At 43.1% G+C, this 135,950-nt stretch overlaps 2 protein-coding genes across 2 annotated transcripts; one reads left to right on the plus strand and one right to left on the minus strand.

The window, feature by feature from the left end:
• Positions 1-2,481: 2,481 nt before the first annotated feature.
• On the plus strand, positions 2,482-7,946 carry prdm13 (PR domain containing 13; the record flags this gene model as incomplete). Its single annotated transcript, XM_079227681.1, has 4 exons — positions 2,482-2,649; positions 4,124-4,255; positions 4,457-4,577; positions 6,457-7,946. The coding sequence occupies 4 exons, from the start codon at positions 2,482-2,484 to the stop codon at positions 7,944-7,946; spliced, it is 1,911 nt and encodes a 636-aa protein (XP_079083807.1).
• Positions 7,947-48,855: 40,909 nt separating this feature from the next.
• Positions 48,856-121,297, minus strand: me1 (malic enzyme 1, NADP(+)-dependent, cytosolic). The gene is made up of 14 exons (XM_079227107.1): positions 121,181-121,297; positions 93,182-93,315; positions 90,122-90,271; positions 70,974-71,049; positions 69,524-69,685; positions 62,230-62,333; positions 54,225-54,334; positions 53,745-53,842; positions 52,886-52,999; positions 52,199-52,304; positions 51,862-52,004; positions 51,359-51,532; positions 50,441-50,539; positions 48,856-49,458 (listed from the first exon to the last, which is right to left on the minus strand). Exons 1-14 carry the CDS (start codon positions 121,265-121,267, stop codon positions 49,291-49,293), a joined length of 1,725 nt encoding a protein of 574 aa, XP_079083233.1. The 5' UTR covers positions 121,268-121,297; the 3' UTR covers positions 48,856-49,290.
• Between the last annotated feature and the right edge of the window lie 14,653 nt (positions 121,298-135,950).

A 135,950-nucleotide genomic window follows, 5' to 3' on the forward strand; every position in this document is an offset into this window, starting at 1 on the left:
CTCCGCACAGCCAGGCGCAAACATTGCGCCCATTGATGAGATTGTTCGCGTGTCGTTCAGGCTCTTTGACTGACTGTGGAGGAGCGCGGGGAGGAGAGGGGCAGAAAGAGAGAGAGAGAGAGAGAGAGAGAGAGAGAGAGAGAGAGAGAGAGAGAGAGAAAGAGAGAGAGAGAGAGAGAGAGAGAGAGAGAGAGAGAGAGAGAGAGAGATTAATGTCTAGTTTATTTACAGCGTTTGTTAACTGAATTGAAAATTAAATAAAGCAATGGACTGATGTAATCTGAGTTTTGGATTGTGTGTCGTTGTTGTTTTGTGTTGTTTTATTTGTTCTTTATTATCTTACCGAATAAGAAAAATACTGCATTTAAAAAAATACATTTTATCATGTTATTTTATTGGTTTTAAACAGTCATACCCTGAGGATTTGTTTTCTTCTTCCAACACAAGAGTAGGCTCGTTGTCCCAGTGGACAGGTCAGAGGTCAAAGTGTTCAGGGTCTCAATTGATCGCCCACAGGTTCCTCTGTTCTCCTCCTCCGCAGACTCTTCATCAAAAGGTTCCTCGAGACGACCTGCTGCACGAGCCACGTGGCCACAGAGACAAGTCTCCGATCATAACGCATTCATTATTAATAGGCGACTATAGTTCCAACCGAGCAGTGACTCAATCATTTTCAGGCTTTTAAGATCCTTTTGCTATTAGAGTCAGGTGATATGATATAGTGGAGGCCTATATGAACATGCACGATAATCTGAACGTGGTTACAGTTGAGCTGATGGTCCATCAACGCTCTGACTCAAAGGTTGCACTGGACTGCTTGATTTTTTTGTTTTGCTTATTAATGATACACAGTGAGAAATACAAATAAAAAAAACAATATTTGGCTTTTTTATTTTATTTTTAGATAAACTGAACAATGAATTGGTATTTCTTACAAAAATCCACTTATTTTAAATGACACCAATGATTAAAAAAAGGACTAAAGATTAAAGCACGACTGCTTTTAGCTCAACGCAAACATTTTGGAAATACGTGGTTCACACAGGACAGAATATGTTTTTATTTTACGCTGTAAAATCAATCAATCAAGACCCTCAAGTCAAAGTCAAACACTATAAATTCATAATATTCACAATAATTTAATCAGTGACTTTGGGATAAATGGATTAGAGCATAAAAAACTAAATATTGAAACAGTTTATTCACCAAATATCAGATTTTCCTCTAATGCTTCACAATCTATTTACAGAATATTCCTGTTGAAGATTTTCGCTAATATTGGGAATTTTGAGCAAGTTTATAATGAATAATTATACATTCACATGTTGCCACTAAAATGTCTGCATTGAGCTACAAGTCAAAGGTAAAATAATGTCATTATTACCCCTAAAGAATAACTAGTAATGTTTCCTGGCCTTCGCACACTGATGCAGCAGAATACGTGTTGAATGATGAAGACAAGACAAGAAACCCACAAGTGTGTGCGTTGGGAAGATGGTGATGGTTGTTCTTTAGTTGTTGTTTCTCTTTTCTCCCCCTTCTCTCTCCCTCTTCCTGCTGCTGGTTCCTTTTCAGTACCTGCCTGATCTCCACCCGGCACACGCCGAGAGTCAATAGAAGTTAACAAGTCCTCTAAACTTTCCTGCTCTTTTGTTAAACTACGGGAACAAAGGAGGAGGGAGAATAAAGCGCTTTGAAGTGGCTAAAACCTCAAAGAATGCCAGCCAAGTAGATTTAAAGTAGCCGCTGATTTCCAAAACCTGGCCTGAAAGGGGAGAATGGAAAAGGGTGAGGATTTATGGAGAGATTATACAGTGGATTTGTCAGTTAAAATATCGGAACTGTCTGGAGGACAAAGCCACATGCTGAGGATTAATGGTCGCTCCGGACCTTTGATTCTGCTCCCTCTTTTCTCTGCTCTTGACAAATTGGATTTTGGGGATGGGAAGGTCGCCTGGCCCTTTGTGTCTCTTGACCGTTTTGGAGCAATTCATTATGCGGCGGGGTGAGGGAAAGTCTCCATGTGAGCAGGCCGGCCCGTTTCCCCTCTCCTCACAGCTGCTGGGAGAGCCCAACTCTCTCACACTCACTCACTCACCCACACACACACACACACACACACACACACACACACACACACACACACACACACACACACACACACACACACACACACACACTCCGACTCGCAGCTTCAAACTCAGGACCGCTCCCCCCCTTCTTCTCCCCCCTTTAAACTACCTTATAGCACAGCATCACCTCGGGAGGGGCGGAGGGTTGTTGAGGATGAGGAGGAGGAGGAGGAGGAGGAGGGGGGTACCTTGCCTGCACCATCACTAGAAAAGCCGGAGAGCATAACGCCAACGCATCACTTCGAGGGCGGATATCGGCCGGTCCTCATCCTCTCTTCCTCCTCCTCCTCTTCTTCTTCCTCCTCCTCCTTCTTCCTTGCACTCTCCCACTCGGTGTCCATCAGTCTTCATGGTTCTGATCTCACCCCACGCCATGCAAGCCACCCGGGCGTCCACCTCCGTCAGTGTGTTTGCGGACTGCAGCGTCCCGGCCGGGATCCGGATAGGACCGGTACCGGGCGTCTTCAAACTCGGGAAGTACGTGTCGGACCGCAAGGAAGTTGGACCCAAAAAGAAGGTGAGTTTCCCAAAAAAAAAAAAAAAAACGGAGACAAGATTTCATGAAAACGTGTTTTCTCTCTAAGCTGCAGGTTTCAGTTTGTTTCCGAGTGTGCATGCATTCGTTTTATTGTGAAATGTGTCGAGGTTCTGCGGGTTAATCAGGTGCATTAGAGAGCGTTGAATAAAGGTTGCATTGCTATATTTTTAAATCAGCGTTCATGTAGTGATTTATGACCAATTGTGTTATTCAAAAATTGCATCCAAAACTTGTTTTTCTTTAAAAGTTTTTTACTATTTTATAGTGAAATAAATGGACCACAAATAACCTCCTTTAATATCTAAACACACTTTCTTGTACTCGCTTTAAATTTCAGTGCGCGTGATATTAAAAAACGAACGGACTGATTTGGATTTTTAAAGCTGCACTGTCAAACTCCATCGGGCCTTCGCTTATTAATTGGTTTGGGCCTGTCAAGTTGGAAATAATTGAGCTCCATTAGCGGCCGCCTTGTCAGTCTGTGCTTCTACTTAACCGGCCTAATGGGCGGCCCGGGTCTGCTGCGTGGTTTCATGCCCTCAGCCGCCTCACATTTCACCGCCTGGCGGGCCTGTTACCCCGATGAGCCGTTTACTTTTAATGCAATCCGGCCACGGAAAGATGCCACCGAGGCCGGGGCTGCAGCCCGGGGCCATGGGGGAATATCTGATAATAATAAAACCTTATAAAAGTTAGAACTAGACAAACCGCATTGGAGTTATTTGACTGGGATTATTTGTGAACATGTGTGGCGGTAAATCATATTTCTGAGAACCTGAGCAGCAGATAATTAAAAAAAATTAAAGTCTCCCGATATTGACATTTATAAATAGACATACATAGAAATAAAATATTTTCCAACACCTATTCTCTCCACGCGCACAGGAGTAAACCCGTCCCGGCTCTGCGCGCATCTATAACCGCACCCTGTTATTGTTGCGCTGTCAGCGGCTGTGATTGATGCGTCTAAATACGTGGCCCCGGGCTGCCGGCGATCATCAGGTGCAATCTCTGTGTCAAATGTCACGCTTCGATCTTTAATGTCCTTGAACAGTTTAGAAACGCTCTGACACTCCTCAAATTCGTTTCCCATATCAACTCAATTAGGCCCGAGTGTCATTCTCTTTAGTAAATTATCAGCAGAGCGGATAAAGACGCATTAAGCGCGCGTTGGTCATGCGTGGTCGAGGCACCTCCAGGTAGCAGACAGACAATAATGGCGAGAGAAGTCGCTTGATAAAATATTAATAAATACAAATAAACTAAACCATAAATAGGGTGGTTTCTGAATAAAATGTGTGAAGACAAAATTGCAGGCCAAACGTGTTTTTCAAGCGCTGTAGCCGATATATTTATCGGTCGTGTTAAAGTTCACATTTCCCATCGTTCCTGTATCATACTGTGTAGTCAAAATGCCTCGTGCCCATTCTGAGCCGTTTCTCTGCATGCTTAGATCCGCTTGGTGCGGGGGGAGCTCGTGGATGAGTCGGGATGTCCCGTGCCAGACTGGATCGGACTGATCCGCGCCGCCAGGAACAGCCAAGAGCAAAACCTAGAGGCGGTGTCGGACTTACCTGGCGGACAGGTGAATGATCTTGACGTCACACTTTTGAGGCCAAGGCCAAATGTCACACACACACACACACACACACACACACACACACACACACACACACACACACACACACACACACACACACACACACACACACACACACACACACACACACACATTTGGACACCCTTAGTTAACTTCAGCTCCTCTTCCCTCTTGTTCTGTTTTTAGATTTTCTACCGCGTGCTGAGAGAAATCCCCGCCGGAGAGGAGCTCAGTGTTTGGTACTCCAACGCGCTGGCCCAGTGGTACGACATCCCCACCACGGCCACTCCCACGCACGACGAGAAAGGTAAACCCGACTGCTAATAATGACGCAGAGAGTTCAGCCAAAACGGGCAATATTATCCGAAAAATTAAGTGACGGGAATTACGGGAAAATTATGAGGATCTACTGTTTATCTGGCTGTGAATAGACGTGGAGCACCGGGGATGACACGACATCGACATGTTGAGGGGTCCATCACTGCTCAGTTAAATGACTGCCAATACCCGACACGTCCCTCCGTTATCGCTCAGTGATGGAAATCAATTGGATGTTGTTTTTACCGCAGGCAGCCTTTTTTTTATTTATTTATCGTAGAATCCCAAACGATACCACATCCGTTTTCCATTTAGTGAAAATATAAAACATTTAGGAATCACTTTCTTTTAGAAAACAAAACAAAAAACGGTTTAATTCGTTTACTATAAGGGGTGATCATATTATATTAATAATATTAATATTAATTAATATTGACGAGCAACACTAAATTCGATTGCAGGAATATTAGGAGGCCATAAAATAAACAGCACAATTAATTAGGGAACTATGGTCTAACTCCAGCTTTAATCACCACAGACATTATTTGCTTTCAGAATGTCTGAAGATTTCTTGAGTTTCGTCATGCGTTTGGACTTTTAATCGCGTTGTTTGGGCGGGTAATGATAATTTGGCCGTTGCGCTTGGGGATTAGTCCCTATAATCTCGGCTAAATACCAGCTCGGATGGAACTAATCCCTAAACATTTTTAAAAGGAAAAGATTATTATCAACAGACACTCTGGAGGGAATTCCATCAATTGGCGATGCTTTTGGATGACGTGTTTTATTTGGACCGGGGAGGGCCTCTCAACTAATTGAATAAATGTAGAAAGCAAAACGGTGAAGCTTCTAATGATATCAAATTCGCGCCGGTGGAAAATATACTAATAATTGCGATAAAGTAATTACGGTACTTGAAGTATAATTTAAAAAGAAAGAAAGAAATCAATTAAAAGCATAAATGGACGCCTCTCATCGACCATGGAAGAAGAAAGAGGGCTGGGGATTCAGTTGCGAGACGGAGGTTAACAAATGTCATCGCGTCATTAATATTCATGTATTCAAAAGCAAATAAATTCAAAAACAAGTGCTTCACGGCAAATTAGGTGGGTGCGTCAAGGTATTGTGGCCTAATGAATGCTAACTTTTATATGGGGTGTATATTGCCCTGATTCTCCGGCCCGACACCGTGTGCGCTCCTGGACATACGCTCGCTCCCCATTATTAGGCGTCAACAGATGGGCCGGCGCCATTGTTTCTGGAGACTTGCGATTTCAAGCAACAGCTGCTGTCACTTCCACGGGAAAGCGCACAGAGAGGGAGAGTGCCGCGCTCAATGCATCAGTTCCTGAGCGCCAGATTGGGCAGGGCGTTTGCTCTTTTGATGGCGATCATAAACAATGGCCCGTATGAGGATTACAAAATCATTACATCTATATTAACCTCTGAGTGCTCGACTGGGGGGCGGAGGGTCATTCAAATGGCCTCCTGTGCCATTTGGCACCAGATCTTAGACACCGGATCCCATTTATGATACTTATATTACAATTTAAAGCTGATGTGCAGCAGTGACTAATGAAAAGGTTGCTCTTTGAAGGGAACGTCGTTGTTGCAATGTTTTATATGACAAATCCTCCATTCTAATGGGAAAGTGATGCAGAATGTATTTATTTTCGTAGGGAGGCACTTGCCTACTTTTCTCTACAGGTTGCCAAAGCTGTTATTTTCATTTTACGCATGCGGACCTGGCCTTTTACGCACGGGGATGTGGCACATTGTCATGTCGTTATCTGGCTTCACGCTGTCGGGCAACTTAATGACCCGAAGCCATCTGATAATTAATGCCCCGTTTGCTTTTGTCGCTACAGGTGAGGAGCGCTACATCTGCTGGTACTGCTGGAGAATCTTCAAGTACCCGAACACGCTCAAGGCCCACGTCCACTTCCACTGCGCCCTGAGCAACGGGCGAGGGTTTGTGACCAGCGAGCAGGCCAGAGGCACGGAGACCTTCAGCAGGTCGCCGAAGTCCGGAGACATCCCCAACACTTCCACCTCTCCGAGGAGCGGCCACAGTAACTCCTCCATAGCAGACTCTGGTAGGCGGGCGGTGTCCTCCTCGCCGTTCCCGCACAAAGCGGGGCTGTCGAAGAAAAGCAGCGCAGAGGAGCAGGACAGGGCCCTCGACATGAGCGTGACCTCAGCCAGACACCAAGGACACATCCTCGGCTTCGGTGCCACGTCCTCAGTGCTGAGCAGCATGGGCTTCCACCCGGGTGTGCGCTCGGCCTTCAAACCCACCGGCGTCTCCAAAGTCCCGGGCGCGGACGCCTCCAGGGAGGACGCCAACGGGAAGCTGGGCGGCCTGGGATTCAGCAAACTCGTCGGGAACATGAAACCGATCCGCAACGTGGCCGAGGCTCTGAACGGAGGAGGGAGCCACCCTCCCAAGTGCGCGCCTGCAATCATGGACTCCGCATCTCCAATGGTGCCATGCACAAACGCAATCCGAGGTTTCCCGCTGCTGCCTCACATGGAGGAGACCTCGGCTTTTAAGCACGTGGACAGTCGGATGCACCCCGGGCTGTCCCCGTCCCGCTACCCCCAGATGCCCCCCGGACTCCACTTTGAGCGGTTCTCCCTCCCTCACTTCGACGGTGTCAAGGCCTATGGAGGAGACTGTAACATCCCCATCATGCCCCTCACCGTCTATAACGGGGAGCTTTTGTACAGCTCGCCGTACTACCCGCTCAAATTCCACTTCAGCAACCTCCTCAAGTACCCGGAGTCCATGTCCTACTTTGGCGCGCCCTCGCTGAACCACGACCTGGGCTCCATCACCAACATCGACCGGGAGATCGCCATGCACACGCAGCAGCTGTCCGAGATCAGCGCGGAGAAGAACCGGACGAGGCTTGACTCGATCCCCGCCGGGAGCGTCAGTAACGTCGGCTCTGGCAAACCGAAAAAGGGACACCTGTGTCTGTACTGCGGCAAGCTGTACTCAAGGAAGTACGGGCTGAAAATCCACATGAGGACTCACACGGGTTACAAGCCGCTCAAGTGCAAAGTGTGCTTTCGGCCGTTTGGCGACCCCAGCAACCTGAACAAACACATCCGGCTCCACGCGGAGGGGAACACGCCGTACAGGTGCGAGTTCTGCGGCAAGGTGCTGGTGCGGAGGCGGGACCTGGAAAGGCACGTCAAGTCCAGGCACCCCGGGCAGACCGTCAAGAAGCTGGAGGAGAAGGCGGGCGGCCTGTTCGAGGACGCGGAGCCAAAGAGCGACAATGACAGTGACGTGGACGTGTGCTTCACCGACGACCAGAGCGACCAAGAGTCGAGCAAAAACACGGACTGAGCCGCGTCCGCGCGCACAGAGAGACTGCGCACTGACTTTAAATTATGTACACGAGAAAAAACAAAATTACATTTAGTATATACCTTTTTTTATTTTTAGACTTGAGACCCGTCTGAACTATGGCACCAAATCTTCGGCATTTATTGATAATTCGCAGTTGAATTATTACTTTTTGATTTAAAGGGAATTATGTTGTTGTTTGTTGGTTTGTTTCATCATGACATTCAAGGAAAAAAAAAATGTATCCATACAATTTTGTTTGTTTCAAATGCAAAAAAAAAAATCTGAATTGAAATCATACTTTTTTTCCGTCAAGGCTGAATATAACACTAACTTATCATATATATATATATATATATATATATATATATATATATATATATATATATATATATATATATATATATATATATATTTGGCTGTGTCTCCCCCTGAAAATAATTTATGACTAATGACCCAATCCCGCCCAAAAAAGAAAAAAAGGGCACTACATTCCATCACACTGAATATAGTAAATTATGAGCTGCAAAAGAATATGATTCTTTTTTCTTTTTTCTTCTTCTTCTTTATTTCACTTGGTTTTTATTGTGGGAAAAAAAACTGTCAGTTGCACTTTAAAAACAGCAATGGGCATTTCATTTCAACAGTACGGATGCATCGCGATTATTATAATCGAATTAATGTGCAGGACTTCATGAAAGACCTCGGACTCCCTGCGCCTCGCTGAGCAACACACTGTACTTAAATTTGCACTTTCTCGCCGAGGTTACGCTGTTCTGAAAGAAGCAGCAGCAGCAGCGCCCCGTTTATTTAAGGAGTTATTTCTAGAGAGAACATTGTATATCCTATGTAAAGAAGTGTAAAGTATGATATTTCACATTTCAGTGGAGAAGTGTTGTATACGTTTGTTTATACGTGATATTGTCTATGAGCACAATATTTTACTCCCGTCCATTAAGTCGTTGGTTTTTGAATACATTTTAATTTAAAAATATGAACAAAAAAAAGTTGTTTGAGGTTTTCTTTTTCTTTTTCATTGGTGAGATTGTTCAAAAATGAATAACAACGTCATTTCATGTAAACCCGATTAAACTCTACGATATGTCCTCCGATATTCATTAAGTTCTGTGTTTTGTTCTATGTTGCACGGTCAGCCCTGAGAATGCGGTTGAGCAGATATGCAGATGGTGTATTTTAGATAATAGAGAACATTTCGTCAGTTATGATGCAGTAATAAATCCGCATCGATGCTCAGTCAGTCGGGCCTGTTGCCAAGAAAACGTTCATGCAGATGACGAGCTATAACGGGGATGTCCTCTTCCTATCCTTTCAATAATAATAATAATAATAAATAATAATAATAACTATAATATATAATATCCCTAAAGGAAGAGGTGTTTGGACGCTTAAATAAAAGTAGCAAGACAATGTAGAAATACTACAAGTTACAAGTTCTGCATAGAAAATGCTAAAGAACATTTCACCCCAAAATGAAAAAATAATATTTCCCTCTTACCTGTAGTGCTATTTATTGATGTAGATTGTTTTGGTATGAGTTGCAGAGTTGTGGAGATATTGACAGAGGCCTCAGCCCCTTCTCAAAAAAAAATGGGACTAAGCTTGTGGTGCTCAAAGCACCAAATAACAATAATAGTAGAACATACTAAAGAGTGAAACTGCTCACAATAAGTTTCCCTATTATCTCGAGAAACCAGATCAGGATGTTTGGTAAAAGACATTGCTGTGGAGGTTTCATAACTGTATTTTTTGCCATATATATTGGAGAGAAGGTGACATACAGACGAGATATCCAACACATGGCAACTCACACCAAAACAACTACAGGTAAGAAGGACATTTTTTTATTTTGGGGTGAACTGTCCCCTTATGTATTTAGGCTATAAGTAGCAAATTGCACTAAAATGTATTGCTCAATAGTTTCCCCTGCCCCTTAATATTGCAATATGTGTAGTTAGCATTTTTCAGTTCTCAGGTAGAGTTAATTTATACCAATGCTGTTATTTTAATATTCAACAATGCATCATATTCATTATATATTTTGACTTTGTAGTAACTGTCAAAATAAAAAGAGTAAAAATTATAGTATTTTTCTGTGAAATGTACAAGAATAAACTACAATTTTACTTTAGCCGTGTCCCATTTCACCAAATGTTTCACATTTATTATTCATATATATATTCATAATTTATATAATTATTCAGGCACAGGTTTGTGAGATGGCAGAAAATGCAGAAAAATTCTTTCCACGTGTGCCACATCCATTTTAGAAATGCAGTCACAATAGATGGACATGACAACTATGTAATACTCACATTTCATGAACTGCACTATTCTGTTGTGTCCTCTGTTGCAGTAAATATTCCTACATTTGGAAATGTAATCCTGCTTTACTCATAGTAAGTCATATGGGAGTTTTTCCTTATCCAATGCATGGGTCCAAGGTCAGAGGATGTCGTATGCTGTAAGGATTGTTAAGCATTCTGAGGCAAATTGATGACATTGTGCTATACAAATAAAATGTCAGTGAATATGTAAAAGTTACCAACAATCTTTCACTGTTCAGACCGTTTAGGGGTAGGGTAATTCAGGAAATGTGTTGCTTCCTTGCTTGGCTTGTTTAAGCAAGAAATGGCCTTTACTTTTCCTGACATCATACACCATGATCACATTCATTAACAAGCGGCGGTATTGAGCAACAAGTGGTGCTCCATACCTGCGATCACTACCCCAATTCAAGCACTGCCTGTTTGGTGTCAACGGACTCGAGTGGGAGCATTGGCTTTGACTCCGTCTCTGAAAATAAATGTGGCCTTTTCCTTCCAGATAACAACTACCCAAAGTGAAGCAGCCCACACATCCTGAGGGATGTTTTTTTCCCATTAGTGAGGGAGAAATGGATGGATGCTGGGGTTGAGTCAGGTGCCTGCGATGGTTAAGATAGACCTGAACCACAAAGCGATGCTTTTGATTTGCTGGTTGATCTTTGTTCATCTGCTGGCCACAAGTTCTGCGCAGCGTTTGAACGAATGAGATTGCTGATACCAGCGATCAAATTAGATTTTCCCACAGGGGACGGTGACCTCACTCTTCCCATAAGAAGAGTTCAGTGATTGCGTTCCCAAGCTAGCTTTGTTGAAAGGAATGATCCAGGGGGGTGAGGGTCTTTGCTGCAAAGAACAGTGATGCATGTACTTCCTTGGCAGATTTATATCCCTTGCATATTGTCGGACGAAAAAAAGCAAAAGGCCAGTGTGATGCACATGAAATCTTTTCCCAGAGTGCCATGTATTCTCTTTATGATCGGCCACAAATGCACACCGCAATTCAACCCACAGGAATGATTGTAATCAACTCCAAAGTGTTTTCGCTCCCAGCAGGGTCGGAGCTCTCGGCCCCTTTATGCGGCCGCCCCCCCTGTGTTCACTGTACCCTTTATTATATCCAGTCCTCTATGCACAATACTCAGGGGCTCTCCGCTGTGGGCCCCCACATCAGGCTGGACCGAGTCCAGGCGCTGTTTGTGTTTCCTCCGCGCTCTCACACTATAACACCCTGCTCGCTCATCCCCTCCCACCAGCGTTTTCAATCAATTAGTGCCGTTCATTAGTGGGAACATTGGGGGGGAAAAAAGGGTTTGATCGAGAGAGCTTGACTCCTAGCCTAGAATTAGATCCAAAACCAGATTTCACTGGCAGGCCGGCCACCACACCGAGGACGACTTGTTTTCAGGCTATGGTTCAGTCTCCTCCAAAGGCTGATGCGGGTAGCCTTGATCACAGGAACCCTTTTCAGCTGACCAGGCAACGGGTGAGACGCGGTGGCGAAGGTAGCAGATATTCCAGAGGCATGTCGGGGTTTAAAAACTACTATATGCCATTCAAGTGTCTCATTGAAGAACTCGTTCAGCTGAAAGTGTTCGGAAGAGTCTGAAGAGGGGAAGTTCTGAGTAAAATGTTGCATCATTCAGCAAATGGCCTTTTGAAACATGGAAACGATGCACAGCACATCATCGTGTGAGGAGTGTTAGACTGCATGTTAGACACCTGAGTACTTATTGGTTGCTCTGATGATAATATTGCAATATTAAGACCACATTTGTTTGGGTTTTCATGGTTGAATGAGACTGGCGACCAAAGAACAACACAAAAAGATGGATATTCTCGTTTGTGCACTTTGGCTGTGTTCCAAATCACATACTAACATACTATTCATAAAAACAATTACATAAATCTGAGTGTGCAGTGTGATTTAGTGTGTCCAAGAATAGCTCAGATGTATACTAGATTAGCGCTTACGAGACATGAGCTCACTGCACATAATCAACTGCTCCACAATACATGGAATCTGGGTGCCTGCAGACAGCAAAACTCGTAATATGTCAATTCATGACGTTTTCTGAGATGTGAAGGAACTGCTGGACTTCAGACCGGCCTGGTCGGTGCTTTAGCGTACTTCCGTCTTTCATTCAGTAGGCAGTATGCAGTACATACTTATTGAGTATGTATCATAGACTGTATATAAGAAGTGGACGTAGTCGTCGGGACGTCACCCATTGGTTTCTTGGACTACGGTTTTGAAGCTTAGTTCGAGATTTTGGACGTCGCCATCTTGCATTTTTGCAACCAGAAGTGACGTAAGAGTGCGGAGATTAGTACAATGAAGTACCAAACACTGAACAAGACAATATCAGGCAACCAAAATGCTAAATTAGGATAAGGAAAACATGGTCAATATTACCCCTGCTAAACATCAGAATGTTAGCATTGTTATGAGCAAGTTAGCATGCTGGCATGAGCATGAGATACCAGTCTGTGTGCAGCCTCAATCAATCAGATTTCCACACAGCCGCAAGACAATGTTTCTCTCAAAGGTCACGTCGGTTTCTTGTCCGTCTCTCTCTCCGCCTGGATGAGGCAAGTTGAGAGACAATGGGCACGAGGAGAACTTCAATGAAATTCTCAGTCAGGTTTCTCGCAGAATTATCAAAATAGAGAGAACTTGTTGTTCTGTGTTCTTTTGCCACTTAACAGGTAGAAATCCCTCGCAGGATGTTGAAGAGTCCTTAGTCCACCGCCGGTGCCAACAGCAAAACAAACTTGCTGCTTAAAAATCTCAAGGCTGTCTTATTTCTTGGAGAAAAGTGAGGGCAGCTGGGTTTTCATTCTTCAAATCACAGGCATCTCAATATTTAACAAATGCAATATCTTTCTTTCTCTTTTCCCACCCGACACACACACACACACACACACACACACACACACACACACACACACACACACACACACACACACACACACACACACACACTCAAACACACATCGATTTACAAGTGCAGACACAATTAGTGCTGCTAAGTTTGTTTCAGGTCTTTTCCCCCTGCTATTGAATGTGTGGACCATCAGCTGGTTAATCTGTCAATTGGACCGAACCAGTTTGGTTCAGCGAATGTACCCACATTATTTAAAGGTCAAGTCACTTATATTACAGAAAAAACACATTCTCTCACTTACATCCAGTTGCATCTTGCCGTGCAGATTGGTTATATTTGTCCAGGTTTTGAACTATTGGTTGCTGAGATGTCTGCTGTCACTCAGATACAACGGACGTAAATGGAATTTGCCCTCATATGAATATATTTTTTTGTTTTAAATAATAAATTCAGCAGCAGCATGTCTGCACAGAATCTCTGTCCTTGTTACTCTGGGTGGTCCATAAACCTCAGTCCAATTTGTAACTAGTGAACTTCCAACTGATGGGATAGTCCCTATAAAAACACAGGGAATAGAGAAACTATTAATGGACCTGCTATTGTTTTTTCTTAAATGTCATTATTAATGTTGTAAGCTTCCATTGTTCAAGGGAGGATTTTAAACCACGGGCAAATACAATAAAACAACAGCTGAGGGAGTATTAAAGAGCATCTTAAAGATTTCCTGTAGTGGCTGAAGGTAATACTGAGAAGTCCTCCTGTTCTAATTAAAGTAATACCTAAAGATGCTTTGAGCAGCTATCCTGTTTAGGACACGCCTACCCAAAAATGCACTGGCTCATGAGTTCTTTCTCAGTGCAAGAATGGCAGACAGTGCCAATGACTGTGCAAACTACTAGAGGTAACTAATGCGATTAAATACATTTAAGGGCTAAAGCAGAATACATAACAACCATTAATAGTTATGAGTGGTAGTTCACAGCAGCAAGAGCCTGCTGCTTTCAGCCGTGCAAATCAATGATTTGAGCTGTGACTCCAGGTGAATGCTCACGGTAGGACAGGCAAACAAACGCACCCTTGTGGACCAGGACGGAGCCATTGGTTAGAGTAAACAATCTCTGCCATTATAGGAAATAGAATGATGAGACCTTGTTCACTACCATTTAATGCTATTTCAGTCCACTGCAGCACCTGCTTTTCTCACAATGGTGCACAGACAAAGGACATGGAAGAACTTGAAAACATGATGTGATGTCACCACGTTGTTATTTCAAGGCCACAGTCCAAGTTCTGTATCAACTAACCTGCACTGCATCTCAGTTCTCTGTTGGAGCGCAGTTGGTAAAACAAAAACCCGTCTCTGTGGGAGAGGCAGCGAGTGCTTGTCTCACTTTCTCAGTCTGCTTTGGGTCTGATGTGGAGTGACGGTGCCGCCGCCGGCAGCCTTGCTCTCCTGGAGCAGGTAGACCAGGAGATGAACGCAGGTAAGAGTCAACACGCACAACTGGTCAGATGGAGAGAGAGAGAGAGAGAGAGAGATGGAACTAATGGCCACACGGGCCCACGACGCGCACACAAAACCTTCTTCAACTTGGAATGACCGGGCTGTCGATGCAGACCTCCTGGCAATATCGGCAGTCTCCGACAGAGCGGATGTGAAGTGACGGGGATGCTGCCGGCAGCCATGCTCTCCATGCAGGTAAACCAGATAGAATAAACACGCACAGCTGGTTTCACAGAGCTGCAGAGACACACACGTACAACGCGGGGGGAAGCATGGAGGAACACGAAAAAACATACTAAATACGTCTTGACATGCACATGCATATTGGTAGGGAGTTATACAGGGAGGTAGGAAGGACTGAAGTTGTAATCAGAAAGATGGATGTGTGCCTTTCACTGCCTTTGGCTTAAAGGTAAGAGAACATGGCTTTGTTTTAGGGGGAAATGAAGGACGACACTGCCCTGCTATACTGGGGAGCACCATAGACTGGAATTTGTCAGCCCTCTCGCAAATAGAGGCAGACAGATGAGCTCGTAAGACAGCCAGCTGACAACTTGGACGCAGATGGATAAACAAGCAGACATGAAGGTATCAAGGCCGGTGTGTGGACAGAATCCACGGCTTCAGTCAGAGAGAGACTATTAGTCCCTGGTTGTGGCCCGGCCTGTCAGTTGTGATAGCGGCAGGTAGAAGGTCGAGACTGTGGCACACCAGCTGTGGCTCACTGGTACCCTCTCGGCCTCCGTCCCTCCACCACCTCTGCAACGCAAACACATGCTAAACAGGACACTGTCTCCACAGCCTCCCACATTCAGCTGCAAATGAGCCTGCTTTGGGCCTCCTGCCCTGTTTGATGTCATGAATAATGAGGATGGATTTTCATTTGCGCAGGTTTCTGAAAAACTAAAACCCACTATTGTTCAAGTCCCTCACATCAAGCAGTCAGTTCTGTGAGCTCGGGAGTCTATTCAAGTCCACGTTACAAACACATACAATTCAAACCCACACATTAACAGACATATTTTGTGAAAGCAAACACACTAATATTGTGGCGAGTATGTATGAGGTAGACCTCTGAGGTAGACCTCCTCACAATGATGGGCATCTGACAAAGTGGATGAGAAGTGGTGCTTTGACATATCAGGAAAAAAAACATGAACAAATAATGAACCCATTCAGAAGTAGCAAGTGTTAAACTTGGATGATGGATGAAACATGGGATGGCCTGACTATTGTGTAGGGAACTTTTAAAGGTGCTGGTAGGCAGATGTATTTTACCGTTAGACTGAGCCAGGCTAGCTGTTTCCCCGTGCTTCTAGTCTTCTTGTACGCCAAGCTAAGCTAAGCTAAGTGCCTCTTGGCTGACAGATAGCTATCATCTCATTTACCTCTTAGGAAATGAAACATAACTACACATAGTATTACTTTTATTATGAATAATTTCTGTCATATTCATTGAATGTGCTGTAAGTCTGTTACATTGTTCATTCTGGTCACATGACATTTATTGCTTCTGTCCATCGGGGGAGAGGGATCCTCCTCTGATGCTCTCCCGAAGGTTTCTTCCCTTTTTCCCTGTGAAAGGGTTTTTACTATCTTTATTTGGGGGAGTTTTTCCTGATCCGATGTGAGGTGCCGGGACAGGGATGTTATGTGTACAGATTGTAAAGCCCTTCGAGGCAAATTTGTATTTGTGATTTTGGGCTATACAAAATAAACTGAATTGAATTGAATAACCTCTTTGTAATGAAAACAAGTAGAGGTGGCTAAATTAAAAATTCAGAGCATTTCTACTGTCTCTACACGGCTCTCAACATGGTGACAGCTGAGCTGGGGGCTCGCGGCTAACAGTGCACACAACGACAACAGAGCTGACAGAACCAACGGTATTAGTAAATGTCACAGTCTTGCTAATATACTACTACACCAATGTTTCCTCCCACTCTCAGCACATATATTCCAGAACACACACATTACATTCTTTAGAAATGAATTAGAAACACTAGACGTCACCCTGAACACTGACCGTGCCCTAGAGATGGAGTGCTGCATGGATGTGGAGCAGAGTGAGAGAAACAAGTGTGAGGCAGTAAAAAGTAGCAGGTCTAGCTCTCATCAACTTTCTGGCGGGTTAAAAGTTGGATTTAATTGAAGCCCACAGGCTGCTACAAGCTACTATCGACAGGCTGCTTACCCCAGTCTATAAGGGAGTAACAGCTAACTGGTCGACTTATCACCCTTGTTGGCATTGCTGAGCTGTAACTCATCCACGGCCTTTAGACCGGAGTTATTTTGTGTCATGTGTTTGGTACGTGACTGTTAAAAAGATGTACTCAGCACTGAGGACGAATGAGCTGTCACACTGCAAAAGCTCTTTATCTTTTTGTGGCTAAAGATGTGTTGAATGTGATCCATTGATTTCCTCATTACACTCAGCCTACTAAACAACCAGGCGGCTGCTAATGCACTGGTCATTACCATTCAACTTGCTGGACTCAACTCTGTATCGGCAAACCTCTCTCCATAATCCCCAAGGACATTTTCTGTGTTGTTGTATTGTGTCTGTGTGTATGCAACGTTTATGTATGCAACACCATTATGGGCTATCTGCTTAACATCAGCCCGATAGCATTGCCATTGTGAGCAGATGGCTAGTGTGGTAGCAAACCCTTAATCTTGTTTTTTTTTCAAACCCTAGAATCATTCAGGCTCAGTGAATTAAATTCCCTTTAAGTGTAACTTAAAGGGGATTTTGACTGAGTGTCAATGTGTCTGTCGATTGTATTTGATAGCCCAGTGTTGTAAAAATCCATGCATGCATACAGTGAAGTGACTTCAGTGTATTCTTATTTCCTTTTTCAAGTACTGTTTTGTGTCTGTCACTCGCGGAGTCATTGCCATGTCACTCTAGATGCATTTCTCGGCTACTCAACTGGGAGAGGTCCAGGTTTTTACATTCAAGCAGCGGCTGGGAGCAAATAGTCAAAATGAAAACACAGGGAATCCATATCTTGATGGAAAGCATCCAGTGCTGCCATGAATTGTTTTAATGTATTTCTGCCCTATATTCAAATGCAATACATGTAATATATAGGCACACGGTACATCTATTACATCTAATGTATGTCAACTCCATCGTCCAAACCCTATTTGTACATAATAACAAGGCAACATAGCAAGGCTGTGTGTGCTTTAAGGGACCAAATATATATATTTTTACCCCTTTTCTCTTTCACATCCTTGGGGGACAATCATTATCAAACATAACAAAGGCTTACTATTTAAACCCTTGCTCCTATTGAGAGCCAATTCATACAGACTCAAGAAGAGAACTTAAAAAAGAAAGAAAAGGAGGGAAAAAAATAAAAAGGAAACAAAAGCCGAGATAGACTCTGAGAGGACGTGGAGGAGAGAAAGAGGACGGGAACGACAGAGAGAGAGAGAGAGAGGGATGGAAAGAGCGAGACGCGTATAGAGAAGGAGATGGTGAAGAGGAGGCTCTTTTGGGGTGCAGTGGGGTGTGAGACAGGTCCATTCACTCTGATCTAAACACTGTGTCCCACTGTGCATCACTGCTCTCACCCAGGCAGCCAACACTGTGGCCACAGACTCAAAGTTAACCAGTCAACTCCATTACAGTGCAGGGGGCGTGTACAGACCTGCCACACCAAAGGGATCACGCCGGCCGGCCAAGAATATTAATTGCTTTTAAATGAAGTGGAAGTCTCTTTATTGGGTGTCTGGTGTTGGTTTGTTATCTGCGGGGCTGAAAAGGCCGCGCTGCTCTTTGGTCTCGCCGCCTTTGAAAGAGAAACTGACTCTGGATGAGGTCATTGATCAGCGGGGGCTGTATACTCCCAGTGGGTTTTTGTGTGTCCTGCCCCTTTAACTACCGCTATTGTGCTTTTGCCCATTCAATCCTCAATGCACTGCGGTCAATAAACATATTTGTTAATGATGCTTCCTTTCAAATGAAGATTCAGTCCAACGTATGTTTATGGATCCAATTGTTCCAAGGTGTGACTTTTACTTGATAAGCAACTGATGGAGCTCTGTAATGCATTCCTTAGTAACATGTTTTAGAAGTGCGATTTATTTATTCTTTCATTCATTTATTTTTCTAAAACCTCGGATAACACATCGAGCGAGAATCCTCATTTTCAAAGTTGCCGAGGTGCACACACAAGAAGTGAAGGCACAACTAAAATCGATATGCAACTAGAGAGGTGCACGCAGTCGAGGTAACTTCTCCGCCAGGTGTGTCTGCAACGACACAGCGGCTAACCCCTCGTCTAGACACTATTGGGCTGTAAGGCGGCGTAAAACAATAGAACTAAAAAACAAGAGGCAGCGGATGCGGACCTTGCAGGTCGTAGCGGCCCGTTGAGAGTATCCCGGCGGAGAGCTTCGACCAAAAGAGAAGCGATGCAACTCCCTGTAACTCCAAAGTTCTTGAATACAGAATATCTTGTGCTCTTCACTTGCTTGCTAACGTTAACTATCTACTGGTAAGATGTGCTGTATTGGTTTTTGTTGTTGTTGTTGTCGAGGGTATTTGTGTGTCATTTTATAGATCACAAAAGATGAACACTGTCCCATCACAACAGATGCAAATATGATAAACAAATATGAGCACCCTGCACGGCACACCAGGTTTATTATTTTTTCGTGTAGGTAATTCGTCGCCGCCTGGCTGTGACTGAATGCCTTTCCACCAGTAAGCCCTGTCGGCACTACAATGGCTGCTGCAGCTCAAATCATGTACAGTGTGTCCACCTCTCTGGTCCCCACTGAGCTCTGTGTCTGAGTCCTAGCAGGCTAGCTGGGGGAGAGGATGGAGGACATTATCTGTAATTCTCTCTCTCAAAAGGGGCCCAGGCACCAAACAATGCCCTGCTGCTAGACAGCTCTGGAGATGAAGACGGAGCTAAGGTTTCACATCCCCATGAATAAGGTTAGATATTAATCCAGCTAAGAGAAGAAAAAACATGCTACAGGTTGCTTTCTCAGCTTCCTTTGTGGGAGTATTTCTTTGTGTTGCTGTCTGTCTGGCTCCTGAATAGCACCCCTCCACCCCTCCGTTCTTACTATGTCCATTTAAAAATGGCTTCTAAATACAAGCTATTAGAATATATGTGTAGATGAGTAATAAGTTATTAGTTGCAATTACTGGTCATCTATTAGTTTGGTATAATAGACTGATGAGGCAGCGGGCCTTTTAACTTCTGAAGAAGTAATTTGGAAGACAGCCTACCTTTGACAAGGCAAAGAAAGGCTTCCTTTATTCAAGCCATATCTGGCTATTGTACTAACAGACATGTTATAATGGGATTACTAGCGACTACGGCGGACTGATATAATCAATGGTGAACGCATCATTTTGTATGATTAACAGGTACTGGAGATGAAAAGAGATCTTGGCTAGTGAGAGGGCACTTCAAGCAGGATGAATAGGGTGTGGTATACGCATTACACAACCTATATTTCATGTAATTTACTGCATATGGGGAATTGTGGCGCTCTCAATGTTTATTCCAGGTGACTTCAACACATTTTGACCTGCAGAGTTTTAAGAGAGTTTCTTGGAGCCAATGCTCGCCTCAAAATGTTACATCTTGGTCTGTCTGAGGGTGACCTGTGTTTGGCCTCAGATAAATTGGAAGCATGGCCTCCTCTGTACAGGTAGCACTGGTCCTTTGTCAAATAGGATGACAAAAACCTCCATTCACATCCTGAGTATGAGTTTTCCAAGGACACCCCCTTGTTGCCAAACATATCCCTGCCTGAAACCTTTTATAATAAAGAACAATGGCAGCTCCTGTAGTTACCGTGCTTGGACTACTTCTGTTTTTGTCAATTTTTCTCTTCACTCCTCCATTATCTTCAACCCAAGGAGATACTCGTGAATCTGTATGCATTTACGTGCATGACAGATAAAAAGCACATTTGTGTGAGGGTAAACCTGACATAAGGTGCCAGAAGCTTGAACTTCCTGAAGAGCGTCCAAGCTACAACACTACGTTTGTCCCTGAACATAGCGTGGCCAGTCGCTTATGTTGAAGGCCGTGTTGTGCTACACAGATGAACAGGCGAGGTTCTCCATATACCTCTCCACCCTTCAGTCACTGGCTCGAGTTGTGCTTCATGCCTCCTCATTCACCAGCGGCCACAGATGGATCACTGGATTGACACTGGGCCAAATAGCCGGGAACAATATCATCTGTCCATTGGTGGCAGACAAGACAAGTGTATTGCTTTCTTTCCTACCCACTTGTCTCCTCTCTTTATACCTCTGCTTCTTCCTCGCCTGTTGTTTATTCTAATGCGGCCCGGATTGGAGCAGCTGGTGGTGACATGGGGTTGATTATGCTGTTCCCACAGTGACATATTCAAAGGCGGCCGAGGACGGCACCATTGTTGCCTCTGATCTGTGGATGACAGCCCTGCCTGTTGCACCAGCTCCACACTGGCGAGCTCATGGTGAGAGGGAGTTGGGCGTGCGTGCAGAGACGAGTACAGTACATGCCAGGGTTTGACCGATAGGCAACAGGCTTTTGGAGGGATCCGCCAAAGGACTGCTGTTTACCACTGTTTTTGTGCCCGTATTATTTGTCTTTTTTCCAATGCATTTTATAGAAGAAAATACAAATCCTCATACAACTCTTCTCTCACATTCCAAAAAAAACAGAATATGTCAAGATGGCCTTTAAGTGCTCAGGAAAAGTGGACATTTGAACATCTGCGATTCCATGGCGACTGACACACTTCATCTGTTGATGAAGATCATGTGGTATGATTCAAAGCCTCAGAAAAGCTACTAAATGGACCCTGAAGTGGACGCTCTGTTTCTCAGGGGTGTAGCAAATGATATACTCAATCCACCTAATTTTTCCATGTACCAAGAATGATGTCCATATTGGACTATCACTTCCAGTGTCCATATAGTAGTGAGTCTCGCAGGAGACAGGAGTTCATGTCCTGTCCTTTTTAGTTAATGTTTGCCACTTTATTAATCCTAACCACAATATTTCTCTAACTTAACCAGGAGTTTTAGTTGCCCAACCCTGTTCTTTATTGTTTGACTTCTCTTGTCGCTTTTCCCCAAACATTCTCTTCCACATGGAAACGTTCTCAAACCCCCATCCCCTTGTGTTATCAGACTGTTCCTGCTCCATGCAAAGTACTCACAGACACATACACACATATACGCATACACAGTTCATACATACAGTATATATTAACCCGGCAGCTCTAGTCTGTTTAAAAGCATCTAGGACAACACTGTGCACACAAGCAGAGAAGAATAGTGGAGCTAGTCACTAAGTCAGTCCGGCGACTTCATCGAAAGGCACAGTTTGGATCATTCGGTCGGTAATTGCTACCCACAAGTGAGCCACTCCACATGAATGGAAGTGCAGTAAAGCGTCAGCCGGCATGATCAGTGTCTGCTTCCAGGTAATAGACCCCCCCGCCCCTCCATCCCTGCTTCTCCTGTTGTGTGAGAGGATAAAAGTGGTGGGGGAGAGGGCTTTTGCAGAAAGGGAAGGAGGAGGGGAGACGATATAGGCAGTCCATAATTACCTGTAATGAGACTTTTGTCTTGGAGCATTATAGGGATGTTCTTGAAGTCAGCCCGGAGGTGGTTTTCAGATGGAGGAAGAGCGGCACACGCCTCAAGTCCCTTCATAGCCCATCTCATCCATATGTGCAGTAATACGTAATTACTGAAGTCTCATTGAAGTCCATGTAGAGTATTCTCCCTCTCTCTTTTTTGAGGCGGATGAATACCCGCCACTCGCCTATTACACAAAGTGACACTCCTGGAGATCCATCCAACGTGTCATCTCAATCTTCCTCTTCAGCCCTACTCGTTCCTCTCGTTCCTCTCCTCCAACCCCCCCTCAGTTTGAGAAAACAGCTGGCACTCTTTGATGTCTGACTGGCCTCGCACTAGGTCACCTCCACTGCTGCATCTGACAGGGTATCTATTCATGCTATTCTCAGGCCGCAGAAATCATTTTATATGGCACCATGCTGTAAATATCCATCGCGGGCTCCCTGCGACGCTTCCTGACACCTAAAAATTGATAGCTCTCGACTAGAGACCAAAATTACAGAAATGCTTTGACTCTTTGGGCCATTGAACGCCATCTTTCTATATCTGCCAAAAGGATCCAGAGATTACTCTTCGGGATAAAAGAATCCACCAAAGTCATCTCCGCGTACATCCTATATTTGTTTAACATCTTCTGCAGGATAATTCCAGTTCATAACAGGAGTTTTATATTTGTAACTGTAGTCATTATTTATGCTACTTTTGATCCTCGGCAAGGCAAGAAACAGGCGTTTACACACGCAAGTGGCTAATTTAGCCAGATGGACTTAACCGGTTATTCCCAACCGCCACAAGGTCACAAACTGGCTAAAATGCTGCCAGTATATTAATGCTGATTATTAATCCTATAACTTCTTCTGTCCTCATCCCCCACATAGCCTCATGATCTGCGTGTGCTGTGCCCACGTTACTGTAGCAACTGGCTGGTTACCATTATTTAGGAGCAAGCGAGAGAGTTTCCTAGTTTTGAAAAGGTACGGAAGATGAAAGGTCTAACATCATTTCCAAACATTCTTCTTAGGGCCTAACCTTTATATACATATCTTGAAAGGTCAGCAGTGGTTTTTGATCCTTCTTTACTGAGATCTTATGTTGCTCGAGAACCTTTCTGAAGGTCGATGGTGTGAAAAAGGTGTTCCAGAAGACTGAGCAAGCACAGTGGGTCAAAGTTGAACTGGGAAATCCGTCTGTAAACTGAAATCGATGTGTACAATAATTTTACCGCTTGACTTCCGTTAGACTTATTTGCGCAATGTTGCGATATGTTTCCAGATTTCACTATTTCTCCACTGTTCCTGTTGGCCTTTTGGTGTTTGACAGGAAGTCTGCAGTGGGTCTATTGTCGCTTTTTAGAGCTTGCTTCCTTCAATAATACTAAAACAATGAGCTGAAAATTGCTAAGATGGCTGCAGAGTTGGTGATAATTTTCCGTGAGCTTGTTAAAAAAAGAAAGAAGCAGTTTTCACATTGCATATTGTATATTTCATTATTGAGATAAAAAAAGTGCAGGTGAAAGTACGATGAAGAACATCTCAGCTACAAAGAGTAGTTTTTTCTGTTATGGATGGTTATTATTATTGTATTATATGCAATCCATTGAATGGATATCAGAATGTAAATGTGCACATTTTCATAATGAGCCCTGAAGTGCACACATACATTTATGTTTCGATCTGTGTTTTCAAGAGCTCATTTCCTCTTCATGTGAACACACGTCTATGCTTTCTCCCTCAGCTCATCAACTTGTTTTCAAGGCCTTCACTTCTTGAACACCATTAATAAATCAATGGAGCGAAAAATTCTGATAAGATGAATTGTAACGTTATGAATGCCATAAGAAGAGTGCCATAATTTGACCAACTAGGAAAAAGTCACACACTTGATATTTATCTTAACTCGAAAATCGAGATGAAGGGCTTAATCTTGATGTTTTTTTTGTGTGTAAGTATAACGGATCTGTCTGCCATCTTAACGCTGCTGCGGTGAAAAAACACCACAGCAGAGGCATTTGATAAAAAAAAAAAATACAAAAGCAATGATCAGGTCACCAGTGGGTACTTACTTAAACTTAGCTCTTAGGTGGGGTTGAAGGGAGGTGTTTTGATGTGTGTCTGGTTGTGTGGTTTGAGTTCTTGAGACTTACAAGACTTTCTGTTGTCATGGCGAAAAAATAACCCTTGGTGGCGGCACGTGCTTAGACTCACACACACACACACACACACACACACACACACACACACACACACACACACACACACACACACACACACACACACACACACAAACAAAACAGTTGTGCGGGTGGGCCTTGTCATTTGTCCTGCTTGTTTTTCTTTTGATTGCGGGAAGTTGCGGTGCAACTCTCAATGCACGTTTGGCGAGTGAGTGTGTGTGCCATGTGGATCCGTTCTCAGTGTCCACTCGGCACTGGGACTAATTTGCATTCCTTTGTGTATGAATAAAGGACACCTATTCTGAGGACAGAGTTTACCAGCTGCCATCCAGGACTAGTCCTTATTAGAGCCCTGCTGTTCCTCTGAGAACGCCAGCACATGTTCAACACACGCTGCCGCTCACACACGGGCATGCACACACGCACACACACACACTCAAGGACACGTGCACCCCCACAGTCATAATCTATTCATACACAAATGAAAACACACCAACACAGATGCGGAAGGAGAAACAAACACACACTTCACATTGAGACACTTGCAGAGGGTTTGTGAGCACCAGTGGTAATATCTGGAGGTATCAATGAAAGGGCAAAGGTCACTGTCCGACACACGTCAGTTTATTTTGTTTCTTTTAAATAAATCTTATGCAATACAAAGGCTTTTTGTGCTGACAAAAAGGTAATAATGCTCAGATAAGTAATACAGGTTTAAATCACAGTAGCCGGTAGATCTTGCTGACTCATTTCAGTTTTCGTTGCCTGCACAAACTCAAACGTAACTCCTCGACAGACTGGTTTCATGTCTCTACATCATCTGCCCCAGTCAGTGATTTGTATTCTATTTGGAGCGCACATATGGGTCACTTTTCTCTCCCACCTCAATAATAATTACAGCTGAAATTCCCTTCTGTTTTTGCGGCCAACTTGCCGTCCTAACTTCCGTACAGAGCAACAAACGTATGTGTTTAAGAGGATCAATTAATCTTTTTTCAGCTCAGTATGTAATTTGACATCTACAGGTCTTATGTTTTGAGCCATGTTATTAAGCCAACATGTATTGACATTTTGACACATTTTTAATTTGTCAAAATGTGTCAAAGATTTGCTATTAGCTATTAGCAGGTCCTGCTTGCGATGTATCCGTGGATGTACACACAACAATCACAGGATTAATGTGTTACTGAAAAAAGGACTCAGACATTTAAACAAATACGATCAACAATAAAAAACATCCCGCTGCAGTAAAATTAAATGTTTTCTAAAATGACTCTGATGGTTGGAAACACTGCCACCTTCGTCCACAGGGACCGCCAAAATCTTAAAGTATCTTTAAGTAAAACATAAAAAAATAAAAAAAGTTCCACATTCTATAGAAAAAAAGACTTACTCACAGTAAAGAGATTAAATGTAATTCGTTACTTCCCAACACAAGTCCATTCGAGTGAAAAAAGCAAAACAACTGCTGTATTTGAAAAAGGAAGCAGAGGTCCTTGTTACTTTTAACATGTTCCGGATCAGAAGTAATCTGTTGATGACTCAAACGAGAGAAGGATATTCTGATACCTCCTCAGATCGATAAAACACAATACAGGCAAGAGCAAAGGTTACTGGTGTTTGGTTTTGCGACTATTTCATTAAAAAAAAGTAATTTATGTGTTGACATGTGGGAAAACTGCAAAGGCTCTTTAAATGTAGCACTTGAAAGCCCAAAGTAAAAAAGAAAAGTAACAAAATAAATCAAATAAAGACAACATTGTGGACAAGAGAACAAGAGGTTACCCTTCGTCTATGGCCCTTCATGTCGATTCCTACTCTGTGGCCCCACCAGTGAGGCAAACAGAGGTCATTTTAAACACCATTAAAACTTAATTTCTCACTGAGAACACCTTGACTCTTCCAAAGGGAAGACAATATTCACTATTTTTCATTCAGAATGCAGAGACTTGAAACTTGAATTAAAGTATGATGAAAAAGACATCTTGCAATAAAGTAAACCTACGACTATAACATTTACATAATGCACAAGCATTCTTCTTGCACTGAGGATTCGTGGAGAAATTGTTGAATTGCTAAATAAATTCGTAACCTTCTGCACATTGTTGCCTTCTTTGTCTGTGCTCACCTTAATGGTCTGTCCTTGGATTGTAAAAGTAAAACCTGACATTTCATCAATAACAAAAAACTTAAAAAATATATTATAAAAATCAGGGTCTTGTCAAAACTTTATGTACAGAAACATATAAATGCTTTTGTCTTTAGCAAGCCGGGCTACTGCAACGAACTGTTCACAGGTCTGTCTAAGACAGCAAACGGACGGCTCCGGCTGAGAGTCAATGCCTGGGTTCTAACGAGGGACAAAAGGCCCAGCATATACCTACCAGTTTCTCACAGATCAACTTAAAGATGCTATTGCTTGTCCATAAATCCCTCAACGGTTTCAGTCCAAGATACTTATCAGACCTGCTGTCCCATTTCGAACCTTGCAGACCTCTCAGGTCGGCTGGATCGTGGATCCATGGCTTTTCCCAGAGTCAGTCAGAACTAAAAAGGGCGAAGCTGCTCAAATGTGGGACAATTGCTAGAAGAGTTATGACAACTGAAATTAAAAAATTCAAATCCAAGTTAATGACCTACTACCTGCTTTTAGTTGTTGTTTTACTCTTTGTGCTTTTGCCTGCTTGCTTTTGTTGTTTTCATCATTTTGTTTCTTGTGCTTTTAAAGCCCTTTGGGTAGCTGCATTGGCCTTGTCTTGCCTAAAGCCTTTTTCATTAGGTTTCTGAATTTAAAATTGAAATTTGACCGTATGTTGGCACACACCGTGTCTTGTCTTGTTGCACAATAATATAAAAGTAAGTATCTTGCATGCTAAAGGGTTAGGATTAGTACATACCATATGCTTTATAGTGTTAGTATAAAGAGAGTGAGAGAGGAAAAATGTATTTCAACATACTGCACGAGTTTCCTTGGGAAATGTGTCCATAAAAAGCAAACTGCTGCACATGGCACCTTTAACTTTGAATTGTCAGTGGTGATTGTCAGTAGCACAATTCTGATGTGCTTGTGTTATGGAGAGCTGCAGTAGGAGGTCTATCAGTGTCACTTGCTGCCACTCCTCTGAATGTAGATGAGTATTAGATTAGGGGCTAATTTGGGGTATAAAAGAAGAAACAAATTGTTCAATTTGGGCTAATTAGAACAGAAAAATGTAGCCGCTGACCAGCTCGGCCTTGGCTTGAATACCTAATTACAGAGTGGAAAAATTATCCAGCCCGCTCCAATATTACAGTCAGGTTTAACAAACAGACTCTGACCCTGACATCTGAGGGACGGACTCTCAATTTGTATATTTTATGCTTCTGATATAAAGCATCCACACTTCACGCCCTCCTGAGCTCATGCAACACGTGTGCCAGTGTGTGTGTTGTGTGTGTGTGTGTGTGTGAAGTGGTTGCTGATATTCAGATCCTTATAATGTGTTTCTCAGCCAAAATCATCCCACCATTGTTTGAGCTTTCTTTACGCCTTTCTTTTCACCAGTTCTCCTTTATCTATTTTGCATTAATTGTATCTCTCTTAATTGTTCATCTGTTAAATAGAGAGTTAGTGTGGCGCACGACAAACGAGGAACCACAACGACACTTCAGAAAATGTTGCACACAAGCTAACTGCTACACTTCAGTAGGCGGTAACAAAATGCAGCTTTTGGTGCTTAATCAAAAATCATTTGAGAAACAAAAGATGTGCTAATTGTGTTTGTTATCACACGCTCAACAATTGATTCAGACATGCGGGTCAGTGAAAAGCTGGAGATGGAGTGAGCGAGCGAGAGCAAACGTGGAGTAGGACACGAAAAAGAAGAGAACAATTGGCATTTTAATCCTCTGTCGGTGCTTCCAATTTGTCAGAAAACAGTGTGAATCTCTGAGGTTGTGAAGAAGGATGTCGTTGAACAACCTGCAGCCCCTCAAAGCGGTCATGCATCTCACAGGCGCAACCTCTCTGAGGGCCGAGAGGTCCGCAGCTGCAGACGTGCTTCAACAATGTTTTCTGTACAGCTCAGAGGACGCCACAGAAATGTGACTTTTGTTTGTTACACGTCTTTTAAAGAAATCAAAATTTGAAGGACTACTCTGAAGGCTTTTTCTCATACAATTAGCCTTCTCCGAGTAAAAGAACATTAAAAAAATGGCTCACAGGTCACAGAACAAATGGATACTGGTCATCCAAGAGTCATGTCCGGCTGCCTGAAGCGTCCCTTGCATTATTAAATACAAGCCATCACATAGAAGAGTTAGAATTTGTCCTGCTACAATGCACCGAGAAAGAGATTTTTACCTTGTGGCGACACCAAGGCTGCAAAAGATTCATTAGAATCCCTCAATCCAGATTCATGTAATTAAAGATGATCTTTGAACCATCACTGAGAAGAATGCAAATGGGAGGTAGTCATTAGGCTAAACCTATTCTTCTATTCACAAGCTAAAGGTGATATGAAACCATGTGGTAAATAGACTTTCCTCGGCTCTGATTTTTTTTCTTCTCTCACCATTACTCCGATTGTGGGATACTCCTAGCTGAGAGAGAGGCTATGTAATGGAGTATGACCGCTGTCACAATACAGACAACAGAAAGGCTTGGTGAAAAATGTAATTTCCCCTCCTCTGTGGAGCTGCAGCAAAGGGGGAGGAAAAAATGAACCGGGCAGAATTATTTGCCTGCAACTACTAGAGCTTGTGGTAATTACTATAATGATGTCTCCAAGTCAAGGCACAGCCAGTGCCGCGATCACATAGAAGCTGATCAGAAAATACAAATTTCAGGGGGCACACAAGGCATCTATTGTCATCTCATTAATACACACTAAATGAGGAGAAATGACAGCAGGGCCCTTATCGGCCTTTCACAAATATGAAGTGTGGTAAACATCTTTGTTTTTATTACATTCTTATAAATGATACTGAGGCTTGTAGGTCGACATAATATATTTTGTATTCTCTCTACAAATCAAATCACTTGTGTGACTGATATAATAATTACTGTATTTTCTTTCACCACAGCTCTTTTACTGCCATCCTGTTTTCTGTATTTATAATCAGAATTTTAGTGGTTTTTATTACTTGAGTTTTCAATTGATAATGACACACCTATTAAACATATCAGGCTATTTGTTCGTGTGGACTTTTTTTTAACACTTCATTGCTTCAAATTTGAGTGTATTCTTTACCAATATCACAAACCCGACAGCATGGAAAAGGCTTTGACACAGCATTTGAGATCATATTGGATGAAAAAAGTAACAGAAAATAAACAGTTAAATTAAAGTTAAATGATTAAATAAAACAATTAAGAAAATTAGTTTTTTTGAGAATATTATGTTTTGTTTGACAGGTAAGCATCTTCCACTTCAACATTCTTAGCATGAACATTTATATAAATATACAACAGAAAGAAAACCTGCATGAATGGATGCTCTAATGTGTCTGTTAGATGTTGAATGCCAGTTAATGGTAACGGTTAGCTGGCTTCAAACTAGTTTTAACTGGCACGTGAAAATGTCAAGCAACCTGCAATATGAATGTAATTTAAATAAAGCAGTTAGGTGGGACACCAAGCAGCACATGGTATTTGCAGTAATGTAGAAAGGTAACTTATTTCAAGAATGTAGCCAGGCTAACGTTAATGCTGGCTAACAATAGCTAGGAGCTCGATGCTTCGTCGGTTATCCCTCATTTTACTAACGCTACATGGACATTGGTTGTATAATTTAATGATGTGTAAACAAAGACCTGGCTACATAGCTATTAGTCAGAGGTTTTGATAAGTGGGGCTCTGTTTTTCTGTGTTCAGTGTGTCTGAGTGCTTGTTTCTCAGATTGGCAGAAGAATAACTACCTTACTACGTCCAATCTCCCAAACAGTTCCTAGTAAAACAATATAATTACAAAATACTGTATCTTTTAATCCCGTGTCCAGGACACCAGCTCTGCACCTAAAATAATTTTCACAGCAGGCCAGTCAAGAAGCTATGAAAAAAGCAGCAGATCTTCCCCTTGATGATTTTTTTAAAGGTTTGCATTCAATTAATTGGTTATTGTTAATCTATTAACCTGCATCTGGACCATTATGATTATTACATATGATTTAAAACGTTGTCTGTGATAGAAAATAACCTTTAAATGCCAACCAGAGTTCCAGATAAACATTTATAACACATCCTTTCAAAACTAGAGTTGTTCTCAAAGTGTAGGAAAATGGATTTTGGGAGAGCGGAGATACGGAGGATGTAATGTGAAGTAACTAGGCTTCCCCAAGGAAGACAAACAGTGCCTTGTGACCGAAAGCAATTTCATTGTGACTCTGCAACTGGCCCGAGAAGACATGGTGGACATGCAGGGACATGCTGATGTGCACAGATGTTCCCCCTCATATCCACAAGCGTGTGACCACAGTCACTGGTTCGCCCTCGCCCGGCGCCCGCTTACGCAGCTTGCCTCTTGGTCCTTCCGCATTACACACTGCCCTGTTTGATTCTGATGGGCCCTGAAAGCCAGGAGACATACGTGGCTGTAACAACATCAATGCGCTTCGCCAGGTTTTCAAGTCAGAGACATGTCTTATTATAATTACTACCTATGTGTATTATTTATTTTGCTACAGAGAGACAAATCGTCACGGTGGTTTCTCGTGTTTGCCTCTCCTCCCTCCCATCCTCCCTCTGTCCTGTCCTCCTTTCCAGTGCGGGAGTGGAGGGGAGAACACAGTTTGGGAAGAAGGCAAGGACGGTGGTGGTGCTGGGAGGGGGGGCAAGGGGGTAATGGTGGGGGCAGCAGTGATCTGCAAATCATTTATTTACGTTTGGCATCTGCATAATGAGGCAGGGAGCCAATGGCGGCCCTGGCTGGCTGGAGACAGGGTGGCATGCCTTCAGTTTTAATGGGCACAGTGAGGAAACTTCCAATCCTTCTTGACATTTCTCATAGCAAAATAAACGTGCTCTGGGTCAGAGTGTCTATTAGGAAGATAAGAAACGAACAAGTCAATTATACTTCAATGACTGCATAGCCAGGGGACCTCATTAACATGATCAGAGAGGACCATGCTGCAGCAGCCCTCTCCTGTGTGTAGCTCCTGATTAAGTTGTGGAAGAATGACATGGCCCTTTTTTTTCCTGCTTTATGGAGAAAAACACAAAGACGTAAATATATTCAAACATAAGCAAGTACAAACACACACACACACACACACACTCGGGTCCGCGTAGACACGCAGTGTGTGTCACAGACGCGCGTGGCAGACATCGCCAGGACACCGTGTCTGGCCAGCCAGCCAGAAATTGTTGACACAAAAAAAAAAAAAAAAAAAAAAAAAAAAAAGTGAGAGGCACACATTCCATCAGGGGTTGTTGGGAGGTTTTATCTGCTGATGGGGTCACGGAAGTAGATGCTTTGGGAAAAAAACATTTGTGGCAGGGGATGTTGCGAGCTGTCATGCACAGCCTGGACGCATGGCCTAGGGTAGCGAGTGGAGGGTGGGTGGATGGGTTCGGGAGGAGGGGAGAAGGGGGGGTGGGTAGCAGGCGAGCAGGCGCGAGCAGAGGCGGAGGTTTAAAAAAGCAGAGCCTGGGGTTTGGTGGGCGGAGTGGTGCATGTGCTCCCCACCCCCCCTTTTCCTCGGCGCTGGCTTGTTTTTTCAGTGAGGACACTGTTGACGTTGATGGGATGAGTGCGGACAGGGTACAGGAAGCACTGGCTTGTCTTTTCTAGTGCTTGCATAGTGTGCATCATATCCAGCCACTGCGCGGCTAAGGCTCTAATTAATTAATTCAAGCGCTTATCTGGACCAGTGGGGATCGATCAGCAGTCGTCTTATCAGTGAGAAGTGTTGGCTACACTACTTTTGACTGGAAGGAAAACATTCTCCCATCCAACAATTCCAACTGTGTGATACCCGGTCCGTGGCTTCTTTTTGCTGTTGTACATGTATTTTGAGGGAGGCAAAACAGTTTTCTTGTATGATATACAAACAATGACAATACCTTTTTTTGACTTTTGACATTTTAAGTGTTAACAGTTTATTTCCAGGGAACCTATCTAAATCAGATGTCGAGGTGAGCGCTCTACAATGAAAGACAAAAAATGTAGATGGAGAAATAGAAATTCTCTTCCACCACTGCACATACAGAAATTATCCTCTGCTCAGCTGTACTTAGAAATGGATCTAACGGGGCTGATTTATATCAATCGGCCAATTGGCATCCTCATCAGAATCAAGCTTGTTTGCCGCCTGTTTTAGATGCTCGCTCGTTTGCATGTTTTTGCGTGTGACCACGAATAAGAGACGAGACAGTAACGAGCCTTTGTCCACAGGCACACCAAGCACACACACACGCACACACACACACACACACACACACACACACACACACACACACACACACACACACACACACACACACACACACACACACACACACACAAAGGCATCCCACTAGGAAAGGTCCCGGACATGCTCACATATATTGCTCCCTGAAACATGAATGATTTGATTATTTGATGACAGCTTATTTCTTAAATCTGTTTCGGCACCATATGTGTCTAATATGCAGCTCGTCCGCCATATGAATGCCTTGCCCTGGGGTCTACCGGAGGCCAGTGCAGTTTTTCAAACCTGGAGGGAGGATTGGCTTGTGAACTCAGACATGCATACTGCGCTGTGCAAAAGCGCATCGGACTGGATTCAAGTGCATGTTCAAGGAAACATCTTCCTATTGCAGGGCTCTCTCTCTCTCTCTCTCTCTCTCTCTCTCTCTCTCTCTTTTATTATGAATTAATAATGCTGCTTAAGGCTGTAAGTTTTTTTATCTTGGCCCTAGCAAACCAACCAAATCAGGCAGAATAAATCTATGGAAAGCCTCTCTTTCATTATTTCCATTGCCCTCCTGAGGAAGTACTCTCGTTATCATAATTGGTTCCCTAGTCTTTGCCCCGGCAGAGATTTGAAAACATGACAATGCTTCACGATTCAAACTAACTTTAACCAGCTTTGCAACCTGTGTCTCATCACTCTTAATGGCTCTTAAGTTGATCTGACTGCATGACCTGAATGATAAGCCATGGCAGACTGTCCTTACTGTTGGCAAAGACCTCACATTAATTGAAATGATTCCTACTTCTTACAGAATGCCTTTTCTATCGGCCCTGATGCATAGAAATATATCATTACATTCATATCAGTATATATATATATATATATATATATATATATATATATATATATATATATATATATATATATATATATTTATACATTTTTATTTTTATTTTTATTTATATATATATATATATATATATAAAATGTATTTTTATTTATACATTTTATATATACATTTTTATATTTAAATACATATTTTATAAATATCTATACATATATAAACATATACACAATTATAATTAGTTTAGTGCATGTCATATTTTGCCATATTTCTACTAATCTGCACCACATGGCAACAGATTTGCTATATTTCATCATTTGCAAAAAAATAGATTAACATGATCTTTTTTATCCTATCTTATCTGATAATATTATTCATACAGCATTTCTGACTGTGATTAGCATCAAAAAGACAAACAATATTAGAATAATGTAATCCAGCCATTAATGAATTGTATTTTATGTTAATGTGGTTTGTATATAGCCTCCGGGGCTTTCGGTGACGCTGGAGGTCACAAAGGTCAGGACATTGAGGCCGCACCAACTTGCTCACTCTAACGAGGTGAGGAGTGTCCGTCTCTCATTCACACCTCGTATGAGGAAGAACCTGACAGCTCGCCATCAGAAACCACTTGACTGCGGGGCAGGGTTATTATCGCAAACTGAAACTGAAACAAAAACAAGCATTGAAAAATAAAGTAAAGTGAAACTAAATAAAAAATAAATCCTATAAGAACAACTTGATAATAAAATATCGCTATAAAAGAAAGGAGTCTGATGGGGTCCAGCTGGGGTCGGGATGTAATTACAGGCGAAACCTTTTCTTGTTCATTCAAAAGATTTAAACATTGTGACCAATTTCTACACAGTTCTCCAACCACATTTGTTGTATGCGTATGTATAGCTACATTCTTCTGAGAGAGTTTACCGTGGCCAAAACTAAAATACTCACAGAAAACCACCTGTAAAATGAAACAATTCTGAAGTACGAAATTATCTAAACTGCAGTCTGAAAAAATGACCGAGACTACAATAAAATAAAATTAAAATAAAAAAAATTCATGTATTATTGTTAGAACCTTGTTGTATTATAACCTTGTTGCGGTGATATCAAATGACTAGTTTAAAGAAATAGATAATTTTACTGAACTGTAAACTGAAAAGACTGGCTCCAAGAAATGCATTTGACCTCAGGAGTAGTCACACTCATGTAAACACATGCGTTCATATAGAAGCGTACCATACAGCAACCTTGTCTCCTAAACATTACGTTCCCAGAACTAATATGCATGTTCAATTATGTTGACTGGAAACGTATTTGCACCTTCATTACGTTTGAGTTTGACGTTTTGTGAGAACTCAAACGTAATGAAGGTGCAAATATACGTTTCCAGTCAACGTAATTGAACATGCGTATTAGTTTTGGGGGAACATCATTTTTAGGAGACAGGGTTGCATACAGTGGAAGGCATTGTAAAGTGGTATTGACAAATTGCATTAAAAATTAAGAAATTGGCTGGACAAATTGGCTTTTTTGATTATTTTTCGGCTCCCTCAAAGAACTTTTGCCAACAATTGATACTGGCCTTGCTAATTCTCCACTTCTGAACAAAATCAATTCATGAGCTACGACGGAGGTCACTCTGTGGTCTTGGGCTACAAGTCTTCCTTTATCTCACTGCAAATAAAGCTCACTGCCACTTCAAGGTTTGTACCACAACAACATTTCCAGAGGGGAAAACTACAACAATAACACATTCAGATTCTCACTTTTGACAACCGGCGAAGACGTTTGCCGGTAACCTGGTAGCACTTGGAAGTTTAGAACGTCCCCTGGGCCCTGTTTCTCGTACCTGGCTAAACAAAGTCAAGCAAATGTCCTAATCTCCATCTTAAATTAGCGAGATGATTGACATCATCTGGGTTTCTTCACGGCTGATCCGCTGAAATTTGAAGTGCTTCATCACCCAAATCAATCAGATTATATTTACGAATAAATATATACTTATGAGGATATATGTACTGTATGCACATATGAATCATGCACTATGTATGTGTGTATGAGTTTGAATATGTGTATGGGCGGATCAGTATGTATGTATTATTCATAATCAGAAATTCAATCAATTGAAGCAGTGAAAATAAATAATGTGTGATTCTCTGTATTCTCATCACGATCACCTTAATCATGTTCTACAATAATGATATGTATGGTGTACTAAGAGCACTGTCATATAATTATGAGTGCTTTCAACACATCCATAAGTTTCTGAAGCGGTAAATAAACTTAAGAACAGCGGCATGCAGCGGGTGATAGTCAGGTGATAGCAAAATCTATATCGGCGCGTACAGGAAGTCATGATAATGTAAAGGATGGATCCTGGCGATCTGGAAGAACTCTCTCCCTATGAAACTAATATAACTAATATCAATGAGGAAGTGAGCTGTTTTTTTGTCCGTGGGAGTGGCCAGTTTATCCAGTGAAGTTCAGTAAGCCTGCCCGGGAGCAGGTTTAAATTTTTGAATGTGTTGCTGTGGTAATTTATCTAAGCTTGCTTCGAGAAACCGAGAAAGCCTGACCTACGTCATATTATCCTGACAATTAGCCCGCTAACTCAGTAAGCCAGGTACGAGAAACAGGGCCCAGCTCCCTCAGAGATAACGCCAGCTGCGCCCTCACAAGACGTGCAGCTATGGTTGACTTCATTCCTCCCAGAGCCTCTCATCAAAGCGGAAAAGGAAGACGACAGAATTCATTCACCTTAAATGCGAAAGAGAAACACAGCACTTTATCTTGACATGTGAGAAATAAACACGCAGGCAGAGAAAATTCAGATGTACCAAACACCCAAAATCACCAGCAGGAATTAATGTGTGTCTTTTTTAATTTCTTTTTGACACAGACTTTCCATTTGGATCAGCGGCTTGTCAGTGATTGTTTAACGCTGCTTGTTACTGCGGGGAACCGACGCGTTTAACGTTCATCCCTTCAATAACTCCTTTTGTCTGGAACAGAGCACAGCACGAGTGCCACTACGCGCTCTCAGGGCAGGTTGTTTTCATCTGCCTCCTCAGATAACAGAAGACGACTTTATTAGACTCAACAACGCTGCTAGTTTAGGAGGATTATGGCTTTTATTTTGATATGAACAATTAGCTTTTTGTGGTTTGCAAAGAGACAGCTGATTAACACATTAGCTGCACCAAATATAATGTTTCCAAAGATACCAAATGTGTGTGATCAACATTTTGGGACCTGGCTGCAGGATTGTTGGGAAAATGGGGTGTTCAGGATTTTGGGGGCGGGTGCAATTAATCAGTAATTTGAATAGTAAAATATAGGCCTATGCCTCTAGCCGACACATTGTATGGACTACTGAGACGTAACACCTTTTTTTCCTGAGCAATCATAATAAGCACAGCTACGCAGTCCGGATCAATGAACGCGAGCCTCCAACATCCATTCAGTGCACAAGATTTTACCCACAGTCTGATAATGAGCAATGACGCCAGCTGCCACGAATATTTGTACTCTTCCAAGTTGGCATACTGGACGATTCTTGAACAAGTTATTTAACAAAGTGGGAGGCGCCGCTTCTTCCATGACGTGAAACCTCCCGAGTAAAAAGTTTGAGCGACGTCGGCGCACTCCAGCAGCTCGGCACCACGAACTGCATCAACAGCACTGAAGTACAGACGGTAAATTGAAAAATACTGGATTGTTCTGCTGCTAAAAATACTTAAAATAACAACTAATTATGTTCATCATTATTGGGCGGTGACTGGAGGGGAGAGGACAGGATGCCAGCAAGAGGCGAGCAGAGGTTAACCAGAGCGAGCCCGGTCCCTAAATGCTGACTCAAGTGACACCACGTGAGGCAATTTATTAGCCTTTTGATGAGACACTATTTTCACGCTGTCTGGGTCGGCCTGTGCTAACAAGGACAGCAGCCATTGTCTCTGCAGTGAACAGAAACAATCAAAAATGTAGTCTAGTCTACCTCCACTCGACTGAGTTTTTCATGGAACTTTTACATCCTAGCTTTAAGACCTGATTTAAGACCAAAAGTAAAAAAATAATAAAGCAAAAATGATATCATAAAAATCTGTTTTCTGAAGAAACAAATGAAAGTGTTGGAGAGTCAAGGGTACTTTGAAATCTCACTCTGTGTATGTGTGTGTCTATTGAGAGACGGTGAGATGCTCCGCTCCCAAACATCCATTTGCCCCTGAAGGCTAAAACAGGTCACAGTGTCAACATGCTTATTTGAAGATCAGAGCCTGCTAGAATGTTCACACTTCCCCACGTGCTGGCTAATTGGCCATAATTGCCTCATTAACTGGTCAGTGATTTCTCTTTAATTATTCATGTTTTTTTGTTTCCTCCCACCCCCTGACCCCCCTCCATATTGTTAGCTGGAAAGACAGGGCCTGTTTGGAGTGCCATGTTGAATAAAGTGCGCTGGGATGGGATCCAATTAATATCATGAGCTGAACCCTCATACAGACGAGAAAGACTGGAACCTAAACAGGGACATTTCCCCAGGACATTATTAAATCTGATTACATCAGATTTAATTTGAGCAATGGTGCCTGCAGGGTATACATTTGTCTTTAAGGTATACATGTTAAATCATTAAGCATCCTCTAATCCTAAATTACTCACCTGTAAATGTCCTTGTGTGAGCTGGAAAGATGGATACTAAAACATTCAAAATGTCATTAATTTGACTATTATTCAATTGACTCAGATGTAGTTTGAATGAGGGAAACATTCTTAGAAGTAATACTGCAACTTCTTTGAAAGACAATATTGATACAACATCCCATTCGTCTTTATAGTATTAGTGTAGAATCTGAAGTCTCACGATTAATTAATTAATTAAAACTAACTGGCTACATACTACTAAGAATACTTGAAAAAGAAAAAAAGCATGAACCTTTACGTACTGAGCATATTTAAAACAAGCTGGACATAATGCGATTCACAAAATTAATAAAAACATAAAGACAGTAAAACATATCCAGTAAAGGGACGTTTGTTACTGTAAGTGTTAATGATATCCATGCATTAATCTATTTATTCTTTTTCCATAAGTGCTGGCTCTTATTGAGTGTCAAGACGGTTGGAACTCATCCCATCATGCACTTGTTTGATGGATGACAAACGCCATCACCGAATCTCTATCACGCGAAATAAACACATTGACAAATGCACACACCTGGCTTGGTTATAACCGGGCACCAGTTATTTTAACTATTCATACTTCACTTGCAAATGTCCACGCAACTTTGCGCTCCTACTAACAATACAACTCTGAGGGAAACATTATGCGTTTCCCTCAGAGTTGTAGTCCACTATACTACTTACTTTAAAAAACACATTATAAAACATGATACACTGTAATAGATAAAGCTGCTCAACAGTATATCAAACTGTTAAAATAACTTCCATATCGACTAAGTAGTAAACTGCAACGTTAACACTCTTAATGTCTTGTCTGGTTAAATAATAAAGGTTGAATTGAAAATATATATATATAAAGCAATAATAATCTAATGATATAATAAATGATTGTAAAACAGTGTTGTGATATTGTGGTATACTTAGCTGAACAAATACTACGTAAGTAACATTTTCAATGGAGGACTTTTACTTTTATGAAGTATTTTCACTGTGGTATTGCTACTTTTACTAAAGTAAAGGATTGCAACGCATCTCTCACCGTTGACAATCACAATGGAGAACACAAACCCCACATACGATGGACAAAAGGTCAAGACTCAGACACAGGGCCTTGTTATAGTGCATGTTAAGGTATTGTATTACCTAAAACCTTGCCCATGCATAACCATAAACAAAAGGTGAAAGGTCTCTCTCTTAAACCCACACCGCTTCAGTCAATGATCAGTCTAGAAGTGTGAGGTTTGTATGACTGCTTTTTAGCTGTATTTCCAGGCCTGAAGAGTCCTCTGATCTCTTCATCCCCCACCTCTCTCTCTCTCTCTCTCTCTCTCTCTCTCTCTCTCTCTCTCTCTCTCTCTGTCTGTCACTCTGATAGCCTAATAGCTCCTCTCTTCCTTGGTAGTCCTATAAGTATCTCTGTGCCAAGGACCTTCGGATCCTATTACCCAAGGCTAGTCAAGACTCTTGAAATTGTAACCTTATGATCCTCCAGGCCAAACTTAATGGGACACCAGAGTCCTAACCCGCCCCAACCAGCCCAGTGGATTACTGCTACTCGGATCCGATCACATCCTGGCCCGTCACAGAGGCCCTTCAGACCAACTAACTGCAAATTTGAGGCGGCACCTCTTGGCCCAAGACCTGCCCGAGTTTACCCATAGCCCCAGGTCGTGTGGCCACGCTGACCAGCCTCTGTGCCCTCGGGGAAGTGAAACAGCAGCAGCAGCGAGGGAGAGAGCGCCCGACCGACCCAGAAAGACCAGCACGGTCAGACACATGATGGGCCCGCCCCGCTTTCTGCGGACAAAGATCTGAACTAAAGAACATCTGGAGGGCATCGAGGCTGAAGGAAGGGGAATGAATGACAGGGAAGGAAAGAGAGAAAGAGACACCCATGAAAAATATATGTTTTTAAAGACAGATATCAAGTAATTCTCAAATGGAACTTTGTTGTCACATTTGGAAACCTGTGATTTATTCAACAAACATGGCTGTTAACCTACCAATGGACCATTTGCCAAGCTCCTTCCTTCCTCAGGGACTGTCACAAGGCCTGTCTCGCTTTGCACTCAAGCACGGGACACGCAGTCTGTGCACGTGGGTCCTTGGTTTCACACAGAGGCCGACATGAGCAAGGTTCTCAATTCTGAACCGGGGACCATTGATTTTGCCATCAAAATTATCATTAGCATCAGTTAATTATCATTAGCTCCATGAGATGGTTGAAAAGTCTGTGTCCAGCTGTCACATTTTGAAATTACCTTTATTATGCATTTGATGGCTAGTCCTATTACTATGTACAGTATGGTAGTGAAACATGTAAGATGAGGCTGGTTCCCGTTTGTAGTCCAAGTGGTAATGACCAATCATGTTTGAGCAGGCTTATGGGTGAATGTATGTAACATGTATGTATGTGACAGTGGAGAGCAAAATGCCATCGTCAGCTATCTTCTGACGATGCTTTTGTATTTTTTGGTTTAAAAAGAGCTTGTAAACTGGCTGCTTGTGAAACAATCGTGTCACCTCTCAACTCCAACTCCAGTCGCGCATCTCAAGTTTCTATTAGGACAGTCGCGTTTTTTGTAATCTAAAAGGTCTGGATGCATTTCGAAACTCGGTATTAAACGGGCCCCGATGTTAAATTATTAAAGCTTGTCGTATTGAAAAGCCCCTACATTACTGGTGTTTTCTATTTGCTCTTTTTACTGTTTTGGTGTCATTTATTACCACGCTGCAGCGCACATTTGCTCTACTGTCTCACGGGACACTACCGCACTACAATAACCAGCCTGTAGCTTTGAATACAGGCTCAGCGTACAAACAAGGACAAATCAGAACAAGCATAGCAGCCACTTGGTAAGAGAGAACAAAAGATATATTAACAGAGTGTGGAGACAGAGAGAGGGAGAGACGTGGCTGAGGCGCTTTATTGCACGTGAGTTGAAACAGAGGCAAATATCTGAGCCTAATCGCAAAACCCACTTAAAGAACAACGTCAAAAGAATTAGGTCCACAACGTCGGGGCTCAGCATAATGGAAGCCAACAAGTTGACAGGGAACTAGTGAATTTGTGGTGGGCATGCAGCGGCTGAGATATCCGGCAAAACTTGTATGTTGACTAGTCTTTTATCTGATTGGATTACTGTTACTTAGACCACATGCAGTCAAGCGTGAGTAACACAAGGCTCTTTTTTTAGATTTACTCTTTCTCTCTCTCTCTCTCCCTCTCTCGTTCATTTTGTTCAAGATCCTGGTGGGTGGAGGTGATGGATGGATGTAGACTCACTGACCTACATGAACGACGTTTCCACACTCGTGTCTGTCATTTAAAGGACGTATAGGCCTCATTTGGAACATACAGGGCGATTATATCTCTGATTTCAGTGCCTTGAGGCTCATGTGAGGGGCACATTGGTACCAATCAACATGAGGGTTAAATGCATTAGTGAGCCCATGCATAAGATTTTAAAAGCTAGTAAATCAATGCTGTACGTCATCTACCTCTGTGTTTCATGTTAGCTAACATGTCTCACCATAAACGTAGTTATCTAAAGTTAGAGGGGGCAATTTTATTCTTTTTTTTAAAATGTTTGTGTATCCAAACAACATCCAACTGTGAAAATAGTATTGATAAGAGCACCTGCAGTTTGAGAACCAGTCACAAAATACAAATATATATATATTTTAGACAGTTTGAGGTTGCGCTCACTGCTGCAACCTTTTCATTTGGAATACACTCAACAGATTTTTTGTTTTGTTTTTTGAAGCCTATTCATCAGCTTTGTCATTGTAGGAAAAAATGGTGAAGCTAGACTGTGTTTTCAATTAGGTTGCTCGCTGTTTACAGGTATTGTGCTCGGGGCTGTTGGGCCAGCGTGGCCTAGCCTCCAGGCCATTGTGCCTGCAGACAATAGATAATGAGCTATCCACATCATATGCATCAGGCATAAGACGGACACACTTATACACAGTATGATTTGACTAAGACAGGGCCACAACCACTCAGCCAGTGTTGGCCTCAGTTTGCATTGATTGATCTATTTCGCTTGCATTTATTACATTTTTTTCAGGAAATAATCTTACCTGAACTAGTGAGCGTTTGTGGGGAGATTTGGGTTGTGGAGTGGAGGAAAGCGCAGGGAACATTCAACACAAGGTCAAGAGCTCGATCAGGTGCTTCATAGCCCTGTGAGACATTCAATGACCAGCACAACGGATGGCTATTTTAAAACAACCGTTGGTTACCGGCAGGCTGTTTGTTTGCAGAATTTATTGTAGGGAATCACAAATATAGCAATCCTGTATGACCCACTGGAGAGTTTCTCTATGTGAGTGTTTTGGTCTGGTTTTTATTTCGGGTCTATGCGCCAAAGCTGTCTGAATTATAAAGTAAACCTTTATTCATTTATTTTTGGGGGGCCACTTCGGAGCAGCACATATGGACATGTTAGCAAACAATTGCTACAGATCCAGCAGATATAAATATCAAAAATGGTTCGAGGTTGTGTTCCAACATTTACTCTTTTAATCCTTTTCGCCCTAGTTTGGTTTTCAGTAACTCCTGAGGGAAATATCTGGCCTTTCCTCAGCTAAATGCTCCACTATGTTCACCAGCTAGTCGCAAACTTTGTCTCTCTGCCATTCGGAGTAGCTCACGGCGGGTATTTAGGCTTTTCGTAACACGTGCCTGTTGCATCTGAAAATGAACTGAAACAGTCAAATCATGGGCCATAAAACCAATATAAAGAGCTGAATACGGCTAAAGCTGCAGAGGATGATGATTCTCTGTTGATAAACCCACCCCTTTCACATTGTATAGTGATCGTCAGGATATTGATTGTAGCAGCTTTAAAAGAAACAAACCACTTTTTACTTATTTTAACACATTGAGTTCAGTTACTTGCCACAACGGTTGCATAACGTCTTCTGTGGGTCCCGCTCATGATGTCATCACGGTTATTGTTTTGGCTAGAATACAACTAACATCTAGCGGGGAGCCTGTGCAATAAACTGGGGGAGTGGTGTCGAAAGATGTAAGGTTTACCAGGCACTCAAAGTCTAATGAGAGTTCCTGCAAAGTTGCATTGTGGGAAATGTAGGATCCAATGTATTTTGTGCTTTACCTGTACCTGTACATAAAAGTCAGGATGTCTCTGCTTCTGCTACTCCGATTTTGATTATTATATCTCTTGTAAGTCCCCCAAATGTTATGGCAGTGCATACTAAATCACTCAGGTTCACCTTGTCACCATAATATTCTTGAGAAACTGGCCTAACCCCCCACAGCATGCAACATTATATGAAATTGAAATGTTTTCAGTATTAATTCTGTACAACAAATTCTCCAGATGGTCAGGACAGTGTGTGATGGCAGCATGGAACACTGCGACATATAGATCAAAAAGAAAGAAAATACAGGTTCTTTAAATTCATCTGTTAGGTGGACAAACTCAGGTGGACCCTTGAGCAGTTAAGGAGATAACACAGCAGGCGGATTTACATCCGCGACTGATGCAAAAAACTGAAAAAAAAGGGGGCCACCTAGCTCGTCGTGGCCACATCAAAGGGAACCTGGTTATTAACGGGCAGGAAGAGCACCGAAGGCTGCATTACCATCACACACACATCTCACTGGCCTAATTTATAATCAGCAACACACACACACACACACACACACACACACACACACACACACACACACACTGAACATACGCACCATAACCAACACAAGCTAAGAGGGACAAAATACTTTCCACGCGCACAACAACCAGACGCTGTTGTTGCCGCTCACAATTAATTAGGCAACTTATTGAGCTCAAGATGCAATATGCATGTTAACTTGATGGGTCATGTCTGGTTTCAGAAAAAAAAAGGGAAAATGCTTTGATGTTGACAGAACTTGGCAGTAAATCACTGGCAGCAAACAATTACAGAATTAATGAAGATCCGGAAACAATAAGCGCGGCTATTGTTGAAAATGCATGCATGTTAATATCTGAAAACGCATGCATGTTAAACGTGATTTCAGACAATGGTGCGCCTCAGAGTGTATGCAGGCTTATTACTGGTCTCGAGGGCCTCAAGTGTGACGGTGGGCTTTCTTTTGACAATCAATCAGTTCAATTTATTTTGGACCATGGACTATACTTGTTGAAGATCAAATTCAAACTGTAAGAGCATCCATTTATCACACACAATACAAATTGCACAAAAGACACATACATAAAGACACATGCAGGCACATTACATAAAATAATATGATTAAAGAATGCATTAATTATAGGCCTATTATTCTTCCCCATGAACAGTCTATCTTATTATACAACTTTTACACCTACATCAATACACACAATGTGCCACGATAGAATAAATACTACACTGCTCTATCAGCCTCAGCAGCATCACAGGTGGCTTTAACTACTAAATAATATATGTATTCAAAAAGTGGGCAAAGAATATACACTTGTTTTGACTGTATACATAATGTCATTTGCTAATTCTAATACCCAGTGTGGGAAAATACCGCGTGGTGTGCAAATGTCCCAGTCCAGGGTCATTTAATAATGTCTTTGGACTGACTTGTTTGCATGGTGGAGCAGAAGTGAGGGATTTAGGTCACATGCAAATGTCTTGCTTGTAATATTTCCAGCATGTGTTGATCCATCTGGAGCTTGCAGCAGAATAATAAGCACAAGCCTGGCTAGCATGTGCCGACATTCAAAAGGCGGCAAAGACATGCTCAACAGCTAAAGGCGACATGCTGTGTAAGCTTATATAAACTAGGCTAAAACATGTAACATTTCCGTACACTTGAATTATTAAAGGGATGAACAGAATCCCTGTCCTAAAAATCTAATATCTGGACCTGTCGCTTGTTGAATTTTGCCTGAAATGAAGCTTCAACCTAGTTGCTCATAATTGCTAGAAAATGGCCTATTTTAGCATAACACTGTTTTCGTTTTGTTTTTTTTCTCAGTGACGAGCGCTGCAGGGAATGATGTCTGTGTCCCCCGTGCTGCAACAAAAATTAATTAAACTCGACTTTGGGTTGTGATCACACATGTCACGTTAGATTTCAGCGCACGAATGGCCACGCTGAGCGCAGGGCTCCGTCTAATCATGGAAAAGTTGTCATGGCGTTGGCGCCCCTGCTTGGTATCTGCGCGTGGTACCCGCCCAGGAAACAACAGGCTGTCTGAAACCTGCGCCCACCACTGCCTCTCGGGCGCAAACCTGTGCGACGCGCAGGCCTCACGAACTGTCTGCGAAATGGAGGCGTCTCTTTTAATTACTCACTGACTCATTCAAGGGGACAGCAGAACGGAATGAAGCTGCTGAGCAGAGGTGGTTTCTTGATAATTGTCCCATATTCAGTCCACCAGCAGTCAGGCGTGGCGCTGAATTTGCTGAGAAAATAAAGGTTGCTTGGTGTAACAACTTGTCTCGCACCACAGATAGTGGGGTTATTGTTTACACAGTACAGGCAGGCATGTCCCTCTGAAACAAACAATATAAGAAATAGAGAAGAAAAAAGTAGAAGAAAAAAGTAATTAAATTAATCATTAAATCAATGTATATGATCCATGGAGAGGTCAGAGGTCAAGGAGGCAAACTGGAGGGAAGATGATGAATATGCCAAATTAGTTTTTATAAAAAATAAATAAAATATAATTAATAGGATCATTTTAGAATATCATTTATAACAATATACAACACATCAACATAGAATCATTTTAGCCTGCCAGTCAAAACCAACATTGATCATCTCATAAGCTGTCAGTGTTGACCTGTAACGCTCTGCGCCGGACATTTAACTAGCTAGCGCTAACTCACACAAAACACACACACACACACACACACACACACACACACACACACACACACACACACACACACACACACACACACACACACAAATATTGTTAAATTAAACTGACAAGCAATGCTTAAAATGGGAAACATACAACAACAATATTTAATCTAATGGACTGTTTAAAAATGTAAAATATGAATGGAATTATTACGATCATTGCATAAATAAAAGGAAAAAGGAAATTCAGAAGTCTTCCTTTATTTATTTTTTAAACATTTGTATTGGGTTTCTTGCAAAAGGCTGGTTGAGAAGTGGTGACTGTAAACATGTTGCTGTTGTTAGTGTTAAACATTTTGGTTCTAATGTTATTAATAGTTTATCCTTCACATGAGCAGATCTGAGTTCTTAACATAAAGTCTGTATTTTTCTGTGACCAGACCAGCATTAAGAAATGTCACCATAATGTAATTCATTCCATTTCACCAATCACAGACAGTTATAATATCCACATAGGTTTTGTCCAATTTACCCATCATCACCCTCATTATCTCAGACTATAATGCCATTCACTGGCTGAGTCACACAAAGACAGGAACAATACAGGAGTCTGAACTATTATATGTATATGAAGATGTAGCTGGTGAAAATAGCCGGCAGTGTATAGTTGTGCCACCTTATTGCATTTATAGTAATTATCTTGTGTCATTACATGAATTAATTAGCAACACGGGCTGCAGTAGACTTATATGAGACGTGATGAGGGGAGAAAAGGTGCTGGCGAGGACAGATGATAACAGACAAATGTGTGTATTCAAATCTGTATTTTCATAAATGTTACATTGAAGTGCCTTTTAAGGCTTTTTCCTGACGTCTGCTCCAACAACATGTTAGAGCGCCCTCTGCTGGTCTCTCATAGGAGGGTGTTCTTCTCCACAAAGCTGCACATTTCAGCCACTACAAGTGAAGAGTATCAAGCAAGGAAGCAAAACTGATATATTGCAGTCAGAGTACTACTTAAATCAGTAGATCTGCAACGTTTCTTCAAGGAATTAAAGTAAATCATACATTGTGCAAGGATAAAACAAATAATGGGCCCTGAGAGGAAATGAAGAACTGCTATGCGGTTACATAAGAATCCAAGCAGGACATGCTGAGAGTGCGTTGGTGGCCGTGCAGATGGGAAAGGGTTTTTTTTCGGGCTCAAAGCCAGACAGGCGACAGGGAGGATGGGTAGACAGGCGACATTCCCTCAGGGGCCGTACTGATTGGCACTGATCACAAGGTCTCCACAAGGTGCCATTTCATGTGAGACTGTAAACAAGGTCAAAATGATGTCGGGTTACAGCTGCTAATCACCCGGTCTGTCTGTGACCAGCAAGGTGCCACAGAGGGCTGCAGGGTGAGGGTATCGGCAGAGAGAGAGAGAGACAGAGAGAGAGAGGAGGTAGTCATATATAGAAGTCAGCTTTAGAATAGTTAAGCTTAAAGTAAAGGAGACATGGTCACGTTAAGTTAGCTATAGTTGTCAAGGATAACATCAAGCTAAACATATTTGATAAACGGTGAAATAGCTGGAGGGAACAGATGGAAATCGTTGATGATAGAGATGTATTAGATGGTTAAAAGTAACAGATAAATGGTTAAAATAAACCAAGCTCAAAGTAATGGGATTTGGTTGGAATGCCACGTTGACTAAAGATATGTTGAAACAGCATCATGATATATGAGCGGTTTGTGTGTTTTGAAGTACCACGTACGGTCGTAGGTGGCTGACCACTGGATGGTGTTGACATTGAGACATATCGATCCCCATGCCGGAGTGGTGGTCGCCCAGGGCTGAATTAAAAGGGAGGATGAGGCAAGGAGGGAAAACTAATGTTTGTCTCCCTAAATCCTGCCCGGGGCCAGACGCTCAACGCTGAATGCTGACTGGTCCGGTTGCTTCTCTATTGATTTCAGGCTGAGTTGGGCAGCAGGCCAGCCACGGCCTCTGGTACTGACTGTCTGGCCAGTGATTGATTCATTAATGTAAAATCATCTCCCACTTTAAATCAGATAGTGGACAGACACAAAATACACTGATGGACCATAACCAGTTTGATTCCACTGCCGCTTGTATTGGGTCTTGCATGTACACACCACGCATCTTGCATCTCTGGTTTGTGAGTCACACGTGACACACTTAATGCAGGTTTCCTTAATAGTTGCATTACTTACAGATTAAGTCTCAATAGGGTTATTTAGTCTCCTGTCAAAATCAAGCTAAAAAATCATACATTTGCACACAGAGTTGATAACGGGGCCATGCAAAGATGCTCTGCTGATTGTATTGCAATGACAGACATTGGCCTCTGGAGGGAGACAGAGCACCGTAAGACGCATTTCAGAGGCACCGTGGAGCATTTTCAAGTTGGTTCTTCTCAGTAAAGCATTCGAGATATGATGATGTATGACGGTTATAAGGCTAAAGACCATACGTCCATACATTCTGTCTTGTCTGATGATGAAGCTACCAAAGTGTGAGTCGCAGGATAACTTGTGTTCACTGCAGTTCTCCATGGAGGCTATTGTCTGATATCTGATATCTTCATCAAAGTTCCTTTTATATCCAAGTCTAACACTCAACGCAGCCGTCTTTTTCCAGCACAAATGTATCAGTCGGACATAAATCAAAACCATTTTTATTTGACAAAGAATTTTTGGATTATAGCTGACACAGTCATAAAGCCATGAGCTAAAAGTAACCTGTGAAGGACTTCCTTCGAATATATTATTGTAAAATGTAATGTGATGAGAACCATTAGGGCAATATTTAATAAGTTCTGTATCTGCTTTGTGTTTCTCATTTCATTAGCCCCCTTCTCTCTTAGTGATTCATACATTTGCTATTTTCTTAAACCGTGCTTTTAACTTCTGGATCGGAAGACAGTAAATACATGAAGCCCAATGCCTCTGCATGTGTTGCTACCATTGATTTCACAATCACAAATAAATGAGAAAATTCTACACACAGCCCCTTTCATATCCCAATGCCATATCTTGTGATGACATTGCATGTCAGTTAGCGAAGCCCACCAGGGCTCGGTGGGTCTCTCCGTCCCGTGCATTAAAGTTTGCATGTCTGCACAGTCATGCTGTCCTCTGGCCAGCGGTACGAGTCCACAGCAAACTCGTCATAGTCAGTGCTGTAGTTGAGGGAGTGCACATAGGCTTCTTTGTCGGATGGCTCCGGGCGAAGTGTCGCCATGTTGTGCTCATAGGCATACTCCATGATCTGTAATGCACAGGGTTGAAGTTGGTTTATTTAAGTTTCACAAGCCCTCATACAGCTTGACTCAAAGAGACACGATAACGAAGGTAAGGTGTGCTGGAACGATCCAGAACGGCACTCTGGGACCTTCAATTAATCTGAGTTTCAAACGTAATGATGTCAAGAGTTTCATGTTTTGTGTGTTGCAGCCTGGAGCTCCTTCCAACAACACGGGCTGAGGTCCACCTGACATACCTGTTCATTCAGATTTAGAATATACATTTTGTCTGCATCCACAAAGACAACAAACTAACTGAGCTCACAATCAATTCGGAAGTTGTTTTGAGGTCATTTGTCCCCGTTGGCTGCACCGCAACACCGGATCGCCCGCAAAATCCCACTTTACCCCCTGCGTGGCGAGGTGCTGGGGCATTTCAGTCGTTGTTGACTACTCCCAAAAAGTAGTTGATTAATCGCAGGAGATATATGTTTTCTTTTCATCCAATAACAACGAACCACGAGCCTGAACTAATGTCTCTGAGAGGCTGTTTACAACCACATTCTGAACAGGAGAAACTGTTTGACTGCAGTAGCAATGCGGCGGGTTTCTTGTGGGGATAAAGGGGAGCCGCTGCTACTGCACCGCACCAAGCTAAACATTTTAGTGTTGAATGAAATCAAATATCCAAGGTGGGTGCGAGTCATAGGCAGGGGGGCATGAGGGCGGGGGTTTTGTCTCAACATTGGAGGAAAGCATATTATGTGGATATTTTGAGCATCCAACACTTCATTCCCCCATTGATTGCATTTACAAGCAAAACAGTTTTCACATTTGGCATTTATCATACAATAATGTGTTTCCAACAAAGGCTCAGTTGGACTTGGATAGCCGTGCTGCCAGCAGCGAACCACAGGTGAACGATAAGTCTACAGTGATGCACAGTGTCGCCTGTAAAGCCCTTTTAAAGTACATCTGCTCTTTATTGTGTGCGCACTGAGCTCTGACCTTGACAGCCAGTTTGAGAGAGACGTCCCTGATGGAGCTGAGAGGAGGATACAGCCTTCCCTCGGCTAGATCCTTCTCTGTCACCAGGTGAGCGAGAGCCTGTTCAAAGGTAAAACACACAGCTCATGTTACTGGAGAAGGACATCATATAAACATCTACTTGTGTTGCAAGAGTGCCATTACTGCAGATATATGGTGTGAAACATTAAGAAATACTACATTAGGCTTAAGTGCTCAAGCAAATGTAATCAGTTTCCTTCATGAACCCAAGCAAAATCACACATGAGGTATTAGTTTTACGGATGAACTCATTATCACTACTCACTAGTTTAGCAATATAATTAGTACAACGTTGTGGTGGCATTACTTGGAGCTCATCTTTGTGTCTGCAATGTTTGTTAAAGCACAACCATTTCAAAGTTACAGTACGATATTGCTTCATTTTCCAACACCAAACCATATATAAAATGGGAACGATTAGCTCCGCCTTGAAGCCACCTACACATTTATGCATCAGTAGTAATAATCCAGTGATACAATAAAAAAGTAAAACACTTACACGGTTTGAGGACTTACTTCTACAATAAACCATTGAAAGCATCCTGCTGCCTACACTGCACTTTTACACAAGTTGCATTTTAATGCAGGACTTAGACCTGTTATGTTATTTTAATCTGGTAGAGCCACTCTTACTCTTAGAATAAAACAAATCAGAAAACCTCCCACTATGACTGCTAATAATGTACCATGAAAGGCTTCAGGCATTCATTACATTTTCACGACTTGTCCTTGGAGTGCCAGATTTTCGGGGACAATGTGAGTTATGTATTATACAAAGTACAAATCCATGCATTAAGTGAACAATAATGTAAAAGTTTGGAAAAGGGTGTGTATATAGTGTACATGTAGGTGCGCTACCTCTGCTGCAGTGAGGAAGACTTCCTCAGTGATATGTCGGATGGCGCAGGCGGTGACAGCCAGGCCCACGCCGGGGAAGATGTAGGCGTTGTTCCCCTGGCCAGGGAAGAACGTCCTGCCGCCAGACAGGGTCACCGGGTCAAACGGGCTGCCACTGGCAAAGATGCCCCGCCCCTACGACACGACGAGGCACAGCGAGGTATTATTACTATCAATATTCATATTGTTACCTCTGCCAAGAAGGTTGTGTTTTCATTTCAGTTTGTTTGTCTGTTGGCCAACAGCATTAAGGTTAAAAAGTACTGGCCCAATTTCCATGAAACTTGTTGTGAGGGTGTTGACCTGACAGATGGTTTTGTTGCACGGAACAAGCCGTCACTGGAAGTTCCCTTCTAGTTGTTATTATTATTAACTTTATTCACTCATTCCTTAGAGATGACCAAGGAAATCATTCATAACCATGTATGGGAATATTATTGTGATGAATAAGTTGTCCTGTGCACCTCTGTGAGTGTGTAACACTGCTCAGCAGTGCATTCTGCTTTGCTGGTCGGATTGCTGAGGGCAAAGATGATTGGGCGCTCATTGAAGGAAGCCATGTCTGTGATGATCTGCTGGGTGAAGGCCCCGGCCATGGCCGCCACACCTGCAACAGAAAGCCGTTAATGTGCGATATCATATATCATTTTCAGTCTTCCAACATTAAACACATCTTCATTTTCCATATGAACCTAAATATTCACTCAATGTTAGGCTACTATCAGTCCAACCCATCAGTGTCATCTATCTGACACCATGCAGTCTGACTGCAGTCTACTCAACGCGTGCTTGTTGCTTTACCAATGATAGCAGTAGGTTTCAGTTCCCGAACCACATCCTCCAGCTTCTTCATCTGTGGGTGCTCATGAGCAAACCTCTCCTTCTCGTGAGTCAGCTGGTCTCGACCCTTTGGATTTGGAGAAGAGGAGGATATTAAAGACAAGAAACCATCTGTGGAGAAACAGTACCAAAAAACAGATTGATACTTGGAGTCATTGGCATTGCTCCCAAAGACTTTACTGCTCAAGGAATGAAGGGTTTCTGGGAAGACAGAGAAAAGTGGAGGTGAAGAGATGGGAAGTGGGATGAAGGAGAGAGCTTTGCTGGTGGAGTGGAAGAAGAGTGAGAAAACTGAAGGGGAAAACTGAAGAGGACAGTGAAGAGGAGGAGGAATGAGGGATGAATCACATGGATATGGTGGACAAAACAGATGTGTAGCAGATGTTAATGTTTTGCAGTGATTCCAAGGACAAACCTGTCATGTAAATTAATAAACCATGAAAAATGTTTATTCTTGATTGTGGAGGAAACTCTGAACTAAGGACAATCCACCTTCAGATGGGTTTAAGCAATTACATCAATTTGTGATGCTGTGTCATTTTTTTCAGGATCTAATTTCCTAACTTCCTACTTAGACTGTTCATTCTGGTCAGATTTCATTGGGTTATTGTTTACGTAATGTACACGTGCAGTATTTTATCGAGAGACCTTGACAATGAGACCCTTGGAATCGACCATCCAGATCTTTTTCAAGCACTCCCCCTTGGCGAGTCCCTCCTTCTCCATGGCCATGGCGATCAGCTCAGCAATCCCCATCGCTGCCTGGGAGCAAGACAAAAGAGAAGAGGAGAGATCATGACTTCTCCATGCCAGCAATAGTCTGAAAACATTTCCCATTGGACCGAAGGCCCATTTTCTGCAGTCCGTTATCCCTGAACTGAAACACCTATTTGCTCATTGATCCCTAATCTTTATGTCTCTACAGAAAAAAAAACAGTAAACACATAAACAAGTATAAGTACAGAAAACATGCCACAAACATCACAAACGTAACTCCAAATCAAGTCGACAATAATTGAGTTTTCACACTGGACACGAACGCCGGCCTCCTGAGTTTGTTATTTTCAGATTTGGAACAACTGTATTATTAGTAGACTGATAACGACAATATGGAATATATCATGATTTATTTGAAGAAACCATGTGCATGAAATCAGACATTCAGCACCCCCATATTGCCCGAATTGAATGATCCTTTGCTTCATAACCACATGAACACATTCCCCATGTGAGACTGGCAGTCGAATCGAGCTCCTTAGATTGAATCGTCGAATAGTGGACTATTCAGGGTCAGTCCTACTGCAGGTTGTTGGCTCTAATGAGCAAACTGCAGATACATATTGCTGTTGTGTAACTCATGTTACTGAGACAGGTTGCTGACGTCACCATACTTTCATTACATCTTGGCATGTCAACCTTTCAATGGTTTTACCTCAAAAATAAAATGAAATTCAACATGCTGCACTTCCCTTGGAGACATATTTACAGTCTGCCTCGCTGCACATACCTCTCCTGCACCTTGGAACACAATGGTATGGTCGCACATCTTGCTCTTGGTGATGCGGAGAGCGGCCAGGAGTCCGGCTACTGCCACTGCAGCCGTACCTATGGATTAAATATACTTTTTTGTTTAATATACTCCGGCTGATATTCTTCACAGGATGAGTGACATTCATGTTACTGCTGTACCTTCAAGAGTGATAGAGGAAACTAAATAGTTCAAATGAGGAATCAAACAAGCTAATGCTTTATGGCAGATAATGAGCATAAAAACACAAGAAAACTTATAGTTTGCTGTAATTTATGACATTTACATTAACTTAATTAGATTATGGGGAAATTATTCATTCATAACAACTGTGGAGTTAGGCAAGAGCAATAAATGCTCTGCTAAATCATTACTGCACGAGCACATGACAAACAAATATTATTCATATTTTACTCACATTTGTGTGTGTGTGTGTGTGTGTGTTTGTCGTCGAGTTACCTTGGATGTCATCGTTGAATGTGCAGTACTTGTTGCGGTACTTGCTCAGCAGCCGGAAAGCATTAACATTAGCAAAGTCCTCAAATTGAATCAGACAGTCCATTCCATACCTGAAGAGAAAGAGGAATAAAGGAGATTACATTACATATTCATTTCATTAATAGGCTTTTGCACACACTCAAACACACAACACATAAAGAGAGAGCTGTCTCCACCTTCAGAGACTTTGTTTCAGTCCTGAGGGGGGCGCTCTCCCACCACACTACCCCACAGGGGCATGAAGAGGGGTGATGTTGGCTTTTTAGTGCACAAAGTTATAACAATGGATTCAATTCAGTATTCTGACTATGCACAGTTATATTAATGCATTTCAATGAATAGAGAGGAATACTCTTCTGTTAGTCATGTAAAGTGAAAATTAAAGCCACAGAAATGTATACACTGTTTTGTATCGTCGCTGTTAGACAAGCTGACACCTGTTTTTCCCCGACTTCACAAAGAGATGAGGTCAAACCTCCACAAAGGGGTAGAATCACAAACACACCCGTTGGAGGGAAAAGAACACAGAGCCCACCCAGTCTCCCTGCAAAGCAGCCGTGTTCAATTTTACAAGATGCTGCTCAGACATACAGTCAATACAGGAGCGCCTACAAAAAACATCATAAAACAAAAATAAGCCCTAAGGCCGGCGTTATGAGTCTGTAAATTAGATTTAGCAGCGACGAAGAGGAATCCCGAATTCCCATGCCTTTCAACAGATGGAGCTTTTGTTCAGGGAATTTCACTGGATGCTTTGCAGAGCGACTGCTGCTCCCCAAGATGAAAGACAGGCTTTCAGCTGGAGGGAAGCAAAGGCACCCGGTGACGGTGTGCAGGATAACGTTATGTGTGAGGAGCTCATGGCAGATAGATATTGGACTCAATTACTATATTTAATACTGTATATTAATGAAGATTTGATGACAGATTTTAAACATGTTTTAATATCCATTAGTACGGACTAAACCTTTACCGCCTGAAATGATAAATGCCGATAACAGATTTGATCAGCTCAAGCTACCTAGCGAACAAAGCTTTTTAGTTGAGAAAAGGCTTTTGTGTTAACTTCCTTTAATCCCAAAAAGATCCAATATAATGACCGGAAACTCAATGCTTTGGAAACAATGCTAGGCTACTTCAGTGCGCTAGTTAGCCGGACATGTTAATGTTTGAAGTTCACGCTAGAGCAGATGGAGATGGTTATATAGTTTGGTAAAGGCTCAAAGCTCTTGCAGTACTATAAATGGCTCTTAATACAGCTTTCCTCTTGACACACAAAAGCTTGACAGAACTGCTTTGCCTTACGGTTGCTGAGCTGTGATTGGACATTCCCTGTTTGGGAAAGGAGTTTTGCAAATGGTCAGTTGAAGGGATCCGCTCACCAAAGTGAGGTTGCATTAAACGTAGGATTAAAAAAAAGACTTATTAAGAGACAGAACGGCTGAGAAAGTTTTGCAAGTAGTTGGGATAGCGAATGCCATTTGAGTGGCTGTTTGAAAGCATAGTTTTGCAGTACGCCTATAACTTTATTACATCTATTTCTCAGCTAGAGACAATGGGAGGAAAGGGTGAGGTTGTCTGAAACCTGTATTAAAAACACCAGAGATCATGTCTCAGTGAGTGGCAGAGGAAATTGGGGACAGGCCAAGCCTTTTTATCCCAGTTAAGAAACGGTTTTCCTCTCTTTTCTCCATTCGGCCTTTTACCTTTCTTTCTTTTCATGAAACCCCACCTCAGAAGGAAAAGGAGGATATTGTTAAATTCACGAAAGCTGTTTCCCACTTGTTACAGTGGCTGCTAAACTGCTTAAACTTTCAGGAAGACGAGGATGAAGCAGGGCAAGAAAGAAATGCAGGATGACAAGCGACCTGAGTTCAACTGCAATAAAAGTTAATGTCCTGACGAGAGAGCGCCATCACCGGGTCACTGAGTATCCTCACTGCCACACTGCAAGACACCGATTCTGATAGCGAGACGGACAGCCTGGCTGACTTACTGCCAACACGGCAGTAGTGACGAGGAGAGAAATGTGTTTCCTATCAAGCAGAGAGCAGCACTAAAGCACAGAGAGACTGTGAGAGGAGGAGGAATAATGAGGCCAAGAAGGGAGCTGTAAACTTTTTCATTGTGTTGGGGCTTTTGGAGACGGAGACAGGCGCCCTCTGGTATGGTTTGGTGCAACTCGCCGCTGGAGAGGTCACACCAGTTCACGCAGAACTAACCTGCCTAAGCAGAAAGCCCAAAGAGATGGATGCAGGAGCGTAGCTCTCTGCCGAAGTTGATACTCATGCTGCGACTATTCACAGTAAAGACGAAGAGGATTAGACTTTAAGTTGACATATTAGAGTGAAAAACAATGTCACACATTGAATTCTATGTTCTATTTTGAAATGTCAGCCCAGAAAGTTCAGAGAGTCCTGACAAAGACCTGAGAACAACTGAGCTGTGAACACATATTTATGGGCATCCGCTGACCATAAACTACAGAGTGACTATCTGTGGTTGTGGCGCTGCGGAAAGAAAGGAACATCTACCCAATGCAGAAAGCTCTTTGGTCAACGGCCTCGGCCATAAAGATAGTCTGTGTGTGTGTGTGTGTGTGTGTGTGTGTGTGTGTGTGTGTGTGTGTGTGTGTGTGTGTGTGTGTGTGTGTGTGTGTGTGTGTGTGCTCTGCCAAGAACCAAACTCCTCTTTGGCCATTTGTGTTCGTCGTCCCTATTGTGTCGAAAGTCTGTCCTTGACGATGCTCCGAATTATTGTAGCTGGGTAACAACACAGGAAAACTGGAAATAAATGTGGTAAAGGTGCTCAAAGTGCCATGAAAGTTATTGTCTCATTAATTACACTGCACAGTTACAATTCATACATGAACATTACTTCAGGGAATTACACTGTAAAATATAGATATGGATATGAATTTAGATATGAATTACTTATCATTATGGTGTGCATGATTCTGTTTAGCTTTGAACCTAAACATTAGGCCCCATGGAAGAGAGATGTACTGTTAAAGCCATAACATACATACGAGTATGTCTTTAAGATGATAAAATACTGGGAAACAGTTATCTAGTTTTGGGGTCAAATGGATCCATCTGATGTTCAGAACTATATGTTAGGAAAGAGAATTTAAATCCTGTCATATCATCAGTTATAAATAATAATTGATCTCAATTCATACTTTCACTTATAAACAAACTATAGTGAATGTGATTGGCCATAATCAGTATTAAGAGCTTATCACTCACAAATGAGTATTCAGAGTGTGATTTATTTCTAGGTCACTCCTAAAAGCAATTTCGTTAACCCTTATTTCATGCGGTTTATTTTATTATTCATTTTATTGTTACTATTTATATTCGTTTTGTATTTAAATGTATGAAATAGCATTACATTTGGTAATGAGTAACTTTGAATTCAAAACAAAAGTTCAGGACTTGTCAGCTGCCAAAGCAGTGCCTTTGCTCCACCTCTCATGGCTGTTATAAAGAAACATAAATAAAGAGATGGTGTGTCCCTGCAGATGAGATCTGGCAGTGAGATCACTTTCCGTCTCTTTGTCTGGTGCTTTGTCAACAGCAGTGTCTGTTCAGTGACTTCTGAGACCAAAAAGGGCCTGCTGGGAAAGCACTCATATCCGCCACGACGATGAGAAAACAGAAGCAAGAAAAACTCTTCCAACACCTGCAACACTAAACCCCGATCACTGGCTTCCCCTCCAGCTGTAGGTTTCTTCATGACAAGTGATCATAATCAATATTAACAGTGGATCACATGACTACCTGCATGTGAAACGGGTTGTTCTTAGTGGAGCTACACGAATGATGGATGAATGGATGTCATTATATTACTGTTGGAAATTGATCTGCACTAGCTTACGGGAACACGCGGCATATTTTGTTTTATCAGGAATAAAAAGATTATTGGATTTTGATAACAATATAAATAGAATACAAAATATGATTTTTTTTTTTGGATATGCATAGATTGTTTAATAGGTGCACAGTATAACCTGGGATGTGATCTAAAAGCGATCAAAAGCCTTAATCATCACAAAGTCCCATCAGCTTCATCCGGACCTTGTGGGTATGACACGATCACATTTTTCATCACACTTGCCTGGTAACCAATCCCACACCTGTCAATCAGATATTTCGATGGAAATATTGCCTAATCCTGATTTGTGCTCCGAAGTAAATTAGATCACCTTCTTCCAACTAAGCCCCGCCCACTTAAAATCAGTGAATTGAGCACATGTCAAATCCTCACCTGTGAAATCGTTCAGACTCACATTCACCATTCATTTGCATAAACTATATGAAGGCAGGTGTTTTGACTTATTTGATATTCCCGCAGGAGACATCTGGAAAGAGAAAAGCACCCAGACGAGCAGACAAGACACTGCAGACGAGATGTTAAGCCTCTCTCGCCGCTGGGCCGCTTAAGCTATCTGCGAAATGCTAGCAGAACCACACAGAGCTCCTTTGTGCTTGAAACCTTTATACTGCTGAGATTTATGATGTCCCATACGGGTCACAGCATGATAGAGAAATACCTGGTCTCATTGTTTCCTGGAGGAATACTTTCACTGTGTCTTAATACCAGTCCACTGTATTGAGAATAACTGCTTGTGACATTAATATTATTGTTTGACAGCATGAAAAAGAGCGTGAGACACGAGACACGCTCCCACATGGAGAATCACTCTTTGAATCACTTTGGCGTCAAGTCTGGGCCGATGTTGGACAGGGGAGTCAACGAGTGACCCGGCTCCTTCAAGAAACACGATCCGGCTCCACCTGAGACTTGATGAAATCTGAATCCACCGGCTAATAGGAAGTAGGTGGATGTCGTATGAACTGGTGGGCGGGGAGGGAGAAGTGATTCTTAGTCGGAGCACTGCAGAAGAAGGTCACACACAAGGGTGCTCTGTCCAAACACAGCTGTCGAACTTGTGTGCATACATGTGTACACACACACACACACATGCACACACACACACACACACACACACACACACACGCACACACACACGCACACACCCTACAGGGCTTCATGGCTGAACCTTAATAAATCCCCGGCCCCCTCATGCGCTCCTGAGAGCCAGCATCTCTCAGCACACGTTATTTCTCAAATCCCGAGCCGTCGTAGAAGACAAAGGCACATTCTCCATTCTTTCTCCTCTCCTGCTCCTTTCATCCATCCATCGGCCTTTTCTCTGTGCTCTATCTTCTCTTGGTGCCAAGAGTTTAAAATAGTTGAGGCCGTTCATGTAGTTATTGCTTGCACGTATGGAGAGTGTTGTGTCAAACACCGTACAATCATTTCTGACATTAAAATATACTTTTCATTTTATCAACCTGAGGGCCAAAATACTTGTACTTTTGTTTTTTCATTGAATAGCTTGGGAATTATGTTTATGGGCTTTCTCGCCAAGAGTTAGATGATAAGTAAACATAGAGCTGGTTAGCTTAGCTTAGCACCAACACTGGAAACTTGGCTCCCTCCAAAGAGAACAAAAAACCCCGACCAGCACCTCTAGAGCTAAATAACTCAATTATTAACATGTTAGATAATCTGTTTGTAAAACAATAACGGCTTAATGCCGTGTGACTAAAAGCGCTTTTCAACTCCAGCACATCCCTCCAGTTTCATCTCGTCAGCTTCATGCAGCGGGATTCTCAAAGAGAAATTTGCACAGACCAGCAAAAATACAACAGGGATTAAGGGGGGATGAAAAAGGTTTGTGTTTCCCTGACAGAAAATACTGAGTTCAAAGTTTTGAAACCTTTACTGAGCCTTGTGTGCAGTGGCAATGAGATTAAGGGATCATTCCTTTTTGCCTGAAGACAAGAGCAGGAGACAACACCTGCTAATTATTCAACAGGAGCAGTCACTGGAGAAGCCTTGACTCAAACACTGAAACAAACAGTTGCATCATTCCCCTTTAAATGTGGAATTTTCTTTTAAACGGCGGCTTTAAAAAATAAACAAAAAATCCCTCCTTACTCCCGCTGTTTATTGATGATGAGTCAATCTGAACTATTTCAGTTCACATTCAGTTTCTTAGAAAAACAAAATAGGAATAATATTTAAAAGACTGCAGAGCTGTAATCATTCATTCAATCTCTGAGCCCATAATTACTCATTTTCCGCCAATCTGGCCCCTTTGGGGAAAAAGCTCCGCTGTTCCCTGTAGTTGAGAAGCCACCCGGTTATTAGAGTCATGGCTTCCTGTTGCCAGCTGGAGTGGGCCCAGGCTTCTCCTACTGGACTCTTGTGTGTTCCTATGTGTGTGTGTGTGTGTGTGTGTGTGTGTGTGTTACGGCTTCATGGCGCACAGGGACACAGAGATACGCAGACGTGTCGGCATGCATGAAAGCCAAAAGTATACAAAAGTTTCATTGAGTGGAGGACTGCAAGAAGCACATCAGCATGACTGCACCTCATTTCAGTTCAGAGAAGGAGGGAAAAAGATACGATCGGTGTACGAGGAACATTAAACACTTCATTCTCCCCGTGTACCTCTAAGTCAGGCAAGCCAAAGCTGACCCATCACTGTGAACCACCGCTGAATCGAACATGACACGACACCGCAAGTGTGAGTTATGCATCCTCTGTGCTTGGGGAAGATATGGTGAGGTGTGTTTCCTGGACGTCCACCACTGGAATCAACACACAGATTCCTGTAAGCTTCGCTGTTCAATCACTTTGCATTCGGAATAATCATGCATTTCACTTCTAAATACTGTATGCTGTTCACAGTAGGGCTGTCAACGAATATTCAAAATTCGAATATATATTCGAATAGTTGTTAAAAACAGAATTTCGAATGTGAAAATTAATATTTGAATGTAAAAAAAAGTATTTTGGAGGATAATTATCGTGAATCTGGCAACCCCCGCCGTGGCTGCGACGAAGTGTCCTCTTTTTCACAAACTCAAATCTGGTCACCCTAGTTGACCTGCGTGGAAGATGGCGGAAAGTGCAGAACCCAGCTTGACCACAGCAGAAAAAGTGATATTAACCCCGAAAAATCTAAAGAGTGATGTCTGGAAACATTTCGGATTTTGGTCAGTTGATGGGAAACTTGTTGAGCCTACAACTAAAGTAGTGTGTAAGCTATGTAAGCTAGAGTTAGCTTACCATTCAACGACAAGCAACTTGAGGCTACATCTCCAGAAGAGAATATGGCATAAAATGTGGAACTTCAGAGAAACAGCCACGTCTGGATACGTATTTTGCGCCGTCCGCCACAAGTTCATTTACTTATTTTTGTGTAGGTAATATGTTGTTAAATATGTTTAAACTTAAATAAATTACCTATACAAGTAGTTATGTCTCGTTGTATTAATTTGCCCTGTTATTGACGTGCATAATGCGCAACCAGAAAGTCGAATATGTTCGAATATATGTGTTTTTTTAAAGGGAATATTCAAACGTCATTTTTGAGCAATTTTGACAGCCCTAGTTCACAGCAACCAGAGAAGTTCTCCTATCACCACTGAAAGAGTCCAATTTGGCTGAATTTCCGTGGACTAACGAGCAAGATAGACAGATCATTGTGAGCAGGTTCAAAATACATATTATATCAGTGATCAGCTCAACCGGTTTCTGAACAGTTGGGTTAGCTGTGCTGTCATAATTCTGTCGGGAGATGATCACGCCACTGAAATCCGTAGCATTAATGGTAACCAAGTCACTCTGATCACTTTTCAATAAGCTGAAGTTGCCATTCAGCCAGCGGGCAGAGGTTTGATTGGCACTGCTGAGCAACCAAAATGTAGTTCAAAGAAGGCAAAAACAAATCATCTGCGACTGAAGTTCCAGACCGTTGAGTCCCACGAGGTCTGGCTCCAGCACACTGCATGCACCGACGATGCTGAACCGCTGCACATATTTCTTTTAACGGCACCATGTGCTGTTTGTGTTAAAAGCGACAATAGTAGACTGCATATGATCCTACCTGTCTGACACAGCCGTCATAAACTCATCCAGCAGGTCATCGTAGGCCTGGCCTCGCACTCTCTTGTGTCTCAGCCCAATGTAGAGAGGGTCCCTTAGCAGCGCCTGCACAAACACAAGGAGTCAGAGGACAGAGGGAAGGTGAGAGCAGAGAACGTGAAAACTAATAGGAAGTTTCATCACCACTTCATATTTTGGTCTTTAAAACCTCTTTAACCCCAGTTGAGCCCCAACTGTTTTTTTGGCTGGAAAAAAATGCAACGTGGTTGATATCTTGCTGAGGCTTTGTCTGAGAAGGGATTTGACGGTATTGGCGGATTCTGTAGGTCGTAAAGTTTCCAGAAAGATTTGCTAATCATGTGTGGCATAAAGCGAGGATATGAAAATGTATATTTCCATAACTTGGGGAGCTCTCTCAAGTCACTTTTGAGTCCATATTCATGGTTTATGTTAATATGTATGGTTGAATTGTGTTATACACATGTACAATGCTCTTGTAAGGCCAGGCTGTGCAGTTTATTTTGCTATGTAACATCAGTGGTTTTGGTATCGATTCATGTAAATCGAGAACATGGAGTGAGGAAGAGCTCCTGATGAAGAATTCAGCCCCGCTGCTGTTGAAGCTGCTCAAGTTAACTGTGCCAGTTAGTAACTCCACGTATGTACAAGAGGAATTGTTTCAAAAGAGTACTCAGCCGATTTAGCATTGCATAACAAACCGACCGAACCAGAGATACTGCCTCTTTTGTTTCATGCATTATTCTTCCTCGTCGAAAACCTACCTTACCCACAATGCAACTCAGCAGCTTACTTTGGTGAGTGATTTGGGTGTGTTTTGCAAGTAGCTGCTAGCCTCAAACAGAGATGAGGAGGCCACTAAGATCACTTCTTTCAAACTCAACACCCCAAGATGTATTTATATTTTCAAACTTTGAAAAATGCTTTGGGGGTATTACTGCATCTGAAGAAAGGTAGAAGTTTGTCTGTGCAACCTTGAAATATGCTTTGATGTGTAAAATCCATGCAGTTACCCTTTAAACCCTTGACTCCGAAGTCTGTAATGTGATGCAATTAAATCTATTATAAACAGTAGGCCTACACTCATTTATCAAACTGTGAGTATTTAGACATTTTGATTTCATTGGTGCGTTAAAGAAAGTTCCCATTTCCACTACAGTGAGTACCAAAGTGCATCGTTCTCTTCAGCAAAGTAACTACAAAATTATAAGGAAATTAAAGACCTGTAAAAAAAAAAGCTTTACCATCGTGTGGGACTTGACTGTGCTCCAGCTATAAGGGAACACATTTCCATAAAGTTTGGGGGGCTTTTAATAGACTAATAAAAACCTAAGTACCTGAAGTGAAAATGTCCACTCATTCCCAAGTGTGTGCCAAGTCCCAAACACAGAGGATCCTACACTTCCCAGAATGCAAATTCATACTGTCTTGTAAATGCCCACCTGTCTTTTGGACATGATGGCCAAAGCTTGTAACACTTTGTGTTAAACATGTTCAATGTCTCAAGTCCAAATAACCCTGATGATGTAATTTGTATTTCTTCCGATGAACAAAAGCACCTTCCAGAGCCAAAGAAGCTTTTTTACCAGTACAAACTGCTCCGAGATTTCTGTGCAGTCTTGACATTTGACCATGTTCACCATTTTAGTTCAGTGTGTCAGCATGAAAACATTATACATGAGCACAAAACACAAATCACAGCGGAGGCTGATGGGAATGTCGTTCATTTTTAAGGTATAAAGAGGTGAAAATATTCTAAATATAGCAAATATTTAAACGTAAGTGTCATTAACATGCTTTGATGCTGCTCCCATCCACACCAGTACATTGCTTTGCTCCTGAGCTGGTACTCCTGTTGGTTTTTCCGATCTAGGGGTGTGTCCACTTTCATCTAATGTAGGTAATACACTGACTATGCATGAGAACCTCATGCAACCACTATAAATCATTGAAATTATTGTAAACTATTTTACTGGATAAATACAAACTTTAACTTCATGGTAGAGGATAAGTCAGAAGATTGCTTAGTAGGTTTCATCCTCTGAATATGAATATCTGTACTACATTTCATGGCAATTCATCTAATAGCTATTTCAGCCTGAATCAAAGTGGTGCGATCGTGAGAGCCATGATGCTGAAATTAATATATAGCCTCATTCAGAAATTAATTTGGTGAGGAAGTGTGGTGTAGTTGAACATTTCAGCTATGCTATGCTTTAGATTTTTGGATTACGTAAACATTATAAATTTTGTATCATGACCCGGTCATAATTGTACTGGCTGTTGTTGCTGGAGAAGGATGAACTCAAATGAAGTGTGTACATACAGTATGTGATGTAGGAGCCTAGTATAGAGTGAACTCTGACCTTTGCACCTGAAAGGGATACAGCAGGGAAGGGGGAAAAAAGAGACCAACACAGAGAACGAAAGAGAGAGTGAGACTGTGATGAATTAAGTGGAAGTAAATGTCACCTAGCAGTGGTGATGGATTGCCTAACAGACTTTGCTTTGCGGTATCGGCACATAGTCCATCAGGTCTTTGACATGCTGCTGCACCTGCCTGATACAACATGGCTGTGTCTCAACATACAAAGAGCTGTAGATTTCTACCGAGACAGACTTTGGAGGAAAGACTCATAGCCTAAATCTGCCTCACTCCATAAACTTTGACTTCCGGGGAATTTCGTCCCCAAGGGCCGGGGAACTGATCCAGAGCGTTGGCGAGCCTCAATGGGACAGGCGACCTTTACTTCTGGAGATGGATAATTAGAGGGTGCCACTAAGATGAGCACGACAGCCGCCTTTCCATGGCAGGGTCAAGAGTTGCCACGTCCAAGAACAGCTCAAAAGGATTATATAAAGGCACGTTTATATAAAGGCACGATTTATTTGAAGTCGACAACTCATTTCCTGGCAGGCTTTTAATTGACTGTCCTAGGCCAGAGTTGGCCAAGTTCAACAGTAACTAAAACAAGCAAAACATTTTCATGTGATCCCACTGAGAGGAGGATTGATATCAGAGGGTGCTTTAGGTAGTAATTTAACAAGATGATGCAAGAGCATGCAAGGAGAGACATAGCAATGACCATCTTCTATTGAGTGATCTTGAGTATTTGTTTCATTGTTCGGTCCGTTTCCACGCTGTGACAGAGTAAGCTGCGTGGTAAGTGAATTGGATAGTTCTGAGTGGGTTTCAAAAGTGGGCTGACCTCGTTGACACTGCGCTGAACATTCGTCTTCTTTCTGTCCCAGATTCCCTATCGTTGATTGGCTCAGCTGTCCTTTGTGTCGTACAGACTCTTCTCTCTCGGACAGGGATTAGTCCTTGTGCATTCAGTTCATGCCTGCGAGAGACACACTCAGCTCCACTTCCACTGTTGCAAACTGTTTCACAACTGATGACTGCTGCACTTTTAATGAGGGAGTTTAAGTAGTTCGACATGCAACTATCAGCGTTTGAACTGTGACTGCAGCATCTATGATAAGTTGGTTTTAACGAAGCAGTGGAACGAGACCAGGGATGAAGAATAGCCCGGACAGAGGTAGAGACTGAGGTAAAAGAAACCCGGCATTGGACACGTGGAAGCACAAACAGTCTATTGTCCTAGATGACATCACTGACTCTCATTACAGCGTGAGCGTGAGCGTGCGCGCATGTGTGTGTGTGTGTGTGTGTGTGTGTGTGTTGAGGTTACTCCAGGTGACATCAAGCACTGATGGATAGAGTTCAGGGAGTTAACAGGAGGATGTAGTGCAAACTGGACTTCTTCTTGTGTTGAATGTAAGACGGAGATAGGAGCTGTCCATGTAGTGAGAGCTTATTGCTGGTTCTCTCATGAGATTACACAGCTACCACATTCCTTTGCAGAAAGAATAACAATTACACAGTGGCTCACTTTCTAAAAGCCTAAAACAGACATTTGAAAGGCTCCAAGCCTCATCATGAGCTGATAAAATATTTAAAGGATATAGTTCTACTTGTTGTTGTATTTGCTAAATCATTTTCTTGCCAAGAGTTAGATGAGGAGTTGGGAGTTTGTATTCCAAAACATTATTTGTCTTCAAGTCTTGGTCATGTACTCAACTGCTTGGATGTCTGCCCGCTTGCCTTCTCTCTCTCTACCCCCATATCCACTCAAGGACAAATATAATCCCTTAATAACAGTAATTTTAATAATTAGCTGGAGCTACCACTACCTCATAGCCTCCCACCTCCATCTGCTCCGATCATGCCTTCAGTCACGGCAGATTGAGGCAGGGTACCGAGGGAAGGACTACACATATGACACACACACACACACACACACACACACACACACACACACACACACACACACACACACACACACACACACACACACACACACACACACACAAACACTCACACACAGCCTATTTATCCCATTACAACTCATTGAGCCTGTCATCTCTTTAGAATAAGAGAACAGTGGAAAAGTTGGCCAGGCAGACTACAGTAAAGTCTCTTGTATAGGTATTTCTTTTAAAGTTGCATATTCAACAATACAATGTGTGTGTATGTGTGAGACAATGTTTGTCTCTGTGCATATACAGTATACTTTCTGTTAGGTGCTGACGGATCACTGGTAATGCCCTAGTTAATGGTCTCAAATCCCCGCAAAAGAAGAGATTTAAGATTAAATGTGTACTAAAAAAGTACAACAAAATGTATTTGCCCTCAAACAACTCCAAACCCAAGGTCACAGCTTGTGTACTTAACAAATGTATAAATGAAAAGCATGATATGATGATATAGCAGGAATAGGTATTTACTTATTACTATCAGCTAGCCTGACGTTAGCCCTGGGCGACCGCACACAGCGGCACTGTAGAAATCCATTTCACACAACCTCCAACCTTAAACAAAACCAGGTGATGCCGAATAGGCTTAACAGCAGCAAGACCACGTGGAGCAGCTTTTTAGTTTAGTTTTTTACAATTTTGGAGTTGCATTTCTTCTTTTTTGAAATAGGAGCTAACTGCCTCACACACCTTGAGCTTCTAACAAGCTTTAGGCGTATACTCGATTCGTTACTGAAAAAAGTAATTACCAATCAGCAATTGTTACTGCCCAAAACTAAACATAGCGTAGAGCTGGAGCCGGGTAAAATCTTTTCTTGACAAACAACACTTTATCTACCCACCCAGTATCCACAGCTATTTTGCGAGTTGCACAATACTCAGCAGTGATATAAAAAATAGTTACAATGTGTTCATTAGTGAGCTTATTGAGGTGTTAGGAAACGTAATTTTGAGTTGTGCACCGAACCAAGCGGGCTGTTCCCACGAGGCCATTAGCTGCACGGCTCAAGCTAAACACTTAACACAGGCACAAGAGTGGTATTACTCAATCAGTGGAAGCTGAACTATTCCTATAAATTCTCTCCCGACAGTATTTTAAAATGTTATGGTTGAAGTCCAGCAGCGCTCCCTCAACTGCAACAGACTCACACACATATCTGCTGCCAAAATAGGAAGAAGAGACACAAAACAAGGGTTTCTCCCCATTTTGGCAGCAGATATAAGGCCGATTGAGGCAATTGGAACAAATCAAACTATGAGACAGATTTTTTTTAAAGCTGTGCTGTGTTGCCCATAAATGTCTAAAACCGCTGCCGGGCACCCAAGAATCTAATCTGCAGATGATATTATCACGCTTACCCAGAATCGTTCAAACGGAGTAGGCTCAATGTGGAAACTTAGAACGCACAGATATGCTAGTGGAGGTCAAAATGTAGAGCTACATACTGTACTGTAGGTCTATGAAGACATGGTGGAATGACAGAGGATTTTGCTCTCTTAATCCAGCTCCAATGGCATTAAAACGGCCAATGTATATTATATTATATATGAAGACTGCAGTGTTTCTGTTGTTATAATGCAAGGGATTTAGTCTTAGTTTAGATTAGTCTCTTTCCAGTCTAACCAATCTTGCATATACGTTCTGCCAATTACATGTAATTGTATTTACAAAGCCATTCGTCCCCAGCAACATCCCTCATTCTTAATCCACTTGGGACATTTGCTTGGAGGGAAACAGAACTCCGGGGACTGAGTCATGTGAAGACAGTCTTGGAAGACGCGGGACAGCTACTGACAGGCTGAGCTCAGCTGTGTCAAGCACACATGCATCTGAGGCTGCCACGCCTTTGGCCGAGAGTTGTGTATATTTAGATGTGCACACAGACTATTCTTAGTCTGTTTAAGGCTGCAGATGCACGTGCTGCCCTGCCCAGAGCTCGAATCATCTTTTAAGAGATGTTGCCGGAGAGAAAAGGGACTCTAGGTGGGTAACTCTGGCTCTCTAGGCTCACAGGCTGGCAGAGGGGAGAGGTGTTTTACCATCTGGCATCCATCAATGGAGCTGCTTACCTCACTTATATTAAGGGTGTTTCCGGGTTGTTAAGTGTGAGATTAGTTTTATTTTTCTTGGCAGATTTCTGAGGCAAGGCCTACCTGGCTACGAAGGATAAGGAACATTTCCCTCCTGGCATCAACCATCATGTACTCATGGATTGTTAATGTGTTGTAGTAATATTTTTAGTTGAAGGGTCGGCAGCAGTAGAGTTGAGAGGTGAGCAGGAAGACCAAGCACACTTGCTTGTTACTTATTGGGGCTATAAATTACCTAATTTCTCCACAGGGATGATTAGAGTTTCATCTAATGTAATATAATCCACCTTGAATTTAGCCCCTGCTGCTCTGAAGCTAACCTTCATCTCTGGTGTCGGAGGTCAATCATTTGCCATTCTCACGTTAGCGTTGAGCTAAAAGTGTGCTAGCATGACTGTAGACTACCATAAAAGTTGGGTTACAAGCCGCTTCTACTGTACCTCCGGTGCGTGTCCCAGCTGTAGCAAGCTCGCAGCAGCGCTAGCTAGCAACAGCGCTGCTGCTACTGCACGCGTCCCCTCTACCCGAGTCGGGTGTCAAGCCGGGGTTGGTCCCGCTACCTTTGGTGGTTGTCGGGGAGCTAGCAGAGCACTAGCAGGAGCACTGGCTGGCTACAGCGGGGAGCTAACGGGGACACTGACCGAAGGTAGTAGCGGCTTGTAACCCGACTTATAGGGTAGTTATTTATTCTGTAACAGAATGAAAATACAGGTAGATGCATTAAAACTGTACTCATGTACGGTACAGTTCATTAATGCATACTGCTTTCCATCTCTGATGGATGCAATATAAAGATAACTCAATATTAGAAGTTGCTTATAGTTCTGTGAATGGTCCGTCACTTATATTTAGACGTCAGCTCTCACCTCATTGTCTGTGCCCACATCCAGCATGATAGGCAGGCACTGCTGTGGCGGCACCCCTCCGCAGGCTGTGTAGAGGGCCAGCTTGCCCACTGGGATGCCCATGCCACAGCAGCCCAGGTCTCCCAGCCCCAGGATCCTCTCTCCGTCTGTCACACACACCGCCTGTCAAGCAACAGAACTGCAAGCTTTAAACAACCATCGCATCAATTACAATCTGTGTTTAATGAGGCTCTATGTAGGGTAGTCCTAAATTAGATTTGACATCACATTTATACACAATTTTATGAGAACATAAATGAAGCAGCAGTTCTGCTTCCTTGCCTCATGGATTCTAATTGTTTTGAAGTCCACCCTGCTACCCAGAAACATGTTTTTTCCCCTCAGTGTGAGCCAGGCCCTCCCACAGATCACCGTACTGGCTTTCCACTCACCAGTCCTTTTACTCATTAAGCATAAAATCAGGTTGATTCCACAGCATGAATCAAATCAATTGTGTTCCACTTAATATCACCAGCAGAGGAGTTTAATTTGACATTTTCCAAAATGTCAAAGGGTTTGTCTTTTTCTCATATGTCTGTGATGCAGACTGTTCTTTATACAGCCTGATTCCACCCACAATATGACAAAGTGTCATTAGTTTTCCCATTTGAATGTGACCATAATTGATACCATGAACAGCTTTTCTTCCCCCCAACTATCACGTGTTAATGTCAGAGGTTGACTACCCTGGCTCCTGTGTGCTCTCCTTCTATGGAAATGTTAAAAGTAGGCCGTATTAGGTGAGTTTACGATAAGACCACCCTGACAATGACAGGCGCCGTGTCAGCGCTGAGCTAAATGCCCTGCTGTTGACAGCTGTGAACAGGTGGCTGAGGCTGCAGGTTTATTTGACTTGCCGGGAATGTCTACAGGTTTCGTCATTCTGAATATGACTAGATCGTGACTTAGCACATAGTTGCTCTATGCAGAAGATTAAAAGGAAAATGTCAGGCTTTTGGAAAATTGGCCAATACAGCAGGTCAAGAGGACCAATAGCAAAATCATCAGCAAAAACGGATCCCCAGTGGATCGGTGGATTCACTGCATTCATTGTTTGTTTGAGGCAGAGTGGTGTGAGATGACTGCCCTTGAGGTAAAAACATGATGTTGTTTTTTCAGAATGATTATCATGGATATCATAATCTATGTCTTTCAACATCATAGCAACATGTGTCGTTGCTATTTTTATAACTTTTTTGCTTTTCTCCACTGTAAGACAATGACTGAAGTTTGCTGGTTTTATTCTGTTGTTTTTCCATTTGTGGATACTGTAATGTCCTACAAAAAAATACTGTTGTTATGCTCTGCTTTATTGACGCAGTCAGACAGAACAAGAATGTGTCAATGGGTTTTGTAATGTTGGAACAACATGAGCATTATTAAATAAGACTGTTTGAGTGCTATCATTTACCCTGACGTCCTTTTCTGGCCAGTTCTGGAGCACCGTAGAAATGTGGCCACGGTCATGTATAGTGATAAACAGCCCCCTGGAACAAATGGAAGAACGCAATTTAGCAGAAGGAAGAGAGAAGAGAAAGAGACCACACTTCTTGCAATTTCAAAAGGCATCACGGGTCAATAGTCTCCCTCTTTCTCACGCCCCAAGCTAAATGACGTGCTTGACTCTGTTATAGCAAAATGTCACAAACATGTTGGTAATACAGTAATGGCAACACAACAACATTATCATAAAAATAAAATAACATATCCAAGATTTGAGGGAAAAGCTTCGAGCTTCGAGGCTGTTTGAAGTTTCTTTTCTGCCTTTCTTCCTTTCTTCCACGACTTTATTGAATACCGATGGCACCTGGGACTTTAATGTTGAGCCTAGAGCTCAGGGCCTCTGCAGGGAGTTTGCTTTGGACCCTTGAGTCTCCCCAAATATTCATTCATCTTAGTATCACCCCCTCCCACCAACCCTCCCTCCCTGGAATGAGCGTCCTTCCCTTTGGGACAATCCCAGGATAAAGAGATCATCTCTATGCGTGGGGTCCAGCTGTGGCGTCTTTCCTACCCAACAAACCCATCTGGTTATAGAATGGGAGAGGGGGGTGCAAACCCTCCTCTATGCACCAGTGACAGTAAAAACATCACTATTTGTCAGAATCAGCTCATAAAGTAAAGACCCAGCTCAGGTCCACGCTTGTGAAAGAAGACAGTGAAGAAATGTCAAAACAGCACGACACATTGTTAAAAGCAATAATAAAATCTAGTGAGATGAAGAGAGAGACATTATCTTGTCACATAAAAATACTTTGATAAGAAGGGTAGGCTGTCAGCATGGGTTTCTACTTAACGGCAGTAACCATGGTAGATACAAAAAAAAGTCTCCAGCCTTGCAGGCAGCTGTGTGAGGCTGGACACAAATGGTATGTATGCTAACATGCTCACAATGGCAATGCAAACATGCTAATCTTTAGTTGGTTTGTTTAGCTTTTTAGCATGCTATCATTTGATAACTGGCTAGCTCTAAACACAAAGTACAACTGATGGGAATGTCATTCGTTTTTTCAGGTATTTGCTCATGAACCCAAGCGTTTGACAAATTCCAATTTTGATCCTGAAGTTGACGCTAGAGGAAACGCTGAGGGATCAACACAGTTATTTAAAGTCTTCTTGAAATGGGACAAACATTTGTGTTCTAAATTTCATGGCAGTCCATCCAAATGCTAGAGGAAAGCTGCATCATCTGGTTACCAAGAATGTCTGCGTAGAATTTCATGGCAATCCATTGCTGAGACATTTCAATCTGGACCAAAGTGGTTGACTAACCGACTGAGCTGCATTGCCATCCCTGTAGCCAAAACCAGCAGTTTACAGGTGGAAATACCACAAGTGAGCTATGCATGAGGCAGCACCTATAAATACACATTTGATGTAACTCATGTTGTTTTATCATTGCTTTCTTATACCATTATTGCTTTTTTTCCCATATTAATTCCATAACATTAGACCTCTGAATATTCTGAAGAAAACTTCATCATGAATAATTCAAGTTTATATTTATATTTATTTATTTACCCATACAAACAGGTGTACTCTTTTAATACAAAGCAGAGAGTCTCATACTCCTTGCCAAAATTAAAATGTTCTAATTAGAAGTATGATCATACAGTTTCACGCATTCTCTGCTTTCAGCTTCCAACGCCAAAACGTTCTACTTTTCTCCTTAATATTGCAAACTGAATATCTTTGGGGTTTGGACTGCTGGTCCAACAAAAACAGACATTTGGCAAAAACACCCTGGCCTTTGGAATGGACATTGTTTGACATTCAATCGACTTAATGGTTAATTGAATAATACAAAATAAATAAATCACCAGATTAATCCATAATGAAAATAATCATCATTGGTTGCAGCTCGACAAAAAGGAGAGAAAAGGGAGAAGAAGACATGGCTGACTGGCTAGGCTCTCTCTCTGCAAAGAGCTTAGCAGGTCACATAAAGGTCATAGACATCTGGCCTTTTAAACACCTTTCAACGTTTCTGGCAATAAAATGACGCACATCTGCATACAGCTACACATCTGTGCACGAAGATGCGTGAGTGCTGCTTGAAATGGACAGGATGTGTGTTTAGCCTGCTGTGTGTGTTTACCTGAGGCCAAAAGGACCCAGAGCCACTGCCAGCAACAGGAATATGAGTCATTTTGGGAGACAGAGAGGCAATGGGGCTGAAAGGTTGACCCGGCAATATGACTGTTGGAAAACAATTGTATGAGATGGATCAAAGCAGACAGGCAGACTGGCAGTAATGCCTAATCTCTGTCAACAGGAAGGTTATGAAAAACATTTCAGGTTCAGCTTGCCATTATTCCTCTCCTCCTCCAAACCCTCATTTTCTGCCATTCTGTGTTTGCAGAGGAGCTGTCGACCTCATGACCTTTGACCCTGAGTACAAAGAAGTAGAGTTGCCGGAGCCGTGGTTATGCCTTTTTAACAGTCAGAAAAGCACACACACACACACACACACACACACACACACACACACACACACACACACACACACACACACACACACACACCTCTAAGAAATTCCATCACAAATGTACAGAACCCAGAGCAGGAACGAGCTAATATACAGCATCCCATGATGTCAGGAGTCGTGCTGTTTTAAATCCATCATCACCGTCTGTTAAGATGGTGATGATCCCTTCAGAGCAAGGATATTTGAAAAGGTGAAAATACATTGCTAAATGGGTCATTGAGAGTACACAGCAGATGGGTTGAAATACTCCATTATTTTCCACGTACCCACAAAGAAAAAGTAGACTCCTGGGACATAAGAACCTCTGGTTAGGAATGCTATATTCTTCCTCATATTGATGCTTAGTTGATATATTGTGTGTGTAAGACTACTGCTGCTGAAATACCACAACGGATAGCGGTCGTCTGATTTTCTAGATGAGAAGAGGGCCACAAAGCATCGAGCTGCCATGTCTGTCTCTTCCTGTAAGAGAGTGTGGCGAGAACAGAGAGGGTAAAGAAAACAACCTGATGGCCTGAAACAGCACCACCGCTGACCTGCAGCCCAACACAAAACACGCCCCAGGGAGTGTGGAAAGGCTGCCAGGGGCCGGCAGGAGGACAGGCTGCTTTCCACATCATGACCCCAAAACACGGCCCGAGCCCCACGAGGAAGCCGGCCTCCGATCGTTGACCCGTGTCCACACAAAACACCAGCAGTCACCATTCTTCACCTCCCAGCACATGACCTTAATCTTCGCCGCGCTTGACGCCCTCTGTTAGCAAACCCACATACGGTTCGACTGACACAGTGGACACAAATCATTGAGGAAAAGACTGTAAAAACAGTGTTAAAGGTCAAAGTCACGCTATGAGATGTCTCCAACTAATTTAGCTCGCCTGAGAACAAATTCAACACAGAGGATTTTTCCACACGATTTTCTAAATTAGTTTGAAAGGGCCTAATTGGAGCTGAACGGCGACGACATCTTGGAGTGTGACTCTGGCCAGAGGGAAGAGGTGAGGTAAGGTTACGCCGCAGCTTTGGAGCCAACACACACATCCACTGGGTACATAATCTAATAAATCAAACTACAAGGTTTAGTTCACATTCAACCGAGACCAGTCACATTATATACAATCTTAAATTGTATATGAATAATCTGACATTAAAATGAACTGTTCACCTGCACTGGAAGGAAATGGGAATTATAATAAAACATATAGTTTATCCCTCTCTTCCATCAGCCTGTTGGAGCGGCCACTGGCCCCAGAAATCTGTATCGGTTTTATTTTTGTTTTATTCTGATCAATTACTTTCTCATTTACCCAGAGTTTACAGATTACAGATTACAGATTACAGATCAAGAAAGGTTCTGCAAGCCATGTGAGGCCGAGCACACGGAGCGATAGTGGGACACATTTAGCTGACGCCACTCTCGCGGATCACAGTACCACACACTCACTGAGTGACGACATGTCGCATTCTGAGGCACTCAACAGAACAGGTTTTGTGCAGGCACAAAGTGGACTTGTTTTGCGAACGTGAGCTGAAAAAGCAAGACACTGTAACTTCTCGCACGGTGTGGAACTTATGGTATGTCAAAGCAGAGGGATGTCCAAGATACAGTCTGTCTGCTGGAAAAAGAAACAGGTCTATACGGCGAGAGGACTCCCTCGTGGAGATCCATGGCTTTTCAAAACAGGTTCAAACGGCAGCATCACTCCAACATTAACACAGTGGATCCCTCTGCCAGACCAGCTGCTGGGATGTATGAGATATCATTTTCATGAAGGATGGGAACTTCAACAGGCTTTCAACGAAACTAAAACTAAACCATAGAGTTGCCAATAACAACAGATTAACATTTCTAATTTTATTATAATCGGTGAATCAACTCGTCACTTGGTCAGAGTTCAAATAGTCACTCACGAACAATATAACATATTTCTGAACACATTTTGCACTTATATAACGTGAGTTGACTAACTGAACTGTGGCCCGTTACAAGAAGCCAAACAAGAAAATCAATGAATCAGAGCTGCACCTCTTATTTGAGTTACTACTTGTGTGACGCTTCCTTTATGCCTCAGCCTTCAGGGGTTACCTCCCCTCCGGCCAAAGTTCAAGAAAGAGTCAGTATTGTTTTGTGTTTTTCAGTACATGCCATAATAGATCATAAACTGAGGTAAATAATCAAGGGAGAAGTTTTGTCATTGACTTCTATACAATCAGACTTCTTCTTCAAACCAGAGGAGTCGCCCCCTGATGGCAGTAGAAAGAATGCAAGTTTATGGCATTTCCACATTGGTTTCACTTTTCAGACGCAGTACTACTGTATATATTAATAAACTTTACTTCCCTATAATTGTGGCAATTCATTCTCAGTGAAGTGTATCAAACTGACCAACAGATAATACTTAATAAAGTAATAAATTGCACAACGAAATAATGAATACATTTGATCGTCATATTACCGAATAGTAGATGTTTCTTGCTGTCGAATAGATGGAGTGGTGTATAGCTACTTTTCCCGAGTAGCTTGTAATGTAGCTTTGTTCTTTCTACAATACTGCAGTGTTTCTACCTGCTTTCAGTGTAGGGAAAGTGCTACGGTAAGGTAAACCAAACATTTCATCTCAGGATTAACAGTATCCTGGGTTTGGCTCCATATTTTAATTCGTAATCAATGTCAATAGTCAATTTGTCAAACCATTATCCAATATATTGGTCTGGATGCACATATCCGTCTGTCACCATATCAGGTGAGTGGAGTATCCTCTGAGGACCAGCATCAAGTGAACCAGCACACGCACACAGCCATACAGCACACTCACAAGGAGACAGAGTCATTTCTATGACTGGATGTGGTAGCTGACCACACGCTGTAGAAAAGAACTGACAGCACAATATTTAAGCAATGAGACCACTGGTTTCAACTTTCTTGCTTCCTTCCCTGAGTGGTATTTAATAAGTAAATGGCTTTCCATGGAAAGGGTAGATTGTTTTTCCTGTCAAGTATTATCACAAATAGGGATAATCATTTTGCACAGAACAGATTTGATCACATTCACGACAAAGTGAGATGCTTCTTCAGTTGGAGCACAAACTGTTAGTTACCTTCACATATCCATACAACACTAGGGCAAGTCAGTTTCATTACTTCATACCATTGATTTTGTTCATACGGATCATTTCCAAGTCAGTGAAGCGGTTGGCATCACAGATGACACACTCATGCTGCACCGCATGAAGCAGCCAAACGTCTGACTAAACCAATAGAAGAGAAGGAGAAAAACCCAGTGAGAACTGGAGGTCTGGCAGTGCCAATCAATAACCATGTTCATGGTGCAGCCTGCGCTGACGCAAACTCTGCCCATTTTAAAAATAACTAAATGCAATGGAAAAGATGATCGTCAAAGAAACTAAATATGCAACAGACCTCTGGGAAAAGGGCTCTGTAAACACAAAAAGAACAAAATAAATAGAAACGACGAAGGGATGCTGATGGTGGGTGAATAATTTAGCATCAGCTCAACAAACAGTCCTCCAACCCATAATCCACCTCTCTCAGTCTCTAAGCACACGTAGCCTTCAGTTCCGTGTGTTTGTTCAATCTCTTGTAGGATGGCCGAGGGGTGTTTTTCTGCTAGGAGTAATCTTAGCAGCAAGATGCAACCGGGCCCGGTACTTTTTGTTCAACGCACAGCTCTCATCACTTGGAAATGAAGCGTGACGGTCAGGAATTATTTTTCCAGTCCTTCTTTTTCCTCTCTCCATCCAGTACGAATCTCCAAAGACAATGCACTCTTCTTCTTCCTCTGCCGCCCACCCTGCATGGCACGCTCAGACTTTGACAGGATTCCATCACATTACAAGTATTCAACACGTTGCCTGAGTCACAAGCAAGAACCAGTTCCAGTGCCTGGCCTTGGAAAGCCATAACCCACCCCCACCTCATTCCACTGCAGCCCACTGAAATCAGGCTGGGCGTCCGCACAGCAACTAATCTTCCCTCGTGAAGCTTTTCCAGACATGGCGGAGAGGGAAAACTTGGGAGAATTTGCGGCCAAAAAGAACACAGTTTAGCCAATCTGATCGGCCTTTCATCACTTCGGGTAACACGCTGGGGCAAAACACGCAAAGGCACGGAATCTTTTACACAGGATCACCCGCAGGTGATGAAAATAGCAACCAGACGGCGTGAGGTTCTGTCGCCCTGTCGTCTACCGGAGCTGTGCAGGCGAAGGAGACACAGTCAAGTGTCCAGACGATTGCTGTGGACACCAAGCTTCTCTCTCAGCCAGCTTTGCATAACTCGAGGGGCGAGAAACAGCAGAAAAGGACTCGTTCCAGCACATGGCCCTGCTAAAGGAATCAGAGGTGCAGACCTGATGAACCCAGCTGGCTATTAGAGGAATTCCAGCTCTCTTGCAACCAGGTTTTCCATTCATTTCCCTACGTTCAATGAAAATGACATTTCGTGTGGGTTGCAAAGTCCCATTCAAAAGCAATTGGGTTTGACCACTGCCAGCAATTGTGCATTATACAATGCATATACAAGAAAACTTGCAAATGGTCATCCTAAAAAAACAGACACGAAGAACATTGGCGATGGGAGACAGGTTAAGAGGATGTTGTAAAACCATTGAGCATGATATGGATGACAATGATGTATGGCCCATTGAATTCTCTTTGACACGCACAGAAAAATGTGTATTCAATTTCAGGCATGTCTGGGTTGGTGCTAGGCGAGCCGCTAGTGTCCACTGAAGAACAGATGGAGAAATGCTTTTAGAGTTTCCAATTCTTCAGGGCTAACAGCTGAGGAGAAGATTCACGTACACTATGACAACAAGTGAGAGGCTCATATTCTACAATGGAATATGAAGACAATTGTACTTTACTCTCCAATTTGGGCTCCCAGGACCATTTATAATAATAAGATACCTGTGGTATTTGGTGCCATCTCACCTTGGCGAGTGGATTTCATTTAGTGGTTAGCTCTGGTTAAGGTTTGGTTAGATTGAGGAAAGAATCATGTTTTGGGTTCCAACAAAGATTTTGTCAAAATTAAAACATCTGAAACATTATGGTTTGAGTTAAAAAGAATATTCCACTAAGGTTTAAGGATCTTCATCATCATAGTTACAATTGCCACATTTCAACCAAACATTCCAATTCAGTTCAGTTCGTTACACACTACAACGGTTATTTTTGTGTTTCCATGAACAAAAGTTGTGTATATTACCAATAGAACCACTCCATTATTGGTACCAACTCTGTCGAGGTTTGGAAAGAGCAGATCCGATTCTAGAAGGTGGTAAAACTCTACAGAGAACTGATTGGTCAGATCAACACATAGCACAACAACACATAGCACAACATGGGACATCCTGCAAAAAAACACAGCTTTTAAACAATCAAGTTACCGTCGATGAAGACCACAATATTTTATTGACTCGACTCAGATTTTTAAAAAAAATCCGATCGCAAAACTACCATACACTAACCTGGACACACTATCTACACTGCTAGGCTTGACAACCGGCTTGACAACCTAGAAAGTTATAGTTCCTCCCCACCGTTCGCTGTGAGATTACAGAATTATCAATCATAATTATTACTTTTTCATAAACACTCGTCATTTTTTCGAAGGATGCCACATCCATTCTACATTTATTTTGTACTCATAATCCATCTTTTTTTAATTCTCCCATCCGTCATACAAGAGGAATGTGTTCATATGAATGTTGCTGACATTTAGCGCTCACTGATGTAATGCCGACGCATAAATCAAAGCGAATGTTCAGGATGCCAGTGGAGAGGTCTCACGTAAATGAAAACCGATCAAAGAGATTCGGAAAGGAGAGTAATCTGGGGTTAGATCCCATTCCTGTGGAGAGGTCAGAGGTCAGACAGAGTCAGTCTGCAACACAACCAAAACCAATCATCTCACAGTGAGATCATCCATAATATCCAGGGCCCTATTTCTCGTACCTGGCTTACTGAGTTAGTGGGCTAATTGTCAGTATAAGATGACGTAGGTCTGGCTTTCTCGGTTTCTCGAAGCAAGCTTAGATAAATCACCACAGCAACACATCCAAAAATGTGAACCTGCTCTCGGGCAGGCTTACTGAAATTCACTGGATAAGCTGGACACTCCCACGGACAAAAAAACCAGCTCACTTCCTCATTGATATTAGTTATATTAGTTTTATAGGGAGAGAGTTCTTTCAGATCGCCAGGATCCATCCTTTACATTATCATGACTTCCTGTACGTGGCGATATAGATTTTGCCGGCAAGAAATAATTTATTTACGAAAGTTTCTCGAGCCGCGGACATTGATCACCACAGGCGCAGCTGATCGCCCGTCTTAGACACAGACTATCAGCCGCTGCATGCCGCTGTTCTTAAGTTTATTTAGCACTTTAGAAACTTATGGATGTGTTGAAAGCACTCATAAATATATGACAGTGCTATTAGTACACCATACACATCATTATTGTAGAACATTAACGCGACGCTTATGTCTGGCAGCGGGCGCTGTTAAAGTTGCGTTCATGGCAACAACGTTGCAAAAACCTTGGAATATTCGCAACGCGTTTGCTGTGAATGACTACGGTATTGACTTCCTCATATGCGTTCATGATCATCTCCTGCTTCTCATTAGAGAAATAAAAAGAGGTTCCTCTGAGTTTATTTGCCATTGTACTGTTAAAACATCGTGGTGTCAGTGCTCCATTATTACCGTTTCAGTGCGGATCAGCCGTGAAGAAACCCAGATAGCCTGATGTCAATCATCTCGCTAATTTAAGCTGGAGATTAGGACATTTGCTTGACTTTGTTTAGCTAGGTACGGTAAATAGGGCCCAGAAGTCAACTATTGTGTTTATTATGGCCATGTCAGTGACACCAGTAATCTCTCTGTGGAATTAAGAGCTAATATGTGCATCCAGACAACCTCTAGGGATTCGTAATGTACAGACATTTCATATGACATTTAAGTGCAGATAGAGCCTCATACATGGGGGAATGTGAGTGCTATGAAACAGCAGGATGGTTTCAGAGATCCGCTTTCGAATCCAGTGTGCTCTGCCAAAATATGCTCCACTGCATATATATCACATGTGTCAAATTCATACATTATGTTATTGCAATTCATTGGTTGGGATCAAATAGGCTTTTGCAAGACAAATTAAGTTTTGTTGTTCGAATGTGTGAAATTCTTATCAGTAACAGGCATCGTTAATCTGCAGATGGAACAAAGTATGCAGTAGATTTGCTGGAGCGCCTTGACATTATAAACACTGAGAAATAAGCACGTCTGAGTCAAAGACAAATAAGTCTTTCGCACAGTGAAATTTGATTTCTCACTCATTTTCACAATTACAAAGCTGACAGAACTCTGATTTAATTAGACATTATTTTCCTGCAACTTTCAACTATTGCAACTAAAAAAGGGTTTAATGTTAAAGAACAGACCACAGTTGTTTATTTATCACTTATTTATGCAATTTATAAAAAAAAGGCAAAACAAATGTAAAAAAACAAATGTAGCAAAAATGCTAAGTATCTAAGTATGCTAAGTATCATTGCTAAAAAATATTTCAAGTATGAAAGGGTAATATAGCTATTACTCCCGATTACAACCACTGAATAATCTCTCTTTTGTTCTTCCCTTGCAGAAGGTTGTGTTCAAATTTAATAAAATGATGTTTGTAGAAAAGGTTTTCAGTTTGAAAGCCTGTTGACTGATCCCACAGCTCACACGGCCCTCGAGCGCAGACGGTTATCTTCAAGATTTCACTTTCTAAGTTCGGGCCAAATGCATGACAGGTTTACAAGTGTTCACAGCCAAAGCTGAGCTCAGAGCTGATGGAGCTGTCAAAACAAAGAAAAGTTAGCTTTTAGCGCTTTCTTACACATGCATTAACTACAGTGGGAGTTTTGAACTGACTAACAAGAAGCAGAGCCGTTAGGAGATATTAGTGTCAGATACTGTAGGCCTCATACCATTCCCAGAAGTATGGTCTTATCTAAGTGCAGATATAAAAGCGGTGCCGTTGGTCTGTGATTAATGTCCGATCTGTTGACTTGGCTCTTTTAGTCAGAGGGGAGTGTTCCATGTCCACATGAGGCTGACCCAGTTTAAGACAAACGTTTCACTGGTCTGCTCAGCTAAGATTGGAAACCATCATGCCTCCATTTATAATGTGTAATGGCTTTCTTAAAATTCCCTTTGAATTTCTCAGAAAGACAACGAGTCCTCCAGGAAAAACCTTTGTTGTCATGTTTAAAAGAAGAATTTATTTACTTATAATAGTTGGGATTTTATGAAATATGCATGTTAACTTTTAGCTAAATGAGAAGATTGACATCAATCATGTCTGTATTGAGCTGGGGCCAGGAGGCAATTAGCTTAGCTTAGCATATAGTGTGGAAGAACAGGGGAAAAGCCAGCCTGGTTCATATTTTAATTTCTGTTTTTGTTCGGATCAAACTCAAGAAATACAATGTGTTAATTAATGAGCTGTAGAGGTTCTGTTGGACAGATTAAGTTCCCTTTACAGAGCCAGACCCGCTGCTTCTCCAGATTGTCTTGCATTTTCCAAAATGTCAAACTAGTCTTAAAACAAGTACTTATACTATCCATGAGGTTTCCTATCCTGAAAGGCAGAACGACCAGAATTTGTCGGTTGCCGCTTTAAAACACATTCATCATGTTGGACCCTCCTCCCGGGCTCAACGACACCAGAAGCCCCCTGTCTGCCGTTAGGGTTACGCTGCTTGGCAGCGGGTGAAAGCCAACCCCAGATCCACTCTGCCCGCCATTTTTGTAGCTTCCACTTGGTTGGTGCTTACGATCTGGCAACTGCTCGCTATGTTTTTATAGAGGTTGACGCCCAGAAATGTCCCAAACACAACAAAATGGGTCTCTTTAGATTCAGGCACCACCATACACTTCTAGTGGGTCATGAGTGATGATTGATATGATTATTTTTGTATGACTTTGGGAAAATCTTATTCATTTCAAACCAGGTTCGGGAAAAGTCGCAGTGTTGTTTTTTCCAACGAGGACTGGCCGGCGATTTGACGGACAGGAAGACCACCTCGGTGGATTTTTCATGATGTGAAGATAGTGTATATAATACAAAAATGCAAAAACTAAAAGCAATGAATCAGGACATAGACGTGATTTTAACCTGTAGCATTTAATTGCTTGCTTTATGCTGGTCACAAACTGGTGGTTACAGTTCACCCATATCCTAATTTACCACGGCATTGGAAGGACATGACAATCCAGAAGTTGATGTAATGTGTGAAGTCTTCCTGCACGGCCAAAATTGTATCGGAGTTGAAATGCCACACCTGGAAAAATGTACACTGTACAGTAGTAAATCAGATGGTTACTTGTGCTCAGCAACAACAAACTGTCAAACGCCATCATCTCCACTAATCCTCAAGCTTCAGGCCGACACGTTGGCCGACAAGTTGTGGCAGCAGTTTGGATCTGATGGGGCTGGTGTTGCATTTTTGGTCAATTGTGCATCATTCCAGTCGGACATAACGTGAGCTTTACACCCGACTCGAAAAGGAAAGCCAGAGATTGTAGATCGGACGTGCCAAGAAGGTTGGACTGTGACTCGGGGAAATTTTGGTTTCGGAGTTTCCACTCAATCCAGGGGGAAACAAAGCCGGATTGAAACTAATGAGGCATTTTTCCATGCGTGATGCTCGTGGCTTGTATGTGTATGCGTACCAAGGAGATGTAACAGTGATATTGTACCCGACACTTAAACGTTAACTCTTTCAACTCTTGAGTCGAAGGGAATACCTCCTTGATTTGTTTTTTTCCCCACTATTGGATCTGTTGCGGTCGGGAAGCAGTTCAGTTGCACCACTGCTCTCCTCACACCGCATATCCCTGTGCAGCTGGGGCTCCTGGGAAGCATGTCAATAATTGAAACAACAATGATATCGCCGGCAATATCCAGCTTGTGGCCACAAATCTGTCCACACATGTTCAGGATCCCACCTCTGACAGCATGTGTGACTCTCCGTTCACCCCGCATACATACAGGCGTTACACACACACGCGCTGCATTACGTCGCGTGCACCCTTTTGGCTGCAGGAACGAGGCCAGCAGCATGAAGAGACTCTGCTGAGGAGCTGGCAACCCTCCTACACAAGCTCATGGCCAACCAACAAGTGCTTTGGCACCCAAGCAATATGCACACATGTCAGCCTTGACAGGTGTGATAAAGACATGATCTAGTTTTATTTCAATTTGAACTTCTCTTTGAGGATTTAAAGGGTCCCTGCAGCAGCAGTTGTGAAGGAAAGATAACATCGTTAAAACTCACAGAGCATATACGTATAAGTAGTGGAAGTGGCCAACATTTTCGAACATATGGCTATCCCATAAGGCATCGTACTTAACTCACCGACCTCTCTCACTTCTAGGTTTTATGGTTCTGCCACAGTTTCTCAAGGCAGGAAGATGAAGCCCTACTAGTTCAGGTTATTACTGTAGAAGATGACTTTGGCAAATGTTTCACTGAGTCCTTATGTACTCAACCCTTTGGTCATTATACACTTGTTTCGCTCACTTATTCTAAATTCCCATTTAACGGTATTAGAGAGGCTCTGAGCTTGCTGCCAACTTGTGTGACATATGCTGGATGGATTACCCACTGCACACTGCTCAGACACCAAAGGGTTGAACCTTAAAACTACGAACCAGGCTGAGTGTGATGCACTCAGAGTATCAGATAAGATTCAGCAAGTCGTTATTTCCAGTGTGGGCTGGTGAAATATGACTACTGCACACGGAAATGTGACGGGTGGAGATGGTGTGGGGATAGCAGCCAAACAGAGCTGTGCTCTATCATTTTGCCCTTGGTCGGGGAAGGAGAGTCTTATATTAATGTATCATTAGCAGCTCCAGTGAAGTCAAACTCAAACTTGTAGTATTAATAGAAAAAGATCCTTGGGGGATTATTAGAAATGTTCCTTTTCGTGTCATCCTCTAGAGGGGCGTGTCAGGGTATGTGTTTGATTGACAGCTCACAGTCTGAGTCTCTTTACTGACCTCTATGACCTGCAAGGCAAGGGAACGTAACGGACCAACTGTAAACATTTTCAAATGTAAAAGCCATTATAATATGGGAAACACATTTGTGGCCAGGCAACTTCCTTCCAAAATATCACATTATGCCTTAATGAATATTCAACCCAACTGAAACCTACACAAATATGTTTGCTATGAGTTGATGGTTGTTTCTTAGAGACACAATGGGAGAAAAATGTATTTTCTCCACAGGTGCCAAACCCAACCACTTTGCTCTCCAGCCATGCTACACCACTCTAAGTCATGGAGAGTTATGGCTTTTTGAATTAGTGATGGTGCCCGGTACTACAGGTCACAGGCAATTCAGCCAGGTAGTCTTAGTCGTGTAGTTGTTCAAAACATTTATTTAGGTTGATTATTTTCCGTGTTTACACAGTAAACTGCCGTGGATTTTAGCCCATTATTCCAAGGGATACTACTTTAGTTAAAGTCTACAGTGCCCTAAATTTATTTGCTTTCACTGGATCTGAAACCGTGGACATGAGCTCTAGATTGTTGTACAAGGTCCTCAAAGACTAGGGTGAAATGAATTCCAAATGTTTGCCACGTTCCTCCTGAGGTCAGTGTAATTCCAAACCATTTCTCTCCTCCCTACTTCAACAGGCTATTCTGAGCTTCTCTTATGGTCTACCAAAGAGCAAAATTGTGGTAAAACAAATACATCAGCAAAAGTCATGCAATCAGTCATTATCAGGAAACAAATTCTCTCTGGATTTACGTGGAATAACTAGTTGTTTCTTATCCATGGTTTGAAGTAAGTCATCCAGAAGGCAAGGCTATGTTCTACTCGCCCTGGATGCTCATCAATCCAAAGAAAACAGTTTCTCTCACACACTTGCAGTGTAACGCCGTGTGTGGGCCTGAATGGGGTGAAATCACAGCTCCGAAGCCCCTAATCTGCAAGGCTGGAACACTTTACCAACCGGCATGTGCCACTTCAGAGGTGGCCGAGACAGCTTCGGATGATGCCTTTCATTAGGCCGTTATAACCTCCTGCAGTGCTCACCCTCGTTTTAATTTAAGTCCAGCCTTAAAAGACTGAATCATGTCTGTACTCAGGTCACATTACAGTACATCTTTTATGTAGTGGATAATGAATGAAATAGCACTTTAATTCTTTCATACGTTATTACCCTTACACAGGTGCATTACAGCCTGATACATACACCATAAATACTAATCATGATGATACAGGTTGATATTAATAACAATTTGTTCTCTTTTCCTCAGCCGGTCCTATTAGGCTACGCTCTTTGTTAGGAGCAGGGGATTCACTTTGCAGGTGTTCCAATCACAAAGCTATCCTCAGACTGAAACTAAAATATGGCGGCTATTCGGGGAATGCCATCAAATATTAAAGTTTAAAGAAGGAGCTGGCTATATTGCACTTCATTTGTATCTAATAAAATGTATATTTATTGTTAGCAAATCCCATACATTTTTAGTTTCAGACCCTTTACAAAATAAAATTAGCAGTTCACATCAAATAGATGTATATATTTTATCTTCAGGAAGCAGGAATACCGAAGGCCTAAATACAGGAATAAATGGCAGAAGATAAAGAAAGCATCTGGGCTTTCCCTTAAACTATCTCTATCACTTACTTTCCAGCTCCTGACAGGCAGCTGCAGTAGTAGAGTCGCTGACCCCTGACCCTAAACCAAGACTCCACTAATGGGCTACTGATAATCATCCATCTCCATCAGTAAGATGGATTGGTTTGTGTCACTTACCTCGAGAGCTCCTTGAACAAGTGAAGTGTTTCTTTAAAAGCGCCTATTAAACGTTTATTTAGACTCTCGGTAGCAGTGCACCACAGAGGGCACGGCGACATTGGACGTGATTGAAGTACACCTAACTACGCTCATGCAATACTTGGGATCATTTTTCCGCAACAAAACATTATCATTTATCACAAATTACACTTTCAGCTGTCAAACAAGGACACAACCCACATTTATGGCGAAAACAGAAACAAACTTTGTGTGATGAAGGCAGACCAACTTTCTCTGCTAAACACTGCGTCCGCTCATGAGCTTACAAACCAATAAAAGTAAGCATGTCCGCTAATCTCCTGATGATGTGAATGTGTTCCTTTTTACAGCTCTGCTTCCTGCCTCTGCCCCGGCGAAAGATCAATGAATCAGCCGTGTTTTGAAACTTAATGGGGCTTGACCTTTGGCCTCCGGTATGGAGCCTGGTGTCGGAGTGTTTAGTCTTCATGAAGCAGATTAGCTGGTAAAGTCAGGCAGGACAAGGAGACGCTGCTGCTTCCACACAAAAACTCTTTATACCTGAGAGCCAGTAAGTAGAGACCTAATCTGCTGCTCTGGTGGTCTGACTAAAAGACACGCGTGCACACACACACACACACACACACACACACACACACACACACACACACACACACACACACACACACACGCACACACACACACACACAGGGGCATCAGTAATCCATTATAGTCATTACTAGAGGATACTGGTGGGTAAAACAGATAGAAACTGAATAATAATTTACAGTCAGACACACTTAGCACGGATTAGAGACAACATCTGCTACGCCAAGATAAATCGGCCAATGTGAAAGTGCCTTAAACTTGCATTCTTTGTAATGGCCATGAAGGGGCGGATCCTCTGGTTGCAAAAAGACGTCTGGTTGTCGATGAGAAAATGACTCTACTTCTCACTTGATTTATTCCATCAGTAAACATTGTAAACATACGTTTCTGTTCTCAATCGCTAGTTTCAAGTCTTCTTCAATACAGCATGATGTTCATTTAGTAAATCAAGGTCCCATTGAGTGTAAAATAGAGCATAAAGCGGGGTATGCTTTAGGGCGTTGCTACCTTGTGTTTGACAGGTCGCTACCACGCTGTTGTCTGGGAGTTGTCCACGTTTTCACAGTGCGTTTTCAGTTCAAGAAAGTTAACATTTCATCATTATGAACCATGAATGTCTGTATGAAAAGTAAGAGGATCACTTATGTTGTTTGGATTAATCCTCTGGGCACCATGGATATGCAAAGCAGATTTCAGCGGAAGATCAATAGTTATTGGGGTATTTTGAGAAAAGAAAAAAAAACGTTTGTTAGAAGAATTGTCAGGGGATCACCAAAGTTGGTAAACTTTATCCTCTGGGGACCATTGATCTGCATCTGTAAATCTTATGAAAATCCTTCCAGATGCAATAAATGCAGACTCACATGTGTCACGGTCTCAGCTTGTTCCCATGTCTCATTGGTGAGCCGAGAGAAACGGCCTGGCTTAAAACCGACATCTGTCAAACACGGTCGGCTGTGTCCCTGGTGTATTCTGCTAAGTGACCCCCTGATGCACATTTCCTAGAGGCTCAACTTCCAACCCCTGGGCCTCTGGCAGCAGGTCCTGGCCCACTGTGCTGTGACTTTGAGCGAGTGTATAAAATGACTCCTTCAGTCAGCTCAGTGTGAGAGGAAGGAAAGCATACTCTGAATATGTTCCACATAGTTCTGCAGGGATGGGGAAGCGGGGTGCTGGTGGGAAACAAAGCTATATGTGCATGGGAGAACTTGGGTTATTATAATGCAGCCATGGTCGGCATTTGTAATAAAACTGCTTGGACAAAATGAGGAAAAGTGGAGTTTCACAGCTTATCAAAAGCATTTGTGGTGGTAAAATGAATAAAGCCATTATTGAATAAAGTGTTTGGAAAAACTGCTAGGGGAAAACTGATGTATTTCTGGTACCATTTTAAGTAGATACCAGTGTTTTTTTAGTATAGTTTTATCATGCTAAATTATGCTCACTTGCCAAATGCCTGCTGGCCACAAACAATAGCTAACCACTGTAGGTTGCTGTGGGGATTGTCGGCTTATATGTATCCTTTTAAGTACTTAAAGAGTCAAGGATTAAAGCAAACAGCAGTAAGTGAGCGTGAGAGCATGTAACCAACAGTTGACAAGGGTGGTCTTTCTCCTATCGAGTAAAAACAAACCCAACACTTGTAACCACCTGGATATAAGGTTAAATGTGCGGAGGCAGGGCCAAGTTAAACAGAGTGCGGCCCTGAATGCAGCATGGAGAATGAAAGCCCCATCAACTAAAGATCGATTAGTAACTGCTTCGATAGTGTCGCTGTCAAATAGACTTGGACCTGATGAACCTATTTGAAGGAAAACAGATACTAGCAGGAAGGTGTGTGTGTGTGTATGTGTGTGTGTGTGTGTGTGTGTGTGTGTGTGTGTGTGTTCACAGTAGAAGAGGAGAGGAAACCAATGAACGCCTGTCTGCTAGGAGCAGAGCCAGATCCACTCAAGGAGAACCCTAAACTGATTTCTACAGCTTACAGCGGTTGGCTGTCTGACCAAACTCCAGCTGAAAGGTCTACCGCAACCTCCAAATGTGGTTCAGATTTGAAAAATTCATAGATCAATTGCAACATAACGTACACAAGCTTTAAGAGTCCTTGAGCTTCTGGTGTCATTGCAATACATCAAATTATTTCACAATTTCCTGTAGCTTTAGTAGATATGATTGTAAACCTACAGGGCTTTTTAAGTTGGCTAATTTAATAGAGCCTCTGGCAAAAATAATGCATCATGAAGTTTATAGAATTTCTGCCTGGTTGCATGTCAACATGTTCATTAAATAACCAAATCTGACATCTGATGTATTAGTTATTTATGGCTGTGGTGACCAAGTCTAACTAAATGCATTTACAGTCTTTGACGGTGAAAGCAGAGATTGATGGCCCAAAAACACAACTTTCGGTCTCGACAGCTCTGGGGAACAAAACATTAAGGTTTTAGTCTGACCTCCACACTCTGGATGTTAATGTTCTGTGTAGTAAGTAAACCCAACTACCATTACTTTTTGCAGATCTCCGTCAGGTGTGTCTGCAACTACCACTGCTGTATTGTGTGATTGAATGAACACAACCCAGAAATGGCCACCCCCCTACCGGCCGGTTAAGAGTGGTGAGATAGGGGTAGGCAGGCCGTCAACGGCTTTATAAAACAGCCAATAAAAGGTGTTCAGAGAAAGTGTGAGTCACCGCAACCACGAGAGGTCCTCGAGTGTGCAGCCATAACTGGACACCAACAATATTATGCAGTTTGCTGCAGCAGACGGTAATGGAGGCTCAGTTACTGCTGCCCTCAACTCACATCCGTCTTCATTTCAAATATTTAGATATGAACAAGTGGGCTATGATTGGTGCAAAAGCCAGAAGCAGTGAAACATTGAAACCGCACAGCCAGCAGAAAAGGACAATGCTGGCTTTTACCAAGTTCCATAACAAAAACAATGCAATGACATAAAATTAAAAACTGAGGGGTTGAAGATTGACTTGAAAACAGAGGGGAAAACACTATCACCAGCTTCCTTTTAGCCTTCTGACTGTTCACAGCAGTATGTGTTTTGGACTGCATTTTGGAAATACGTATTGTTATGTCAATGCTGTGAGTGTGTCTTACCTCGGACTTCTAAATATCAGGCCATATTGCTGGCAGGCCAGGCCCACAGTGGGGGTGTAAATGATGGGCATGAACCTCTCGATGTCTGATAGCAGCAGCCGGTAGAACAGTTTCTCGTTGCGGTCCTGGAGCCCCATCAGAAACACATATCTGGGAGGGACAGGGAGGAGCAGGGAGGAAAACACGGCATGTTAATCTTTAACATCTTGAGGACTCATACCTGCTGGAACTGTGGAGGGGTTTATTAAAGTCAGATGGTAATATCTGTGTGTTTGTGTGAGGTGTGCCAGGCCGGATTGGGGGAACTGCAAGGAAACACTTTGTGAGAGAAACGAGAGAGGCAACGGTTAAAACGTATTAGTATGAGAGTATGCCCATGGATATTATTTTAGATGGTCACTACGCTGTAAAAACCCAGCCAAAGCCAAAAACAGTGAGGTTATGACAAAGCTAGAAATAAATAAAAAAGAGAACTGAAATGATTGGAAAAATACACAGAATAGAAATCGGCCCTTCATTTAGCCTACACAAGCTCTTTGTTCTGTCGATTGCACAGGAACTAAGGGTTTGCATATAACCCAAATTAAGCGGAGCACGCCAGAAAGGGCCCTCCTCCTAATCAGAGAGGTTTCCATAAAGCCAGGAGCACAAGGTGCCTCTTGTTGAGGGGATAACAAGCATGCACATAGCAACCCTGCTGTAGGTTAGGGTGCAGCAGCTGCACAATACACGGTGGTGACAGTTGCTCTTGAGGAGCACTGTTTTCATATTGGTGAACTGAATTAGCTTCTGCTACGGGCAATTTACCACATAAAGGGTTTCTGTAAGCCTTGCAGTATGGAGTAATACATTCAGCCATAGAGGGGTTATTTGTCCTGGACTCAAGTACCTTCTGTGTGTTCCTGGTTCTGAACTGTTTGACAATGTTTTTCTGTATTTTTTTATATTAAAGTAATATTTGTAGTCCGTTAACTAGCTTTTTTCACAACTTTCGACTGCATGTTAAACTCCTGGGCTAAAGTAAAAATGCCAAACAGCTTCTCAAATCTAAGAATTTGCTTTTTTTACTTTCGTCTTGTGTCAATATTTTGTGGTCATATTGGATCACTTTCTGATCCAATATGGACCAAACGATAACAACATTCAAATCTAACTGTTCTGGATATACAGTATACCGGGTAGTAAGTATCCTAAAGTAGTCAAATCTAGTCAAGTCAAAATGAACTGAAACTATCAACAGAAAGTGAAGAGGTTACAGTGCTGACATTACGTCAAAGACGTCTGTATTGTGTTGCAGAGATATCTACTAAAATGAGCGCGCTAACCAGCTAGCCCCGGCCCGTTCTGTCTTGTAATCCCACGTTTACCTCTAGGGGTGATAGTGAGTCACTGTAGCATCCAGTGTGTCCTCATTCGAGCTGCTCAGAGGGCTTCTTCATCACGTAGAAGTTACAATGGTTTCTGTGCATTTAGTTTGTTTGCTGGATTGTCAAAAAAGTACACGTGCCATACACCTCTTTAGTGTCACAGAAAACACAAAGATGGCTGACATGAACTATACACAGGCGCCAGAAGATTATACAATGGCGTAGTTATTGTGACCGGCTCTCAGAGTTTCAGCAGTTTGGTTGATCACAACTGTCAGTCAGTTGCGATCAGCTGCTCTGACTCAGCAAACAAAACTATAATTAGATCCCCACATCAAGCTGTGACATATTACTGCTGTGTGTTATTGTTTGATTTTCTGCTGGCAGACCATTAAGGAAGATTTCTTTCCCCATTCTTCACCTTAAAAGGCGTGAGCATTGCCCGCACCCAGGAAACAGGAATATTTACAGTACACACTGCTTTACAAAGCAGGATCCGCGCTGACTTACTGAGCGCAGTGTTTCCTTTAAAGTCAACCCACTGGAGCAGCCAGGACATAATCTATCTCTATCTTAATCTGTTTCAGCACCAGTGATCAAACGGCTATTTTTTTTTAAGCTTGTTCCTGCTTTCGAACAACTTCACTGAATACAAGGTTTCGAGCAATTTACATGCTGCACTGTTTCGACTGGCAAAGCCTTTGATTATCCATTTCCTCTGCTGACGACAGTCACAGCAGGCACTTGAGACCCTCCATCATCTCGGATAATAAACGTGCGTGCTTGCAGGGCTCTTCGCTTTGCCGTAATGTATCACAACAACTTGAAAGCACGACAAATTCCACTGAGAAAAAAAGAAAGATTCTAGATATTTATGGTCGTAGAAAATAAATGATGCCGTTTAGCAGTCAGAACCAAAGAAGGATTCAGCGTGGGAGAACAGACTGTAAGTAAACACAGCAAGCTTGAGCCATGGCAGGCAAATAGCAGCCCTTAAGCGCACTCGAGAGGGATCGTTGGCGACATTGATAGGGCATGGGAACGTCAGTGACAAGCTCATAATGACTAGATGTTGATTCTGTGATGTTGCTACTGTGGAAAATGAGGGGGCGCGAAAAAAAAAGCTGCGTAGTTACTGGTGCCCCTCAAAATCCTCTCTCCCAAGCTGACATCGGGTGCGACAGCTGATGGAACGGTTGACTGAGACCGAGCTGAGCAAACGGAGAATAAGAGGCCATTTCATATTCAGCACTCTGCATATAATTCAAAACAGCAGAACCGGCCAGTTGGAGGCCCGAATTTGTTTGATCAAAGAGCCCAGGCTGAAATGGATTCATTACATAATGCTAGCAGCACTTCTATGCGCCTAATGGTGCGTGCAAAACCGAGCTGAGGTTTGCAGTCGGTTCGCCGTGGAGGTTAGAAAAACACGTGAAGGAGTGCAGGGAGGGGATGGAGGAATGGGGGGCGAGGGAGATCTGTTCAGTAAAATATACGGTGTTGAGAGATGGATGCAGATCTCTCGAGGGTGGATGGCTAATCTGCCTCTTGTGTTTTTGAAGGCTTCCAGATGTGGGGACTCTTGGTGTGCACGGGGGAATCCCTCTGGGGAATGCATCGAAACTGAACTCGGATTAAAAGATATACGTCGCGGCAGTAAGTAGAGGTTCCTGTCGGCGCGCGTGGGCCTCACCTGTCCAGGTCGTCCCTATTCATGTCGTAGTTCTTGAGCAACCGCTGCATCTGGACGTCCATGCTGATGAAGCAAGGAGGCAGCAGGCCGTGGATCCCCAGCTGGAGACGCTCCTCCAGGCAGAAAGCCATGCCCTGCGAACACACAAACTGCCACCATTACCCTCCGACCACTCCGACACGTACAGCGACATCCACAGGGGGCAAAGGTGTCTGACTTCCACTGTGAAGGGTGGCAAACTCTGTTTTCTCTGCTTATATCATGGCCTCGGTAAGGTCGTGTCATGTTACAACTTGAGGTTACTCGGCGTTATGTGAGTTTGTGGAGACAAATTCCAATTGACTGAATTAAAATACAGTTTTTGCTTTCTTGCCGAGATTGATTGTTACACCGATGTTACTACTCTTCTATTCCAGTACAGCTCACACAAATGAATACCTTATATCTCATCTCTCAGTAGTTATCAGGGACTATTTCCCCGTGAGGGTGCCAGCCATTCATTTAAAGTGCTCACTGCCACCCTGAGCCCAAAGAAAGTTTTTGCAGATTCCATGACTTAGAAATCACTTTTCTCTTTTATTTTACAAACAAAAATCCCCCATGGATTAATAAGAATAACCGCCTCAAGGTCACATGCCACCACCAACCACTCATGTCGCAGTTTACGGCCATGTCTGTCCAAAATGTATTCATTTAATAATTTTATCCTTTTAGACAGTGAAATTCTGGAGTTATGGCTATAAATGAGCTATGAACTATGAGCTTTAAATGATGGCCCGTGTAAAAGTGTAAAAAAAACGTACCTGAACTTTTCACGGTAGAAGACTGTATACTTTGTTCGAAGAAGTAGATTGTTTAAATTGATTGTAACCGATAAAAAACGTATAAATTGAATTATACATTCTTTCTTATTTACACACTCTTGGTATTTACCCCCTTCTGAAAACTCTGTTTGAACTTTTGAACAATTGCCTTGTGAGGGAAAATATTCACCAATCGTTTCTGTTCAAACATTCCTGAGTGATGAGAGAGGTGGCGCGTCAAACTTGTCCTCTGTTTGGCTCTCAGAGGGGCCTCCTCTCGACCAAGGGGCCGCCGCCAGCTCACACTCCGGTGTGATGTCCGCTTTCTCCAGTGCACATCCTCAAAAACACGCACAACGAGGTCAAGACCAATAAGCTGCTTCACTTTGACCTTTACTCTGGCTTTCATCTCTCTCACCCCTGACCCCCGAGTGGGAATATTGAAAAACATGCACACGTTTAGTGTCAGGCCTGTTACCCTGTAGACTCTGACCTCTGACCTTTGAGGCTATTAAGCAGATGAGACAATGTCGTATGTTGATGTGACATTGGGAAGTAGTGACAGCGTGAGACTGAGGTACTTCAGCTGCAGATTTGTCCCTGAATCACCCAAAACAAGTATTGAGTCCATATTTAAATTGGGAACAGCATCCTCCACTATTCTCTGCAAGTGATGCATGGTGGGCATTTCCATCTCCTCTCAGCCAATAAAAGTGCAGCGACCCGGTAAAACCTTAGCCTCAACATGCCAGCTACTGTTGCTGACTGGTGAGACAGAAGCAAAGCTGCGCCGTAAACCTCTCTGATTTGGATCACGTCCACGGATGCTAAGCCCGGCCCGTTGGCCGACGCAATTTACAGCGTTTCTAAGCCACCGGCAGTCTCTGTGTATCTGGTTGTGTTAAAAAGGTTTGGAGGTTGTAAAAATAAAAGTGCTTGATCAGAAGGGAAGCAGTAAAGAATACGAAACAGAATAAAAAGGCATTCAAATTGAATTTGGCGGTGTTGACGTCAGAGGAACCATCAGCACTGACCACATGGCACACTACCAAATCTTATAAGACTTACATTTTGTTAAAGAAAAAAGCAGGCCGCTTTCTAGCTGTTGCTTTTTAGATGTAATCACAGTGATTCTTGAGGGTAATGATTCTAAAAAGAAAAAAAAAAAGAAAAACGCAATTTCCTTTCTTGGCAGAGCATCTAAAAGAAACAGATTTTGCGTTTGCTTACTGTCTGCAAGTTTACACAGAACGTGAACACATAAATCCCCACAAACAATGTCAGTTACTTGACAGAAGTAAATCCTGTGAGCATGACTGAGGAAAAGTTATTTCAGAAGTACGAGTCTCGATCCATCTGTCTTCGCCCGGGGCCCGACGCAGTCTGTACTTAACGGGCCTCAAATAGGCAGACGCAGCTCGGAATTGCAACCTTCCCCAATAATCAAAAACGATTTTTTGAGTTTTCAGGGAGCCAGCTGGCCCCCCCCCATCACCACCGATGCGCCACCGCTCTGCTTGGTCTGCTGTTCTGCCACAGCTGACCGGGAGGGACACATGAGAGCGAGGAGTCCTAAAATACTGAGATTAATATGAGGCTACAAAACAAGATTCATTCCACACACAGGCTCACGCTGCTCTTTCACTAGCCGAGAAACTTTCTTTTTGTTGGACTCTTTCTCTCTGTGTGTCTTTCTCACTCTCACGCAAGATTAAACTACTTGCAGATTCACACACACACACACACACACAAATATTTTTTCTTTTAGACTCAAATTTGTTACTGACAGTGACACCACTTTCACAAGCTGTCATGTCCTGAAACATGTCTTTCCCCTTCTCTTTGTCTCACGCTGTAGTTCCACAGCTAACAGCTTTCCTCTCTCATTCCTGCAACTCCCCTGTCTTTTCTTTGACTTAATATTCAGTTTATTCTTGGATTTTTAATACCTTTGTATCTACTGAGCACAAAAAACAAGGACATTAAAGTACATTTCAAAAATATATCCTGGTTTCCTATATCGACACGTTTGAGGGCTTGTGTTAAGATCCTATTGTGTTTATATTTAAAATATAAACAATTAAAAAACAAGCAATATAGCCAAATCTCACAAAACAACCGCAGGTGCTGTGTGTTTTCAATCAATCAATTTACTTTCTGTCACGTGATCTAAAAGAAGAAAAACATATACAATGGATTTTTGTACGTCACGGCCAGTCAACGAGGATGAAAAGAGCAATGGGAGCGTTTTAGGCCTCATAAAGAGGCGTCGCCCTCTCAGGCCCTCAAAGGCTTGCCAGTGTCACATGTGAAATAGACACCATCCACGCAGTTGAGGAGCGAAATTACCAATTATCATCCCCCACAAAAGGAGCAGGAGTCCAGAGGGGGAAACCCCTGAGTGACTCCTGGTCGGGTGAGCTGGTGATGGCGGGAGAAAAGAGCAGGGGAGCGGGGGTTTCACGGCAAGAAAGATTAGCGCTGCACGGTTGGCAGACTTTAGCCGGGAAAAGCGTGGGAACGGTTAACGACAAGTTTGACATCTCTTCGGCTTTTGACTTGATTGTTTGCTTCGCGGCGCCCTTGACCTCGGCATGTAAATAGAGCTGCCAATCTCTCCGATCCCAAGGTCTTCTCAACGTGTCCGTCAGTCTTAAGCACCAAGGATGGATTTGGTCTCAGCCTAGGCCAGGGGGAAACTACACTGCAGTAAGTGAACTGTAAGACAGTTTCATACCAACAATGTCGAAGTTGGTGCATTTGTTTTTCTCCTTTAGTTTGGCAGAAAATGACCCTCACATTTAGTCCGACGGTCCCGCTCCCCCTCTGTGACCTTCCACTCTGCTCGGTTACAGGTATGGGGTCGGCTTGCAATCGCCGACCCGAGTGTGAACCTGAACGAGCCGAACATGCTAACAGAAGCTTTAGAGATTTATCAAACAAGTAGCAACAATTTCCTCGACTGTATTTTTTGGTTTACATTTTTACAAAAACCAAAGCGCGGTGACAAGCATACACCACCACCTAAAAAAAAAACTAACACACACACACACACACACACACACACACACAAAGCAGCCCTGTGTTTGTTTGTCTGAATGCAGGTTTTCGATGTTTGACTGCTGTAATGCCTGCCCTCTATTCCCTCAGGAGCCCTAAACTGGGCCGGGCAGGATAAACCCGAGAGAGCTTCCACATGTCGCCGACCACATCTGACGTGCCCGCACCCAGTGCCAACACATGTGACGCCCGCAACCCCGTGTTCCAGAAGCCGCGGTAACAACCCGGACCTGTAATCTGCCCGCCGGCCGGTGCCACCCCTTAACCCGGACTGCTGCCATGCCCACCCCGAAACGCTCAGCGGAGAGGAAAGAGCAAATTAGTCCACCAGATGCCCAAACAAGGAAGATGAAAGCGCAAGGTTTCTTTGAATCTGATAAAAAAAAAAGGCCTCGCTTCGCTTCCAAGTGAGTTCAAAAGGGTGGGTTCATTGCGACTCTCCAGCGTCAAGGTTTGGAGATTCCTGCCACCTCAAACTTTTCATTTCCATCTGCCACAACCGCACAGAGCTCAGACTAACAGCGGCGCCACTCCCTTCATTACAGCCGGCCTTCTCCTTGATCTGGAGAGAGTTACATTCCGTGATGCTGCTGCTTGGTTGCCGTTCAGCCACAGGAGAAAGCTCCTTATCACAACACCAACGCCGCTCCGAAACATTCCTCGCACACTTTTCTCCTCTGAAATGCATTTTCTCAGATTTCCCTTTCTGTGGAGAAAAGAAAGTCACTTCGAATGTAAGATCTTCACACGTTCACATGTGCAGAGTGGTCGGATGAATTCGTACGTACATCACGCAGAGCCATGGGAACAGAACATTTCATTTTCACCTCACTTAAAGTTAACGTTTTTGACAATAATCAAATGTATCTGGTGGGTGACAGGTTTTCAATTAGGTTACAGGCAGCAAGCACAGTGTTGGATGAGTTACTTGGAAAATGTGCAACAGAACTGAACTATACATTGCTTTCAAATCATTCAGCATATGCAAGTAATGTTTTACATTTCTCAGCTCTGCGTCCTCACCGACGAAATCCCCAAAATCCAGCATAAGGCCGACCTATTCTTTCATTTGCAACATTACCTACAATGGCCTGGTGCAGGCAGTGGTATAAGAGCTACTTTGCACCGCAGCCTTGTAATATACCAATGCAATACCTTCCAGCAATATTTTACCATGCAATTTAGAGAATTTTTAGAAAGAACCTTTCGGAATATGGCAGATTATATCAAACGTGTGGCGAAGCGCAGAGCATTACTTAAAATATGTTTTTACGCAGTGGAAGAAAATGAAATCATCTCCTCCTCTAGCGGTGACTCTATGAGACTAAATAGTATGGTTTTTTATGGACGGACATGTGCTGACGAGGGAAAAAAACAACTGAAAACCAAAATCTTAAACCCTCAAAAAACCTCTCCGCTTTCTGGTAAAACTTTAAAAAATGACGTAATTCCACACAAAACGGTGATTGATTCGGCTTGTGAGATTCCCAGATAACAGACGTGGAGGGGATCTTCCTGCTCACAGTCTTCTCCCCTGCGACACACAACTCCCACTTCCAAATATATACCCCCCCCCCCCCACCCGGCCTGTGTTTGCTGAGCTGCAGTTTCAATGGAAATGCCCTCTGCTCCAGGAGAAACAACCCCTATTGAGAAAGACCTGAGCCGAACACGACAGGGAGGCCTTTTCCTATTGAGTCCCTCTGGACCGCAGTGGCAGATCAGACGCGGGGACAAAAGCCCACAGGCCTTCAGCGGGGAGAGGGCTCAAATGTTTGGCACCGCGATCCGGCTTGGCAGAGACGTGTGTGGCCACAGAGCCCTTCTCTATTCACCGCTGTGTGGGGGAGAGGGAGGGCTTCTCTTTTCACAGAGGCAGAGCCGAAGCGCTACACGAGATGGCCTTCTTGTGTGCCTTGTTTATCAGTACAAAAAAAAACACTTGCTGAACGTGAAGTAGAGCGATAGCCATCTTAACCCCCGCTCGCCCTCATTTACCCGTCTCCTATTCCTGGTGCATCAGCGCTTTCCCCCCCAAATGTTCAACTTAGTAATTCAGGTCAGGTGGACGATATTTATGAGGCATCCCAATGTGCCGATGTTGAAACAGAACAAAGAGGAAGTGAATGGACGAGCCCATTACAGTAGAAGCAGGTGAACCACATCAGTCACACTGTACAGCAATAAAGAAGTTTAAAAGGTGTGAACACTTTCGTCAACATTTTGAATACAGAATTTGAATTATGCTAGGCACATACTTTTGGGTCGAATCCAAGTAAAGCAAAATAAAGTACGTTTTACAGTGTTGCTCTTCTGAGAAACCCTGCGGGAAGTCTTTACTCGGCTCTATTCATCCAGCATCAAATGTTTAACTGTCAGCATCGCTAAGCACGGCTTCCCCACATGCTTGTGCAGCAGGATTGGCTTCTGGGTAAAACATTTTACTGATGGCAGGAAAAGCATGAGTTGATTCGCTGCACAGGTTTAATCTTCGGTCTTTGGGAGCTTATCATTCCAAGTCATAAGGCCAAAGTCCGACAGGTCACAAGTCGATGGTGATAAAGTTCACACCTCCGCTACAATCACTTTCAGTTACTAGCGAGATAGTGGAAGAGCCCAGATTAGAACTGCAGCGCGGGGTGTTTTAAGGACACAAATGTCTGTGAAAATCTTCAGGATACAGAAATGCTCCATGAACAAGCAAGGTAGGACATATCACTGACATGAAGCCACTAAGACATGCCAACAGCTGCAGGTTGAACAAATCAAAATTCACAAAATGAAAGGCTCCCTTTAATGAACGCACACGGTACTTTCTGTAACGTGTCACCATCGGAAGGTGGTGACCTTCGTGGTGGCAGTTAAATATAGAGCTTCCTCTGCGGTTGCCAATGAAAAAGATGATTTTTTTAAGGAAAAACTTTCATCCAACAGGACTGTGAGAAAGTCGTCGCAGCGGTTGAGCTCGCCCACGCTGCCGTACGCCAGAGTATCTGGATTCACTTGGGCTGGTGATGTCACAGCTCCTCCGACCCCTCTGCAGCTGGCCAAACAGGGAATGGGAGAGCTGCAGAGGTTGCTCCCACAAAACGCCGCCATCAACGCCATCTACTCTACCCCACTATTATCGCCATGTGTTCTCCTCACGCCGCTCCGGGACTCGACACAGTTTGTTGCAGTTGGACGTGTGCACCACACGGCGCAGTAACATCTCAGTTGATCGATGGAAGCAATCAGCGGGGAGAGAATGTTATCTTTGCAAGAACGTGTGCAAGAACTACAAAAAGGTTTCGTGCTCTGAGGGTTCAGGCGTGCTCACGTAGGCGTCTTCATGCTCAGAGCTTCAAAGCTCATGGCAGGAGACCGCTGAAAGTCCAGAGTCGGCAGAAGCTGAATTAAAAGCTTGCTATCGCAGGGAAGCCGCCTGATGAGTTTGCGACCCGCACCAGCACAACAGCTGGAGGAAAGACTGAGTCACATTCCTCCCCCGGCTCTAGTGTTTATAAACACACACACACACACACACACAAATACTGCATATACAGTACATGCGAACACACACGTATACAAGCAGCGCAAAAAGCGGGATGTTGATGCAGAATTAAGCCAGTTCTTGATAAACACACACGACCTTTTGCTTTGGCATGCATACGCAGCAGAGTGCGTGCACACAGGTAAAAAACACACACACACACACACACACACACACACATAAAGCCTCTCTGATTCCGCACACAAGCAGAGAGTCTACTTCGTCCTGCTGCAGGAGAAGACCCACACTCTACGACGTCCTCATTGTCCTCAGCGCACCGTGGCGTCCTCTTGTTTGATCAATAACGGCATGTGTGTCTAGACGCTGTGAAAACAGCTGGTGGGGGAAAAGAGAGTGGCTGGCCCGGAGGAATGACAGATTCCTCCCCGAGTTATCATAGCTGGGATTAGAGGATAGAATCCAAAGATGAGCAAAACAGCAGGGTGAGGAGTGAGAAAAAAAAAAGAAAAAGAGCGGGAAAGAAAGAGGCGGGGTCGCTCTCGATGAAAGGTCAAAGACCGGTGGGGTGACCAAGCAGACCGTCCAGACCGGGACCAGTAGTCCCAGCTCTTTTAGGCCAGGCCAGTTACATAACAGCAAAACCACCAAACCAGTCACCACCAGCTCAGCTCCACGCTGGTGCTGCCACGTGGAGAGGCAGATGCTGTGCCGAGGTCTGAGCTGGAAGCTGAGGAGTCATTTAAAGCTGCACAAGGCACGAATGTTTGGCGCAATCGCACTTGTTTCAGTCGCCCGTGTCAACTTTCACACAGCAGAACACTTGTGCGATCCACGTCCACCGCGCTGGGTAGTGGTAAGAAGCTGAGCCAATCAAAAGCCATCACATGAGCTGGTCTATGTATATATCCAACGACATCCAATCACGGCTAGCTAGATGAGCATCAATCCAATCAGCAAACTAATGTTTTCCAAAGTGAAGAAATGACGTGGTATTTGATTTGAAACACTGATGTTCATATTGTTCATGTTGATGTTAAAACAAACTTGTTCAGGGACCTTTAAATAGGTCGTGAAAAAATAACACACACACCAGTCTGCCCCGTGTACAAGGAGAGTTTAAGTATCTCCCATAGGATGAAGGTGCTGGTCCCATGTGATGAAGGTGTTTGTCCCATGTAATGAAGGTGCTGGAGAGGCTGGTCTTGGCCCACCTCCGACCGCAGGTGAAATCGTCGCTGGACCCTCTACAATGTGCTTACCAGCCCCATGAGGGAGTGGACGACGCTATCATCTACCTGCTGCAACGAGCTCAGTCGCACCTGGATGGAACCGGTGTCTCTGTGAGAGTCACTTTCTTTGACTTCTCCAGTGCATTTAACACCATCCAACCACTGCTACTGGGTGAGAAGCTGTGGGTGGTGGGGATAGACTCGTCCACCGTCTCCTGGATCACTGACTACCTCACAGGCAGACCACAGTTTGTCAGAATGGGCCGTGTGCTGTCTGGGACGGTGGTCAGTGATGTTGGAGCCCCACAGGGAACTGTTCTGTCTCCCTTCCTGTTCAAGGCCAACATCAACGCTGTCTACAAGAAGGGGATGAGTCGACTCTTTTTCCTGAGGAAGCTTCGATCCTTCAATGTATGCAGCAAGATGCTGGAGATGTTCTACCAGCCGGTTGTGGCCAGCGCCCTGTACTTCGCTATTGTCTGCTGGGGGAGCAGCATTGGAGCCGGTGACACCAACAGACTTAACAAGCTAGTTAAGAAGGCCGGCTCCATCATCGGCTGCAAGCAGGAGTTTCTGGAGCAGGTGGTGGAGAGGAGGACGCTGAAGAAACTTTTGTCCATATTGGACAACCTGGACCACCCTCTCTACCACCTGCTGCAGGGCCAGAGGAGCACTTTCTCCAAGAGACTCCTCACGCTCCGCTGCAACAAGGACCGCTACAGGAGAACATTCCTGCCGACAGCTATACGGCTTTACAACAAGTCACCGCTTGCGAGTTCCTTTGTGGATTAACCACTGTACATGTTTATGGTTATCTACACTTCACACTTAACATACTATATTACATACATTATTCGCATTTTTGCACTCTCCTATTGTTTGTTGTTGCTGTTATTTGTATTTACACCTCACACACTTAATATGCACATACATACTTGCACTCTTGCACTTCTACAGTTTAAATTAATTTAATTCCTAAATTAATAATCTGTTCTTCTTTCTTTCATCCAGCTATTTTATTGTTATTTTTATCTTTATTTTTATTAGTATTATTATTGTATATATCTTATATATCTTTCATCCCTGTTGTTTTTATATCTTATCTTATTTTCTGTGTAAATGGCTGCTACTCGACCCGAAATTTCCCCTTAGGGATTAATAAAGTATATATTCATTCATTCATTCATTCATTCATTCACACCAAAGTCAACTTGAAGTTGAAATCAGTGAAACAATCCATGAAGTGAGCAATCCATTCATTTAGAAATTTCAGACATTTTATTAAATTTATCGGAACTGAATATGGCTGCTTCGATCCCAAAATGTCGGCGTTGAAAATAACGCCTTCTGGCAAAGCAGGCGTTTCACCTCTCTGATGGTTTCCAGCGCACAGCGGAGGCCGGTGACAGACCCACTTCAGTGACGTACGACGTGTTCTTGTGAGTTCTCTTACATTTATTTTTTACATTAGAGTGAGTGTGTAAGTGTGTGCTGGAGGACCGATGAAAGGGAAGAAAGAGGGAGTGAGGGGCAAAATGAGTGCATTCATTTATCCCAGTATGCTCCTGCACGTGTGTGTGTGTGTGTGTGTGTGTGTGTGTGTGTGTGTGTGTGTGTGTGTGTGTGTGTGTGTTCATGCTCACTCTCTGCGGTTGATCTGCAAAACACACATCAGCCATGACCTGAATGGCGGCGAACACTGACCCTCATGCTCAAACTGTTGACCCGCCTCCTTTAACACTACAGTCTACCCATTATTTTAGTTTTTTTGCTCTGGATGATGAGACATCTCTCATACAATGGGGGGTCTGGGGATCAGTGTCTGTGCCAATCAATCAAGATCTACATCCATATGAAGTTGGTCCAAAGGTGTTCTTGGGTTTCAGAAAAGGGAACTTCTGCAGGTTTTCATGGGAAACTTAAACCCCATCTTTCTTTCTTTTTAAGGAGCTACATGTTGGGCCCACGCTGCACCGGAATGCATTTCCTGATTTTGAGGAAGTAGGTCTTCACGGCATCACTGCACTCATTGTTCCGAATCACCGCCGCGGTCATCCTACACTGTATGACTTCTGTAGGCATCAGCGATCAAGTGGAAACGGCAAAGCAACATAATAAGGCCGTCCATCCTGGGACAGTCATCCAGCTCATATGTGGCCTCACAGATATGTGACCTGTAGCCAACCACATACTCATTCACAGCAGGCGGTGAATGTGTAGTGCATTCACAACACAACTCCAAGTGATGGCCTTTCCATCATCACACACATTAGAGTGGAGGATGGAGACAAAACAAAGATCTCATGTTTATAGGATAAGAATGGCTTCATTCTATATTGTTCATCACTTCCGTCATTTTTGTTAAAAAAAAACCTAAAAATAGGTGGAGAACATGCAACAAAATATGTGTCACAATCTTACAAGGAGAAGGTAATGGTGGGAGAAAAGGTCAGGACATCACGTCCATCATTTTTGTTTCACCGTTCTATCGCAGCCTCTGGGTTGAGAGTGAGGGGTACAGGTGAAGGAGTGGAAGAGTGGATGTATGGCTGATTGGAGGAGGAGGGAGTCTGGCGGTGGAGGGTGAGAGGGTGTTTGTTAGGAAGGAGGATGGCAGAGGGGAAGAGAAATACTATAGGTTCTCTCTGTTCTATTCACTCGCCTGACTCGCCTCACTCGCTTCACCTTTCTTCTCTTCTTCTTCCTTTCTTTTTCTTGTCTTTTTTGTTCCTTGTTGTCTCTCTTCAATTTGGCTTCCCTCTCCTTCTGTGTTTTCAGTAACTCCTTTGCTTTCTTTTCCTTCGTCTTCTTCTCTTTTGTCACCCTCTTTGCCGCCTCCTTTGCTGCTGTCTCTGTTCCTCCATTTCTTTGACTTTGCCATTCTTTGCGGCAAGCTGACCGGTCATCTTTTCTTCCATTGCCATGAGTTTGATCTTGCACTCCTTGATCTGTTCCTCCATTTATTTGACTTCAAGAGCCTTCTTCTCACTTGTTGTTTCAGTCATAAAATTACTCTGTTCTAGGACGACCTGGTTTAGCTTCTTTCTCAAGGCCGCATTAATCTCATTGAACCTCTTTCTTCTTTCTTCCTGGGCCTTTTCAGCCTGGCGGGACTGTGAACTCCACTGACGTTTGGTGAAATTGCCATCAGACTTTGTGTCAGAGATGTCTTCTCATCCTCACGCTTCTTCTCGATGACTATGTTGGCTGCCTGTGCTTCCCTTCCCATTGCTCTCTCTCTCTCTTAAGAGCTTCCAGTATTTTCCCCTTGTTCTCCTCCGATCAGAGATAATTGGTGCTGATCTGTTATCCTATATCACCACTGACAGCCCAAAAGTATGTAGATTATATAGTACGTAACACATACATAAAGCTTTTTAAAGCATCTTCTCAAATATACAAAAATATCAGAAACGAGTGTCGAGAGAGTGAGATGATTTGTAAGATGTCTTTTATCGTACCACAGACAAGAATCCAAACTGTATGACTTTAACAACTTTTACATCGTTGAACTAGACTTTTTTTGTCCCCTTGTGAAGCCTCTTCCCAAAGAGGGGATTCCCATGTTGGCAGTGCAGCAGCAGCCAGGTTGTAGAGCCCCTGGAGTGAGTGGAGTTTAAGTAATTTCCTGAGGTTACTTTAGCGGAACAGTAACCTCAGCCCTGCAGCTGCGACCTGACCCCACTAACCAATTCCACTGTCAACATACTGGTTGCTATTTCCATCAAAGTGTTGTCGACCAGCTTTAGATCTACACAAAGCCCTCCCCCCCATCTAGCGGGATGATTTCTCTGACCCACCCCCTTTACAAATGGCTGTGCTCTGCTCACAGCCCCGGCCGGTCTTAAATCTGTTTAATCATCTCTGTGGCTTTGCTTCTTTCTTTTTTCCCAATCCCGGATTCCTCTGAAACCAGAGCCGGGGGAAGCACATCCAATTATTCGGCGGAGCAGGCACATGGTTGGCACATGTCCACTGGAAGTCAAAAGCAACGAAAACGCTCGTAAATTCCAGAAATGTTTTCATTTGCTGGAATATTTGTCAGTCAAAAAACAAATCCGGATAGTCCAAGTGATGCTCTCAACCTTCAGAAGAAGATGACGAAAGAAGCAGTTTAAAAGTCTGGAGCGGCGACGTGACAGTGGAGGTCAGAGATGTCTGTGCTCGTTTTCAGAGGACAGAAAAGCAAACAAAGAGGCCTTCAAGTGACTTTTTACTCCCGGACACACATGCCAGAGAATCATACGCTGCATGGCCTCTGCCCTCTGACGCCATATGACTGCTTTCCGGTTCAATATATGACAGGTGCAACAGTGTTTCCCTAAAAAATTAAAACTCTCCTCTGACACCACACCCTTTTTTCCCATTTATCTCAAGACACCCGAACGTAAACTAACAAAACTACACGGTAACAAACTCCGGGAAGAGGGTCGGCCGTTTTTACAAAAGCCAATTTGAAGTGTTTTAAGTAAGAGTGAAGATTTCCTTAAAGGATCCTAATTGTCCACAGAGAGTGAATGGGAGGTTTAATTATGGGCTCTGCCTGCAGGTGTAGCACTGAAGAATGGAAAACCCTGCGCAGCCTGGTGCACATTAACGTGCATGCATGACTGCATATGCACGTATTTGTGTGTGTGCCAGAGACAGTGCAGGAGAGAGAGTTGGTTCTTTTGCCGCACTGAGGGGAACCTTGAGACTCTCCAGAGCTGCCTCGAGGTCGGTCTACGCTGTATTAAAAAAGGGAACTTCCCTCTCGAGTGGAAATTCCATTACAAATAGCCACAATGAGTTTCCTGCAACAACTTCATGGTAACGCAAACGCTCAAGTGCACATGAAAAGGGAGCGGGGACATTTCTGCTATTGCCATCCATTAAGCATCTTCAGCCTATGTGTAAAAGCTCTTTGTATGGAAACACAAGAAAGCTATGAACTACTCAAAAAGACATGTACAACCAGCTGTTAATCTATAGTTATGCGATGCAATTTGTTGTGTTTTTGACTCATGTTTGCAGTATTGATGAAAAAGAACGAACAAGGAGTTCACGGTTTCATAGACTAAAAGCCAGAGTTTTCTTCCAATGCCACCAGCAGTTCCAAGATTTGACTTATCCCCAGAAATATCTTCAACATCTAACAAAGGGGTTCGGCTCAACCAGTGACGATGAATCTTAATGACTTTTGTGATTCTCTGACTTTTCCTCTCTCTCCTCTTGAGGGGCTTGCTGGTCTGGGGTTATCATTCTCGTATTGGGAGTGAGAGGTCCCAGGATCAAATCCCAGAATAGCCCTTTTCCATAGAATGGGAAAAACCACTACAACATTAAAAGATGGCTCTACTCATGTGTCCCAGTAAGTCATGACAGTGTGACGGTGAGCCCAATACCAGCACCCTGAAACTGAATTATTAATTTAATAATTTGCACATGGGCTTTTCCTACTGTGACGAATGTCTTCCATCAAAAAAGGTCTATCGCAGACCCCCCGTTTTCATTTTGCTGCAGGGAAAGTCCATTACAGTGTTTTACCAATTTCATCTGACCACCTGCACAACAAAGATGACCCAACATTGACATCCAAGCTGCTAAATCAGGCACCTGACAAAGCACACAACCTTCTTTTGAATGGCTTGCTTGTCTAGCGGGATGATTCTCGTGTCAGACTGCATGAGGTCCCAGGTTCTAATCCTCGGACGAGCTCAGAGAATGAAACATTCAGATTTTCAAAGTGAGTTAAATGTCTTTTCGGGAATTTGTACCATCTGCGTGCAAAAGACGGGTTCCACGGAGTCCTGGTTGAGCACTCTGGGCTAACTGAAATTTGAGTCTCATTAGAATTGTCAGCGTGAAATTCACCAAAAACCTCTGCAGTGATCATGGGTAATTTATCAGATTAGCTAATGCATGCACAGTAAAAGTCGTGAAAGAGTTGTGCTGTTTTTTTTTTCATCTCTTCCATAATGACGTACAGTAGGGACTTAAAGCCAATCAAATACAGCTTATTATCTCCTGTCTTCTCCTCTGTCAATGTTCAGTGACAGACGGGACTCCACACTAAGCCCAATAAACCTGCCAGAGGGGGGAAACACCGGAGCACCTGCATGAAGCATCAGACAAGAGGGTCATTCAGTGCAAGACCTGAGACAACAGCCCTGAGGCTGATCATCACCAGAGAAGAGCAAGACAAGTCCCAGAGACTCAAACTATAAAGTACAGAAGTTACAGTTTTAAAGTGGAACTTTAAAAACATCCCGTACATCTACAGTTAATCATATGTCCACGAGTAGAACCTGTTGGCTGGCATTGGAAGTGGTTCGCAACAGGAAGGTTCAGATTTATACTCCATGTCCAATCTTTACATTTGCTAATGGTCCATCTTTCATAAAAAAAAAGTCTCAGGAAGAAGTTCAGTAATGTGTCGGGCATGGACGTCACTTGAAACACACAAAGAGACTGGACGGAATCGACGCCTCAAACAGAGGCCAATGAGTTCAACAAATATTTGCCTAAGTGAGTATGTTTATCATTTCTTATCATTAACTAGACTTGTACTTTGATACAGTTGATAGCTCACAATGACTAAGCTCAAACTACGAAAAGATACGAAAAGATAACGGCAAAGTTCAGCGAAAGGTCGCGTGCCAATACATAATAAGCAAATGCCGTGGAGTAAGAGAGGTAAATAAAACAGACTTATTGTGACTTGTTAAGACTGAATATGTATGTATACGCTCCCAATTGGGACAACGTCAACTTTGCTAACAGTCTTTTGGCCTCCCTTCCAAGCCTAAATACACATCAACTAGTGCTTGGAGGGGATCTAAATTGTGTAATGGACCGTAGCCTGGACCGCTCATCCTCTAAAAGAGTTTCCCCCACCAAAATGTCCAAATCCTTTTCAATGTTTATGAATGATAATGGTTGTGTAGATCCTTGGAGGTTTTCAAACCCAATCGAAGGTTTTTTCTTTCTTTTCACATGTTCACTCCTCCTTCTCACGAATTGATTACTTTTTTTTGGACAGAGCTCTCATTCCTTACGTTAAGTCTGTGGAATATTTACCTATTATTATTTCGGACCATGCTCCTCTACAATTAGACATCTCCTTCACCCTGAATCAGAAAGACCGTCCACTATGGAGGCTAAACCCCTATTGCTCTCTGATAAAGACTTCTGCAATAAAATCATAGATTCCTTCATCGAAATTAACACGTCCAGTACAGTCTCCTTCTCCCTTCTGTGGGAAACACTTAAAGCAGTTCTACGAGGGGAAATCATTTCCTTCACATCATACTCAAACAAAATGAGGATGCAACAACTACAAAACTTGACTGAATCCATTCACAACCTCGATAAGCAGTATGTTTCTAATCCATCACCTGAACTTCTCAAAAAAAGGGAAAATTTACAATTAGAATTTAATCTACTATCGACCAAAAAAGCAGAACAACTACTGTTGTACTCCCGTGGACGGTCATACGAGTATGAGGACAAGAACATCCGGTTGCTGGCTCATCAACTAAAACGGGAAGCAGCCTCACGACTGATTCCTGAAATTAAAGATAATCATAGAAACTTGAAAACTAGCCCGCAAGAAATTAACAAAGTTTTTCAGACGTACTACACAAAATTGTATACCTCTGAATCTACCTCAAGTAAAGGACCAATGACAACATTTTTAGACGGCCTCGACTTCCCATGTCTTGAATCAGATAAAATCACGGAACTAGATCGGACAATAGAATTGGAAGAAATCCAGGCAGCAATTACAACGATGCAGAGTGGCAAGACTCCGGGGCTTGATGGCTTTACGGCAGAGTTTTATAAAAAATTTAAAGACAAGCTTTCTCCAATTCTTCTCGGAATGTATCGGGAATCGCTGATTATGGGTACTCTCCCACCAACTCTCTCGCAAGCGACCATCACACTTTTACTAAAAAAGGACAAGGACCCGTCTGATTGTGGATCCTATCGACCAATCTCACTTCTTAATGTAGACTCTAAAATCATTGCAAAGGTACTGTCACGCCGACTTGAATATATTACCCCTTTAATTATTTATGAAGACCAGACTGGTTTTATAAAAGATCGTCACTCATTTTCCAACATCCGCAGGTTACTTAATATAATTCAAACTTCCCACTCCGCACTTGTTCCGGAAGCAGTTATCTCATTAGATGCTGAAAAGGCTTTTGACCGGATTGAGTGGGTTTCGGTGATGTTTTCAGCATATAAATTAAATTTAAAAAAGAGTGAATTGTACCCAATAAACAATTTGGCTAGTCAGATTCAGCAATCTTTAGTACCTTTTCGTTTAGCCAGTTCAGGTTTCAGGTACCTTGGTGTGAACATAACCCGCAGTCTTGCCTCTCTTCATACAGCTAACTTTAACCCCTTTGTTGAAAATATGAAAAATGACCTTGCTAGATGGCGCAACATGCCCCTGTCACTACCTGGCAAGGTGCAATCTATAAAAATGAATGTATTCCCCAAATTTCTGTACTTGTTTAGATGTTTACCAATATTCTTGCCAAAATCCTTTTTTCAATCTATTGACAAAATTATTCTAAACTTTATCTGGGCAGGAAAGTCACCAAGAGTGAGCAAGATCTTTCTCCAACGCCTGAGGGACATAGGTGGCCTGGCTCTTCCTAATTTCGTTTTTTATTATTGGGCAACTAACGCTCAAAAAATATCATTTTGGATTAATGCCCCGAAGACAGACTGGTGTCTTTTGGAGGCTCAATCCTGCTACTCTTCATCTCTTCCTGCATTGGTGTACTCATCTCTTCCGATAAAACTGTCCAGCCACTCTTCTAACCCGATTGTCCTCGCTACACTTAGAATTTGGATTCAATTTCGTCGTCACTTTAAATTCCAAACCGCTTCCTCTCTGGGTCCGATTAGTAAAAATCATCTATTTCCTGTAGTGGATAAAACTTTCTCACAGTGGGCAAAAAAAGGACTGATGTGTTTCAGGGATCTTTATGAGGATGACCACTTCTCTAGCTTTGACTCTCTTTTTAAGAGATTTGACCTGGACCGTTCAAATCTTTTCAGATATTTTCAGGTCCGCCACTTTGTAAGGAAACACTTCCAGTCATACCCTGACCTCCTTTGCAAAACACTTTGGGAAAGCCTACTAGTCACGCATCCAACTCAGAAGGGGCTGATCTCTAAAGTTTACAACCAGATCATAACGACAATAGATACCTTTTCTACAATCAAAGCCAAATGGGAAAGTGAGTTGAACGCAAACTTGACAGAGAATTGGTGGGTGGGTGTACTGAGGAGGGTGAACACATCCACGTCCTGTGCCAGACTTGGTCTTACTCAGTTCAAGGTGGTCCATAGGATGCACTTTAGGAACAGCAGACTAGCTAAAATGTTCCCAGACCATGATGCAGGATGTAACCGTTGTGACTATACTCAAGCAGATTTACCACACATGTTTTGGGCGTGTCCTAAACTTGGACAGTTCTGGTGCTATGTTTTTAATATCTTATCTATAGTTTTAGGATGGGTGTGTTATGATTCATTATTTTTCCTTGTTTTCAATTGTTACATTTTTTTATTTTCTATTTATTTGTTGTATTTCTTCTCATTTTTCACTTTACGTTGTCTGTTTGCTCTACCTTCCTGTCACTTTATGCAGTACTACTGCAAACAGAACAACACACACTAAAAAAAACACTTGTTCGCTGATCCCTGTCGCTATATTGTGCACATTCTCTAATAAAGTATATTTAAAAAAAAAAAAACAAGACTGAATATGAAGCCAGATGCCTGGCCAGTGTCATTTTTGTGTCCGTGTAAGCTCTTTCTTCTCAATATGTTTGTGTTCAAAAGGTGTTGAGTACCAGGTGGCCCTATTGTTTTCAAATCCTGTAGATTTTCTCACTAAGAAAGCCAAACCCCCCTCCCCCATATGTTTCCTGTAAATATGGCAGCCCTTGCAGAATTCAAGAGGATCAAGTCGTTTAAATCCATCCCTTCCTCTCAGGAGGGAGAGAAAGAGCACTCATCAGCTCCGACCCGTTTCCTCTCACAATCTTACTGCCTGACTAAGCTTTTCCCAAAGAATGCCTCCCAACAAATGTGCCGTGTAAGGCCTGCATGTGCACTCTCATTCCTAAACACTTTTGGGTCATTAGCAGGCCCGGGACTATGGCCCTCGAAACTTTGCTTGCCGGGCCAAACACATCAATCAGAGAGATAACTAGTGTTTTCGCCATCAACATTGCTGCACTGTGCTAATAATGCTGTGAGACAGGAGCATTGAGAAAAAGCAAAAACGAGGAGCAATGGAGGCAGAAATGGAGCTCTGTGTGTCTGCTTTTTAAGATTAATTTAATTTGTTTGGTTCATAAAACTGTTTGTTTGATTGCAGGTCTTCATAAAACACTGCAATCTGTGGGTTTCTGAATAAAAAAGAAAACGTCATTGTACACTGAATTTGCTTCAGATTATATCAGGTGAGTGCTGTAGCCTCTAAGTAAACAAACTGTTTGGCCTATGTGGGACTCCATACCATATGACGAGCTCAAGGAAGTGATGGGCATTTCCTTCTGGGGACTTAAACTGGTGTAACCAGGTGAAACAGGTAACTGAAAAAAATGTGAGAGAGAAAGAAGGAAACAAAATGTCTGTAATGTTGTTACTTGAGGGTTCCAGGGACAACAGGAAATAACCAAAGGATTATTTATCTTTACTGTTGCTGAGGGTGAGAAAAGTATATTGTTAGAGAGAGACAGCCTCTGTGTAGGTCATAGTGGGACATTTGGCATATTTCCACTGTACTATAATTATGGATGGAATTAAATGGAATTTGTGATTCATTTGGACTTTTCTTTTAAGCCATTTTTGTTGTTGTTGCTTTTAATGAACAAAGCAGCACATGCTGGTAACTTGAGAAGTAAAATTGGCATAACCAGAAGTAAAGAGCCCATAAACCAGTTCACCAGAAGATTAAAAAGCTTTCGAGATGGACTACAACAGCACATCTCTTGTCCTAATCTGCTATTAGTGAGCAGACAGCGACTCTAATTTACCTCTCACTTTGCATGAGTCATTACAACACTGAGCTCTGAGATCAACCAAAAAGAGCGTCTTAAATTCCTCATCCAGAGCAAATTTGAAAGTACAGGGGCTCCTTAAATCAGGAGGTGTCAACTTGTGAATGTACAGACACGCTTGTTGGTCAAACAGCCTTGGAAACCGAGCCGCTGTTGACTTAGGGAGGGCAGTGGGTGGAGGTAGCGGACATGCAGGGTTCTTCAAACGCAGACCGATCCCCTTGAGGCAGCCCTTTCATGCTCCACAGTCCAGGTCCCTCAGGAGCCTCAGGAGTGCCGCCGGGAAAATGTCCAAACCTTCCAAGCCAATTCACTTCGGGCTTCTGCATTCATTGGCCATGTCCAAGTGACAGTATTGGCCCGACCGCCATGTGTAGCTTTACAGGTGTTTCACAGCTCCTTCCTCATGAAATCACATTTGTACTTTTTCTTCTGAAGCAAAAAAACAAAAAAAAGCACAATCTGAAGCAAAATCTTCGTGACGAATAACAAGGTGTCTGTACTCGCACAGTGAAGTGTCCGCTGGCTGAACGGTCTTAAATGTATTTTTTTTGTGGTCCCACAGAGAGCCATTCCAATTTCAGAGTTTGGCGCAAAAATAACAGCAAACGGGTGAATTATAGCTCACTTTGCATCGGGAGAATAGCAGTCGCCTTCAGTGGTTTTGGTAAAACAGCAGTGAGCCAGTATCACCTCTGTCACTCCACTAATGGAGGTTCACTTATAATGTGAGGGCCCCACTGTGTTTTCCTGTTGTCACTGCTAGAAACGCGTTCTGAACAAATGGCCACCTACCTGGCCGCCGTTTCTCTAAATTCACCCCGACAAGGAAAAATGTAGAAGAAAATAATTTGTCTCTTCGCAAAAAAAACATCGCTACTGTTAAAATACAGGGAAGCGTCCGTAACACTGACACCAGTAAAGGCTTACGGTTAATGGCAAAGGGCACAGCTCTTTACTGAGGAGAGAAACAGCGACAGCACACCTAGAGTTTGCTGTTTTTTTTACATACTTATTTTTGTTGTGATGAGAGTGATGAGAGCATTTGGAGTCAAGGGAGGGGTAATCCTAGGACAGACTCTTAACCTGTACAAGATGATGAATTTAGCAAAAGTCCACCCACCCGCCTTTGCAAAATATTTGGTTTGGAAAGCTTCCTTCATTTTGGACTCTCTGGCTCAGTTCCCTCAAAGGTCAGTTCTGTCAAGATGGTTTACTGGTTGTCAACGGCAAAAAGAAAGTAGCATGTCAAAGTTAAGCGAAAAGTTTGCATCAATTATTTATTCATTTTCAGTCATCGTAGCAACTCTATTTGGGACGTACAGATTTTAAATGGGGCCGCAACCACACAAAACCTGTCAATCAAGACAGCATCGGTCTCATCTCTCTGTGCTTGGTTAAAACCATTTGTGCATCATGTCCATATATATCCACTGAGTTGCAGAACGCTGAAACCAAATACTATCTTTAAATTCTTGATGCTTGGTCTTTGTGAAGACACGACGAGACCCCCGTCACTCTCAAAATAAGGGACAAAAGCAGCATTGACAGGAAAAAGAGTGGTGGGGGAAGATAGGAAGGGATGCTTGATGTGAGCTTCATAGGAAGGTGATGAGGCTCAGACTGTCTCCTACTCTCCCTGTCTGTCTGGGACCAGCTAATGGCTCCTCCGTTGTCCTCACATGAATGAGGTCCAACTTACAAAAAAATCACAGACACAAAAGTGAACTGAGGAGGTAGAGCTATTTAGAGGGACCTGCTGCTGAATCAATCATTACACAGTGTGTGTGTGTGTGTGTGTGTGTGTGTGTGTGTGTGTGTGTGTGTGTGTGTGTGTGTGTGTGTGTGTGTGTGTGTGTGTGTGTGCGTGCGCAGAGATAGTTGAACTGACAGTGTGATCATATTACACTCATTTGAGCCAGCCCTGAAGAAAACACTGATAAAAGCACTTATGGGGCCGCAGGTTAAGCTATTTAAAGTGGTTTGTGAAGATGTTAGAGTGTGTGTTTGCGTCTACATGTGCCTGTGTGTGTGTGTGTGTGTGTGTGTGTGTGTGTGTGTGTGTGTGTGTGTGTGTGTGTGTGTGTGTGTGTGTTGGCTCAAGTTGGGGTTGGTTACTGTTGGGGAACGTAGGTGCACTTTCTTTCTGTCTGGCCGATCCACTCCAGTCCATCGTCGGAATGTCTGGTAACCGGCAATGCGTGTGGTCAAACTGGAACACCTGGCCACACCTGGGGCAACCCACTCACTCACTCACTCACTCACTCACTCACTCACTCACTCACTCACTCACTCACTCACATAACCATGGAGCTCTGGCGGTCTACCTAGTGATGGGGATCGTCAAGTGCAGCTGCTCTGCATAAAGCCTGAACAGAGAAAGGTTTGTTCCATTTTTACCGCTCAGTTAAACGAAGGCTTGTAATCTCGACGCCAACATCATCGAGTTCAACCTCACATAACCGCTGTCGTAATACACACACACACACACACACACACATACCTAGCGTTCTCACTTCATCTCTGCCCCACCCGGTGACAGTCCAGTGATGTCAGAATCCCCTGAGCAATGGCCTTTTGAAAAGTTACTCTTTCTCTGCATTACATTTAACATCGGAAATCGGAATTTAGGAGCTGGGAATGATGTCAATCCGACATCAGGCGGCGTTTTAGATGAAATTTATGACTGGGAACACGTAAATCTTTGTTTCCCAGTACAAAAAGGAACACAGCGTTACTCCCACATGATGATGATCCAGACTGTGAGTAGCAACGTAGCTATGCACATGTACGCCAGACTCTCTATGAGGTGTTGCTTTGAGCTAAATGCTAACATCAGCATGCTAACACGCTCACAGTGTCGATGTTAACATGCTGATATTACCCTCATCTGTTTGCCATGTCTGTAAAACGTGGCATTCTAACATTTGTGCTAACACAAAGCTAAGGCTGAGTTATGAATGTTATTGGAATTCAGTCATAAAACAATGCATTGGAATGGGGGGATTTAATGCAATTCATCAAATTCTTTATTTCGCCGTAATCAAACAGCCCAAAATTGCATCTTCCCAAATGTTCAACTGTTTAGGGGTTCATGGGGTAAACCTGGAGAAAATTAGCATCATTAGGGGCTCAGTCATTGTTCATTCTCTTTATCTTATCGAATCAAGAAATACTAGTGAAAAAAACACTGCTCTTTCGTCACAAATATCCATCAGAGGATTTTGCTTTGAACGTTAAATGTTGATCGTATGAAGGATAGGGTCCAGAAAGCTGAGAGACAGTTAAATATAGAAAGATTACCAAGGTCCATGGGAACCTCCGCGAGCAGCACAAACAAAGCATTGCTGTAATGCTTCACCAGCACAAGTTGTCAGCACCCAGCTTTCATAAGTCTTGACTGGGCAGAAAACAAACCTCTTCCTTATGTCATGCTGACACAGTGACTCAGTGGGAATCAAAGCTCCAGACTGCATTGGCTGAAGTCAGTGTCGGGTCATCCAGCTGTTCTCTCAACGGCACCTTTTCCCAATTGTGACATTATTCTGTTAGAGTGCATGCACGCTTATAAAACCCTTATCAGTCCCTGCTAGAAGCGCAGACCGGCTGGAGAGCATTACGATTCACACGGAAAACTCAGCAGATCAGACGCTGTGCAGCAACCAACAAAGCATGACACATAACCAAAGGAAAAAGGGTTCAGACAGCCACGAAGAAACAGAAGTATTTCCATTTCAGAATTAATAGCCGGGCATTTTTTGTTGCCATTTGTTTGTTTGCTGCTAAATCTATTTAAGCGGTCTCGGGTTAGAAGAAAATGCAAACCGAGTGAGGGGAAAGAAGAAAAAAAAGCCGATGACTGCATCGGCCAAACCAGAACCAATCTAACATGAGGGCCTAATTACTTCCAGTTGCTGCAGAAGGTTATCAGGCCCGTCGGCGTTTAGGCGCACCAGCACAGCCTTGGTGCCCAATCGGATACGCTGTTGTTCGGCGCGCTCCAAGAACAGATACTCTTACTTGAAGCCTTTCCATCTGACGGGGCCGCCTTGAAAAAGTCCCATGCGGAGCCCGTGGTTGCAAATGGGAGTGTCCCGTTGCAGCGTTGTCTCAGCCCGGGCTCTCCGTTTTGTTCAGCGTTCGCGGGCTCAAGCGATGCTTCGCGTTCACGTCAAGGAACAAAACCTCTGCTTAACCGAGGGCATCGGTATGAGTTCTCACCGTTTCTCACTCGCTGCTGTATTTTGTCAGGTGTTGATGCTTTTGTTCAAACAAGTGGAACGTGCCCGCCAGACGAAAGACAGACGGGAGCTCCAGTTCTCATTCTCCCAAACCTTTATGACTGACTGCACTTGTTACAGTCCCCTTCACCTATACAGTCGAGAGCCCGTGAATGGGCGACTGTTGTCCCGCCGACACACCGGCAGCTCAGTCAAGCTTTTTCGAGGTGAAACAGCATCCCTGATTGGGATGCTAAGAGCATTTTTAAGGAGCCTGTTGTTGTTGTTGTTGTTCTCCAAGCCCGCGGCCGACGCACTGAGGGCCCGGGGATTCACACAGACGCCTCATTAACGCTTGATCAAGCAGGGGAGGGGGGTAGGGGACAGAGGACGTCTGTGAAGCACGGCCAGCGCTCTCTTCCTCGCCACATAGAACCCTTTCTGCGCCCTCGCACCCCACTCCATCTCTTTATTGCGCAGTGAGCGCACACAAAACACACCTATAATATCCGGTTCCACCTCCGGAGAGGGAGGAGGGAGCGTCGGGCCGCTGGGCAAGGTGTGTGTGTGTGTGTGTGTGTGTGTGTGTGTGTGTGTGTGTGTGTGTGTGTGTGTGTGTGTGTGTGTGTGTGTGTGTGCGCCGGCATCAGCCCTGCGCGCATATAAGTGTGGGACTGGGGAGATTAAAAGGAAATCCAAGCCTGCAGATGTGAGGACAGGCTGCTTTCAGCTCCGCGTCCCTCAGCATCAATTAGCAGGTTGTGCTGTGACTGGCTCCTGTTAGGGGGTGAAGTGGGCCGGCTAGGGGAGGTAAACATGGCTCGTCCCATGGGTGTGTGTGTGGGGGGGGGGTGGGGGTTAAAGGGAGGGGCAACAAATAGGCCATGTTCTGAGCCACAGAGGCCTGCCTGTGCCTGGCCACTAACTCTCTTTAGCGGTCATTTCCTAGCTTCTCCTCCAATTTCCTCGGCCCGGTTCATGAACATGAACTGACAGTGGACAGTTCACCTGGCTGCAATGACTCTGACCTGTGTGTGTGTTTGAGCCAGCCTGTGTTTTGGGGTCACTTTTACCGAGTGACGAGAGGCTCAGGTCGATCAGATACGACCACCAACCCAGATCAGATAAATGCTTTCCTTCTAAGTGTCGGAATACTTGTTTTTTGTATGTCCTCTGACTAAAATAAGGGGATTTTATAATCCTTTTTATATGGTGGCAAACGCTATCAAAATAAAACTGTCTCCTCAGATCCTTGTTGCTGAATCTTCCAAGCCCAGTTTAATCTCATTATACCATGTATAAAACAATGTAACAAAACAAACTGTGAGCTCATTTTGGATGGCCAATTTTAAAAAGGAGTTCTCCTCCCTTTTAAAGTTGGCCATCTCAGCCTTCTTGTAAAGAGAGGAACAAAAGAACTTTGGCTCTCATAACATTGGCTCTTAACAATACAACAACAAAAAACCCGAAGGAAATGGAGAGAAAGAGTGCGACATATGAGGGAGTGTGAGTCTTAACATCTTTGCTGTTCCAGTAAAGTTTTTAAATTTGAATGTCTGAGGCCTGGTTCTCAACATACTTTTAATAAGACACACAACACATACAACACAAAACATCCTGAGTGCTAGGCCGGTCACATGGATTTCGGTCATCCCTCTTTAAGGGCCCTCTTGTGCACTGGGTCCATTCAGGGCCCCAGGGTGTAAATTGAGACGTAAACAAACAGTTTACCGGGCCAGGTTTAGGTGCTGAATCTATGGGTCCCGGTTTGACCTCCTGAACACAGCCATTACCTCCGTCTGACGAGATTTTTTAATTAAAGGATTTGAAATCAGCTCAGTTAGGTGAGACACAGTTCGCTGAACAAATGCAATCTGCATCAATGGAAAATCAAAAGGGGGGTTTTCAAGACGTCAAATGAAAGAATGACTAGTATCGACAGTTTGTCCCGTCCCGAACCGCAGAAAGTAATTCATGAAAGGGTCGTCGAGTTTGGTTGACAAGTTAAGTAACAATGTTAATATTATGACATATTACATCCCATCTGTGTTACAATTTGTCTTCCCGTGACTTTTGTAGGTTCAAATAAAGACAACACCAGCCGTGACACCAAAATCCGGCCAGGGACTTCCGACCCTTCTACTTCCGCCCCTTTGCTCAGACCACACCCATCTTCGAACTCAGCCTTCAGCTAAACAGCTGTAAAGTTTAGTAACTACATTTTGCATGTTCTCAGAACCACTAGTTGTCTCCAGGACCATGTTTCACCATGACTACATTAGGGTCCCGTGTCAAAAAAGAGGATGTTGCTTTTTTTTATGCTACAAGAACAAAACCTCCTTCTGTCTTTGTGCTGCGATGCAAATCCAACTGACTTCCTCTCAAGTGACACAACAGAAAGTATTTTCACATTGACAGCCTTAGTAAATTTACCCAGACTGATTCGTTACATTTCTACACGTAGCATGTTTATCTGAATGTTTTACACGAAAACTAAATGCGTCTCTGGTTCGGACGCACAAGGTGCCGCAACTTGTGCCTTATTAGTCATGAAGCAACCGGGGCACACACTTCACCTCGCCCCCAGCACACCTTGCACATGTGAAAACAAACACGCTGCGGCTGAGTCTCAGGAGTGGAGTCATTAACTTGCCTAACAAGCGCGTCTCTGTGCCGCCCCCCCGCCCCCCGCTCGCTCCACAGACACTGGCCTGTTTGAACTCCTCTGTCTCACTTATCGGCTCGCTGTTTACGCCGCCCGGCTGTGGTAAACTGACTGCAGCCTTTTATCAGAGTGGAGCAGCTTTGAAACGAAACATGTACAGCGGGGTTGACTATTGTAGCTGCAAACTCATAGGGGGAAAAAAGACAGAGCAGATTAGAGATTAGACGCTGAAGGGCCTACGGTTCTCCTGTCGCATCCGAGAGAGGGAACACATTTGGCCCAGTGAGGGTGCTTGGAGGGAAAACAGCTCAGAGGGAAGAAATAGAAGGTTCAAGTGTTCTAAAATTAGTCTGACTTTGACAAAGAGCGGGCCGACCAGGCTCTGTTTGTAGGTCACCCTTGACATACAAGTGGCCCCGAATTCAGCCGGTTGTTTGGATGGTCAGTCAGCACCATGGACAGAGCCGCTGTCACCGCAGCTTGACCTCTGGGGGGGCTGTGCCACCACACAAACCAAGAGAAAACACTGGAAAGGCTCAACCGCTGCCAGAGGATTTTTTTGTTTAGCATGGTCAAAAAAAAAATAATGACATCAGGCTAATTCAACAGCAAAGGACTGGCCAGATGAATCGTGTTCAAAATCGCAGCAGCCCACATCTTCCTCTTATCTTATGATCCGCGAGGAAGCTGCTCAGCAGTATTTGTTGCACGATTAAGCAACGTCCAGCTCTGTTCCTCCTTTTATGATAAGAAGTGAAAACACCCTTTAATATAAAAAACATTTTAGCTCCCACAGTGAGCACAGCTGATCACAATATGCTGAATTACACATTGTAATGCTCACTGTTGGAAGACAGGCCTGGTTCTCCATTCATTATGTGAAGTTCCTTCCACACCACAAGAGTATCTGTAAAGCAATACGTGACAGGGCAATACTAACAAAAGCCCCCGTATGTGTGTGACAACACCGTTTGGTCTCTTTAAATCTAAATATAACCGGGTCTAAGCTGATACCTAAACCTCCTGGCTAATGTTGCGTTCACTTGCCTCTCGAGGGCTCTGTACAACGGTCCAGAAATTAACAAAAGAGGACTTATAAAGATTAATAAACTATTGAATACATATACCATGACTCAAACCGTATTTATTCTGGGGGCTTGTTTAGTTTTCGTGTGCTAAGAAGATATAGCAACGTCACAAACGACGTGGGAGATGGAATCTTAGTGAGCAAGGTGTCAATCTTTAGCATTAGCACCGGTGTAACTTATAAACAAGACGTTGTTGTGGGCCTATAAGTCATCCCTAAACCTCGTGACTCAGCTCTGATATTGCAGGCCATCTCGTCGAGGGTTGTCGTGGTGGCATTAATATTTCCGACGGCACATGAAGGCAGCCTGTCAACCTTGCTGTTGAGAGAAACAAGCCGAAAATTCACACAACTCCGTGTCCACACTGACCTTGTTCAGGGCGGGGTTGCGGGTCACATCGTAGCCCCTCTTCTTGGTGTAAACGAAGGCTTTTCCTTCATCTTCGGACTTGTGCATCTCCGTTTCCACCGACTCCCGTTTGACCAGACCGGCGCGTGCCATGTTGTTGCCTCTTTAAATAGAGCGACGGTGAGCAGTTGTGAACTGTTGCGAGCTCAACAAATGGATGAGCAGGTCGGACCACGTCGCACCCTCTGTAGTCACCTACGGGGAGTGAAGAAGAACCGGAGTCTCCTTATCAATTAGGCTGGTTTTATTGTTCCAATCATTCTCTGAAGGTCTTGATACGTGCAAAGTCCCTCCGCAGTATCATCTGGCAACAGGTGCATTTCATACAGCATAAATAGGAACACATGAAACGAGCTAAGTACACTTGTTGCCCTCTTTATGCCTTAACTTTTTAATTCAATAAAGATGAGTTACGAAATAATAACGACATCGTTTCAAACGGTATTGCAGCATGAGTTTTATTAATTAGTTCATTAATGAAAGCTGTACTGTAGTTATTAAGAGTTATTACTTAAGACTTCTGTGTATTGATCAGGCTCCAGGGTTATTCATGTTAGGGTCTTGCATATACATTTATTTATTTTAAGTATGAAAGACTACACTTAATTTGAATCAATTTATACCATTTTCTTGATAAACATATGAGTGAATTCATATTGAATGCTATTTTCTTGGTGAACTGTCTACAAAACAACCTTGAACCAGAACTAAATGACATCAAGCAGCAAAAGTAATATCAGGAGATATATCTGAAGCCGTTATAATAATAATTCTAGTACAGTAACAAGGTTACACTGAGCGAGCAACATTCCCAGGAATTTGTGAGGTATAAAAAAACAGTTCACATATTGTACCATGTAAGATTTGGACTATCCCCCTGTTATTTTGAGGAGTCATAACATTTGTCACAAACACGCAACCAAGATGGTTTTACCAGTTGGACTTTTCTGAGGGAGTGAAGATGTTTGAAGTCATGCTCAACCTTCAGCCTTCACACTGTTTCAGGTTATGCAACATTTGGCAGCAGGGACTCTGACAGTGGATTTACCCTGCATGGCACTCTGGGAGTGGAAGAAAGGTCATTCAAACCAGTCCATATGCCTGACGTTGATGAGGTGACTGCACCTTGCCTGGAAACAACCTGATTTGCACATTATTGTCCCTGCAGATCCACAGGCATCCACAGGGACATAGCAGTTTCAGTTTTTCAAAATCACTTGATTATATTTCTGTCTTCATTATCAAGGATTCCCTGCCAGTCTGCGTCACCGAGATAAAGGGAATATGAACCCTGAAGTAGACACATCTGAAGGTTGGGCTCGCGCCAAATGTTTAAAGACGTTTGGACTGATAAAGTCAGTGTCTGCAGAACGGTGAGGATAAGAGCCTATAGATAAAGAGTCTGGAGGGCAGTTGAACCGCTGGGTCCTCATGCCGTGTGTCATAGTATACAGTGGTCCCTCGTTTATCGCGGGGGATACGTTCTAAAAATAAGTCGCAATAGACGAAATCCGTGAAGTAATCAGCTTTATTTTTTACAATTATTGTTTTAAGGCCGTAAAACCCCTAACCACACACTTTTATACACTTTTCTCAGACAGGCTGTTACGCCCCGTGGTGGCTCGGAGTGGGACGCAACATAAAAACAACAGATTTGGACAAGAGCGGGTACGGTCACACATTTATTTACAAAAAACGCAACACAGGGAACAACAAGGACTGTCAGTGGCACCAAAGAAAAGAACTTAACAAAAACCCATCCCCCCCATTGACAGGTGCTTTGCACCCAAAAAGTACAGGGGGTGGTGCTCACTCTAACCTAGGGTATTAACAACAAGTAAACCTACGTGTGTGCAATACGTAAACCCCAGGGTATCTTACCTGTCCTCATTGACCCTGTGCACACAACAAAAGGAAGTAACAAAGACAACGAAAAAAAAACAAAGTAGGCTGCTAACAAGAAATAGCTTACACAAAGGTGGGGTAACTAAAGACAAAACATAAACAAGGAAACAAACAAGCATCACTAGCAACTAGTCAGCGCTCAAACCGAGCTCTGCCACAACTCAACTCAACCTCAGAGAGCCGAGTGCAGCGTGCAGGGGGCAGAGCGAGACTTCACAAAACGGAGGACTATTAAAAGGGGGACTGGTTGATTGGAGATCTGGAACAGGTGTGTACATCTGTGAAGTATGAGAAAGACAACAGGAGCAAAACAACAACAAAGCAACACAAAACAAGCACAATACATGTGCGCATACCAGACAGGACACCGTCCGTAACACAGGCATTACAATTTTCTCACATTTCTCACATTTCTCACATTTCTCTCTTATTTAAACACTCTCAAAGCAAAGGTTTCATAAAGTTTTTTAGCTTTTGTGCGGATGATGTTGGTGTCCAGAGGAATGTTCTTTTTCCTGCTGTCACTGATCCACAGAGCTAAAGCAGACTCCATCCTTACGATGGTCTTGTTGCGGACAGTTACAACCCTTTTTGCATCCCTGTTAAAACGTATTGCTGCTGTCGTCCTTATGTTATTTTCTTCCTCCTTTATGTAACGAACCGAAGATTCATTTATTCCGTAATGGCGCCCTACAGCCGCGTAACTTCTATCTTCCTTTAGCATGTCCAGAAATCCAACTTTTTCTGCGATGGTTAGCATCTTCCTCTGCCTTTTGGGTACGACCGCAGATGCCTTTTTCGTTGCAGTTCGTTTGATCGACATTATGTGTTTTTTTGGGTAGAAAACTTGCAAACATACAGCACGTCACACTGCTAGCGATTGAACATTTATGTAAATCTGGCTAGCCGAACGCATTCTGTACTGTACAGGAGACACTGCACGGAGGAGATTGATTGACAACAGTCCCTTAGCCAATCAAGACGCAGAACACAATGCACGTTCGTACTGTACACTGTAAAAAGAAACACACAAAAAAATCTGCGAAACAGCGAGGCCGCGAAAGGTGAACCGCGTGATAGTGAGGTACAACTGTATCAGACTTTTATGGTTTTCAGTACTTGTATCAGAATCAGATTCAGCTTTATTGACCATGTGTGTGTACACATACATGGAATTTGACTCCAGTTACACTTACTGCTCTCGTCCTACATATATATTTTATACAATAAAAAAGATTATGTGGATTAAGTTACCCTTTTTGTGCCTTTGCCTTCACTGTTACGCCTAAAGTCGGGCTACTTTTGGACAGAAAGAGGGGAGAATATGTCTGAACTTGCTGTATTCAGACATCACGTCACCCATAAATCATGCCATATTGTGGCTGTGTCTCAATTTGGTCCAGTCACACTACTATTGATAGACTCATCCGTGCACTGTTGGACATACAAAACAGCAGGCACAGCACACTGAGAACCCTTCGGCGTTTCTCCTGCTTCATTTCAGCTGCACTGAAAATATAATATTATCTTCAGTACAGTTGGGCACCTGTAGGCAGGAGTAAGGCACATATGCCACCAACCAATGCATATCAACAGGCTGTCGAGGTTCACATGGGGTCACATGGGGTTTGTGTTTGGGCTCCCTTTGGCAACCGACTCGGTGACAGGCTACTTTGTCCTCAAGGCTCAGAGTCAACACCAGACTGCTGCTGCTGCCGAACACACCGACTAGCCTGTGAACCCAAAAACTGAGCTCATATGCCTTATCCGGTTTGACTGATTAGTGGAACGCAGCCAGAAGCAACCCAACAACACATTTTGATTAAAATTGTTTCCAAAGTCTGTAACATCGTAAAATGGAATAAGGTGTTACTGGCTGATTATCGAACGGAATGTTGAAAGTAGCGGTTGCATTCTGTGTGTCAAAGCTTGATATTGATCAATGACTGCTTCCTTGTACTGTACAGCGGACAGAAGATGAAGCCTTTCTGATTACCTTGTTTATCAGGCCTTCAGTCTGTGTTTGAATGACTAATCTGGAAGACAAACGTCTGCCAGCTGTTTCTGTACCAGGAGCAGGAAGTGGGGTGAGGCTGGACGCCAGTTGGCAGTGGCAGGGCATGAGGAATGCTGGGAGAGTTTGAAAAGCAGAATCAGCCCACCCATTGAAGGCTAATCACAGTACTGGAACAGCTGGATGTTGTCATTGATCAGATTCTTGCAATGTTTTAGTTTTTTTATCCCAACGTCAAAAACTCTGCTAAAACCTCCAGTTGTGATATGTCCCGTTCAAAGTCTGTTAATACCTAGCAGTGGCAGCGCTGGACACAAACACTGTGCTGGAGTCATCCCTGCACTCCCATGGAGTACAACAGGTGGTTAGAAAAACCAAGTGTATATTAAAGGCTTTTGTGAACCAGGTATAGGCCCCATTTTGCAAAATACAGCACTACAGGCAAATCAAACGAACAGAAATCCCTCCAGGAGATGTGCCAGTACATGCCTTTGTGTGATCATTTCTTCCCCCGCACTTTGCTTTATTTCCCCCACAGCTAACAAATCTAAAACGCCTACATAGTTGCAACACTCCTGGCAGTTTGACCACAAAAAAAGAAAGAGACTAGCATCGAAACAAGACGAAGAACCTTCAGCCTTAGCAGCTGTGTGAGGCTGTACTAATGCTAACGTCAGCATGCTCACTGTGACCGTGTAAACGTTCTGGTGTTAAGCAGATATCATATTTGACCACATTCACCATGTTATTTCACTATGTTAGCATTCTAACATGTGCAAAGTTGCACAAAACACAAAGTATTCTAATGGGAATGACAAACAGAAATCTTGACTTCAAGTCATTATTATTCCTCCTGAGTGGAACATTTCAATTATCAATTTAATGCAGACATAACCATAACCATGGAGCCACACCACTAGCATGACTAAAATTATTGATGATAAAAAATCTTCCTGCATCAGTATAAGGATGGAAGCTTTCAGTGGAAACCACCCTAATACAATTTTGATGTACTTTTACTCTATTTTGATACATTTATTTGAAAACTTTAGTTACTAGCTACTTTGCAGATTCATACAAAATAGAATCAACAAGTACATTATAATGTAATGTGATGTTCAAGATAAGATAAGTGTATCACCAGGTGGACATTTACAATCTATCCAACAGTATATAAACAAATAAAAAATAACCCCACCTTCACTAGCCACAATATTAAAGTGACACTTATCTATATATTATTATTCTAAAAGGGACCAGTCTCCTTAATGTGCATGTTTTACTTTTGTACTCATATTTATAGTATGTTTTGATGTTAATACTGTTGTGCTTTTACTTGATTCAAAGTTGATCGCGTGACTTTTACTCTGGCGGTATTCAGAGTGTTCCTTCCGCTACTGGACTCCTTCTTGGTTTTCAGTAGTCGAAGGGCAAACAGTCAAGGCCATGATCTGAGAGTGTCCAGCAGATAATGAAAGAGAGCATAGAACAATTACTGGTTGTGATACTAACAGAATGATTGGTGATTCGGAAATAAAGGTGCCAACTAGCGGGGCTACGCACATAAAAAGGCTGCCTTTGAGTTTCATCACCTCTCCTAATTAACTCTTCCTGACCCCCGGTTGAACCAGATATTTCATAGACGTAAATCTCTTGTTATTGCAACTTAATGACAAGCGCTGCCCTGACTCACACACACAGACACACACAAACAAACGACGCTGAGGAACTGCCTCAACGTATGATCTGGATCCACGTGTTGTTTATCGCTGTGGGGCTTTTCTGGTCAGGAAGAGGAGGAGGCAGCCGACAAAGACAAATTCTGCTGCGTACTGACAGCAACACCTGGCTTCCTGCACCGAAGCTGATGGCGAAGGATTCAGAAACCTGGTTGTTAAATGTAATTACAGCCAGAGAGGAGGAAACCATATACCTTCTGATTGCTTTGGCATCTGCCTGTATACACTATGGGGAAGAGAGAGCATGGGAAGGTTTGAGCGATGTGGGTTCTGAAGGATTGCATGGTGAGTCAGCAGCTAAAAGGTAGTGGAACAAACACAGCACACAAAAGAAATTTGAACGTGACGTTATTTATTTATCTTGAACTCTGGTCAACCAAACAATTTGGTAGGATTGCTTTTGTTGATTTCTTGTCAGCTAATTTCTTTTTCATCAACTCGTAGATTATTGACTAGGTTTTTCCCATTTGAAGAGAAAGTATCTCACCCTGTTTTGTGAACAAAAAACGTACCAACTATACCTTAAGCTAAGTTAACCTCTGAGATCTCTTGCACAGCTTCATGCTGAATAAGCCCAATAAAAAGGCATTATAATAAATAACCCATGCATGGCTTTCATGACCTCTGTATGCTAAGGCCATTGGCGATGCATTTCAGATTTTAGATGTCAATGTTGCTGTTGTCAGGAAGGAACCTCCATCATATGAGCGTCAGACCACAGTGTAAAAGACCTGAATTGACTTGATACATCAGCGAGCAGCCCAGTCTCCTGAAAATGACCTTCCCATGCAACAAAACTGCGTTGTGAAGTGCGTTTTGAGGGTAACTTTTGGAGTCTTTTCATGAATCTTGAATAAGTTTGAAATGCAGGGAGCATGTCAGGGTGGTAGAAGGCTTTCACCCCGGAGACTGCTGTTCATGCCCGTATGAACCAAGTACTTTTGTTGCCGCAACACAACCAAGTCCTTTAGTTGTCTAAACACAACCAAGTACTTTTGTAGCTTTTTTTGTTTTGTTTCAATTTACAACATAATCACGTGTTTCTAACTGTTTCAAACTGCAATTTTTTTTTGTAGGAGACAGGGTTAAATTAAGTTAATACATCTGTCTAATCCTATATACCAAAGAAGAAGTGAGCTGCTACTGCACACACACTTTGAGCGGCATTGCCCGATAAAAAAAAAAGTAAGGAATAGAAATATGGGATTTGCTTCAATGGCTGAAGGAAAAGCTTCATGTGTTGAAGGAGCAATGGATTTAAAAAATAAGGAATAGAGCCAATGGGTGAAAAGTCACAAAGTGCCAGGTAACACGAGAGCTTGAGGTGAAACAATCCCTCTCTTGTGTACGAAGGTGCGCTCACCTGCTTCAGGCCTCCAGGGCATTTTGACCTTTCGGCCCTTTTGACCAATAAACTGTGGTGCGTTTCCGCAGTGGGTTCACAGACCGACAGAACAAGCATTCCCACAGTCAACCATTCCACGACTCCCCCACGTTTCCTAAAGCCACTCCAGTTTTACGAACTGGCAGCTCGTCGATTCAAGTTTGATCCCTGGCAAGGGGAACATTTGAACAAGAAGCACATTTCCTCCTTTTGGGTACTTTTATGAGGCCGTAACTGTTGTTGTTTGGATCCTAAACAGAACACACACAAAAGAGCTGAGAGGCGTCGGCCCTGCTGACTACCTTCAGTTCCAGAGGAGGAAATGGGTAGATGTTTTGGGAGGGGCTCCTGAGGGACACTGCACTTCCAAGCCTGCTGCCATACATACATACATGACTGTCCTTGTTTTCTCTCTCTCTCTCTCTCTCTCTCTCTCTCTCCTACAAGTCCATACATGACCTTCCCCCCAGCCCCCTAAATCAATGGGCCCTTTCACTGATCACTCCTCATAATGACCCACTGTTAGAACCCATGAATATTTGGGGAGGTGGAAAACGAGAGAGCTTTGAGCTGCAGCTTTTCTGTCGTGCATTATTAGAGAAAGCTGGGTTGACAGGAGTGTGCTCCGAGAAGGAGCTTGATCATAATGGACCAGGTTGAGCCGATGAAGCCCTGAATATATCCTGAGGAGGGGCCCGCGGAGCCTTTACCTTAACAGGCCCTATGCATGCCTCAAGTGCAGTGATGGTATTGACTTGAGAGTTTAGATTTTTATGTTCAGGCAAGTGCGTAAAGTTATTGGACTTTTAAAATGTTCGTTACCTGGTTACCTGGCCTCTAACACACAAATTGCTGCAATAGGAGAGGCCGCACAGTTTTTTACACGGCGCGTTGCGTGCTCATGCGACTACGTTGTATATATATATATATATATATATATATATATATATATATATATATATATATATATATATATATATTTACAATGACTGTACAAATCAAGGTGTGCCTCTGAACTAAGAATGTCTGCAGAATGAGAAGAAGAAAGAAAAGCTGTGCAACGGGCAGGTCAACATTTGCCAAACACAACTGAACAAGACATTGAACATGAGAGAGCGTGAAGGTTCAGCCAGAGAGGCGGTGGAGCTTCTCCACTCAAAACTACTGCATGGCATTTGGCAGAATGATCTGCGGAGGCGTCATCATTGCACTTCAACAAAAACCCCTTTCTTCTCCTGGTAAGAGGACAGGGATTAGTGTGTTAACCTCGTCACACAGTGTGTTGCTGTAACCTTTTGACCCTGCAGAATATGTGAGTCTCTCTGTCTTTCAACGTGCAAACACTCCGAGGCATTTCTACTTTCCCTGCTTCATTCTTCTTGTATGAAATCATTGCAAACTTCTGAGTACTTGTTTGCATGATAATGTTTGTGTTCAACCAAAAAAACGCCCAAAATGTCCCAATGTTTGCATGCAAGATGTCAAACACTATGAACATAAATGTATTTCATCTTTATTTTTTATTTTTTTGCATCCGCTATAGTGCTAATATCTACAACATCCGAGCCCAACAAAATACCTTTTCTCCCCGTAGCCGCCCTCCGCTCACATGTATCATGTCCTGGCAACGCGTTGTGAAATGAAAACACACCCCTCCGTCCAAATCCTCACTGTAAACAAGAGCTCCGTCGGGGATAAATGTCACATTTCACCGTGTTTGTCTCGGTGTGTCTAAACAGTTTTACACACTGCGGATCCGTCAACTCAACAGCGGGATTGTTTGGTTCAACTTTCCCCTATGACGGCAAATGAAATGAGCCCGGCTGCCGGAGCATCAAGTGTATAATCTGCGGAAAAATATGTGTTTGGTGCACGGTGTTTAAGTCTTCGCAAAGTGGAGGAACTGGTTTCACGGCGGACCAACATATTGTGCAAACTTTAATTTAGAACGTTCACGTTGTGGTGTTTGTTTTCTGCTTCCTCTTTGTCGAGGCCTCATTTCTCGGCTGGGCCAAATGTTTTGACACTGTTTTGGTGTGATGGATGAGGAGAGAGGACATTTCTTTACAAAGACCTATTCTCTTTACCTCAGCACTTAGAGGAGCATCAATGGTAGAACACTGCCATGTGTGTTGTGTACAGCAGCAGCACAGGATCTCTGTATGTGACAGAGAGGTCAGTGAAAGAGGCTCCTATGTTTAGTTCACCTTCTTTCAGAAGAGGCTCGACTCCGAAAGGCCATTTGCTTCTTGCAACCTTTGAGCTTCTTAACCAACCATTACTGTACCGGAGCACGAGTTACAGGATCATCAATCCTGGCCGGAAACCTCAAGTGTCCAAACACTATCCCCGTGCAGCCGTTGAAAAAAAGGGCATGGTTTGTGTGTTTTTAGTGGCGAGGGGATGGTGGATGTTTCTGGTGCATGGTTTTTTTGTGATGTGGAATGATATTTTTTTTGAATTAATTTTATTGCAGGAGGGGATTATGGCCAGCCTGTGTAAACATCAGGCCACACACAGCGAGAGTCCCATGATGATAAAGTCATACATGCTGATCTGTTGTACAGGACAGGCTCAGTCTAATCATGTTAATCTGCATATCAAAGTGCTGCACACCTAAACCAAGAAGGTTTTATTTATACGCCTGTCAGCTTGTCTGCTAGAAAATCTCAAGAATCTTTCCGTGAAATTTGGCACAAAGATACACAGCTAAGTGCTGCTGGATTTGATTTTGCTGGATGTTATACAGTTTATACTTTGTATGCTAGAGGTGTGGCTGTAGGGACGATATTATCAGCCTGTTTGTTAGTTGGTCCAACACTCTGGTCTAGATTAAAATATAATATCTCAACAACTATTGGACAGATGGTCCCCAGAGGATGTACGCTAGTGACTTTGGTTATGCCCTGATGTTTCCTTCAACACCCCCAGCAGGTTGACATTTGTGGTTTATAGTGAACTATTCCATGGATTACCAAGCAATTTGGTGCTTTGATCTGCAGCAAGCAGCCCATTGGGGCCCATTTGCTTTTTTTCCCAACCCACGTCCTCCAGCTTTTCTTGGGGGTTCACGAGGAGGTTGCCATTCAGGCCACATGGGATATGTAATCCCTCTAGGTTGTTCTGGGTCAGCACCATGGTCTTTGTCTGGAATACCTGCCAGGAAGGCATCCAAACCAGAGGAGTGTAGGTGAGGTTTGGAATGTTGATTAACAGACATCAACAAGAGCTCCCTCTTCACCAGACAGACCGAAACAATCTGCCCGTTACTCTCATGCTCCATCTAACCCTAACAGAGGTTGAACACGACGTCCCAGGTACTTGGACTCCTTCACTTGGGGGCGGTGACAAGCCTACGACGTCAAAGAGAGCAATCAAGCATAATCTCAAAATCTTGGGCAGAGACTAACTTCCCTGAAAGGTTAAGTGTTTCTTGAAGGTACTGACGGCAGTGCGGCGATCTGCCTTCACAAGTCCATCTTTGCAGCAGGACTGTGGTTGCCTGTTAATTTACACATGGAATTCAAAGGAGCACGAGTGAGTCCAGTCAGCCTTTCATCACATACAGTCTCGGCTCTGAAAGCTGGCATGCCAACCATTTACCCAAATATTTACAAGCAAAAAAGGTTATAAACTGCATGTGGATCTAAGCAAGACCTTTAACTAACTGTCCCATTACTGTTTATATATATATTTACTATATATACTGTATTAATGTTTGTGTATGTGAGAGAGAGAGAGGTAGTGAGGTAGAGAGTCCTATCATATCAATGGTGGTCTGTTTGGCGTGGAGCGGAGCTAAAAGACCATTCAGTTGTCAAAATAAAGCCTGTGGAAGTGAACTGCGGGTCACTGCAGCCTTCTCAGTTAGTTTATTAGTGTGGTCTGTGTGGAGGACGAGGCATCCTTTAATGTCGACTGCAGCGAAAAGGGCAGCGAGGTCCTCTAATGCCACTGCATGGTACTGTTCAGCACGTCTGCACTCCGCCGCAGTGTGCAACGTCAGTTTTTGTGCTGTCATTGTTTTTGAAAAACTATTGCCGTCACTTTCTTCAGTATATTGGCTATTTGTGAAAAATGTCCGGGTTTGTGCAGGCTGTCCCGTGCCACACTACTGATGATTCTCTATGATTGATCAGTAGTCTGCAGTGTTTTAGTGCTTGTGTGGAACATCGACCGAGCTGCTACTCCAAAAAAGACCAGGTGCTATGCACAACTTTTGCGAATAGGAACACGAAAAATATCAATTTGTGGAACGAACTGAACTGAACTGAACTGAACTGAACTGGACAGGACTGGACAGGACTGGACTGTTAGGTGCAAGCTTCAGCTTCAGATAGTTACAATTGAAGAAAAAAAAAGCTTTGCGCTTTCTTAAATTTGAAACACAAATCAGGGAGCTCGCCATCTCTTAAAAATAATAAAACACACGTCCAGAAAAATACCTCACCAGGAGCATTATGAGATACAGTGAGTCGGGGCATATGGCTGCTCATAGATGAAAGTTAACCCGAAGGCTAGTCCCCCTAAAACCTTCACTTGCACTCCGTTTCAGGGCCCATTTACAGGTTTACTGCTGTGAAGAAGGGCAAGGTCTCATCCTCTACAACCAAACACAACTAATGAAATTCCTGAAACTTAGCTCCCACCAATAGGCATCCATCTACCACGGCAGAGCGCAAAGGGAGCACTTCTCGTGGGGGCGCGAAGGCCGGCACAAAAGCCCCTCTATCCACACCGCACGGCGCCGACCCCGACCAGAAATATCACTCACTGCTTCTCTATTTGGAAGCCGTGGGGCCGAGAGCAGAGGCATCTCTCTCGCTTTCTTTTTCTTCTTTCATGCCACTTCTGTGACCTTTGACCTTGAACTTAACTGAAAACAGGAACTATTACTGTGTTGTTTCTTTTGTCTGCAACTGTGAGGGTTGTGATAACACAGTGGCTTGTCCTCTGAGAGATGGGGAGCAAGTTGCAAACAACTGTACATCATTTATTTATCCACAGTCGATCATTTGCACCTGAGGAAGAAAGACAGTGACAAAAAAGAAAGAGAACAAACACAGCTACTTGATAGCTGGTCTATCCAGGATGAATATCTGAATATTTCAGCTGGTGTACCATTTCGTTTTCAACTCCCCAGTCGGTTGCAGATCTGTTTCAAGTTCTCCCTTTCTCTCTTGGTCTACTAAGTGGCCCACTAAAGAGGGAATCACCAAGGCCCACTGTTTGAGCAAATCTATAAAGCCAGGCAGAAAGTGTACAGATTAAGATCTTAACCGCGCGTTGGACCACCCTGACTCATTTTTAGAATGAGGCTAAAAAATCTGCCAGTTAATCAATCAACCTGAATGATCGAAGATCTGGCTCTTTGGCGATGGGTTGGATTTCTGGCAGGTCAGAAATTTTTGCAAATCTTTTTATTTTATTTTAAATCCAACATTGTTTAAATTCATGTTCACGAGCAAGCAGTTTTGGCTGGCACATCGCTGCCACCTATGAATCATTGGAAGAGTATGGAACCATTGGCAGGACTGTATTCAGTCACCATGGTGTGCGTGTCACGACAAATATAACAGGAGCCCCCTCATTAAACTGCTCCATAGCACTAGTAGAGGTCAAGCACTTCCACGAGTGTCTGAAGCTGTAGTTCCGTGAATGGCCACTAGATGTTGGCTGAAATATTTGTTTCATTCGTATGCTGTCATTTCGTTCCACAGTACCTCAGGTATTGAGGAGGCTCGTGTCGTCGACTGGAAATGGTTTCACACTATCATGCTCAGCTGTGGTGGTTGCGACGTGCTCATCCCACCTCTGCTCCTTGCAAATAGTTTGTGTTTGTGGCTTCAGTAAATTGACAAGGATGGCGGTGAGTGGTGAACCCAACTGAAGCTTCAAAAAGTCTCCTCAGAGAGCTGTGGGTGATGTCACATGCACAACGCTTATTTTCCCACAGTGTGTGTGGCCTTCTGCATAACTTAATATGCTGAGCATGACTTTGCACAACAACAAAAAAGCACTCGAGGGACCCCTGTGTGTAAACAGTCCAAATAGTATGTTTTCATTGACCAATAGGTCATCCTCCTAAAATGTAGGTGTTTCATTAACGCGCTAAGTCTGAAGGAGGAATCGGGACCACACCCAGAGAGAGAGAGAGAGAGAGAGAGAGAGAGAGAGAGAGAGAGAGAGAGAGAGAGAGAGAGTGAGAGAGAGAGAGAGAGACACGTAGCTCATATTCCAACACAATGTGATCACCGCCCATGCGGATGAGCATCCATCAGGATCCCCAACATGCCGGTCAGGTGTGCAGCCCACCCAAGTCTTCTCTCTCTCTCTCTCTCTCTCTCTCTTTTTCTCTCTCTCTCTCTCTCTCTCTTTCTTGCTGTGTGTTGCTGTGAAGCCTCCTGTAAATCAAAGTGACTGACAGAAGTAATTACACAAAGATCAGGTTAAAATCCAAATGAGATCCTGTACTCACACTCCCTTCCCCTCTCCCCAACCCTAACCCTAACCCTCTCTCTCTCATTATTACACACATATTTCCAGTGCTTTTTCTTGGCTCATCGAGACTTCGACAAGTCCCAGTGGCATTCTTGAACCGTCGGCTCGGAGGCCCCGGTTTCTTCCCCTGACCTTGCTTAATGCAAAGCCTAAACAGAAAAGTGATTTGAGCGGGACTCGCTTCTTGTTACGTTGGCGAGGCAGCAAGAGGCCAAGTGCTCAGAGACACTGTGCTTCAACCAGAGGGCCAAGGTTGTCAGTGAACAACCAGGAGCGAGACCTGAGCAATGATTTCAATCCTTGTTCAATTGGACAGGATGAAAGCAGAGAGAAAGGTCAACGAGGTGTCACATTTCTTTATGATAAATAATAAATATTTACTAATAAATATTTGAATTATGAAAGAAAAAGACAACATGCACCTGTAATTACATTACATCTGTAATAGAAAATGATTTGATTATGATGCATACAGGTGTATATCCTCAGTTACGTGACCACATGATATGTAGAGAACTACAGACTGACTTACTGATGCAAATAAAGGAGCGTTTTCATGCAGTACTTTATCACAGGTGGAAGTAATGAATCTAAATACAGTAAATGTTGAGGTACTTTACTCCACCTCTGTGGCCCGCTCCTCTTCCCTGCTTGAGGCTAGCAGCTCCAGGCTACATTAGCCCCTACTAGCAGACCCCAACCTGAATCTCTGGCCGAAATGACGTTGTCACGTTGCATTGTGGGTAATGTAGGCACAGTATTTTGACAAGGAGGAAGTGTGCGTCAAATAAAAACATTATAGCTTACCTCTGGTTCTGCCTCAGCAATTTTGTCCGACTATGTGTACAACGCTAAATTGTTTGAGGGAGTGACATTTTCCATGTAACAAAGTATTTATCAGTACTTGTACAGGGTTGGAGGGGTCTAGGTCCCTAGGGATCCAAACCCCTGTGGTGTTTTTACTGCACATGAGTAAAAAGGATAGCCAACATTTTGTGAATATTAATCATAATCCCCTTCTATTCTTCAAGGATTTAAAAAAAATATGTGTTCATCATGAAAGGTCATCCTTTCTGTTGGGAGTAAAGACAGAATGTGGGTGCATTGTAGGTACAGAACACAACTGCTAGTGTTTACGCCTCACTGGACTTGCCGACTAAAAAGTGCTGCAGATGTTGAGGCTCGCAC

Source organism: Taurulus bubalis (assembly GCF_910589615.1).
Source record: "Taurulus bubalis genome assembly, chromosome: 12".
In the NCBI taxonomy this organism is placed as follows: Eukaryota; Metazoa; Chordata; class Actinopteri; order Perciformes; family Cottidae; genus Taurulus; species Taurulus bubalis.

What these genes read in the sequence shown, in the direction of transcription:
- me1 (XM_079227107.1), bottom strand. Translation starts at nt 121,267, where the DNA reads ATGCACAAGTCCGAAGATGAAGGAAAAGCCTTCGTTTACACCAAGAAG. An exon ending in CTGATATTTAGAAGTCCGAG is followed by an intron (nt 71,050 to 90,121) that starts GTAAGACACACT and finishes CATTTGTTCCAG; the next exon opens with GGGGCTGTTTATCACTATAC. An exon ending in CTCTCAAACTGGCTGTCAAG is followed by an intron (nt 49,459 to 50,440) that starts GTCAGAGCTCAG and finishes TGTGCATTACAG; the next exon opens with ATCATGGAGTATGCCTATGA.